Source organism: Spermophilus citellus (genome assembly GCF_964194105.1).
Source record: "Spermophilus citellus genome assembly, chromosome: 8".
In the NCBI taxonomy this organism is placed as follows: domain Eukaryota; kingdom Metazoa; phylum Chordata; class Mammalia; order Rodentia; family Sciuridae; genus Spermophilus; species Spermophilus citellus.
Window position 1 is genome coordinate 64,979,580 of NC_138189.1, and position 144,179 is coordinate 65,123,758.

At 36.8% G+C, this 144,179-nt stretch overlaps 1 protein-coding gene across 2 annotated transcripts; it reads right to left on the reverse strand.

Annotated features, from left to right (window-relative positions):
- Positions 1 to 2,831: 2,831 nt before the first annotated feature.
- On the reverse strand, positions 2,832 to 94,212 carry PRKG2 (protein kinase cGMP-dependent 2; the record flags this gene model as incomplete). 2 transcript variants are annotated; one of them, XM_081304504.1, is made up of 18 exons in its annotated part: positions 2,832 to 2,941; positions 4,641 to 4,707; positions 18,629 to 18,691; positions 19,607 to 19,729; positions 23,922 to 24,085; positions 42,447 to 42,588; positions 44,582 to 44,671; positions 46,224 to 46,360; positions 48,210 to 48,363; positions 49,958 to 50,056; positions 54,084 to 54,152; positions 56,833 to 56,927; positions 58,783 to 58,860; positions 66,081 to 66,144; positions 69,723 to 69,828; positions 71,227 to 71,340; positions 74,477 to 74,643; positions 93,737 to 94,212. In XM_081304504.1, 18 exons carry the CDS (start codon positions 94,195 to 94,197, stop codon positions 2,846 to 2,848), a joined length of 2,289 nt encoding a protein of 762 aa, XP_081160630.1. In that variant the 3' UTR covers positions 2,832 to 2,845. The 2 variants fall into 2 exon arrangements, with proteins under 2 accessions (XP_081160630.1, XP_081160631.1); XM_081304505.1 differs by having other exon boundaries at positions 48,297 to 48,363; positions 93,737 to 94,197.
- Positions 94,213 to 144,179: the final 49,967 nt, after the last annotated feature.

Consider the following 144,179-nt stretch of genomic DNA (forward strand, 5'->3'; position numbering starts at 1 on the left):
TAAAATTTAGGTCAGCTTAACAAAGCATTTAATTTTGGTGAGGATTAAGCCTTCATTTTATACACTAAGGTTTGATAACCATCTTTACTTCAAAGAAAAAGCAAGGACAGACATGGGATTTAATCAGTACAATTTTGCATACAAACATCAATGATGCACAAGGTTCAGGACTAACTGGTTATTAAGGCCCCTTTAATTTTCACAGAGATATTAACCATAGTTCCCATCAATGCAACATTGATTATTTCACAGATACCTGGCAAAGGACACTCTATATACTTTTTTTAATCCCCAAAGCAAGCTTCTAGAGTAAATATTACTTTGCCTTTTTTCTACAAGTGAGAAAGCTAGTACTCAAAAAAGTAAATCATTTTCCCAAGGTCACCCAGCTAGGAAATAGTGGAGTTGGAATTATAGGATGGTTCAATCTCTCACATCTCATCTTTATAAAGTACTCTAAAGAAAACACAATAAAATCACATGTGGGAATTACATATGATATGACCAATCACAGGAAAAATAAACCTGTAGTAGTCTTACAGGTTTTTATCTCTCTATACGTAGGGTTTTTTAAGTTACAACCATTTGATCTCCTTTTGAGAATATCATTGCTATTATAACTGTACAGTTTTAACATCCATCCAATACATAAATTTTCTACCTGTATATGTTGGTAATTTTAAAATATATACATGGAAAAACATATAGTACATACAAACCAAATGCAAATAAAAATATTTTAAAAACTTTAGAAATTCTTTAAGCAGGTTATGTTAATCCTATTAAAAATGGTTTTTCTATGTACAATACATAATCTTTAAAAATACTACTCCAGGAAACAAAAACTCTTTGGTTCAGCAAAAGGACTGTAAGTGTGGAAATCTGATTTGTTAAGGATACACTTTCTTGGATTGGGCCTCACTTATTGGGTTAAAGTCTTCAGGAAACATATAACTGACTTTCTCTGGATGACGAAATAGGTGTGCAGAACAGGTGGAGGTTGCATTTCACATAGACTATTATAATATAAAAATATAACCAGAAGCTTGAATAATGCTGGAATTTGGATATCATTTGTAAAAGAAAAAAAATTACATTGAAAGCTCTGCTTCTCATCCATTTTGGAAAGAGGAAATAAAGTGATCATGGTCAATCCCTATAAACATTCACTTACTAGTGATGTTCTTAGGTACTAGTATCCAACAATATTGAAAATGTTCTATTCATTATTTGGAAGATTGCCAGGAGGAGGCAGGAAGAGGCCAGATGCTAGATGTTTATTCATTTCATTTTGCTTTTTTTTTGCAGTACTGGGGATACAACACAGGGTTACTCTACCACTGAGCTACATCCCTAGGTTCATTGTTATTTTATTTTATTTTTTTTTAAAGAGAGAGTGAGAGAGGAGAGAGAGAGAGAGAGAGAGAGAGAGAGAGAGAGAGAGAGAGAGAGAGAGAGAGAGAATTTTTTAATATTTATTTTTTAGTTCTCGGCGGACACAACATCTTTGTTGGTATGTGGTGCTGAGGAAACGAACCCGGGCCGCACGCATGCCAGGTGAGCGCGCTACCGCTTGAGCCACATCCCCAGCCCCTGTTATTTTATTTTGAGACACATTTTTTTTAATTGGTGGAGACAGGGTCTTGCTAAGTTGTTGAGACTGGCCTCAAACTTGCAATCCTCCTGCCTCAGCCTCACAAGTCACTGGTGTTACAGGCAGGAGCAACTGCAATCAGTAGTAGGTATTCTTTTACTTCTAAAATCCTGTGACTTCTTCAATGGCATGTAATTATAAACACATCCAGGACTCAAATCTCTTTAAAAAGAGTCATTAACTCCTCAGAGATTGCAAAGCATCAACATTTGCTAATAGGTTTCTCATTAAAAATTAATGGTAGCCACTCTATCCCTTTTTGGTTTATTAATAGCAACACTGACAGAATTGACCAAAATAGCTCAGAGTTTCAAAGAGTCCATAACTTTACCTATTGGAATTTATTCTCCTTTATCTCTAACAGGGAGGAAAAGCTTTCATGATTTCATTTTAATATATTTTCTACTTTGGTCGTGAAAACATTTTAGCAGATAAAACCTTTCTAAAGGTCCTCATTTAACCATAAATTATAACCACTTTTAGCAGAGTTTTTGAAAATCTCTGAGATATCATTCATAGCTGGTCACAGGAGAAAGAAAAATAGTTTTGCTTTGTCTAATTTTTCTAAGTTTCTCAATAGAATATAATGGATAAATTGACTTATCTACTTTATGGAGTATCACTCTCTAATACTCACACAGTTTCCAGACTAGTTTCAGAAGCATATTTGTGTATTTCTAGGCTGAAAGAAGTCAAGAACTATTGATTACCAAAATTTCAACATAACACCTTTTAAGATGCCACAATGCCTATGTAGAGTTGTTGAGTGCTGGGGAAATCTTCCAAAATTTACTCAGATTCTTCCTCTTACTTGCAGAACTTAGTTGCTCAAGGGCAAGGCCCTTGTTAAGCCCTTATTATGACTCAAAAGAGAAGAGTATGACTGGGAGGGAGCAGTAGATTTCAGAGAAAACTATGCTACTTCAATAAAAATGGTTTGATTGTGGAAAAGGGGCAGGGGATGGCCTTCAACATTTGACACAAGCATAGAATGGAATACATGAATAATTCACAGCATCTAAATGAGACATTATCATTCAGAATCACATCCATACCACTCTCCTCCACCTCCTGCACAGGGATTTCTTTTCCCTAATGGTCTTCCAAAAGATACTGTAATATAATAATCATTGTCAGATTTTTGATCCTTATTGTCCTCTTCCATATAGGCAATAATCATCTTGTCTTCTGTTAGAAGTCCTTATCCCAGCCGGACAGCTCATCTGGAGGCACTCCCTTTTCAGGAGGATACTTGTCAAAGTAGCTGTGATCGATGGGTCCACTGAGCTAATATAGAAAGTTTTAAGACAAAGGTGAGAATCATGTTGATTAAGCATGCTATTGCACCCAGGTGATCTTTTTTTTTCTACCTGAACACTGATTCAATGCCACAACCACTTGTAAAGAACACATTAAGAAAATATGGGCCAAATATCATCATTGAGTCACAGTCTCAGCTTACTGAGATTTTTTTCTTAAGAAGCAAATGATCAGTAGTCAGTGGCTTACATTCATTAGTTGCTACTTGGCATGAGGAATTACTTTCTAAAGAAAAAGTAACAGGAATAATACCTATGATTTTATCAAATTGAAAAATATTTTAAAAGCAAATATGTAAAAGTCAAAGTTTGTCAGAGCCTTTCTTCTACTTTTTTACCAATCTTGATTTTTTTTTTTTTTGAGAGAGAGAGAGAGAGAGAGAGAGAGAATTTTTTAATATTTATTTTTATTTTTTAGTTTTCAGCGGACACAACATCTTTGTTTGTATGTGGTGCTGAGGATGGAACCCGGGCCGCATGCATGCCAGGCGAGCGCGCTACCACTTAAGCCACATCTCCAGCCAAATCTTGAATTTTTATATGGTTGATTCATCCCTATCAGGTATCCATAATGCCAAAATGACAATTAAAAATATTAGTGATCCTGTTGAAAGAATAAAATGTCTCTGGCACTAAATTAGTTTGCAAATCAGGTAGTTTCTAATTCTTTTCTTTCAAACAAATTATACAGTGCCCAATTGATGAATCAGTTTAAAATATCATTAAAAATGTAGTTAATAATCATCATAATGTGTTGGAGCTTGGGGGCAAGGTGGGGGAATCATTCATTGGCTTGTGGTACGCTTTTTGGACAGTATAGTCCTAGAGGAAGCAGAACATCAGCTGACTTGGGTGGAAGAAAGACTTTTCCAGGTTAATGCCCTGTTATCTTTTTGCTAGTGTTGTCTCTGAAACAATTGTGAAAGGCTATATCTCTCTTTGCACATTTGCAGACTGATTACTAAATTGTCATGTAAGTTTTCATAGTTGTGGAGAATGCAATTTTTAGTATGTTGTAAATATTGTCATTTTCAGATAAAATGTTATTGTTACTTTACTCCTTCAAACAAGTCTACTGTACTTTAGTGATCACTGAAGTTTGATAAACCATTTTTAAAAGTCAGAAATATTACATCACTTTTCTCCCTCCATTTCCACTTTCCTATAAAATTCATCTTAATATAAAATGTTTTTTTGCTGTTAAACTTTATTATTTATCTTTCTTTATCATTAAGTGCTTTAAATTTTAATATATTTTTTAAAATTTCTGTGACAACAGAAATTTCTGTGATAGCACAAACACTTCTTCTGGATTCCGTTATAATTACATTTTTAATGGCATGCATCAGTACCAGATGATATAAATACAATACAAAATTTTAAAGGTAACTATTAAAGAAATGATATGCCATCTGTTAGCCTGATGAACATGGAGTACCTTGGGACTTGGGTGGCACTGACATGTAAACAGTTCCTGAGAGGACAGCTAATGCTGGTCAAATAGGAAAGAGTAGTTAGTCCCTCTGATCAAAATTACTGTCAAAAAACCACCTAAACTGTTATGTATCCATGTGCATGTGTGTGCATGATTATGCACACCCACTCCTAAAACCTGTTTACAAAAATGAATCCTCAGAAAAAAATAAGTAGTATAGTAAACACCATACCTCTCTTCGTAAGGGTGAGGGGAGATTCCGTGCTTTCAGTCCTTCCCAATTAAAACCATTTAACCACCTGAGAAATGAGAAGGGGGATATTACTTGTCAATTCCTTTTGTTTCCAGCTATCTGTCTGCAACAGGGCAGTTACAAGCCGCCAGAGGAAAACCATGCACCATGCTGGTAGTTTGATCTGGCTAAATTAAATATATGTGGGAATGTAATGCAACCCAAGTATCATCCAGATTTCCCTTTATACTCTCTCCAAATTTCCAGAATCGTCCCATTCTCATCCTCCAGATGTCCTTGCTTCTTATTTCAGTGAGAAAACTGAAGCAAAAAAACAAAAAACAAAAAAACAAAACCATGCACACACACACACACACACACACACACATACACATACAGACACACAAAACCTTTCCACAATGCCCACCAGATTCTGTGTTACCTTTTTTCTTATACCATGAAATAACTGCCTTTGCTTCTAGCTAAGCTCAATGCTTCCACTATATACTTGATCTCATTGACTCTTCTCTGTTCAACGACATACTAGACATACTCCTGCAATTCTCCTCTGTCCTGAGTCTTCTCTGTAAGATCATCAAACATTTTATTTCCTAGAACACAACATCCTTCCCTGACCTCAGTTCACCTCCAACTCCCATCCCATTCCTTTCCTTACATTAGAGGAAAACCCCTGGAAAGAGTAATTCAATTACCCTCTCTACCTATTTTCTTCTGACCACACCAGAATCTAGTTTCATTCCCTATACTCCATTGAATCACCTGGATTCTCAGTTTTCCTCTTACTTGATCTACTAGTAGACTTTGCAATTATTCATCAGACTCAAACCATGACTCTTTTCACTTGGCTTCCAGAACGCTGAATCCAAACTTTCCTTCTTCCTTCTTGAGCACTTTCCCTCCTCTTCCACTGTTTTCTTCCTGAAGCTGGTGAGCTCCAGGACTCAGTCCTTGGACCTTTGCTCTTTGCAAATATTATCACTTCCCAGATAATCCCAACCAATCTCATGGCTTTAAATGGCACATATATATTGGCTACTCCCAAATTTCTATTGTCAGCAAAGACTTTACCTCCCTGTTCCTTTAATAAACTATCATCTACAACTGCTATTTATCACTCCTATCCAGATATCAAATAAGCATCTAACACAGATCAGAACCAAATTTGGTGTTTTAGTCAGTTTTTTTTTTTCATTTCTGTGACCAAAAGACCTGACAAGAACAGTTTTAGAGAAGGAAAAGTTCATTTGGTGCCCACGGCTTTAGAAGTCTCAGTCCATAGATACCCAACTCCATGGGCCTGAGACGAAGCAGAACATCATGGTAGAAGTTCGTAGATGATAGGACATGACAATTAGGAAGCAAAGAGACCAATCCACTTACCAAAAACAAAATACATACCCCAAAGACATGCCTCCAGTGACCCACCTCCTCTAGCCACATCCACCTTCCTACAGTTACCACCCAGTTAATCCATTCAACTGGATTAATGCACTGATGGCTTTAAGGCTTTCATTACCCAACCATTTCACCTCTAAACTTTCTTGCATTATCTCATACATGAGATTTTGGGGGGCACCTTATATCTAAACCGTAACACTGGGCTCCAAATTTTCTCCACCAAACTTGCCTCAATGCTTTCAGTGGCTCAAGTCAAAGACACTGGGGTTATTCTTTCTCACATCCTACCTATGTTCATTAGCAGATATGGTTAGTGCTACCTTGCAAATATATCGGTATTAGGACTATGATCTATCCTCCAAACCTGCACTATACTAGAATGGATGAAGCTCTGCTTTTGTCCTTAGAAAACAACCCAGCAGCAAGAGAGATCATTTAATACGTCAGGTCACCTCATGTCTTTGCTCAAAATTCTTCAGTGTCTTCCGTCCTACTTGAAAGGCGGTCTTTATCATGTCTTTATTGTCGTCTACAGGAACTTTGAAAATCACCTTTTCCACCACTGCCCTTCCACTATATTACTGCTGTCCTACTTTTCTCTTATCTTCCTCCTCCTCATTTATCTCCCTATCATTCTTCCAATAAGTTAGTGATACTTTCACTTTTTAAGACCTCTACATGCAATGCTGGATTATTTTTTCTCCAGATTCCCACATGGCTCATTCCCTCAGTATCTTCAGATATTTTCTCATCTCCTCAGTGAAAACTTCTTTGTCTACCCAGTCTAAAACTGCATCCCTTCTCACTCCTCCCCAATCAACACTTATTTTCTTTCTCTGCTTTTTGTTCCCTCTTTAGCATTTACTACTATCTGATAAACCACTTGACTTAGTTATTTTAATTTCTATATCCTCCACTAGAACATGCAACCCATGAGGTCAGGAGTTTTCATTATTTCCTTTCCTTTTTTGCACCTAATATTTGAGGTAGTGCTTGAGACAAAATAGGGGCTCAATAAGCATTTATTGAATAACTGCAAGAGAAGTACTATTTTATAGTATAACACCACACTCTCAGGTTGGTGATGTTGCTAGTGACATGTATCTGAAAAGCTCTAAGAACTTTTCTAAGGAAAGAACATTTCTAAGGAAATGTTTTATAATCATCTGTGAAAATAAGGGGTTAAGCTGACGTCCAGAAAAAGCTCTTTCATTTATTGCTTATGTTTTGCTAATCTAAAAAGTGTTCTGGTCTCTAGCTTATATGCCAAGCTTGGTGGACTAGAAATGTAACACCATAAGTCTGAGGCTCTTGCTTTTCTTGAACACAATCTGTTGTTATCTCTCAGGATCTTACAAAGAACATGGAAGAATATTATTCTATATTCACTGATGTTTTCTACTGGGACCCTGAGGTCAGTGTAACGAGCCAACAAATATTTATGGAGAGCCAACTTGGTTCCTTTTTTTGGCATCAAAAAGGACCAAGACCCTACTTTTATAATGTTTCTATTTTTGTGAGAGGTGACAGACAAAAACAAAACAATATAAATTCTTAAACAAATTTTAGATTCTAATAAGTACTAGGATGCTAAAAGAGAATACAATGGTACATGTGTAACAGTGGTCCACTTTACGGTCCCCTTGCTGCTCTTCCACTGCAGAGCATTTTTTAAATGGACATGTTTCCTTCTCTTCCTCTCTCCCTGCTGTTCCCTAGTCTCTCCCCTTCCCTAATCTCTGGGGCAACAGGGTTACCTTTCTTCCCCATCCTAGACAGAGTTGATCTGTCCTTGGGTACACACTCACCAAAGGAATGAAGTAATCCAGACTTTGGAATGGTACCAGAAGATGTCAGAAATGATGTCTCCCAAATTAACAAGTGAAGTATAACTCCAACAGAGAACACGTGGAATGTAGCCTTTGAATCACCTCTTTAAAAGCCCCCTGTTCCTGCTAATGGGCAGAATCACAGACTTAGGGACAGGAGTCCCCTGCATTTCACCTTTGCTGGCAAAGCAATAAACCTTCTATTTCCTTTTTCTCAAAACCCATGTCCTTATTTCAGATTGGCATCAGGGACAAGGACTGAGCTTTTATCAACAAATTTGGCCACGCAGATGGGACCTGAGAGCAGCTACCACTCCAGCTTTCTTGGTCAGGCCTGCCTCTCCAAGGAACCCCACTTCCATGCTGAGGAGTCATGGTGCTGGTGAACTTGTTGAGAGTCAACTTCAGGAGAGTTAGGAGACTGGTGAGTTTGCCTTGGGTTGAACAAAGGAGCCATTCTTGTGAGTAAAGGGAGGGACCAGAGGAATGTCCCACAGTTGCCAAAGCTCCTTTTGCTTCAGGCAACTCCCATCTTCTGTCCCTAAACAGTACAGGTTGCTCCATTATGGTCTACTTTGAGAAGAAGGAAACTGAACTCAGGATAGCATCAACAACTTTGGCCATTTGGTAAGTCTTCTGCTGTGCATGCTGAGCCCCCTGATTCTATATACTTGGTTCCTCTTTGTGGGAACATCTGGTCCCTCCTTCTGGGGACATTTGTGGCACCACTGATGTAGGAGTCACAGTTAAAATGGACTCTAGAACCTAGGGATATGTACTCCCTTCTGATCTGTTCTAGGTTCTCATCTGTTTCTTGGCCTTGGGATTGAGAGTCCCCTTTGCTTATCTGTTTTATTTGTATTGCCTCTTTTAAGACTTGGCCAGTACCACATTGATTCTACGGGTAATCTCTTGGGAAAGATCTTGGCTGGTCAATTTCAAGGTTCCCATCTATCGGCCATGGTTTTGGGGCTCCTCTCTGTTTCTTTATTGTACAATCTTGCAACTGGAGTTGGTCTGTCAGAGGTAAAGTGAAGTTGAAGAAAGGACCACCAATAGGTAAAAGTCTATGATAATGTTTTATTGTAATGATCTGGATTTTGAATAGCTTTCTGGATTATTATACAATCTTGCAGTTGAAGTTGGTCTGTCAAAAGTAAAGTAAGTGGAAGAAATTTGTATGTGTGGGTCTGTCTATTTTAAAGGTTCCAGTCTGTCAGCCCTGGTTTCGGTGATCCTTTTTTCTGTCTGATTTTTGGTCTATTACTGACCCTTTAAGACAGGAGCCATGCTGCATTGATCTTACCTGTAGTCTCTTGAGTAGAGAGATCTTGTCTGAATGGGCCACCTACAGGTATAAGACTAAGAGAAAAACAGTTTACTGGCCCTTTAATGGTTTTTCTGGATTATTATACAATCTTGACTTTGTAGTTTGTCTGTCAGGGATGAAGTATATGAAAGAGATTCTGTATGTACAGGCATTTATGCAGTTGCACAATAAGGGGTCTGAACCATCAGGAACTAAGTTGAAGGTGTCCAAAGGCACTGCTTCTGGTGTGCAAGGAGAACAAGACACCAGAAAAAGGGTTTTAAAAAGATTTAAATCTTTGACACCCAGTGCTGGCACTCACCACACTGTTTCTCAGGCATAGATCATCTCATGTGGTCAAGGACACTAGCCCTAATCTGAGGAAAAAAATCCCATGAAAGCTGCCTGAGCTGTAGAAAAATGTCCAAAGAGAAGCCCTTCCTTTCAGCCCCATTTTGCCCATGGGAGGTGAAGGCTGCTGGCCACAAAAAATGTGGCAGTAGATTCCAGCACTGTCAGTTTATGACCTAGGGACAGGACTAGTCTCCTCTTTTAAAATCTAACAGAACACCCCATTTGGACAGGGGATATTCATCACTGGGGCAGAGCAATTCTTGCTATAATAGTAGCCCATCAAACTAAAATGGCTGGGGAGACTGGCAGAATAAATAACTGCACCCAGATAAGAAAAAGACATAAACGAAGGCAAACCTGTGTTTTGAAGACATCCTCTGCAAAGAGATCTTCAAGGAAGACTAAAGAAAAGGATGCATTGCATATCAATATGCCTAGAGTAGGAAAAATGTCCCAAAGGATCCTCTGGGTACAACTGACAGTGGGGAACTCACTAAAAGTTGATGACACTGTGATAATGATAACAGAGACAGGTCAGACTCAAAAGAATCCCGTGTTCCAACCTTTTAAATACAACCTATGTGGAAAAAGATTAAGCCTGTTTGTTTGTTGTTGTTGTTGTTGTTTTTTTTTTTTTTTTTTTTTTTTTTTTTTTTTTTTTTAGTATACACTGGACTGTCCACCTCCCAGGATAAAATTGTTGTATAAATTGAATGCACAGATAACATTCATAAGGTATGTGTATGGTTTAGATGTAGTATCCCCCCCCAAAGCTCAAGTTTTAGACAATGTAACAAGGTTCAGAAATGATTGGTTTGTAAGAGTCTTAACTCAATCAGTGAATTCATCCCCTGATAGGGATTAACTGAGTGGTAACTGCAGTGGTAGGGTGTGGCTGGAGGAGGTGGGAATTGAGGAGTGGCTTTGGGTATATATTTCTGTCTGCCTAGTAGAGTCTCCTTCTCTACTTTCTGATCACAATATGAGCTGCTTCCCTCTGCCACACATTTCTTCCATGATGTCCTGTCTCACCTCAAGCCCCAAAGAATGGAGCCAGCCTTCTATGGACTAAGACCTCTGAAACTGTGAGCCCTCAAATAAACTTTTCCTCCTCTACAATTGTTTTGGTCAGATCTTTTAGTCACAGCAACAAAAAATTGACTAAAATAGTCCATTTCAGAATATGAATTTAAGGAAGGGTCCAAAACTAGAAAAGATAAAAGAAAGTTATAGGTATGGAAATATATTTTAGTATGGAAAATTAGAAGGTAAAAGAAATGTTTCTGGATGAGAAAGTATTTTGTCTGATAGGTAAAGTAATATTTTTGTGCTAAAGTCCAAGATGAAAGAAAAACTAAGGATATAAAGTAGTGGTGAATGTTTTAGTAAGTCGAAGAAGATTTGCAAAAGGTAAATCTTAAAATATTTATGTTTGTGTTTAATTGGCTATAATTAATACAAAGTTATTTAAACTTTAATGTACTGATATGAAGCAAAATCTGAAACACTGATTTGTTCTTATCTATTGAGATAATTTTCTTGCATTTGTTAGGTTTTATTACTTGGAGAAATTAAGTCTTAAAGGAATTAGGCTCTGTACCTATTTTATTTTATTTTATTTTATTTTTTTAAAGAGAGAGTGATAGAGGGAGAGAGAGAGAGAGAATTTTTTAATATTTATTTTTTTTTAGTTATCGGCGGACACAACATCGTTGTTTGTATGTGGTGCTGAGGATCGAACCCGGGCCGCACGCATGCCAGAAGAGCGCACTACCGCTTGAGCCACATCCCCAGCCCAATCTGTACCTATTTTAAATTCTTAAATGATTACTTTGTAACTGGTTTAACAAAAAACTGTTATTTAGATTATAACACTATTGCTGACACTCAAAACGTGACTAGGGATATGTATGCATCTGAGAACTATATCTGTCTGAGTGGCCATGTAAAAGTTTATAAAATGAAAGTTTATATAAGTTTACAGGCAAGATAACCAATAAGTGCTCTCTTTTATACATTGTATTTGACATAGAAGGGCCACACTGTCATTTGAAGACCTGTCTTATATCTGTTTGCTTCAATCAAGTCAGTTTCTGATTCATTAACACTATTTCCTAAATGTATAAGAGATTTAAAACTATCTTTTGAGTTTTGTTAACCCATGCAGACTGTAATCATTGTTACTGTCCACTCTGGATTCTATGTTGTACTTTAAACTTGGTTAAATGTAAAACTTAGGAGAGCACTTTGTCAATTTGGTGTTATCCAAACTAAAATAATCTGTAGCAAAATCTTGGATTTGTATCCAAAAGTCTTGGATTTGGTTGGTATTTATTCATGTCATTTGATGTTCTATACCTAGATAAAATAACCTATTGTCAATAAGTTTTATATATATAAAATTTTGTGTTACTCTTCACACTGAAATTGGAATTTAAATACATTTTTGGAAGGTAACAAGGAGATCCTGATCTGTTTAAAAGTGGCACTGTAAAACATGGAAGCATTCTGCCATTTTTTTCCACAAAGAGAAAGTTAAAAACTCTCTCAGCCTTTCTTTGATTCATGTTTCAGATGTGATGTTGTATTGTGTTATTTGTGAAGAGCCCTGCCACCTGAGATAAGGCTCTCCTCCCACCTTAGTCCATGTTAGAATGGCTCCAAAATAGGCTAGATTTCAGCTCATTTAAAGTTGTGTTCAAAAGATTGAATTTTGTTGTAAAGATTACTGTGATGTCAAACAGGGATATAATATATAACTAAGTAAAGGTTCAAGATTATAAAAGTCTTTTCTTGGTTCATAGCTTTACACAAACTGAATATGTTTTTTTCTTTGTTAATTTCACTTTGTATTTTCCTTGTAAACTTTATAACTGTTACCTGTTAGTGTTTTGCATAGGTACTGCTTCTTAAAACAAAAAACAAAATTAAAAAATCTGAGTTAATTTGAGATGATAAACCATCAGGATAGACAGTATATAATGATGACTTCCAGTACTAATATTAACCCTAATTAAATGAAAGAAGTCTATGTAACATTATAGATATTGAACTTATAACCTGTTACTCCCTCTTTAAGACTGGTGAAACTGGCTTTCTGGATGTTTAAAACCAAAAACCTGAAGACCAAAGTCAAGGAAGTAAAAGGGCCAAGACAAAAACAGCTAATATTTTGGCCCTTGCCCTCTAAGGTCAGCTAGAATGCAGAGAATGATGGGACCTCTCTAGGCCCTGCAACTCTAGTGAGTCACCTGATCTGCTGATTAGGGAGATGGACAGGACCCTAGAGCACAGGAAGCCAACTAGTGCGTGTTCTGCAAAGAGGAGGGTCACTGGAGAGGGACCTGTTCCTGGTGCTTCCAAGAGAAGCCACATATGGTCAGCAGGACCCTGACTTATCCTGGCAGGTGGCACCACGAGTAGAGGAAAGCTAAAGGAGCCAGGAGGCTTCACACATGTCCCCAAGTGTGATCTCTGAGGAATCTCAGCTGACTCTTAATTGTAGATAGGAACAAGGTTAGTTTTGACCAACTTGGTCTTAAACACCTAGCAGGAGAGTCTATACTAAAAGCACAGTCCTACATGGACATTTAAAAGTAAAAACAATGTTTTGGTTTTTTTAAAATGCAACTTAAGATGTATACTTATGTCAGCTCTACCAAAAGTAAGTAAATCTGGAGGATATAAAGGAAGGGTTCTTGTGTGACAGTGCCGAATAATAATGATTACAAGAGTCACAAAGTTGTCTTGAGTTAATTTGAGTCTGATTTCATAGACTCACAAATCTTCCTAACCTCCTACATTGATGAACATGATCTGCTTTTCACTGATAAGATTGTGATACCATCCTCATGGTTTTCAGAGACTGGCTGAAATACTGAGTATTTTTGTGCTAATTATTTACAAAAAAGTAATACTTTGCTGTATTGTTTATTGTTGTCTTAGCATGATCTCTGCTTTATGTCCAGTTACCTGCCATCTGCCACTGTAGAACTTGACTCCTCTGATGCTAAATGCCCTTAACTGTCCACGACCGACCTGATACAGAATAAGTACTTTGGGTTACTTCCCCCAACTTTGCCCCCTTTCAGCAGGAAGCAGTTTGGAGATGTGCTTGCCCATTTTTCCACAGAAATGGAATGTAGAAATTGACAGTGGGGTAATGTAACAGGCTTTGAATAAAACCCTTGTTGCTCTGCCACTGCAGAGCATTTTTAAAATGGACATTTCTTTCACTTCCTCTCTCCCTGCTCCTCCCTAATCTCTCCCCTTCCCTAATATCAGGGGCAACAGGTTACCTTTCTTCCCCCTCCTAGACAGAGTTAATCTATCCTTGGGTACACACTCACCATAGGAATGAAGTAATCCAGACTTTGGGGATGGTACCAGAAGATGTCAGAAATGACTGTCTCCAAAATTAACAAATGAAGTATAACTCCAACAGAGAACACGTAGAATGGAATGTAGCCTTTGAATCATCTCTTTAAAAGTCCCCTGTTCCTGCTGATGGGCAGAATCACAGGCTTTGGAACAGAAGTCCCCTGTGTTTCTCCTTACTAACAAAGCAATAAAACTTCTTTTTCATTTTTTTCAGAACCATATCCTTATTTTGGATTGGCACTGGGGACAAGGACAGCAACAAATGATGGCTGGAAAGGGAATAATAGGAGGAGTGGATTTTAGCTGGGGTGGTATTTAAAAAGCATTATTAGAATTAAGGCCAGAATGAAGAGAAGGGTGAAGAAGCCACAAGAACATCTGTGGCAAGGGCCTTCCAGATGGAAGGAAGTGGCAGGAATGAACTGAAATATGGTGAGAGCAGAGAAAACTAAAAAAAAAAAAAAAAAAAAAAAAGGTATTGAGAAATAACCAGAGGCCAGATCATATGAGTGTGTTTTAGGGCACAATAAGAAATTGATTTTTCAGTGTGATGAGAAGCCATTACAAAGTTCTAAGAAAATGATGCAATCGAGTTTTCAAAAGACAATTCTGGCTACGTAGGGAATAACCACAGGGGACCAGGTTGGTCAGGTGGTGATGGTGTGGTGGGGTGAGATAGAAGGCAAGGTGATACTTAGGAGGCTGTCACATTCTTCTATCAGCCAAGTCAGTGCTTCTACCTTTTTCAGTCTCTCTGTACCCCAGAGTTGATTCTGGTTCAGTCCTTGACTACATTTCCTAATCCAAGCCTAAGTTTAGCAAAAGAGTAGGAACTAAAAACAGAGAGGGCAAGTGCTAGTACATTCCATTTCAGATGCCATTCCTAAACCAAAGTGCCATTTTAGTAGAAGCTGCTGGAACTCTAGCCAAAGATTGATTTCCAGGCAGCAGCACCAGGAGTTCCATCGCCCTCTGCTGCCCTGCAATTCTGACAGAAACCACAGTTCTCTCCTGGATCCACCCATCACTGCTTCCCACAGACAGAGGCTCCATTTTTAGAGATCTTTGGGTACATAGTTCTGTAGATTGTTTTCTTTTGCCACCAAATACAGTAACAATACGTTTAACATATTTTAATTCTCTCTACCCAGAAGTATTCCACAAACATTAATAAAAATCATTACCATTATTCTACTCAGACTGTATCATTACCATTACTCAATCAAAGAGACTGTATGTTTTTTACAGAGTACTTGCTACAATTTGACTTATGGTAATGTTTACTTAACATGAGTGGCCATTCACTTCATACTTGGCCTTTTGATATTAACCACATTTTAAGTAATGCAAATGCCAGCTTGTACTCATGGGTGAAAAACATTCACCAAGGAAATATTGGCATTAACAGCACATAAATTGCTTCTTTGTTTTCAGAAGGCTTGTAGAAGCTATTCTTAAAAGTAAAACAATGTTTAAAATACTTGAAACAAATTATTCCTCTTCTTATCAGAAAAAAAATTTAATAGTACCCTACAAGTCTATTATTCCTCTTTTAAAAATAGGGATGTGATTGATGCCTCGTTTATAAGTTAGCTCATAAATATGGGAAAGAGGAACTCTATAATAAATTTTTTAGGAAAAGATAATTAAACACAGAATGAATAAATCCATATAACAATACTCCATGTTTAACTCTATTGTGTTTAAATGAAATGCTTACATGAATAGGTCTCTAAAAGCATTGAAGCTTTTACTTTAGAGAGGGGGGAAAATCTAATGCCAGACTTTGGGTTTTTTTCCCCTTAATATTCTAAGAATATGCTGGGGAGTAAAGCTGTATACCTTGGAGACTTGGGGAAGGTTGAAAAACACTTCTGTTTGGTGAAAAATATGGAGGTCTTCCCCCCCACCAAACTTTCATTAAAAACAGCATGAAAACAGAAATATAGAATGAAATCATGGTTTTGATCTCTCTGATCTCACCAGAAGGCACTGTGTAAGCCTGATGTATCTTTTTAGTCAACTCTTTTCTACACATTATACTCTGACTTCTTCACATCTACCCACAGCAAAGACCACCTTGCCTCTTAGGAAAAAGAGGCAAATTATTCCCCACAGGGAATAAATTCAGAATTCTTTATTAAGATGCCCAGGGGAGGAAGTTCTTTACCATCAACTTCCATGTGCATCCAATCACAATTTGGCAGCTACATTTAAATGGACTTGGGGAAGTAAGTAAAAGATAGAGCTGCAGGCGGTTAACAATTATATCATTTCTGGTTCTCAATTACCCCAGAGCCAAACCTGAAGATGTTTTAATGAGAGAAAGGGAGAAAATATATTGAAAGAATTCATTTAATTGACAGGACACTTGTTTCTGCCATGTGAATGGTGTGTTGATGTGTCATTTTATAATGAGAAAAGAAACTGTGAGAATAGCATAGAATGCAGGGAGAAGATAAATTGGAATCTAAGATTAAATAATGAGCTTTACAACTGGAGGCAATCCAAAGGACAAGAAAGAACATTAAAATACTACAAGCATTTTGATGTCTATAAAATCCGCAGATTTATCTGTCTTATTTCTCCCTCTTTCTGCTTTTTCTCCTTCCCCTCTTTCCTCCTTAAGGCAGAGCTTGATATGAGTTTACAATGTTGAATACATGCTTTATTTCAAGTAAGTTCATGAATACATAGAGCAGGGCTGGCAGCTTGGGGATTTTTTTTTAAGCTGTACTGCTTACTGTTTAGGAAAATGAATAGTGTTTCTATTTATCGGTAGCCACGTCTCTCCTTTTATTTTCACACTGTTTTGATGTGTCCCCAGCTCTTCAGTGAAAATTTCTATAGAAGGCTGGGGGTGTAGCTCAGTAGGGGAGTGTGTGCTTCGCATGCACAAGGCCCTGGGTTCAATCCCCAGCATGAAAAGAAGAAAAGAAAAAGAAAGGAAAATCCACAGAGTAATAAATTATTGAGAGTCGTTTTCATTTCTAACAGCGACCGCATCAGTGGATCCAAAGGTTTTCAATTAATGAAATTCTCAAAATTATTTTAGTACTATCAATGTTTTTTATAAGTGATATTTTCTATCTATAAATAATAAGCAAAGTAAAAACATCTTGAAGATTGCAGGACACAGCCAGGTACTGACTGAATAAACAGAAATCCTCCAGGTTTGAAGGGCCACATTTGAATATTTAATCAAATCAGAGAGGATGTCTTAAGGAAGTTATCAATGGCGCTGAAGACCATTTTTAGAAACTCATAGAAATGAAAAATCTAACTGCATGTTAAATTACAGCACAAGGAGAACTCGATGCTTGAAGTTCTGCATAAATCTATGTTCTTCACCAAAATAAATAAAATTAACATGAGACTTGAGAATTCGGAGAAATATGCTAAGGAAAATTATATTTAAACATATTAAAAATGAAAGAGAATAAGATGAAATATTATGAAGTTACATATTAATAAGCCCATTATAACCTGAAAATATCCTAAATTAAAATATACCTACCCTACTGAACATTATAGCTTAACAACACAGTCCCTTAAGGAGTATTGGTTGTTTGCCTCCATGATCATGTGGCTGTCCAGGAGCTGTGCCTGGCAGCTGCAAGAAATCACTAAAGAGTATATTATACCACATATCCATAACCCCAGAAAAGATAAAAATTCAAAATTCATCATATAGCTTCTACAGACTGTGTGTTACTTTGCACAATCATAAAGTTAAAACATCATAAGTTGGTACTATTTTACTACCTACTTAGCTAACACTTTCTCCTGAATATTGACAGTAATGATTATAGTCTATTTTATTTAAAAAGTCAGTGTTGAAAATACCAAATGTCTTCTTTGATATAATGAGAGCAACTAAGAACAGAACAGGGAGGAAGAGCAGGAAGAAAAGATTAACATTAAACAGAGACATGAGGTGGGAGGGAAAGGGAGAAAAAAAGGGAAATCACATGGAAATGGAGGGAGACCCTCATTGTTATACAAAATTACATATAAGAGGTTGTGAGGGGAATGGGAAAATAAACAAGGAGAGAAATGAATTACAGTAGATGGGGTAGAGAGAGAAGATGGGAGGGGAGGGGAGGGGGGATAGTAGAGGATAGGAAAGGTAGCAGAATACAACAGTCATTGATATGGCAGTATGTAAAAATGTGATGTGTAACCGATGTGATTCTGCAATCTGTATTTGGGGTAAAAATGGGAGTTCATAACCCACTTGATTCTAATGTATGAAATATGATTTGTCAAGAGCTTTGTAATGTTGTGAACAACCAATAAAAAAAATTTAAAAAAAGATAAAAAGTCAGTGTTGAAAACATAACTTAATTTTCTTATAGAATCCAAGTTCATCATACAAAGCAATGAAAATAGTGAATAAAAAGCTAAGTTTCTATGACCTGAAGATGTGATTTTGTTACTTGTTTTATAACTTCATCTATTCTCAATATGAATTTCAACAGTATAAAAATCTCCTTGAGATTGATTGCATTGACCACACCCAAAACAAAGGAGGAAAAACAAAACAAAACCACCCCCCCAAGTTTGCACACGCATGCGCTTGCACTCACACACACACACACACACACACACACACACACAGGAAAAATGGAAAATCTACATAATATAGAAATTCCCATAATTTCTATATTATTCTGGGCAAAAAAGTAACTACTGACCTGTGTTTCTTAATGTCATTGATTCCATTCTTCAGATTTCCCAGTCTTTCTGTTGGATTTTGCCTGAAAGCATAATTTTTTAAAAAAGAGAATTTACAGTAATGATACTTGAGTGAGTCTCATTCATTCATTCATTCAGCAGTATCCATCAAGTTCCTACTGTAGGTCAGACACCTGGGTTTAGGGAGATGAAAAAGACGTGGCCCTCCTGAAAGAGGCACAGTTGAACTAGTTAGGAATGTATTTGTATGAATTCTTTAACGGAGCTATAAATAAATACTTAGTAAGTATTATCTTGCCAAATCAACTGAGAAAACCAGGGAAAGCTTCAGAGAATCATTTACATCTAAGCTGGAATCTTCTTAGAAACAGGCAGGAATTCCTGCTGGCCACCACAGCTAGGTTTCATGTTCTAAATTTTCTATATTTTAATGATTCAAAAAAAGTTCAAGTGCACAAAACAAAAAGAAAGAAAGTAGCAACAAAGTGTAACTTAACCAAAAAAGGCTGGAAACCTTCTATTTCTGATAAATGATTTTAGTATTAAGTAGAAAAAAACGAGGTAATTTAAAGTAAGATCAGAAGAATGCCTTTTAAAAATTAAAAGTTAAAAAAAAAGGCATCAACACTACCAATTTTCTCTCAAAACAACCAGGTTATAAATAAATAATTTTATTTTTAACCCAAGGTTTGTAATTCTATTTTGCCCTGTAACAGATGAAGATGATTCCTGAAGATAATCTGTGAAATTTGGATCTTTTTAAAGTATACATTGCTACTGGATTCTACAACACATGAGGTAAACTCAAAACTCCTAACTTAGTTTTCATAACAGAAAAAAAAACAACTTTCTTTAAATGTAATTAGCAATATTTTTAAAAAGTAAGTGTATACCTAATTTAAAAATGTATAAGGAGAGAACCTGAAAGCCTTCACACTTAATCCAAAACAAGGGGTTATACTTATGGTCACTCTCACCTGCAAAGCCTGCGAATTAAATCTTCAGGTCTTCTTGTTATCTTTCTGGGAAAATCCATTTTTTCAATTCCTTTGAGAATCAAATTGTAGGTCATCATTTGATCAACCCCAGAAAAGGGTGGGCTAGGGAAAATCCAAAATAGGACACACTAAGACCAGAGTCCAGGGCTTCTTTTTTCTTTCTCTCTTTTTCTTCCCTCCCTCCATTCTTTCCTTCCTTCCCTCCTCTCTCTCTATCTCTCTTCCCCTGTCCCCCTAGTTATTTTATAGCACATATTTGGATATGTGCTAGAAAATCATTTCACTAATTTCACATCATTTAAATCACACACACACACACACACACACACACACACACACGTAATCTGTCAGTTAATGATGATCCTTAAAAAAAAAAAAAAAAAACCTAAAGGAAAAGAGGAGAGATGATACTTTTTTTTTTAAGAGTGAATAGGAAAAGCCTCTCTCCTGAGCTGAAATATGAGTAAAGAGAGGAAGTGGATGAGCTACACTGTAATCTGTGGGCAGAAGGCTCTAAGACAGGAAGAACAAAGATCGTGTGTCAGGAGTAGGCCTGTATGTTCTGGAGGTGTGAGGTGGGCAGTGTGGCTGGTGGCGTGAGTCAACAGCTAAGGAATGCAAGAGATGAAGGCAACATCATGTAGATCCACTGGGCTATGGTAAGGGATCTGGAAATGTATATATTTGGTGATTTAATGAAGAAATAAGCTTTCTTCAATGCATGGAGAATAAACTATGATGGAGTTTGGGTGGAGTCAATAAGAAGGCCTGCTATCCTGGCAGAGGACAATGGTATTGAAGGTGTGAGACCTGGTTGGATTCTGGATCTATCTAGACTATAAAATAAACTGAGTGTCTGTGACCACTCCAAAATTCATATGTTGAAACCCTAATTACAAGGTGATGGTAGTTGGAGGTGAGGCCTATGGAAGTAGTTAAATCATAAGGGTGGAGCCTTCACAAATGAGATTAGTGCCCTTCTAAGAGGAGGACAGAATGCTGGCTGGCCATCTTTTCACCATATCAGGATCAAAGGAGAAATTGGAAATCTATACCCAGGAAGAGAGTCCTTATCAGAATTCTGTCATGTTGGCATGCTGATCGGTACTTTAGACCTCTAAAACAATAAGAAATGCATATTTTCTGTTAAGCCACCCAGTTTATGGTGTCTTGTTCTAACAGCCTGAACTAAGACAGATGGTAAAGACAATAAGATTTGCTAATATGAAGGTAGTGAGTAGGAGGAAAAGAAGGATTCAAGAATGATGCTGAAGTGTTTTGGTTTAAATGTCTATAAAATGGAACTATGATCACTAAAGAAGAAAGGCTGTGGTGGTGATTGGTAATTTGGAACTGAAATGCACTCCCAAAGGCCTGTGTGTTAAAGGATTAGTTGTCAGCCTGTAGTGCAACTGGAAGGTGGTGGAAACTCTAAAAGGTGGGGCCTTTTGGAAAGAAGTGAGGTCATTGGAGGCATGCTCTTGGAAGGGATATTGAAATGCTGGTCTCTTCTTTCTTAGCTTACTAGAACCCATGACGTGAATAGGCCTCCTTAGCTACATGCACCTGCCATGATGTACTATGTCACCATAGGCCAAAAGCAACAGGTCCAAATGTGCCTAAATTGAAGCCTCTGAAAACCTGAGCCAAAATAATCTTTTCTTCCTTGTAAAGATGTTTTATTCAAGTATTTTGTCATAGCAATGGAAAACTGACTAACACAATGAGGGTGCAGAGCAAGTTATGAGGAAGGGAATCAAAGGTTAAATTTTGAACATCCACATGGAGATGCTAAGCAGGCAGTTGGATTTATGAGTCTAGTATTCAGGAAAGAAGTTAGGGATGAAAGTATGATTTGTGGTCATCAGATAGCATTTATGGCCATGGAACGTGATGATGTCACATAGGGAGTGGTAGATAAAAAGAGAGGTTGAGGGATAAAAAGGTCCAATGTTGAGATGTTGGAAAGATTGGAGGGGTCCAGCCACAGAGACTGAGAAGAAGCCACCAGTGTGGGATAAGGAGAAAGAGGAAGGTCCTAGAATCCTTGTGCAAGAAATATTTCAAGGAAAGTTACAGCTGAGATGAGTAAAAAAACAATTGAGAATTGATCACTGACATTAGATAACATTTCATAGTCCACTTTGCTCTTAAAAAATAATTTCATGTATATTCTGTTATGCCATTTAATTTTTTTAAATTAAAGATGATTTCTGCTACTCTGCTGTATTTTAGCCATGCTGGAGAACTTTTGATACTGAGAGTTCCCCACCCTTGGTAATAAACTTGAAACAAAGGTGGTATACCAGGTTTTTTTTTTTTTTTAACAATCTAGGTTTCACTTGTAAAGAGAAGGAGACAGAAAACAAAAAAACATTGGTAAGATATTTTAAACACACACACACACAAACACACACAGAGAGATACATACATTTACAACTATATTATTTTGTTTTGTCTTATTCTTCAGATGTTTTCTTTTTCACTTACCTCCTGCCTCTCTAGAGTTCAGGGCATTTAAAATTTACTTTTCTCCTGCCCTACCCTAAAAACGTTTGCAAAAATAATTCCCCAACTTCTTCATGACATGACAGTTCATGGCCACTTAAGCAGTTCCAAGGTGGTGGGATTTCCCGCCTTCCTTGTTTTCTCACTTTATTTCCCTATTTCTTGTAACAATTTATTCTAATTGATGAAGATTGAAATGTATATCTCCAGTCACCTACAGGTACCATCTTGTATCTCTCAGAAATACAGCTGAAACATCTAAGATGGTGAAAAAAACTCTTGATATAAAATTCCTTATGCCCCAAACCTTAACCAGTGTTCTTCTCTGAATGACTCCCTGGAAAATTTCCCTTCTTTCCTTCAGAATTGTAAGCAATGAATATTTGAAAATGATAACTGATAATATAAAACCATCTTTCATATCTGTTTGCCCAGTATGTTCAAAGAAAATGCTGAATGTAGACACAGGTAAGCTAATATTGAAGCTTATAGTATAAAAAGATCAAGAAGGGCTGCAGGGATAGCTCAGTGGTAGAGCAGTGGTCCAAAAGCACAGGAAAAAAAAATCAAGAAGGTTCTGTGATTCCACTAAGCTCTCTTTCTCAAGTAAGTGTTTGAGACTTCTATCCCACCCCCAATAGACCTACCCCAGTATTTCTTAAATTATTCCATATGTGAATCCTCTCTGAAATTAAGATTGAGAAATATTTGGTTATAAATTGTTATAAGGATAATACAATCAGTTAATAAGAAAGGAGGTAGAAAACTGATTTGAATTCTGTGTGTGTCCACATGTTACATCTAAATAGATACAATGCCACATGTGTGACAAAAAGTGCACCTCATTTAGAACCAGAAGACTTGAGATTAAATTACTGATCTTCAGCAGGTAGCTTTCTCACTTGGTTTTCTAATCTATAAAATTCAAATAATAAAATAATCATAATAAAACTTGAATCATAAAATAATAATAAAAATTCCTGCCTTATCTTCCATACCAATTTATGAAGACTAAACTAGATAATGCTTACATAAGTGCTTTGTAAACTATGAAGCATTTTACAAATGTGAGCAAACATCACATAGATTCTATGATGTATGTGCATGTGCATGTGTCTGTACGTGTGTATGTGTGTTAAATATTTGGGACCCTGAATTCATTAATATAGTATTTTAATCTCTTTGGAAATTACAATGCAATTTTAACTGCTAAAACCCCTGATGCGTCTTGTCTGTGTTCATTAACACCTCTAGAAAGGAGTTGGCAAGAGGATGAGAATTTAAATCCAGCAGTATGGCTTTCTCTTAGCATTTCTTGTTAATGATATGTTGGGAAGATGGAAGAATATGGCTAAGTTTAGTTTGTTTGATCAATGAATTTAATTGAATTAGGAAAATAGCTTCTTAACAAATTTTAAAAAGAGGAAATTATAACATCACTCAAAACTTTCATTAAAAACATTCATTCCTTCTTTTAGTCTAATGCTGGATCACCAAAGAAAGCCTTCCCATATTTAATGTTATTTTCAATAAGGTACCTTGACATTTTAGGTAAAACATAGCAATTCTATACTCCTTTCTTTCAACTTCCTGAATCTTTTCTGGCATGCTATAAGCTTACAACCTCACTGTATTTGAAACAATATAAAGAGAAAAAGGCAACATACTTAATAAAGATATTTCACAAATATTTTAAACTCCTGAATTTTAAATTTTTATCATTAGTGAGTTACTCTGGCATTTCTCTAAAAAAGTGTCTAAATAAAACTGGAAGATATACACTTACTTTCCCGTTAGGAGCTCATACACTAGAATTCCCAGGGACCAAAAGTCCACACTAAAGTCATGCCCTTTGTTGAGAATGACCTCAGGAGCTACATATTCTGGAGTCCCACAGAATGTCCACGTTTTCTGTCCAGAACCTATTTTTTTGGCAAATCCAAAGTCAACCTGGAAAGGAATCAAAGAAAACGTCAGAGATTATAAAACTTATGCTCCTCTTTAAGTCTGCCAGTAACTTCCTAAATCTTTCTATACTCCCACCCTTTCCTATGCACACACATGCACACACACACACACCACACACATAGTCTCTGTCTCTTCTCTCTCTGTGTTACATATTTCTTTGCAGGATCAGATATAAATCTAGTTGCATGCACCTCTACTCTCTTCACCCTTAGAAGATAATTCAATTTTGGTAATATGTTTCCAACAAGCAGTACCAAAAGCAAATTTCAATATGATGGTTGTATTCAGTGGGAAGAAATGAGAAAGGGGAAGTGATACAACCCTGGGTGCAGAAAGCTCCATCATGGAAATACAAACAGTTGGAGGAATAGGGTTGGAGAGAGATTACTGGGCCATGATTCTGAGAACGTCCCTGAGAGGGAAGGAGGGACTCTCCCAGGGTAAAGAATCAACACCCCCTTCTCTGTCTTCTCAAAATGGGCTCTTCCACCTCTCTTAGCTTCTGCTCAATGAACTCTGTGCACAGAATAGACAGGGAACAAAGCTGGAGCTGTACAGGCCCTGTCACTGAATTGAGGCAGTGTAAGTAACTGAAACCAAACCCGCCCTGTACAACAAACAATTGGTTAGACCTGTGTAGGGGTATTTAGCACATATTTTTCATCTCAAATATATACAGATACTATTTTAATAAAACCATGTTCCAGTTCCCTCAAGTAAACAGTCACAGAAATTGTTCCTGGACTGTAACATGCACATTTTAACAACTTCATTACACATGGATGATCTCAACAATATGGCAATAATCTTGTCTAAAGAATTAAATAAACAAAGTTAGCATATCAAAATCAGCCTTCACCTAAAAAAGTGTAAGCCAGTGAGTTATAAAATCCATGCCCCATTACTTATTCAAATATTTAAAATCTTCATTTTACCTTAAATTTCTTAGAAAGTTACCATCTTACACATGCTTTGTTATTATCCCACAATAGCAAGAATTTCCTTACTGGGAAAAGGCAATCTATATAACATAATTCAAAGTAGGCTTTTACTGTTTTCTTTCATCCACACAGAACAGTTAACAAAGATTATATGTAGGAGATAACTGGGGATATTACAGAATTAAAACTTGTAACCAGCTGAGATCAGCACATCTACTTACTCCTCAGAGAAGAAACCAATATGAAAATTGTAGCTAATTTTATAAAGACTGAAATTTAAGAGATAAGAAAGCAACATTTATAGCTGCATTTGTATGCACAAATAGGTGGAAATATTATATTTTATTGGTTTATAACTGCTTCTCAACTCATTTTTAATTGCATTTAATTTCCCTTTAGCTTCTGCTTAAGAAAAGTTTTCATCACTCTAAACTTAAAAATAAATTTTTTTATGATCTAAACAAAAAGTATGTATGCGGTTTCTTTTATAAAAAAAAGAATGACTGAATACTTAATAACTATTTAAAAGAAGTTTTCTGGCTCGAAGGTGGTATATTTTAAATTGCTGGTTCTGCTCTTATCATATTTGCATATTGAGCCATAGGTGGTAATCACTACATAATTTTTTTAGGATTTATGAACTCATCACTTTATTTATCTTCTTAAATCATATCAACTTTGGTTTAATTCATTTGGTGAGAAGAAACGGACATTCAGACCTACCCAAAGTTACATGCCTAATAGAGAAGACTACATCTTCTGTCAAATTCTGTATGTTTTCTATAAAAATCAAGCTCCCTCTGTCTCACACCACCATGGATTCTGAAACAAGCCTCCACCTTTTCTTTACCCCATCCCATCTGGGCAATGAAAAGTAAGTTACTTAATTTTTTTGTTTAATAAACATTCATTGAGCATCACCATATACCAAGTACCAGGATAAAGAAAGAATTCTGGCAGAGTTTATATTGAGAAAAAGAGAAAGAAAACAAGCTTATAAATATAATGCCATAATGATCATAGAATGTCAGATGGTGACATATGCTATAAAGAAACATACAGCAGAATTAGGCACAGAGAGCAATATGAATTGTATCTGAAATAAGGTGACCAAGAAAAACCACACTAAGGAGAAAGCATTTGAGCAGGTTTGAGTAGAAATCTGAGTGGAATTAGAGAGAGTTCTGTAAATAGTGATTCTGTCAGGAGGAAAGCTCTGAGATGGGAATGTGCATTGGTAAGTTCAAGGCCTGGGAAGAAGGCCAGTGTGGCTGGGTCATAATGTGGGAGAGGGAGAGATGCAGGAAGTGAGGGCAGATTCTGGAGTGGGTTTGTAAGCCACAGAAAGAACTTTGGATTTTTCTTCTAAGAGTTACTGTAGGATTAAGGGAAAGATGTATGATGCTATGGCCTGACTTATATCTTAAAGGGATCATTCTAAGAAATAAGAAAATAGACCCCTGTTTTTTTTTCCCTTCACATTCTACTAGCAAAAGTAGGCTTTCAAGAAGGATCTCTAGAGAACCAGACTGCAGATTCTCCTTGTCTCTATTAAATTTCTATTATTAAACATGGCTTAAATTAAGCTAAAAGCTTACAATCATTAAGTATCCAAAGACTTTAATAAATGAGAAGGTTTTAAGATACTTCCAAATCTGTAGCCATGACTGCATCATTGAGAAACAGAAAAATTAGCACTGTGGCTTGCTGGAGCTGGGTCCAACAAGTATGAGCTTTTTCCCAGAAGTTTCGCTCTAGGTCAGAAAATCTGTCAGATATTGGTTCTCTCAGTCACATAAATACGGGCACAAAATGACCAGTCTAATTAAGCCAGATGATTCATGGAGACATAACATTCCAAAATAATATTTATGTGGCATTTTTAGGGCACTTTTTTTTTTTACCCAAGTCTAGACAAGGGTAAAATGGAATCTGTTCATCTTGTCTGCCAACAACCAAAGTTGATTCAATGTCCTTCGGATACGTCTGTCCATCCTCCAAATAGGAAACAATAGGTGATTTCCATCAAGTTAGAGAGAGGCTAAGGTATGTGTGGATGAACCTTTCATAACAATGGCCTGTTCTTTATGGGGTATGGAGATTCAGCTTAAATGCTCAGAGTATTTAGTAGAAGGTGGGCAAAAAAGGGATGATTTGCATGCACAAAGGCAAACTAGAAAAATTCTTTGAGGCTCTTTGAAGATTTCCTTGAATCACAGAACCAATTCCTCTCTTATAAGGATCTCTAACACTGCTTATATTCCACAATTACATCCCTAGTAGGAGTACCATCTAATTGGGTGTGAGTAAATCTAGCTCCTTAAGAAAAGACATTGTATCTATTCATTTTGTACCTTACAGCATTTGTAACAGATTTTCAACTTGTGTTTAGTGAGAAAAAAAATGAAGAGATAACTGCTCATATGGGTTTCAATAAGATATAATAAGCATGAGGTCCAGGAAGGTCATGGGTACTTGTATGAGCTGAGACTTGAACCAGGCTCTAAGGGAACCTTGTACAGGTAAATTGATGAGGAGGTAGAAGGTATTTAAAGGAGAAGCAGTAGCCCATGTTAAGCACACTGATGGGAAAAACTGTCAATTACTAAGTACAGCTAATAATTTCTTGGCAACAGAATATTGTTGGAGCTGATGATTATTTTTAAGTTAGGAAATACTATATCTATATCTATCTATCTATCTATATATATATATATATATATATATATATATATATAGCGAGAGAGAGAGAAACTAAAAAGAGAAAGATAGCAAGTATATATACTTTATATACATAAAGTCTATTTATAAAACAATGTGACATGTAAACAAGCTATAAAGCATGAGAATAAAACCCCCTGTACCACCCACCAGTTAAATAACTAGAGGAAAGCCAACATGGAAGGTCCACGTGCTTCTCCTCGGGAGTCCTTTTGCTCAATGGGCAACAGGTCATCATTTCCCTGACACCTACACTTATCACTTGCTTGCATTCATTTCTAATTTTGCCCCATATCTAATATACCTAAGTATGACAAAACTTTTATATTTTAAACTTTAGGTAGATCCTATCTATTTTGGGGCAAATTGCATTTTTTATCATTCAAATTTATGTCTGTGAATTTAATCCATCCTGAAGTCCATTTTCACTGCTATATCCTAACACCATTTAATTAACACACTATGAGTTTTATCCATTCTACTGTTGGTGGACATCTGTGCTATTTCCAACTACATGCCACTCCAAAATTCTTCTACTGATATTGTTTTCCATGTTATCTAATAGATATGTATAAGACAGTAGAGATGCTGGGTCAAAGATGTGATGGCATTTTCAAATTTGTTAGATATTGCCAACTACATTCTCCAAAGGGATTATATTATATTGCTACTCTCTCTACCAGAAGTGTATAAAGATTCTAATTGCCCTACATCCTCACAATGATTTAATAATATAAACATTTCCCTTTTTGCCATCTGTGAGTACAAAATCACTGTGGTTTTAACTTGTATTTCCTCCTTTAGTAATTAGTTTGAGCTATAGCATTATAATTAGCTTTCATATCTGAGGGAGCAATTTCCTTCCATCCTGTTCTCTTTGTCTTCAAAAATGTCTTACTATTCTTGGCCCTTGGGTGTTCTTCATAAATTTTAGAACCAGCTTGCCAAACTTTCAGGAAAAGCTCTGCTGGGATTTCCACTGGAAATGTATCAAATCTGTGGATCAACTTGAAGAGTACTGATATCTTTAGGATGTTCAGTCTGTCTGTTTTGAAATATAGTGCATCCTTCTGAGTTAGGTAAATAATGCTAGTTGCTGTACTAAATATATCCAAGAAGGTATAAAAGTTTAAACTGTATATTAATGTACTTCTTTCTCACATTCTGGGTTTTCCTGAGGAATGAGTAGATCTCCACTAACAGTGATTTAGGGAGACAGGCTCCCTCCATCTCAGGCTCTGCTAACTTCAAATCAGCTATGTTTGTTGGCAACAAGCCAGAAAGAGTACAGAGACCCACTGCATAGAAATTTTACAGGCCAGGTGTGTGAGTAGTACACACCATTTTTGCTAATATGTGCCACATGGTCACAACTACCTAGAAAAAGGGCTGAAATGGATTGTCTAGCTCTGTGCCCAGAAGAGAGATTGAGCAACATTAATTATTAATTTAAGTCTTATATAATATCTTTTAAATATGATTTTTCTAATTTTCTCAGTAAAATTGTTGCCATTTTTGCTAGTCTTGGTTATGTTTTTTTCATAAATGGCATTTTTTCCTCTATCAACTATTTTTCTGATTTTTAAATAACACTGTTTTGTATTTTTAAAATATTCTGTTTTGTATTAATAATTTTACATGCTGCAACCCACATTAAAAACTCTCTAATTAATTCTAACATTTGTTTTTACACTTTGGATTTCTATATAATTAATTTTTATCAACTAATAGATTTTGTCCTTTGGCTTTCCATCTGTCTTTTAAGTTTATCTCTATCTTAGTTCAATGGTAAATAAAATACTGAATTGGGGTGCATAGATCACTGATTTCAAGAGAATACTTCAAGTATTTAATCATGATGTACATTGCTTGCTCTAAATTTTGTTAGGTATATTTCATTTGATTCATTAAATTTCTTTTTATTTTTAGTTAGCTAAGAGATTTTATTATAACTGAATGTATCAAAATTTTCTCTGCAACTATGAAGTGATCATATAATAGATTTTCTACTTTAATCTATTATGGTGGTGGTTTACTTTAACAGAGCTTTTAAAAAGTTTTTAAGACTTTTAGAACAATCAGTGAGATTAAGAGGAATGATGCATAGATTTCTTATGTACTTCTTACTAACACACACACATACAGTCTTTCAATAGTCAACATACCCCATCTGAGTGGTACATTTGACACATCACCCAAAGTCCATACTTTCCATTCAACTAACATATGATTTCATGTGTCAATCATTATATATCATATAAGTATTTTTACTGCCCCCAAAATATGTTGTGTTCATTTCTCTCCCACACCCCAAAACTTGGCCACCACTGGTCTTTTCACTGTCTCCAGTAGTTTTGCTTTTCACAAAATGTGACACATTTGAAATAAAACACTATGTGGCCTTTCCAGATTGGACTTTCTTTCACTTGGTAATATACATTTAAGGTTCCTCCATGTGTTGTCATGGTTTTGATAGTTCATTGCCTTTTAGCATTGAATAAAATTCCATTGTCTGGATTCAGCCATCTACCCATTTGCCTACTGAAGGACATCTTGCAAGATTTAGCAATTCTGAATTAAACTGCCATGAACACTTGCATGAAGATGTTGAAGTGAACATCGGTTTTCAACTCCTTTGGGGAAATATCAAGGATTGGGATTGCTAAATGATATAGTTGATGTATGTTTAACTTTGTTAAGAAACCAGAAAATCATCCACCAAAGTGTGTGTGCTGTTTGCATTTCTGCCATGGCTCCACATCCTCACCAGCACTTAGTGTTGTCAGTGTTCCAGATGTAACAACTCTAGAAGGTGAGAAGTGTTATTTTGCTGTTTTAATGTTTAAACCCCTAATGATATAGATTGTACACATCTTTTCATGTGCTTGTTTGCCATCTATATATCTCCTGAGGTGAGATGTCTGTGCAGGTATTTTGCCCATTATTTAATAAAGTTCTTAATTTTCTTCTTATTATTTTAAATGTACTTTATACATTTCAATAATAGTCCTTTATTGTATGTGTTTTTTAAAAATATTTTCTCCTACTTCTGAGGCTTGTCTTTTCCTTCTCTTGACATTTTCTTTCACAGAGCAAGTTTTTAATTTAAATGAAGTGTAGCTAACCAATGATTTCTCTCATAGGCCATGGCCTTTGATATGTCTTAAAAGTCATCACCATACACGAAGCCAACTAGTTATTCTCTCATATTATTTTCTAGGATTTTTATGGCTTTGGGTCTTATATTTATGTCTATGATCCATTTTGAGTTAACTTTTGTGAAGGGAGTAGAAGGGTACAGGGTCTGCCTAGATTCCTTTTTTGAATGTGGATATACAGCTACTCCAGCACATTTGTTGAAAAGACTGACTCTGCTTTATGTATGCCTTTGCTCCTTTGCAAACATCAGTTGACTCTGTCTATGTGGATCTATGTCTGGGCCATCTGTTCTGTTCCATTGCTCTCTTCGTCTACTCCTCCATTAATATCTATCTCACTGTCTTATTCACTGCAGCTACATCAGGTACTGTCAGCCCTCTGACATTTTTCTTCAATGTTGTGTTGATATTCTGGGTCTTTGACTCCCCATATAAACTTTAGAATCAGTTTGTCACTATCCATCAGATAACTTGATGGGATTCTCATTAGTATTGCTGTGAATCTCAGATCAAGTTGGGAAGAACTGGCACTGTGAAAAATACAGAGTATTCCTATTCATGAACAACAAATAGCTCTCCATATATTTAGGACAGCAAAAAATTCCTTTTAGCAGGGTTTGTTGTTTAGCTTATATAGATTATTTACACATTTTCTTATGTTTACACCCAAATATTTCATTTCAGGGGTGCTAATGTAAATACTATGGTGTTTTTATTTCAAATTCCACTTGTTCACTGTTAGTATCTAGGAAAGCAATTGAGTTTTGTATATGAACCTTATATTCTGTGACCTTGCTGTGATTGCTTACTGATTCCAAGAATTTTGTTGTTGTTGTTCATTCTTTCAGATTTTCTACATGGATGATCATATTGTCTGTGAATAGAGAAATTTTTATTTCTTTCTTCCCACTCTGCATATCTTCTATTTGCTTCTCTTGTTACATTAACTAGGCCTTCCAGTAGGATGTTGAAAAGGAGGGATGAGAAGAGACATCTTTATTTTTTCTGATCATAGAGAAAAGGCTTCTAGTAGCTCATCATTCAGTATAATGTTAGAAGTAGGGTTTTTGTAGATATTTGTTATATTGAGTTGAGGAAATTCCTCTCTTTTCATAGTTTACTGAGAAATTTTTAACACATCTTATGGTGATAGAGTTTGTCTAAGTTTTCTATACTTATTGATATGATTGTGTAGTTTTTATTTTATCCTGTTGATGTGATGGATTACATTGATTGATTTTCAAATGTTGAACCAAACCTTGCATTCCTGGGGTAAAGTTAATTTTACTTTGGTATATAATTCTTTTTATACATTGTTGAATTCAATTTGTGAATATTTTGTTGTGGACTTCTACAGCTATGTTTAGGAGAGATCTTCCCTCTAGTTTTCTTTTCCTATAAAACCTTTGTCTGCTTTTGATGTTAGGGCAAGGGTATGCATGTACAAACATATAACAATAGATCCCACTATTACGTATAATTATAATGCACTAATAAGAAATAATGAATTATGGAGAATTCCCTCTACTTTATCTTCTGAAAGGCACTATAGAGAATTGGTATAATTTCTTGTTCAAATGTTGACTGGAATTCACCAGTAAACCCATCTAAGCCTGATATTTTCTCATTTGAAAGATTATTGATTATTTATTCAATTTCTTTAATAGATATAAACCCCTTCAGATTGTTTTATTTCTTCTTTGACTTTCAAGAGATTTTATCTTTCAGAGAATTAGTTAACTACATCCAGGTTATAAAATTTGTGGAAATATAGCTATTCATAGTAGTCCTTTATTATCCTTTTAATATCTATGAATTCTGTCATTGTATTCCTCTTTCATTTTTGATATTAGTAATCTGTGCCTTCCCTCCATGTCTCTCTCTTTTCTTAGTATTACAGCTAGAGATGTACTGGTTTTATTGATCTTTTCAAAGAATCAGCTGTTGGTTTCATTGACTTTCTTTGTCCATTTCTTGTTACCAATTTCAATAATTTCTGCACAAATTATTAGTTATTCTCTCCTCTTACTTTGAATTTCACTTGCTTTTTTCCTAGTTTCCTGTAGTAGGAAAGTATTTTGGATCCTAATATATTACTCAATGCTAGAGACTTCTCTATCAACTCTGCTCTGGTTACATTCCAGAAATTTTAATAAACTATGTTTTCATTTTAATTTAGTTCAAAATATTTAAAATTTCTGTTGATATTTCTATTAGACCCATGTGTTATTTGTTAGTGTATTGCTTAGTCTGCATGTGTTTTGGGATTTTCCAGTTATCTTTCTGTTATCGATTTCTAGGTTCCTTCCATGTGCTGTAAGCAGACATGGTAATGTCTACATTCAGGTATCCAAATGATGCTAAACCACTTCACAGGTATGCTAACAAAATAATCCTAATTACTCTCCATCCTTGTGTGGATTACTGCTTTCATTCTTTTCACTTATGTATAGAGGCATAATATGCTCTGCACTTCCTGAACACGTAAGTGGTGACTGACATTAATTTAGACAAATTCTCAGTCATTGTTCTTTCAAATATTGCTTCTGTTCCTTTTGTGCTCTGTCTTCTCATTCTGTTCCCATTCTATCGTGCTTGCATTCTCCCTTCTGTAGTTGTTCCACAGTCCTTGGAGATATAATTTTATATGTATGTGTGTATATATATATATATATAATTTTTTTTGCCCAGTCTTTTTTTTTCTCTCCTGTTTTTCAGTTTTGGAGATTTCTTTTTATATATCTTCAAACTTAGAGATTTTTAAATTAACTATGTCCAGTCTACTATTGCGCCCATCAAAACTATTTTTGCCCCTGTGATATCTATGGGAGAATCTAGTGCAGCTCCTGGAGGACTCACAAAAGTGTGCCCTTCTGCCCATGTCTAGACCTTCTGCAGTTTCTGGAGTTTTGGACTCTGCAGAGCAACTCATCAGTTACTGTGAAGGTTTCCCTCTGCAGCACATGGAGGTTCCCCTGGGGAGTCCTTGCTCCTGTGAGCTGCCACTCCCTGTACTCCTGTGTCTCTCTCTCTAGAAGTGGAAGCGTTGGTTTTCCCTGGGTTCTCCCCTCTCTCTTACAGATCCAGGAAGAGTTGTTCTTTCAGTCTGTTCAGCTCTTTCCTCACGAGGTGAGAGTGGCAACATCAAGCTCCTTACGTGTGGAACTGGCCCAATGGCTTTGTGTTTCCTGAGATGTATCCAACCTTGTATGATGAATTGTTATGAATCTGTATTCACAGCATCAGTCAGTTTGTTAATGTTCTGCTCCTGATTTATGCTCTGGATTCATGAATAAGACTGTATATTAATTTGTCATTTTTAGGAGATTTCTCTGGAGAATTAAGTTCATATTAACTAGCTCCATAAAATAAGAGTTATCCCTTACAATTTTTAGAAAGATATCCATAATTTTAACATTAAAGGTCTTTGAAGTGACTACTTTTTCAAAGGTACAAGATCACTCAGATTTTCTACTTCTTTTTGTTTGGTTAGGCATTTTGTACATCTTTTCCATTGAACCTAAGATTTCCTATATAGTGTTTTCTGGTTCACATAAATCTCTGCTTTAAGTAATTATGTTCATTCATGAAAGTATTTATTTTATAGCCTTTTTTATGAACAGTATTCCCACAGATTTTTTAATTTTAATCTACCTTTTTCCAGAAAACTAGCTTTGGCTGTGTCTATTCCTTTTTATTTTCTGTTTTACTAATTCATGATCTTTATTTTTTTCCTTTCTTTGTTTTTATATTATGTCTTTTTCTTATCTTCTTAAGTTGGATATTTAGCTTATTGATTCCCATCCCTCCTCATCCCCCCAACCCCCAGGGCTGAGGATGAAAACCAGGCCTTGTGTGTGCTGGGCAAGTACTCTGCTATGGAGATAAATCCTCAACCCCAAGTTCATTGATTTTTAACCGTTCTCATTTCCTAGCTGAAATAGTTAAGGTTTTAAATATAATTCTAGCTGTTGCAGTCCATATATGTTGATATATAGTATACTCTCTCTTGGGCGCCATTTTTAAATATTCATTAAAGTTTTCTTCACTGCTTGTTGAGTCATTGCGCATGATCTTTAAAATTCCACCAAGACAAGTTTGATTGTTGTTATTGGCTTCTTCTTGTTTGTTGTTATTGAGTTCTACTTTAAATACACTGAGATCAGTTTACAAGAACTACTTGTGCCTACTTTGAGAGTGAGGGAAGGACTGCCTCCTTGGTCCCTCCTTCATTCTTACATGCTAATCAATCTGTTCAGCCCAGTAGCAAACTCTCTTAGTTGTTGTCATGGGGCTATTGCTAGAAAAAAGCAGATAGATCATAAAAATGAGCAATGATATCAATATTTAATATGCTTTATACTATACTTTCTTATGTAATAATATTCAATATAAGTAAAATTAATCTGCTCTATTAGTGCACCCTGTGCAAAAAAAGCATCTTTGCATTTTGGCTGAGGGGCATTATACACAGCAGTTAATTCCACAGTCACATCAAATGTTCACTGGTGAATGACAGCTGAGATTTATTTGATTACTATGAAGTTTGCTCCTGAATAACTGCAAGAGGGTTACATACTCTGCCTGGACTGAGAACAAGGCAAGTCTTCTTTAAACATTTTATGTACTGTCCTACATCTTAATGCTGTTCTTGATTCATTCATTCTAGCCAGAATAAGGACTCAAAAGTGCTATTGCCTTTATCAGCTCTCCTTGGCCTGGAAAGTGGAGAAAGGTGATTTAAGAAATGATAGGACAGGAGGTGAAAGATGATGATGTGAGAGTATTCAGGTCCTACAGTTCTTTAATTCTTAATCTACACCCCTGCAGTTTCTGATGAAGACAGCTTGGTCCCACAGGGGATTCATTTAGGAATAAACCAACCAATCTCATTCATGACTTGGGCAGAAAGAGTGGAATAAGGTATTCAGCCCTCCCCATAAGCCCATTGTCTGTAATTATCACAAAAGGGTACACTTCTACAGCCTTCTAGAGACACAATTCCAACATCCAGCTTTTTCTCTTATTTAGGAAAAGTTTGCCCCAAGCTTTTCCTGTTTTATCACTGATGGAAAACAAAAATATTTCCATTAGGTCTCTCACCCCTCCTACACACTGCAGGAAACTGAAGAAGGATGAAAATGCTACTTGTAAGAGTTAATAGAATGAGACTAAGGTACTCTCAGAAGGCATCTTTCATCCTTAAAGACATTTCTGTCCAAGGCTGGACTGCCCAGGGTCCATCACCCAGATGGCATTACTGCTGTGCTGTCACCAGGTACCCCACCATCCATCCCTACAGCAGCCCCCTCAGGAACTCTCAGCTCAGCTCTGCTGGGCTTTCAGCTAACAGACAGTGCCTGTTTCTGCTATTTGCTAAAACTTGCTTAATGACCTAGTAGAAAATCAAGTTTTGTTCAAGTGTATTCTCCACCTATTGATGAGTGACAGCTGAGTCACTCATTGAATTGAATATTTTACAAGCCCTATTAGATTAAATTTATTAATTTTGTTATATACTTTTTTATAGCTTAAGTGACTTAGTGTCTAAATATCCAAGCAATTTCTAAGACAGGCATATTAAAAAGTCTACAATTATTCACATTTCTTTACTCTGCCAAATTCTGCTGTTTATTTTTTGAAATATTTTATTAGGTATATAAAAGACTAGAATATTTATATCATTTTGCTGAAAGGGGCCTTTCATTATCATAACGTTACACCTTTATCTCTAGGAACACATCTTCCCTGATATTAATATGATGAAACCTGTATTTTAATTGGTTTAATATTTCCCAGAAATATCTTTTCCCATCCTAATTTCAACCTTTCTGCATCCTCCTATTTTAGGTGTCTCTCTTAGAATCACCATCAAGCTGATCTTTATTTTATAAATCTATCTGACAATCATTTTTATCTGGAGAGTTAAGTGCATTTACATATATTAGATTTCTTCCTACTTTATTAATTTGTGCTTTCTCTGTTTTCTTGATTTGTTTCTTCTTTGTTGCCTTCTATTAAAATGACATTTTTCTCCTTTTGCTTCAATTTCAATTACTCTCACATTCTGTTTATATGATACTGGTTTTCAGGTATTTAGTATTTTATCATTTTAATAGTATACATTACAAAGATTATTAATTTTGTACCATAATTTTTAAATGACGTGACATGTTTACCATTTCTCTATGGCCGTCACTCCTTGTGGCATCCCAGAGCCTTCATGAGGGATCATTTTTCTGCCCCTTTAAGCATAACTTTTGTATGTAGGAGTAAACATCTTTGAACTTTGTTTTCTGGGCTTACAAATGAGGTCTTTAGTTATTTCACTTAAAATGTGTAAGATATTGTACTGCTTTATGATTTCTATTATTACTAGTGAAATTTCTGCTGAAAGTCCGATTTTTATTCCTTTGTTCCTTTCAGTTTACATAAACTTCCCTTTCTTTTTGATGACTTTTAAGATGCTGTCTGTTTTAGTTCTATACTTTTACTACTACAGTAGCCAGCATCCAAGGGCACCCCAGTGAGCCACTTCCCCTTGTGTTGAGTGGTATGCCCATCCACAACAGACCAACAGAATACAATGGAAGTGCTGGTAGATGACCTCGAGAGTAGGTTTTAAAGGCAGGTAGCAGTTCCTCGATGTTTGGAAGAGTTCTCTGACAGAAACCAGCTGCCATGCCATGAGAACATCCAACCAGTCCTGTGAAGAGGCCTGTTGGAGAATGAAGGCCTCCAGCCAACATCCACCACCAACTTGCCAGCCGTATGAATGAGTCACACTGGGACTGATCCTCCAGCCCTAGCAGATGTGCAAGCCTCCAGGTGATGGCAGCCCCAGCCAACATCTAACCAAGACTCCATGAGAGACCTGGAGTCAGGATCACCTAGCTAAACATTTCCAAATTCCCAAACTGCAGAAACTGTTAGATTGTAAAAGGCTATTGCTGTGTTAAGTCATTAAGTTTTGAAGTGACTTGTTATACAAAACAAGAGCTTGAAGAAATATGATCTGGAATTTGGACTCCTTTACCTGATTGCTGTCTTTTTATGATTTCTGGAAAAATCTCAGTCATGGTTTATTGAAATATTGCTTTCCCCTCATTCTCTATATTATTTTTGCCTGGGAGTACAAGTAAACTTTTAAAGAAACTTTTCAAAGTTTCTTCATTCCTCTTTCTTTTATTTCTATTATGTCTCTATGCTACATTCTATATAAATCACTTTTTCTTTCATTTCCCTGATTTTTATGTTTGTGTTAATCATCTACTATTTAACCTTTCCATGACATTTTCCAAATTGAATACAATTGACAGGTCATAAAATGCACACATCTTTGGTATACAATTCATGCAGATTATACTCATGTAATCACAGCCACCATATATATGTTCAGGATACAGGCATTCCCATTATCTCAGAAAATTTCTTCATGCTTTTTCCCAATCAAATGCTCCTCCCACAGACATCTATTATATTGCTTTCTAACACATACTATACAACTCTTATAAATGTAATCATGTATGTGTGTGGCTTCTTTTATTAACATAGTTTTTAAAATTCATTCATGTTATTGCCTACAGAAATTCACTCCTTTTTTATCACTAAACTGAATTCTGTTGCTGAAGGTACTACTGTATGTATATACATACAATTGATGATGGATATGTGAGCTATTTCTTGTTTGGGGCCTATTAGGAATAAGGTTATTATGGGCATTGATTCCCAATATATCTGAAGCTCTGATTTCAGTTTTCCCTGGTAAATATTAAGAAGTGGAATGTTCTGTCATAGAATAGGTATGTTTAGCTCCATGAGAAACTAACTGTTCTTTAAAATGATTTCAGTTTTTATCCCCATCACAAGTGTACGGGACCATCCTTACCAACACTTGATATTGTCAATCTTTTTAATTATAACAATTCTACTAGGTATGAAGTGTATTTCTTTGTGGTTTTAATTTATATTTATTTACTTGATATTTGGTGATATGGCTAAGTGATCATGCTCATACTTTCCTTTGTAAAGTGTTTCTTCAAGGTTCATGACCATTTTTAAAATACAGTAGCTCAAGTTTTTATTATTTACTTGTAGATGTTCTTTATGTATTCTGGCTATGAGCCTTTTGTCAATTAAATATATATTGAAAATATTTTCTTCTAGTTTATGACATGATAATCCATTTTCTTGGCCATGTATTTTCACAATCATAAATTTTTAATGTTTTTTTAACTCTTTTTTGGGAGGGGAACCAGAAACTGAACCTGGGACCCTTAACCACTGAGTCACATCCCCAGTCCTTTTTACATTTATTTTGAGATAGGGTCTTGCAAATTGCTTATGTCCTTGCTAAGTTTGTTAAGGCTGATTTCAAACTTGTGATCCTCCTGCCTCAGCCTCACAACTTGCTGGGATTACAGGCATGTGCCACTGCACCCAGCTAGAAATTTTTGATTTTAATGAAATTCAATTCATCTTTTTTTTTCTTTTAAGATTAATATTATTTGTGTTCTAGGAAATCTCGGCTTATCCCAAGTTTTGAAAATACATATTATGTTTACTTTCTAAATGGTTTATAGGTTAATGAACAATCTTGAAATAATTTTTACATATAGTAAGAGGTACAATCAGGTCATTTTTTTTTCTTTCTTTCGACATTATTCTACTAGACTGAGTTGTCTGTCTATCTTTATACCAATACCACAGTGTTTTGATTACTACAGCTTTATATTTATAGTACGTCTTCATATCAGATAATATAAATTCTTCAATTTTATTATTTTACAAGTTAGTTATTGACACTTCTAAACATTCTGAATTTTCATGGGAATTTCAGAAAAAACTCCATTTCTGAAAGCTGGTTTCTCAGATTTCTGAGCCACATCCCCAGTCCTATTTTGTATTTTTTTTTTTTTTAAGAGACAGGGTCTCACTGAGTTGCTTAGCGCCTCACTTTTGCTGAGCCTGGCTTTGAACTCTCTGTCCTCCTGCCTCAGCCTCCTGAGCTCCTGGGATTATAGGCTTGTGCACCAAGCCTGGCTAAAAATTGTTTAACTGTGGATCTCACCTAGTGTGTTGCCCTTTTTCAAGGTCTGATTATCTACTTTTTATTGTTATCCAATGCCTTCATACATATTTATATGCATAATTAATCTCACCAAGAGGACAGTGCAGTGCAAACTATTCAACCATTAATGAAAATTTCCATTGCACATTTAATTTCAATTATTATACTCTTAATTTATTATTAGATGCTTTACTTGTTAGTTTTTTTCCCCCAAAACCTGTTGGATATTTTTTGAAAACATCTGCTCCTCACTCATTTTTTATCCCACTCTTATTTTCAAGACACATCAGATGTATTCACTGTACATTCTGTACCTAGTTACTCAATATATGAGGAGTTTATGTGTCTCCTTCTGCTCTTTTTGTTTCTGAAAATTAATGCTCATGGTAGCTTTTTCCTCCTTATACATTTATTTTATTATTTTAAAAATGTGAGCTCATGTTCCCTGGAACTTTATCTATAAGAGTTCTTTGTGACTGGAGTTAAAAGTATATTCTTCCAAAGAGAATATACATTGGTTCTTGGGACTTGGGCATGCCACCAACCTGGATCTATTTTCATTTAGATTCTTACTTGGATTTTTCCATCCTTGAAGACTGGACACCAATCTCTCCATTAAGACTAGCCTGTGGCCAAGAATTCTTAGACGAGACCCTTCCTGTGCCTCTACCAAGAGCCAATAATGAGAAAAGCATGTTTCCTTGCATGTACTCTGTCTTTGTAAATTTGATATTTGTTTCTTATTTTCTTTTTCTCTTAGAGTTTAATCTGTGTGATTCCTGGCTCTATACAATGTTCTCTGATTCAACTTTCCCACATTGCCCAGGTCCAAAGCTTAGTCTGCTGTTCCCAGAAGACACAGCTACTAAAATCAAACCTCTAGGTGACCTAGGGCTGCTGGGCACACAAGATGGCAGCTTCAGTGTTGGATCTCGACCACCCACTATTGTCAGCCCCAGAGGAACTCCCATGCTGTGCTGTGAACAATCATGCAGTTGGAACATTGCTTTCCATGTCTCACCTAGTATTTTCAGACATTTTGTAGAAAGAGGATTTCAGGATATCTAGATTAATATATAGCTAGAAATGGAAACATTCAACATTTACTCTTTAACCTCTGCAGGCTTTAGTTCTTACTCTTTGTTTAGGTCATTGGCAAATGAATTAGCAGAATGGACACAATGGTGAACAGACTCATTATTATAAATACTGATCATGCTACCAACTTTTGTTGAAAAACAGCTCTGAGAAGGACAAGAGCCTTCATGCCCTGTTTTACTTCTAGGATACTCCAAAGCTTTTTCTTAAAGAGCTGTAGGAGACACAACCAATGAAGGAATCACAAATAAGAATGATTGAAGCCTTGTGTTAGTACCTCACCAGCTCTCAAAGCTGTCTTTCATGGATAAAATAAAGCCTGACTAGATCAAAATATCTCTTGGAAGTCAGCCAAATATCACATGAAAGGGCTTCTCTTTTCCTCCTTCACCATGGGGAGAGATGGTGTCGCCATCACACATAACAAAGTTAATTCCTATGGCTAAATTTCACAACTATAAGGTGTTGGTGATAAAGCTTGTCTCACAGATTGTTAACAGATTAATTGTCAAAGTTTAGCATAGTATCTTTACACATACAACTGCTAAGTAAATAATATTATTATTTCCTTATATAAAAGGTCTCGGGTGGGTAACTTTTGATATCTTTGTTAATATTCAGAGATGGTTTGAATGTCTTTGAGAGACTATCAAGACCTAGAAAACTTCAGCCTTGGTTCCCCACCCTGTGGGGTTTTCCTCCTTAGGTCCAAAGAGCCTTGGCTTCTCCTCAGTTACCACCACGCAGATGTATTGTAGTTTCTCATTGAAAGCAGTTTCACTTTTCTTTTATTCTTTTCTATAACATACAAGGAAGTTCCTGTTAGACATCAACGGGCCACAAAGATAGACAGCAAGGGAGTCTCTGTCCTCAGAAGCCTGTAGTCTAACAGGATTTCAATTTTTTTTTTTGGTTGCCCATTAGAATTGCCTGGAAAGATTTCAAAATGACTACCAACAGTTAGGTTTATCTTCTCTCCTTATATAGACAGCAATTGTCCTGGGGCAGAAGTGATATACTCTCTTCTTTCATTATTTCTTATAGCCAGTCCTTATATGAATCAATTAAAACCTAGTTAAATTATTTAAAAAATACTAATAAAATACAATGTTAAGGGCATTCTATTATGAGAATCTTCAGTAGGAGTCATAAATATGGTTGAACATTAAATTCACAGGACAAAGAGAATGTACTCATAACAGTGTTCTCAGTACTAAGTGTGCCAACTTCAAAGGCCATATCCCCCATAGTGAAAATAATAGCTGTACCAAAATTAAAAAGAAAATTGCAACTGTAACACAACTTTGTTCTGGAAATATCTCATGTGACACTGTAAATGAAAGAACTTATCTTACCAATTTCAGGTAACCCTCAGCATCTAGAATTAAGTTTTCTGGCTTCAGGTCTCTGTAGATAATACCTAGTCGATGCAGGTAATCAAATGCCTCTGTCACACAAGCGACACAGAATTTGGAGGTGGCTTCGTCAAAGCTGCCTCTGTAATGAAATAATTTTCATTCTCAGTATCCTGGACACATGTCCTTTCTACTGTTCTAGATCTCAATTATTATATTAGTACAAATATGTAATATAAATATTTTGTGTCAATGTCAAAATATATTTTATACTGTCAATAAAATTGGGATATTTACTGGTGATAAAGAAATTGAGAAGGTTACTTGAGGCAAACTAAACAACTTCACTAAAGTTAAAATATCTTTATCCAAGCACTTGTTTCTGATTATCACACATGAACATATAAAATAGAAAACCAAGGAAACAAAGAGTTCTTTAGATGTCTGTGGAACACTCTGGAGAAAATTCAACTATCTCAGTGGAGAGCTTAAAAGAGACTTCAGCAATTTATTGCTTGACTAAAGAATGGCTCAAGTGGTCACTTTAATTTCCTGTGGGTACAGCATACAATACTAACCCAGGTAGAAAGGGGCCATAACTTTGCTTGTTTGATGTCTCTTGATCTTTTAGTAGAGTTGCCTTGTACCAGCATAGTGAGAAGCATTTTTATACTCTGAATCTTTTTAAACATGGTGGTGATTAACCCCATAGTATATCAGAAGACTATGGCTTTGGGGTGAGAGAAAATTGATTTAATTCCTGTTTCCTTTGCTCACTATACCTTGAGCAAGTTGTTTAACTGTTCTAAGCCGCAGAATCCATGCAGTAAAATGGGCTTACTCCTTAATTAGCAACGTTGTTTTTAGGATTGAGCATGGTACTTAACAGGTTGTAGGAACTCTCTTTCATAAGTAGATTTAGATTTTCTATATATATATTCCACTGTTGAAGCAAAGACTAATGTTTTTGCAGTAGCATCATTAAAGTTTCCTTATCCTTCCGGGTTTTTCCCAATCCATCCAACAATATATGTTCCAAGGTCAGCAATTCTCAGTCATGAATGTACACTAGAATTGTCTAACAAGCATGAAAAAAAATTTACTGGATATCATCCCAGATGAGATGAAATCATAACATCTGGCATTATGGCCCAGCATTTTTCTTTGTAAAAGTTCCCCCATAGGATTGTAAGCATAGCCAGGGTTGGGGTCCACTGTCCCAGGTAAGGCTGTCAGAATGTCTGCTGGGCAGTAACCTCCAGAATCTAATGCCAGCCTACCTTTACATTTTCTTTCACTACCCTTATTTCCTACTCAAATTCTGCTCATTAACTATAAGGAGACCTAGTACCAAGTCAACTTTTCTGCTTTGTATTTTCCTGCTGCTCTGGCTTTCCAAGGTTTTGTCATCTTTAGAGTTTAATTCAAAACCTTCCTCTGTCATCATGCATTTCTCTCCCTCCCCTCCTCTGAGCTGACTGTCTACAAAACTCACTTGCTATTTAATTACAATTTGCCAAACATCTTTGTTACTATTTAGTGTTCATATTTATGAAACGTTTTAGAAATCATATAATTTCCCCAAAGGAACTCTTGATGTGCCAGGAAAAAAAAAGTTCATACTTTTTATTCTTTATGATAGAAACTCTATATCATCTAGAAAAGTTCCATACTGTCTGCTATGGAGTCTTTTACAGAGGTGGTGCTTAGTATGTATCTGTGGTTTGAGTGCATGAAAACCACTTCTTTAGTAAAATTGAACCTTTGTTGACATCTTACACTGCTTTTCTGTGAGGTCTTAACGACTCCCTACCAGGCCCCATTTCTTTAAGTTTGGGAATCAGAAACATCTGAGTTAATGCCCTGATTCTGCCCTGTACTCACCATGAGACCTTGGATAGTTCTCCGTCTCTGGGATTCTTTACTGCCCAAAACTGACAATGTCACAGGGTGCTTATGACATGACTGCAATGTCAGCTAATAGACTATTCCTACTGTACTTTATCAAGCGATAATATTTTCTTATAATAATTTCCAAATCATTTCCTCTGTGCCTCTTTAAATGTTCCTAAATCCAACATCCTGTAGACTGACATGAGTAAAGAAAGCTCTTGCTTATAATGCTTGTTCATTACCTGTCTCTTAATATACTCCATAGCTCCCCACCTAAGCAGGCCTCCAGAAGCATGTACACATATTTATTGTCCTTAAAAGTACGATATAATCTGCAAAGACAGATAAAAACATGGTTATGATTAGAAATATAGCTTTTAAAGCTCTTTAAAGTCGCTTAAGACTATCTTCAATAACATTTTGAATGATTGACCCTCATCTCCATACAAATATCCTGCAGCTACACTGGGCTTCTCGCCAAAGCTTCTTTCATCTTTCCTACTGCTGTGCTTTTGCTCATGGATCCCTTTACTCAGACTGCTTTCCCTCTGCCCACAGAGGAAATGTCTTCCATTTCACTGTAAAAGTTTTATCTACTCTGCAAGACTATACCTCTTAATAAAGCAGCTCATTATTCTGCCTACCTAGCAAAGCAATTCAGAGAGTGAGCTCAACCAAGAGGCTCAGGCTCAAATCCCAGATCAGACACATATTAGTTAGTAGTCTCAGATCTCTGTTTTTCATTGAAAAAAATATATATATATGTATATATATATATATATATACATATATATATATATATACATATATATAGTGAGAGATTATATATTCATTTGATTATATATTATTTGTATATACTGTTGATAATAAATATTTACTGAAAATTATTCATATTTATTTGATCCTCCTAAAGGACCAGTGAAGGAAATGTTGTGATTCTCCCCACTTCCTCTTCCTATATTTTTGGCTTAGAAGAGTGACTGGTGCATGTTAATCTCTCACTATACAAATGTTGTCATTTATATTTATTCTTAGTATATTATTATTGCCCTATTATTTGCCAGGTACATCACAAAGATCTAGAAATGCAAAACTTAATACAACTTAATCCATTTCCTGAAGCTGGTCACCATAGGTCATTAGTGAAATATTAATTTTAAAGGGGCATTCTGGGAGCATAATAAAAGGTAATTGGATGATTTTTGTTAGTATTACCTGAGTTCAGACTTAATTTTTAGCCTTGCAAAAATGGGTCTATGGATATGGATAAATAGAAAGATCTTCTCAGGGTATTTGGTCAAAAAGTACAAATTCTCTTCATTATACGGACAGTCTATCACCCAGAAATCATAAAAACTACAGTTTGGGGCATTTAGAGAAAATATAAATTCGCTTAATATCACTAACCCATGAACTCACAAGTAAAGAGAGCTATGACCTAGAATAATTTTAAATTCCCCTTCAAACACTGAGGATAGCTACAGAAAAAAAGAATAACTATCAGAAAATGATATGCCTTTGGCACATAGGCATTCGAGGGCCAGGATATGTTCTCCTTTGGTAACTTCCATGTGCCCCATGTGCCCTTCCTACAGAAATTCAACATCAGAACACCCTCTGAGGGGTTTCTTATAGCGTCTTAATTCCCCCAAATTCTACAATAGGTTTGGATAAAATAATTCAAGTTATTCTGCAATAATTTTGTATTCACACACACAAACAACATGCTTTTGTAAGAATAAAAACAAGTGGAAACTCTGATCCAAGATTTCATTGGCTAATTCAGGGTAGAGTCTCCTCTTCTTCTTTCTGTCCTCTTACATGGAAACATTCAAAAGAAGAGCCTAAAACTTCCAAGTCCTGGGAGACCAAAGGCTCACTTACTTCACAATGAATGGAGAACACAGCTCTTCCAGAATTCTCTTCTCTGAGTAGATGTGCTCCTGTTGCTTAGTGTCAACTATGTGCTTTTTCCTTATACACTTCATAGCAAAAGCAACATTCTCATTTTTTACTTTAACCTATGTAATAAAAGGAAAAATCCTCAACATTGACTTAGTAGGAACAATTTGCCATATCTGTTTAAAACATGATAATTACTGAGAATTAAACCTGTTTCACATTTAAAGAGAATGGAAGCTTTTAGCCACTTAGGTCTCTAGGACTCAGTTTCATCACAATTTCTCAAGTAGTTCATATATCTGATTCTAAAATTTTGTATTACAGTAAGAAAACACATGGTTAGAAGTCTTAATCTTTAGAAATCAAATGTTTTTGATTATGTAACAGAAAAAACCTGGACCAAAATGGCCAAAAATTTCTATTTCTTAATATTTACTTCTTTGATTTTCCAAGAAAAACAAATTAAATTATGTTCTATATTTGCACCATACAGTACAGTAGTTAGTAATCACATGAGGTTATTTAAATTTAAATTAATTAAAATTTAAATTTCAGTTCTTCAGTTGCAGTAGCCTCATTTCAAAAGTTCAACGCCACATACACCTACTGGCTACCTAACTGGATGGCACAGATACACAACGTTTCCATCATCATAGAAATGTCTATTGGAAAGTGACACTCTAGGTATAAAAATCAATCTTTTCCCTTAAGAGGAAAGTAAATTTTAAAATAAACATTTTTCCTGGTAGGTTTAACACTTCATAAATGGTCTATACTGGACAAGTAATGAGGTTATACAGAAATGGCTTCTTCCCATATTTTATCATGTTTACCATTGGTACTGCCTATAACTTTTAAATCAGGGAGAAATACTGCTTCAATAATTGTTATCTGAGGAAACAGATCTCAGCATTGCTAATTTAATCCTTTTGCCATGATCTTTGGTGGAAAATACACTACAGATGGATATTGCCCTTGTCTCTTCATATGACATAAGAGACATCATGAATATTCTTCCTCTATTTAGAAACCATTTTCCCCTCTCATTCGTCAGAGATGAGGTATGAACTGAGTGTGAAGTGTGTTATCCAGGGTCCCTGGCAGGATTTCAGATCTGTTCATGCCCAGGGCCAACTGGCAGACAGAGACATCATCAGCACAGTACCCAGACGTCAATACACAGTACATTGTTAAAATTCTGATGGGCTTGGTAACTGCCAAAGGCTCAGAATCATATGTAACCAAAAAGGTCACAGATTTCCATTCTACAGTTTCCTCAGAATACCAGATCTGTTGTTGTTCTACAACTTGGAGGATGATTATTAAGCACAGAGAGGTGGTGATATGGAAGACACAACTGAAATCAGGCTGTAAGTTTCCAGCTGTTTGTTCAGCACTGCAGAAGGCTGCTCTTCAAACATCATTTTGCATTCGTCTTATTTCCTTTTTTTCTGATGGAAAATTTGGGGCAACCCAAAAATAGGATAATGAAAGCCAAATACAGACACAGTAGTGGAGTTGTCTAAGGGATCTAACCATAATATTAAAGATCTCATTTCTATAGCATTTCTGCAGGACACATTCTTCTCTTCCTTTGTGTATAAAGAGCTCATGTGTTGTGGTTATATATATCTATATATACATATTTTGCAATTAGGAAATACGATTTTTACATTTTACAGCCTTTGGGAATGTTTACTTAGTACATTCTCCAATAATTACCATCAAGAACAAATTCACTAAAGGATCTGATGTAAGAAGCTGGAAATAACAGCTCATTACTACAAGTTACTAACACAGACCTGCCACTATACCATATGCAGATTCAAAATTTTACTTTCTCAATTTCAGTTCAAAACAAAATTTAAGATAGCAATAATAATTTATATGATCCTCCGAGATAAGCTGGAATATAAAACAAAAAAGTCAACAGGCTTCTCTCAGATGCTTGAAACGTAAACCCCTTACAAGCTCAACTCTTCCGAACCCACCAACGCCCAGTGTTGCAATAATCTCAAGGTTCTGGAAGGGGGATGATGAGGAAAATCTGGCCACCTTCTCCTTCAGCTGAATCATCTCCAGAGAGAGTGCTTTGGACAGCTTCCAGTTAGACATGGACCGCCTGAACAAAAGAAGTGAAACTTTACACACATACCCTCAGTCAGGCAGGCTTCATGCCTCTCATAAATTCCATTCTTAAATAGTCTTACAACTGCCCGCAACCCTGCCTATGGTTGCCTCAAAGGCTATCTCAACTTTGATAGGATCAGATTCAGGTACATCTGGGAAGAAAAACAATGGAATATACAAACCAAAAACCCTCATATGCACAAAACAAGAAATAGACAAAAATAGAATTGAATCATCAAGGTAAAATAGATGAATTTTAGCCAGACATAGTGTCACTTGCCTGCAATCCCCGTGACTAGGGAGACTGAGGCAGGAAGATCTCAAGTTACAGGCCAGCCTCAGCAACTTCATGAGACCCTGTCTCATTAAAAAGTAAAAAAAAAAAAAAAAAAAAAGAGAGAAAAGAAAATTGGGGAAGTGGCTCAGTGGTTCAATCCCCCAATTCAGTTCCCAGTACCAAAAAATAAAAAAATAAAAATAAATAAAAGTGAATAGCATTTAAAACATAATATTAAAGATCTCATTTCTATAGCATTTCTATAAAACTATTAACAACCCAGAAAAGGAGTGAATAGCAGGCAATAAAACCAGAGAGCCATTCTCTTTGTTGCACATACAGGACAATGCCACTCTGAGGATCTTGGCCATAGTTTGCTCCTTTTCTCAGATATTGAAGTTTTCCATGGCTTACCCAGAAAAATTGATTTTTGAAATGTGAAAAGTACATTTCTCACTTTATGTCTTAAGAATTGTGGAAACAACCATTTTATGCCTCAATTAAGACTTACTGCTCTGAGTTATACATTCATAAGCTGTTAGTACAATAGTCCTTTGGTGTAAAAACTGCAAATGCATTCCTTGCAAAAACAAAAAAATCTTGTTAGGTACTGATTGAATGCTCTAATTTAACTCAACCTCAGCCTTCTAGAAATTTTGAATATACAGTTTCAATAGCACTATCTACTGCACATATGCTTAAGCTTTCACTCAAAAAATGTTTCAAGGGGTGGGGGTACAGCTCAATGGTAGAGAGCTTGTGTAGCATGCATGAAGCCCTGAGTTCAATCCCCAACACAGCAAAAAATAAACAAAGAAACATAAGAAGTGTTTTAGCAAAAAACAAAAGAAATCATTTAAAAATGTAGATTTTCTATCAAATTATATTAATTCATCCCTATTACTATATCCCTATTACCCAACTCCTCCTCCATACATATAATTATCTAGACAATAGCTCCCTTATGTTTTGAAAAATTTAAACTATGACCCTACTCTTTACCTGTATAAATGTCCTTTTGAGATGTTACCATTGTAAAGAATTCCCTTTACCAGGAAATTTCTCCCTAAAATTTCTATTCATTATGCAAAATAAAGCTGCTGACTATTCAGAGACTTAACTAATCATCATTCTAGTGACATTCTAGTATCTTGTTTGTGGAAGAATTATTAAAAAGAGCTCTCCAGAAGTTTCTAGTGAAGGCACATTAACTGTTTACTGTGTAGGCAATCGAGCTCCCATGTCTTCTTCTCTATCTACTGACTTCCCAACAAGTCAGATCTCTCTTGGGAGGATGTTCCCCACTTACTTGGCATGTCTTTTCTCATCATCACGGTTCAGGTTCGCCACATACCCTTCCAGGTATTTTTGAAGTTCTTCAAATGTCCCAACAGTTTGATTGAATGTTCTGAATAACATAAAATAAAATAGAATAAAATAAAGCAAAATAGTACCAAAGTAACTTGACATTCTTCTTAAACTCATACAAGAATATGTATATAGTTACTTATGGAGTCAATTGTTTTTCAATAATTTATGGAATATTAACATTGCTGTAACATGTGGCCTAGTTACTTAAAGCTCTATAATTGAGCTTTTGAGTTCATGAAGCTAAAGGGGCTACCAGTGAGAAGAGACATCATTTCTATTGTTTTCTGCTTTGCAGTTCTAGTATGCCAACAAGTAGTTATTCATTTGTTTTAAGACAGTGGAGAAGAAACAGTTTACATGATCTGCATATTGAATCAATAGCTTATAGGGGTTACAGATTTTAATACTTTTTGCTTAATTAAGTAACAATTTAAAATCAAAGGCAAAATTTATCCATTCTTTGTCTCTGATAATTCTCCCCATTTTGCATTCCTTCATAATTTCTTTTTACCTTAATTTCATAGTTCTCTGTCTGAGGCTCATCTGGTTGACCTCACTCATCCTTCATAGACCACAGCCTTGTCCTGTGCCTGACCTAATCTACCTGTCCCAGTCCACGGTCTTTAGAAATTCTTACATACTCCACTGTCCGTGAGAAAAATGAATCCCCTTCCTCACAAGAGAAAGGATAGTTTTGTTGAATGTCCTTCCAAAGCTTCCTATGCCGTATCTAACAATCTGCCTTGATTTGTGATTATTAGGATAGAGACCCCACTTTCACCATCGTGGTATCATTTTAAGTGTCTGGTACACAATAGAATTAAAATAATAAAAATGGTCCTCAACATACCTAAAACTAATAAACCAGTAACACCTCAATAATACAGTGTCACAACTTAATGCCTCTATACACATTTTGCTGACAGCCAATCAATATTTCCATTTGTCAATATGTGTTACACACTGGAATGGGTATTTTTCATCCCTCCTCTCAGATGTACTCCCCACTCTTTTCTACCCTTTACTATAAACTGACCTTTGTTGATGTACAGTAATGGGACATAAAATAATATCACTACGGAATTTCTAACTTCCTTAATAATTGAAATTTTCAAACAAAAAGGAAATATTAAGAATCTGACATAACTTTCTTTCTTTCTTTCTTTTTTTTTTTTTTTTTTTTTTTAGTGATGCTGGGGATTGAACTCAGGGCCCTGTGTTTGGAGGCAAGCACTCTACCAACTGAACTATATCCCCAGTCCTCTGACATAACTTTCCTATGTGAATATATGAATACAGCATAGTGACTCTCACCATCATGTACATCCATAAGACTGGGGTCTTAATTAGAATAAGATATATTTTATGCTTGTACAATTATATCAAAATGGACTCTACTGTCATATATAAAGAACCAATAAAAAAAGGAAATATTTTTTGTACTTTGTTTTCCTTTAATTTACTCTTCCTTTACCAATTTTTTGCTTGCCACTAGACTATTGTTATAAACAAATCTCATTTTTTTCATGTTGTGACACTGGGGTCATGGGTTCCTAGAGGTTCTTTCCTAACTAATCTTAAACCACTCTTTCAAGAGCTGCAACATTATAGCTGTAACTTTCAAACAGCCTGTACTCATTCAGCTGTTACAGTAACTAACCAACTCCTTTGGGATCTACCTCAAAAATTAACGATGGTGGTGTCACCATACACCTTCCATTTGTTTAGAGATCTTAAAGCAGGATTATTTCACAATTTATCACACTTTAAAAACAGGAAAACCTCAAATTCTAATTCTTATTGCTCTATAATCATTCTAAGCATGTATTAAAACCGTGGACTAGGAAGGAAAGAATAAGAATCCATAGGCTTTCCGTGCCTGCATCTCATTGCAAGGATGATGCCCTCTATTGAGCCACCATCTGGTGCGCACTTCCCATATGCCAAGGATTACATCAGATGCTGGAACTGCTGCAGCAATGCAGTTACATGTTTCTGTATTCGTGAAGCTTACAAAAGAGCAGCAAGAGATGGTAAATAAAACAAAGTGTGAAAAACGGTATGATTGGGGTAAAAACAGTGGACTATGGGAGCGTTGTGGGGTCTTAATCTACTCCAAATCATAGCTAAGATGATCCTAACATTTATTATCCAAACTGAAATACTTTCCAGAATGAAATCAGATACCAATAATAAATATGTTGGGATAACCCTAACTGTCCCAAGAAAACCAGGTTATAGGTGAAACTAGCAATACCAGATAGTCAACATCTCTCACCCACAGAGTAAATCCATGTAATTTTTTATCTTTCATTATGCCAAGTGTATGTTATAGACTCTCAATGATATATATGTAAAGTAAACATCCTAAAATTATAATCTTGCAGGTAATTTGTAAAGTATATAAGGTCAATGCATGTTTTTCATGGATTAAAAGATATTACATACATGTGTGGTACATGTGATTATAATGAAGGAAAGAAGTCCTTCCTTTCTATCAAATTTTGTTGTGCTAACATTTTAGAGCATTTATTCCATACAGCTATTGCTATTCAGCACATGCACATATTTTTAAGGAACTCAAACAAAACAATGTATTATTAGGACAATATACCAAATCATTTTCCGTTAAAGAGTTAGTATTCAAAGACTGCTATCTGAACACACTTTTCACTTCCTAGCTGTCTGCCTTTGCTCTGGAGTTTTAATTCAGCTGGGGTGAGTTTTAAATTTCTTCTTTGCTAAGAAAAATCCTATTATTTCTTTATGCTCAATTTTCATATTTAAAAAAATAAAATAAATTCTTAACCATTTGACTGCATAGGGACTGCTTTTCTTTCTGGGCAGGTGCTATGAGAGCCAAATGTGCTGGAGAAAGAAAGTTGAGATGAATCTGGAAACCTGGGCAGTAACTCCTGCTCAGTCACAGATGGCATTGTTGGTACAATTCTTTAACCTACTTTGGATTTGTTTTTCTTATCTGTAAGGGAAAGAATTGAAATAATTCCATGTGAATTATAATCACTATTTAGACATGTTAATATTATTGTAGTCAATACTTGGCTTTAGAGGTGCCCCAAATTTTTTGCAACAATTTTATATTTGGAATTTGCTTAAAAATAATGTGGAGATGTCACAGAGTGGTGAAGAGTACAGATAAGATATGAACTGATAACTGTTGAACTTGAATTGTAGAGTTCTGATGCCATTTTATTTTTTAATGTTTGTAACTTTCCATGATAAAAAGGTTTCCAAACATTCTTAAGTTCTTCCCAGCTCTACATTTTTATGATTCTATGTTCAATAAATGCTGTATTCAATCAGAAGTTGACTATATGCCTCTTGTAAATTTACTGTTTTTTGTTAATATTTCATGTGAGACTGACCTATTTCTTTGACTACACAATGACTTTATTTGGATAATGATCTAGCTCTGCTATATTAGAATTTCCTTTAGTGTATCTTGTAATTAATCAGTAAATATTTAAATGGTTAATGAGAGATCCAAGATGCCAGGATAAAGTATGATTTGAAGTGAGTGAAACAAAATAAAACTTATTCTGAAAAATAACCTAAGATATTTAGACATCAATATTGATACACATTGCTTACAAATGACTAAAATTTGTTTGGAAATATAAATAGCTAATGATTATTTTATACATTGAGAGAGGATTTATTCAAAACTGTTTTTGACTGCTAAAGGCATTTTAGAAATAAATTACAAAATTGTTCACTATGTTGTATGGAAAACATCCATAAGAACACTAATAAACTTATTTCTCTGGGAGATGCAGAATTTAAATCAGTCAATTGCTGATATTTATGTACAAACTCTGCACACAAAATATTTAGCCTGCCAGCATCTGCCACTGCCACAGACACATTCAGATCAGAAGGCCCTGTTCCTTCTCATGAATTTTAATAGAATGTACTTGCAGCTGAGAACTGGCTAGCATTTCCGAGTGGTGATGAATGAGAAAACAGATCCGCCCTGGGAGTAAGGGAAGGCCAAGTCTTCAAAGGTGGCAGGAGTCTGCCTTCTCAAACATGAGGATACTCACTCTCGATCTATAACCAGGCAAGCGACATCATTTTCTTCAGCAATAATGTTAGCTGACCTGACATCATCACTGCAGACAAAAGCAGGAAAGTCAGTTTCCACTGCAGTTAGAAATTAAAACCACCAATTTGATTAGGAAATCTGCTACTCTGTATGAAAGCATCTTCCCAATACTATACTTTTGAAAAAACATTTTAATTTATACTCAACCCCCTTCCAAAAGAAAAACCACAAGAATTTAAAATGTATCCCAATAAAGGTCATCTACACAAGGAATGCAGAGGAGAAGATAATTGCACTGAGAATGTAGAGGAATTGCTGACTGCAAGTGCATGTGGAATATCATTCTGAGCTTTGTGATAGCTAAACTAAAAGAGCTCTCTCCTGATCAAAGAATACTAATTAATAAGGAAGCAAAACAGAAATAAACTGATCAAAGAAACTTATTGGGAAAACCATCAAAAATAAAACCCAAGGAAATTGTTTTCAGTATCAGATCATCCAGTGAATTAAATACTAAAATACTTTTCATTTTATAGAATGAAAATGTGTATTTCTACATTAAAATCCATTAAAATCTCTGAAATCAATTTATATATGAAAATCAATGATGAGTAGTAGGATAATTAGCAGTATTGTGTTTCTTAATGGTGCATAATAGAGTGGTAATACCTTACAATCAATATCTTAGATATGATGAGTAGTCATATATGACCTGATGGTAAGTTTAATTTTCTAATGAATATCAACTTGTTAAGCATCAGGCAAATATTCTTTAGAGATTTATTTATATTACTTTCCTCCCTCTATTTGTTATAAATTAAAGAAAATGAAAACAGGTTCTCCCACTTGGAACCCAGTGCTCAGAGATTTATAAGATGTCCTACCAGTAGCAGCAAATGGTAGAATACCATTACTAGGACTGCTCCAGTGAACTTCATCAAATATAGTATTGTACAAATCTCCTTCACCTTTCTTAGTGGTAGGACACAGAAAACTTGGGCAGTCCCTCTCTACCATTCCAAAGAAGTGCCCTCTGCCTAGCTGATATCCAAAGACATTCTGACATATCTTCCAGTCCCACCAAGATCCCTTTATAGGATCTTTATAAGAAGACATCAGTATAGACACTTGAGTTTCATGAACTTTGGAGTCAAAGGCAGGACAGTTTCTGCTCAACTTGTATGAATGTGATTTAGACAAGAGATAGGGACAGAGATAAAGAGAGATGATGGAGATAGAGATAGAGGTAGTGAAGACAGAGACAGAGGTAGTAGAGACAGAGCCAGGTAGATATAGAAACAGAACAGACACAGACATGAACTTGGATTGTGGATTTGATCTCTGAGTTCAGAGAAAGAGATATCGTGTTCCTTTCACACGGTGGTGTCATCATTGTCACTGAGAATATTCTCTGCAAACACTTTACAAATATTAATGTTCATAAACACACTCATATTTCTTTCATAGTACTGTGTAAGTGTCATGGATTTATATTTGCATCTGAAATTCTGAAAGAACTTCTGGGACTTTTAAATGTCAACTTGTGGAAATATACAGAATAAAAGGAAAATTGAGTCAGTCAGCAGCAACCCACAAAAATGTTATGATATTTGTCTCCACTTTCCTTCCCATTGGTTTTAACTTTATGCTTTCAAATACCTTGGGAAGTTGTGAGTCCATAGTAAACATAAATTCCCATATTGTCCATAGGAAAACACTATAATTGGCTGGCTACAACATATAGCATAAATCAATCACTGCAGGTCCTACAAAATTAGATGATACATTTCCTTTCAAGAACTATTTTGTCTCCACACTACATTTATAAAGGCCTTTGAACTTTCAAGCTTTAAGCTATTTTGCTTAGAAGTATGAGAAAAAATAGCCTGTAAATGTTGAAAACAAATACATTGAAGTCTTTGATAATGATATTACATTATGATAATGCACAAAGGAAAGATAATTTTCCTATTAGTGAATCAAGTTCATTACCAGCAAGAAAATGGGAAAGAAAAATTTAGCTTAGCTTTAAATTCTACTTTTAAGTTGCTTACATAATAGCTATAACTTAATTTATTAAGCTTTAATACTTGGGTTTTCTTTTTAAAAAATCTTCATGATGAGATTTATCTTCAGGTAATCTCTGAATATCTTCCTTTGCTCTGTAATTATGTAAAATCTGTCATACAAATCAGTAGAACTGGGGCTTTATAAACCAAAATTAAGAAGGTAAATGAACAGAATTACTATTCCATTCCTTCAAGCACCAATATGAAATAAAAGCATTAAGTCATAACATAAATTTTAAGTGATTTCCCAGTAATTCCAAATATTCACTTAAAAACATGTAATTCCAAAACATCATGTTGCCCAAACTTTGAGATTTTATGAAGTTATTTAAATTTAGGAAAATATATTTCTTCAGTCATGAGGTTTTATGTAGGAAGTACGTAGTGTCCAAGTCATTTGATTAACCATTAAAAATATTTTTCTATAAATCATATCAAGAGTAAACCAACTTATGTCTCAAAGACTGAAGGTTCAGGTAGAAATCGCAAATGCACTATTTTGAATTTCTCAAAGACTTGCAAAATGAGCTGATTATTTTAGAAGGCAGTTTAACATTTTTGTTTAATTCCTGAATATCTGTTGCCATTAATTTGGTGGCTCAATTGGACAACTTCAAATGACTAGTTTCACATAGAAAACATTTTATTTAGCTATGGCATATAGATTCATGGGCTCACCTGATCAGAGCTTTTTCACCAAAGTATTCTCCTTTCTGCAGTGTTTTAATCAGCTGTGGTTGATCGTGGCCCTCAGTACTCTGAGTGACTTTAACCTAAATAATGTTAATTGATTAAAAAGGAGGGGGAGAATCAGACACATATCCATTCAAGCAAACCCTCCAGACCTAGATAAACTTGATAAATGAGGGGGAAAAAAGATAAGATTTTCCTTTAATTTTACAGTAGTAAGACAATTAACTACACTCAGCTCATTTTGATGGATATGAGTGATCCTATGGTTTAACACAAAGGACTACCCTCTGAAAGAAGAAGATTCTCCACTTAAACCCTACCTCCTAAAGTTAATTTTTAAAAGTGAATCTAGTGATTCCTTCCAAGACATTCTCAAAGGAAATAATAATGGTCCTGTGGGAACTTTTGTTACTCCAGAAAGCTTAAAAAGAATTGACAAATTAATCAAGAAAATAATTAATCAAGAAAAAGTTGAGGACTGAGAATGTAGCTCAATGGTAGATCACTTGCCTAACATGCATGAGGCTCTGGATTCAATCCCCAGTACCACCAAAACAAACAACAACAACAACAAAAAACAAACAAACAAACAAACAAACAAAAAACGAATAAGGTTGAATATGGGGAGTCCTAAGTCAGGTGTCCACAGATTTGCCAAATCCTATGTACCTACTAAAACTGGATACAAAATGTGGGTTGGACATGGTTCACAGCTTCTGTGGGCATCTCCAAGTGAACCCATGGCCCAGGAAACTGTAAAAACCCTCTAGCACAGCCAAACAAAACTTTAATATTTCATATCTGTGGCTAGAATTATTTTAATTCAACACAGTAATAAATGTTGTTTCATGCTGATTAAAATTTTTGATTGACACTCATGTATGTTACAATGAATTTAAAAAATTAAAAATAATGATAGTAAGTACAACATGTTAATTAGCAAGAATTCTTTCATAGCATAGGTCCAAGTAGGGGAGAAGTAGTTAAGATGTGGTTCTCACTGTTGACGAAAAAGAGGTTCGAAACTATTTTGTTTATGTTTTTTCTTCACTGGGGGCCCAGTTCAAAGTTCACCCACAAACCAGTTAACAAAAGGCAGTGCCCGATTCTCTCTTTCATGGAAGAGGCAACATATACAAAATATCTGACAGACACAGGGGCTCAAGATATTTGATTCTTTCAGTATTTCATAAATGCTTTTTGTCTCTGACAAACCTTAAGAGTCAGCATAGGAACAACTGACAACATTTTATCTATTCATAGTTAGGTAAAGAAAAAGACCTATTTTATATGTAATATATAAATAAAATTATATAAATAAAATTACATAAATATTATAAATCAACAATATAAAATTATAAAATATATAAATAAAGATAAATTTAAATTCACAATTATATAAATAAAAAAGTAAATAAAAATAAAATTTTCATCAGTATCTAAGTCAATTTCAGCTACTGCGTACAAATTTAAGTTCCAAGCTTATTGGTTCTATAGTTTAATGCCTGACCACTGCCACCCCCAGCTGCTGAGCTCATTCCCCTCCACTTGCCACCTGTCACATCTGTTAGAAAAATGTTCTAGCCCTGTTCTTGGACCCTGGAGCTGACTGAGAATCACATACTCATAGCTAGAAATAACCTCAGAAACCATCCAGCTACTGTATACCAGGAATCAAGGTCCAAAGAAAGTCAAGTGACCTGCATAAGGTCACTAAAAGGAGACTATCTCACCTGGAACCCATCACAAGTTTCCTGTGGCACCCACCCTCAAACCCAGCCCTCAGGTAGACCCCAGAAGATTCTTTTGGAGGAAGCTCCAAATGCATTCAATGTAGAGACTATCTTATGCTGCAGTACAGAATATTTCTGCATTTATGGCAAAATGATTAATTTTAAAAAAATTTATTTTAAGTAAGTTTTAATTAATATTTACCTTTCCTTTTGCCAAAATGAAAAAGGTACTCCCTTCCTCGCCCTCTCTAATGATGTAATCGCCTTTGTCGTAGTATTCCTATTGGGATGAGAAAGAAAGAAGATGTGAGGTTCAGCAGAAATGTACAACTGAAGACACAGGGAAACAGGACTCTGGGTTTCTGAAATGAGTCTCCACACCTGTTTCTTTAAATTTTGGTCTACCGTATCTGTTTTTCTTACATCACCATCATAAACTGTACAAGAGGTGACTTTTACTTTACTTTTGCACTTGTATGTTTTATTTCACAGAAAAATTCACCTGGAATACTGAATTTCAGGTATGGAGACCACGACACGAAGAGATGCCAAAGCAGGGCAGCGATCTCTATGCACTGGTGCACTTTCACCTACATAATCTAAATACAAACCACACAGTGATGGGTAACAGTCTGAAAATGAGGTCCAGGATTTAGAAAAGAGCAAACAATCACATAAGTTGAAAGTATCATCCTTAATGGGTATTAGGAATATCAACCTCAATTTCTAATTTCCTGGAGAGCAACAACTGCTGGGACGATTGCACATACACACTAAATCGCTCTGTTATACATATTACTTCCAAAGATTCATCATCATAAAAGATCATAAAGATACTGGAATTTTTTACACATAAATTCTATTTTTAAATGTAGTTCTATCTTCATGAAATCTCAAATGACCAACTACTTCTTTTTATGTATGAATGCCTCCTTTATTTATAGATGATTGTGTGATTGGAGAATTATTGGGTAGGGAAAAGTAATTTATCCACCTGTCAGACTAAAAGAGCAATTCAGTACCCGAGAAAACAAAAGATGGATTAAACTGTCTGCCTCTATATTGCTTTAATTGGATCTTGTCTGGAAATCATATAACTAAAATGTATCTCTTAATTATTTATACAAACAAAAATGGGATTGTTTAATTTTTTAAAAAGATATAATTAACACATAATAGCTCGCTGTCTCTTTTTTCTTTTAGACTTGAAAATAATTTCAAACTCAACAACTTCTGTGTTTGTTTCTGGTCATTTACTTTTAAATTCAGCTTACATGTATGGAATAAACATTACTAAATACTTATTATTACTGTTAAATATTATTTATTAATTTTAATATTTATAAATATCAATATTTATTAATACTGTTTAATATTAGTAAACATACCTTTTATTTTCATAGCACAATGTACATCTTACAAGACATTTCAACATTTCATAGAAAGAAGCATGATATTTTAAGGTAGAAAAGTATTTTGAAGCCACACAGATCTAGACTCAAATCCTAGTTCTACCCTGAATTTTACTTTCATCAATCCATAAAATTATAATAAGAACATTTACCTTCAAAGATTTAAAAAAGTACATTAGTTTTTCTGCTACTGTGGAAACAAATGACCACAAATTTAGTGGCTTAGAATGATACCCTTTAATTATCTTAGGTTCTGTGGGTCAGAAAGTCCAGCCACAGCGTAGTTCAGAAATGGCATAAAATCAAAGTGTCTGTAGAGTTGTGTTCCTTTCTGGATGCTGGGGGCGAGGGGAGGAATTGGCTTTCATGCTCATTCTGGTCACTGTCAGAATTCATTTTGGGGATGTGGTCCCCATTTCCTCACTGGCTATCTGTGGAAGCTACCCTTACCTCCTGGACACCTCTGCTGTCCCCCTGCCTGGGGCCCCTACATCTCAGAACCAGCAATGGCGGGTCCAGTTCTTACCCCAGAAATCTCTCAGATTTCCACTTCTGCTTTTAGTCAGAGAAATTCTCTGATTTCTGAGGCACATAGAATTATATTCACCCCACCTCGCCCATCCAGGGTAATCTCCTGTTTTAAAGCCCCAAACCTTGAGTACATGTGAAAGTCTCTTTTGCCAGATAATGTGACATACTTACACATTTCAGGGATTGGAGTCTGGATATTGGGGGAACCATTCTGCCTACCATAATAAGCCAATGAAAGACAATGTTTTCTGAGGTATCAAAATAATCTTAAACATGGCAAATGCTTGATTAGTAATTGCCATGTTAAGGAAGAGGAGGATAATGTTTGCTTAGTTAGTATTATCTTCTGGACCTCAGTCTCCTTGTCTGTAAATTAATATTGCACATCTACCATAGGTACATAGTGTAGCTAAAAGATCTGGTGGAACGTTTGGTACAGAACAGGCACCTGGTGACTGTTAATTCCCATAAAGAGAGTGCAAGGTGGTCATCAGAGTCTTCCACAGGAATATATGGTTATCCAGATAAGTTATATTCCTGCTGTTAGTTGCAGCCATATAATTAACTTCTATCTAAAAGAATCAAAACAGAGGTGATGTGTACCTTTTTTTCCAAAAAGGTCTAAGAACCCTTTCATGTATGTATCTTCCTACTTTCCCCCAGTTTTAATGGTATAGCCCAGAAGGACTTTGTAGTCATGAGCCTGGGTTCCTGAATTACTATGTGGAGTCAACAGGGCCATCTTTCCTAGACTGTCAAATGAACAGGAGGCAGAATTGTATTTATCCATCTGTCAGACCAAAATTTTTGTATGATTAATGATTAATGATGATGGAAACCATAGTGTGACTATTCCCCCTGCCATTTTCTAAATTTCTTTGCATCAGTTTACTTACTCTAACTCTTCATTCTTCCTCATTTTATATTTATCCCAAACATTCACTGTAGACAAGCTTAAATTTAAAATGGCAATGACTATGACCCTTATGGATGACCTCATTCCCACAGTCCTGCTGTCTTTATCTAACTAATGTTCAGTTCTCTTTAATAAAACTGCTAGTGTCATGTTTTATATTGTCATTTCTAATAGACTGCCCTTCAGTCTCTCTTGTCCTCATCCCAATCTCAGTCTTCATTGCCCACATGGAGCAGAAGGACATGGAGAATTTTTGAGGCACTGCTAGGCTTTTCTTCTATTATTATAAAGCCTTTGGTACATATAGAGGTGCAGCTTTAATTCCTGTCAACCAGTAAGTTTGAAGGTGAAAAGCTTCAAAGGATACCTGAGATAGAGCTTCATTGTTTCTTAAGGGACAAATTTCCTAGTGGTATTTTTCCCAGGGATGATTCTTTGTCACCCCAAACCATGGGAGGAAGATAAATAATACCTCCCAGTATATTGACAGTAACTTCATAGATCAGAAAAGGCTGTGGAAATAGGTCAGACCAAAAATATACAGTGGTAAGTAATGGCTGTGATGCCGGACTGCCCAGTGTTTGTCAACCAGGGAGAGTAGCCAGTCAAGCCAGGGTGGTCACCAAGACCAAAAAGAGAAACGCAAACAGTGTGGTTATTGTCCTTGTGGTTACACTGCAGAGGGGTCCCTCAGAAGACCAAGAAGCCATAGACCCTGACCTGTAGAGCAAAGTTTTCAAGCATTTTTTATTCTTACCTTCAGTAAGAAATATATTTTACATATACACTCAATACACACATAATAGCATGAACACATACATTTATATGAAACTAAAGCATGGTTTTCAAAATGATACTTACTACTCTAATTTTTTTTAAAGGTCCCACTAGACTGATTTCATGACCTAGCAATGATTCACGACCCACAGTCTGAATAAGATGTTTTAAAAGAAGATGTCAAGAAGCCTGGAGAGTAAGTACTTAGTGTATGAAAAAAAATCAATTAATTTCAGGATAGAATAATAGGTAGAGATCACAAGAAAACTATACAAACAGCAACAGCCAAAGGTGGAAAGATTTTATTTTTGCTGTACATAAAATACTTATACTATGATAATCTAGCAAAAGTCTAAATACAGTGCCCATAAAAATACTATATAAAACCAGAAGAAACTCAAAGGTGATGGAAAAAGAAGCATTTTAGACTTCCTTAGAGTATATAATTTATAGCTAGAAATCTCATTACAATTAAGTATTGACGATTTACAACAAGATGTAGTATACACACACACATGCACACACACACACACACACACACACACACTCTCCCTCGGTGCCTCAGTTCTCTACTTCTCAAATTTGTTTAAAAAACTGCTTACAGTTGTTTGAGTATAAGTAGTTTAAACAAACTTGGGTACATAGAGAATTAGTAATTTTTTCCAAGTACAATAGTTACAATCTTAGAAATATTAAAAGAAATACACCTAGATCAGCTGGACCCTATCAACCATTCAGCATTAATTTGGCACCCGGTTTGTTATTGCCAAGCAACTAGATCCTACAAAATAAAAACCAGCAGAAATTATTTCTATTTGAGCAAGTCAACTACATAGAATTCAGTAATATAAACAATGAAAGAGCCCATAGAGATGTGGTCTACAACCCTCTTGTTTTGTAATGAGAGGACACTATAGCTAGAAATCTCATTACATATGTTCATTATGATTAATGGACAGCTGGTAGTGACAGAGAAAGGACCACAAACTCTGGTCTCCAGACTTTGGATTGGTGAACTTTGTACAACTCCCAGCAGCCCCACCTTTAACTCACTAGTCCATAAACTGGCAAAATCCACAATGATCTCAGCTTTCTCATGACTCAGGATATAATCCTTAAAATGAGGAAAACTGTCTGGCTTATCCAACTGTTATTAGGAACTTTAAGAAAGAAAGACTAAATTTTGAAAAAAAAAAAAGATTAAAAATGGAAAATTCCTATATGAAGTGACAGACTGGGGAAATTTGAATACATGTATTCTTGTCATAAACATATATGTGTTTCTCAAACTTTAGTAAGCATAAGTATCCCAACATTAAAAGTTAAAAATGTGAATTTGGGGGCCTCTATCAAAGTTGCTGATTCAGTAAGTGAAGGATGTTACCCGGGAACCTGCCTTTTAACTTTCAAAGGGCCCCCCAAGTCTGAAGAAGGAAGGATAAGAACATTCCACACTACTCTAAATCCACTCACCCCCTCTCAACTGTGACTTTGTGAAAGATGTCAGAGTGGCAGTGCACAAGGCCACTAGGTCAAATACCAGAGCTCTGTAACAATCAGTGAGGTGACCTCATGATTCATCATGGGGCTTGTAACTCAGACAGCATAGTCAATCCCATGCTTCTGGACTGATCTGTGAATGGGAAGAGAAACCCCTTCCTCTCCTATATTGTTCTGCATAATGGCAGGGGGAATAGTCACACTATGGTTTCCAGCATCATTAATCATTAATCTCCATCCCAAATCTGTATCATGCTTTATGACTTCACTATCTTAAGCACCTCAGTGAGTGTGTTATTGTTATTCCCACTCATTCCCCCATGAGAACATGCAAAAAGGCTTAATGACAATGTCTGCCTCCAGAACCAAATGATCTGAGTGACTTAAGCTAGAGTCAGAAATGCTATTGGAGCACTGCACCATGGAGGCCATTGGGTCTAGAAACTCAATAATGTTCAACAGTCTACATCTTAAACATGTCAGGCCAACTGCTTCTTTATGGGAAGTTCTGATACCCACCCCCATGTCCACCCAACACCCTCCCAAACACGTACACATGGGGATAAAAACTCCCTTTATCAAGTCCTAAACAGCATGACAGATTCTATTTTCTCAAGGATTATGGAACCAGTTTGTGGTACAGCTGGTCCTAGAACTCAGCAGGCGCTCTGTCATAACTTGGGTGCATTAGGAATAGATCATTGTCGGACCATGTGGACGGGTCATTAGTCCAAGCTATGCTGGTAAGGTATGTGCTTTTCTGAGAGCTAAAGAGATTCCATTACTCCCTTGTTCATTGCTTTTGCATCTGAGAATTTTCACACATTACAGAGACACATTTGTTTGCCAGGTGATGAATAAAGAGCCTTTTATAAAACGTGCTGTTTTCTGCAAATGCTTAGATATGGTAAAGCTTTTCTACGGTGTTTTAAAAGATGAGACTCAAACTTGAATTGTGTGCTAATTAATACTGGATTTGAGTCCCCATCTATATGTTCTGTAGCTATTGCCTGTGGCTATTTTAAATATGTCTAATTTACCATTTAATTTTAATGATACTAAATTTTCATATTTGCTGTCAGCATGGAATTCCCCTCTGGTGAATCTACTCTATTAGTTTTATATTAAAAACAGATTTCCTTGGTTAACAAAAAAATATAGGGTCTCTCTAGCTTTAAGAAAAAGTCCTCAGAAATTGGGATGAATTATTAATTTGTAACATCTGTGATTGGTTTATGTTACATTGGGGAAATCCCAAGAGATGCAGAATAAGCAGTCTTCTTGAAAATGACTTCATATCTGACCCCCATGGGGACACAAGGCCAGGCATTGTGTCATCAAGGTCTGTCCCAGATAAACTGCTGGGTGGGTTCCATGAATTGTAAATGGAAACATTACTGGTGTCACTTACACTTAAGGATGAAATGGTCCCTACTCCCTTCTCAACAGATATTATTTTACATTGCATATTGTGATTGACAGAGGCATGAATCTGTCAACAATCAGCCTTGTAGGGCTTTTTTATATTCCTCCCACTGAGAACAGCTCTATTAAAGCTTAAAGTCTACATGTGACTTCTTTGCCATTCCCTACCTCCTTTAAATTCCATAAAATCCACTTTAGTTTCAATGAAATTGACCCCCAAGAAAGTTAGAGAGGTTATTTGCTTTGAATTTTAATCTCTGAAATCCGAAGAGGTTTTCATAAGATGCATATCATTAGCATCCAAGGTATGTGTCATTGAAGTATTATTCACGAAAAGACGTGAAGAGTCTTGGACTGGAACCAACCATCTGGGTGATGCCTAAAATGAGTTTTGAATACATTCCAAAATGCCGTTTTCCTCCAGACATTAATATAGGTAAAGTGCTTCTTGAGTACAGTTTCTTAAAATGTATTTTCCTGGCCTAGAGTGTTCAAGTATAGAATGTTTCATAGTCTGATTCAGAGGCTTGTCACCAGAAGCACCAACATGCTCTTTCTGTGCTCCATTTCCTAATTATGCCTCACTGACTCCTTTCTACTATGAAAACTCTGTAAGGGATTGTGATGTTAATTGCAGAAAAATCAAATGCCTCTTGAGTAAGGCAGATTAGTTTTATAAAATATACTAAAAAGATTAAAATATGTAAATCAAATTTCACTTTACACATGCAAATCCAATTTCCTTTTATACATTTCAAAAGAATCTAATTCTTCCCCAGCCTCTTATTTCGGCATGAGTTAGCCTAAGTTTTCACAATAGAAAAATGTTTCTGGTCTCTACAGAATAGTGATCTACTGTCTTTTCCTTTTTATTCATTTACAGTGCTAATAACATAACCAGATTCTAAACTCTAATGAAATGTACTTTAAATGTCTTACCACTTCCAAACAGTCAATGATCTTGGTCAGTTTATCTTCTGGTAAATTCTTCAGCAAGGATACACTTCAAAATCAAAAGAAATCTTTCCTTAATATAAATATCTTTCTGAGTTTAATTATAAATATACAAATATACATTATATAGATTCTAAAGTTTTTATATTTATTTAAAAATTGTAATGCACTCTAGTTTTCCAAGGTAAACCTTTAAATAACAGAAAATACATAAATAACAGAATTTTATACATATTAGAAATTACATAATATGATATGTATAATTTCATAAGTAAATAAATAAAAATAGTAATATCAAGGGGAAAAATCACATTCTGTCTAACAGAGGAAAAATCACTTGACTGTCGTTGTTGGTTTTCAAAGTGAATAGCATCTATAAATGTGTTCCTCTCCATATCTCAGTATCTTTTCTATTAGTTTGGGTAAGGAGTTCTCCTTCCAGTGGAGGATCAGATTTTCATCCAAAACCTTGTGATTAAATAAAGACTGAATTCAGAGGAATATGGGAATTAACATTGAAATGACCTTTGATTATTAGTCATACTGTGTTGTCCTTTCAAAAATCAATGGTAGCCAGAGGCATGTAATAGGAACATTGTTACAGATAACAATATAGAGAGAAGTAGAATGCTGAAAACTATTATTTTAAAATATCAGAAATTTCAGTATGATTAATCGATCAACATGATTCAATTGTTTTCTTAAATTTCCCTTTTATTTTACCCATTTTAATTCAGGACTGTTAATATAATTCCTATAAGAAAAATAAATTATTCTTACCATCTAAAATGTGACACCCCTACAGGAAAAAAAATAATGCTACTCCAAAAAATGCACAATTGGGATCTGAGTTTGTAAAGGCAGAGAGCTCTAGACTGACTTTTTGCACACATGCACCAGGAAGCACAGGCCAAGACACATGTATAAGAAGGTTTGCACCTGAATCCTTTGTAATAGCAAAACACTGAAGAAACCGCAGTGGAGAACAGACATTTACACAGTGTTAGAGCCAAGTAATAAAACTCTACAACAGGAGAAATGAATCTTAGTGAAAACTTGAGTTGCAACAATAATACCCTTTTCATAAAGTTCAAGCCATAGGCAAAACTATTAAAAAACAAAACAAAAACAAAGATATGATCACTAAACTTTCAAATGCAGATTACTTTCAAGGAGAGGGGATTCAGGAGGAAATGACATAAAGAGGCACATGAGAAATTCAAGGATGCTGCTAATTTTCTTTTCTTTATATTGGACAATAGTTTCCTGGACATTTATTCTGCTATAATTTCTAAAATTTTAATGGATATATAAAAACATAAAAATTTTACAAATTTATGGGTACTCTGTGATATTTCTATACATGTATATACATTGTACAATGTTTAAGTTGGGGAAAATATTTATCTTCTCATTTATTATTTATTTATGGTTAAAAACATTCAAAATCCCTTCTTCTAGCCTTCTGAAATACTTATTACATTCTCATTATGTATAGTCAGGCTACTGTGCAACAGCACATCATAACTTCTTGCTTCTATCTACCTATACCTTAGTACCCACTGATCCGCCTCTCCCTATCCCTCCCTTCTCCTACCCTCTCTAGCCCAGAAACCACCATTCTACTCTCAACTTTATGAGATGAACTCTTAAGTCCACACATGAGTGAGATCATGTAGTTCTTGTTTTTCTATTTCACTTAACATAATGATCCTCATTTCCAGCCATGTTGTCACAAATGACAGAATTTCATCTTTTTTCATGGCTACATGGCACATGGTACCACATTTTTTTTTATGTGTACATTGGTTGGTGTACACTTAGGTGCTTCAATGAACATGGGAATGCAGATGTTTCTTTGACAAAGTTATTTCATTTCCTATGACTATATACCCAGTCATCAGATGGCTAGTGTCATAATATTTTGTAATTTACATAAGGACCACATATCTTATATATCACAGACTTTATAATAAAATGGAAATGAAAAAAGAAAGAGCTCACTGTACATTATGAAACAAAGAAAAATATATTTTGCTAGTTTGTCTCCCTATTGATGGAATGATAAAAGGATAACCAGAACTTGTCTTTGATTAACACATACTTAGTATGAAAGTTTAACTTCTGGTCCAAACTGGGATCTATAACATTAGTAAGTCTGTCACCTTAGGGGTATGGTGAGGAAATGGATATGAGGGGAAATATTAGTATGTCTATGAGGCAGGCATCAGGTTTATCTTATTTACCATCTGAATTTACAATATTTTCTACCTGGAAATAAATTGAAAGAATGAATGAAGTATCAAAAGGAAGGAAAGAAAGAATGAATGTATCTTAGTACATTATCTAAGCTCCTTCCACTAGGAACATACTGGACTTGGGGGAGAATTAACTGCTCTGCATGTAGTGGTTTAGGTTTTATCTCAGATGTTCAAACATAACCTTTGGGCACTAGTTATTTATGTATCCTTTATTGGCTCTTGCATAAGTGCGGCTTATTAGCTTTAAATGCTGACCTGTGTCACTCAGTTGTTGGACTGGAGATCACCTATATTCAGGGAGATCCCACAAAATGATGACTAAGCACTGGCTGGCTATCAGATAAGGCACCTGCTTGTCATTATTGCCCCTCTGCCAGGAGCCATTACTGCCCTTGAAAGGGTCAATCACTACAATTCTATATGAGAACTGATACTTGCAATGTCCTACTGATTAACAATGTGTTCCTTCAGGATTTATTGAGCTCTCAATATATGCCAGGCACTATACAGCCCCCAAATCACTGACTTCAAAGGCGTATAATGCAAGATGAAATCACTATGCTGTACTTCAGAAGAACTTAGAATTTATTTTTGGAAACTATGCAATGCATTATTAACACTTATAAGTAACATTTCATTACAGAATGTACTACAGATTCAGAGACTATCAAAACTCTCACAAATGATACAAAAGTAGTTTAAGAAACTTAGATTTTCAAAAACTTTAATTTGGAACTGGCTTTTTAAATTACATAGATATTTGTTTCTCTATAAATTCATGCATTCAAGTAAGTCATTGAGGTACAGAATATTTCACAAAATGATTTATGTTTCAAGGATCCATGTCATCACGACAAGTACAGTAATGTTTTTGGCAAGTTAATTTCCTACAAATAATTTAATAATTTGGAAGACAGTGTGGCTATGTGAATAAAAAAAAGAATGTCTCATTTAAAGCAAGGATAGTAAATTAAATTAATTTTAATATTATTCTAAGCAAAGCAATATTAGAAGGGATATCTTTTTGCTAGCCTCTTTCAAATTTCATATATCTTTCAAAGTCTAGTGAACACTCTGTTGAATATTTTAGGATTTTTTTGTACATTTTTCTATACTATACACTATGGTTCCATGAATACAAGGGAAAATTAGCAAGAGAAATAAATCAATACACAAAGCTAATGGGAATTAAATGTAATACTTTTTACTGATACTAGCATTTATTGCAAGGAAATACTTTTGCTCCTTGGTTTAATAATGTGGAAAATGGGAGAAACTATATTAAAATAAATATTCTGAAAAAACAGTCATATCCACACTATGGTTACATCATTGGCTGCACTTTCTCCCAATGTATTATTCTTACCTTCTGAGGAAGTTTCTGTATTGTTCATCTCTAGCTTGAGCTGTCCTCCGCATTATATTCTGGAAAACCTCTCGATCTAATGCCCATGTTTTAACATTGGTAATAGCTTTAGAAAAATGGAGAAAATAACAAAACATTATTTGGCATCACATCAAGAAAACTTTCCAGAATGTTAATAGGGTAAATTTGCATTTCTTGGAAAATGCATTATTTAAACATGCAAATGGAAGGAAGCATCAAAATAAATACTAATTTTATAAATCATTTTGGCTCTGAAGTGTACCACGATTTGGAATTGGAAGATTTGCTTTCTAATTATCTTTTGGTTAGGATGATATTCAAATGAGTTTGCAATTTCCAGTTATACACTCCCTCATCAGGACACATGTTAGAGAAGGCCAGTCAACCTGTGGCCAACCTAGAGAGTGAAGAATTCACAAGCAGGTAAATTGTAGTTAAGGATTTCTGTGTGTATGTTTATGTTTCTTGTGTGTCTTTTTATGTTGTTTAGATCTCGTTGCCACAAAAAGCCTATATATTTCAAGGATCTCTGTAGTTATTCACATAAAATGCTTATGAGTAATTTTTAAAGAAGTTACAAAAGACAGTTTTTACAAAAACAGTTTTAATAGGAAAGCTATTAAAGGCAGGCATAAGATCCCAAAAAGAAGTAGAGTAGAAGTAACAGCTTTAAAAATAATTTAAATGAAATTACAATTGTAGGATTAAAAAAATAGAGTAATGAGAACCTACAAAATAGATCAGGAACTAAAGATCCACTTTATCAAACTTTACAGTGAATTAGAGTTATCATGATATTCTTCCTAAAAATACAGATTCCTGGGCCTCGTGACCAGAAATTCTTCTTCATATTTGGAGTGGAGCCCCAGAGTCTGCATTTTCATTAAATATCTCAGCATGTTAATATATGTAACCCAGTCTCAAACACTGAGATACACCACATCTAAATAATTTTGAGGAAAATCCAAGATTGCATGAATAAAATCAGTAAAAATAAAATCAGTAGAACTACTTAAACAAATCCTAAAAGTCATTCATGCAAACTCTCATTTCTTTAATTCACATCCTTTGTGATACTTAGATTTTTTTTCATTTGATTAATTTTTTCATTTAATTAATTTGGTTTGATTAATTTTTCTGATCAGAACCTTATGGAAACTAACGAGCAAACATTCTGAATGAGCTAGTGATAGATGTCTACGAAGTAAAAGATGTAATGGCAATTTTTTAAATGTTGAAATCATTTAGTTTAAAGCCATTTTTAAATTGTATACACAGGTACCTGAGAGAAAAGTTCTTTTAACTTGAATTGTTTAGAGAAATGCTTCCATATAAATCCTATCATAGGCAGAGCATTTCTATGAATAAGAGCATATAGGGAAAACTAAAAGACAAAGGTTGGACCAAGATGCAAACCTGACTTAACAAGATAATCTTCTAGCACCACGCAAGAATTCAAAGACATCATTTCATCTCCTGTTACCTTTCACAGAGGCAGTCCTGGTACAGTTGTATAAAATGGCTAGTTCCCCAAATGTGGTCCACATAGGGATGGATGATAGCAACTTCTCTCCTTGGAACACCTCTAGTCGACCCTCTATCAAGTAGAATTTAAGACAGATACAAATAATAAAAATCAATCTGTATTTTGTAAATTAAACAACAACCAAATATATGAAAATCATCCAGGTAAGATATCTTATTATTCTGATTGTAATACAGTGGTTAAAAATACAGCTGAAACCAGCACACTGCCACTCACCTTTAAAAAGGTACCCTTTCTGTCTGAAATTCCTTATCAATAATGGGGGTATTAATAATATTTCCCATTATTAACAATGGGGAAATATTCATGCTATATTCTACAAAGGGGGATTTTTAATTATCAAATTAAGTTACTCGGCCAGATAATAATTTCACAGATTTGTCATGAGAATAAGTTAATATCAAGAAGTAACATAGAATGATGGGTAGCACATAAGAAATGCTACATCAGCCATTACTAATATTGATTGCTATCACTCTAACAAAACTCCTTCCCTGAAGTGGTGAATGGCGAGTGTTTTGTTTAAAGTGTATTCTACCTTACGCAAACTGTAGTACATGAAATAATTGATCTCTTATTAGGAATCCAACCATCATGGTGTTGAAAACCCAGAACAGCTGTTCACAGTGACAGAAGGACGATGTGTCATACCTGATAAGCACTTGTCTTGCAGTCAGACTGCCTGGCTCTGGGTCCTGGCTCTACTACCTACTGGCTGTGTGACCTTGGACAAGTTGCTTCATGGTCCTCCCTGTTATCTAACCTTTCCTGTATTTAAATGTAATAACTATTAATCATGAAAGCAAGTCACTAGCAAGAGTGTTTGGCACAGCACGTGTCTGTACTTAGGCAAAGATGAAAGGAAGGGAGAGGCAAAACTAAGATATTCACAATTCTTTTACCCTGGCAGCTCTCACCTCCTTCCTCTTCACATGAAATCTTATCTAACCAAACTCATAAGCCAAAAATACCCAAATTCTTAAAGGGTAATGTATTAGTATTAGTTTCTTTCTCCTAAGTTACCACTGTGTAGATCTGGGTCATCTCCTGTCCATCCTTTCATTCAACAAATCTGATCTGAGTACCTTCATTGTTCCAGGAACTGTTTCAGATACCACAGCAACAAAGTGGACAAAAGAGACAGAGATTCTTATTCTGATAAAACTTATGATTCATAAGAAAAACAAAAAGCAATCTCTGTTTTGGTTCAAAATCCCACAGATTAGATATGCAATGTAATAATTTCCCATTACAGCTAATTCTATTCTATCAAAGCCACTTAGTGGTACTGTCCAGTTGATATTACAGATATTAGTGCATTTTAAGGCTCTTCCCTAATTGGTTATGGTTCATGGGACCTGAGTAATGCTGAAGAATTAAACAGAATACCGATTTTCTAAGTTAATATGCTTGTACTATTTGCTATTCGTGCTATATTCTACAAAGGAGGATTTTTAATTATCAAATTAATTTACTCAACCAGATAATTAAACCAGGCAAATCATTCTTTAGATGACAGCATAATTAATTCAAATAAAAAACCATCCAATTTCCATTTCCATGTGTGCTATATCTCTGATCTCAATAGCAACATAGATGCTGACGTCTGTTCAACCTTTTCCCTCCCCAAGTTTTTCATCAGAGTTAACTGGCAAGGAACAAGATAGGCTGACATGAGTTTCTCATGCTCTCCTAGCAAGTTCCACAAATATTTGTTACTTAATGACCTATCTTCTCTTCCCAGAATTTTCTAGTGTGGCTAAAACAGATGTAAAATGCCCAAGAGAAAAGTTGCATGAGAGAAAAATTGCTCCAGATCACCTGTCCTATAAAGCTGAAGGCTGTTTTAGATATACTGGGTTAAATAAATTATTCAAATTTAAAAAATTATGGGCTGGGGTTGTGGCTCAGCGGTGGAGCACTCGCCTAGCATGTGCAAGACCCTAGGTTCGATCCTCAGCACCACATATAAATAAAATAAAGGTATTGTGTCCAACTACAACTAAGAAAGTAAGTAAATATTTTTAAAAATTAAAAAATTTAAAATTTAAAAAATAAAGACTGACTAAATTAAGGCTATAATGCACTAGTTGAATAGAATTATCACTTGGGAATGACCATATGATTTTAAAGCTTCCTATAAAAATATATGGCAAATAATACACAAATAACTATAAAAGTAGCATGTTTAAAGAATTAAAGTATATGAAAATGATCTTTTGTACATTATAAATAGAATAATACATGACTATTAGATTGTTTAGAAAGGCACCTTGTGTCCCACACCTAAGGCCCCAAGGAAATACGAATAAAGGCAACTGCTTAGCTTATCAAGAACTTCCAACATAAAATAGATCACAGCATATCTCAATTTACCACACCATCTGGATAAACCAATTTAACTTTCTTTCCTAGGCTTGGGGCAATTCAGAATTTAACAAGGCATCCAATAACCATAATCCCTGCTCAGATAATTTCTCGCTTCTATATCTAAATTGTTTTTGAGTAGTCCTTATGTAACTTTCTAGCATGTATGCATGTTCAAGTGATCATAGATAAAGGAAGCCATTTAATTAGTTCTAAAAACACCAGTTGTTACTGTAAGGCACTCTACAGATTTATCTGTTGGTTAAATGTACCTAAATTATCCTTTGAAATCATTGGTATATAGCCAAAATCATTTCCAAAACCACGATATTTTTTCCTGGTGTAATTATCTAAAACTAAACATAAGCAGCTGTATTTTGAATGGAAGCACTTTTTTTTTGCAGGTGGCACTGTAATTAAAAATATGTTTCATAAGTTAGATTGCCTAAATTTGCATTTTGCCTTCACCACTTATGAGCTGTGTGGCCTTGGATAACTTACTTAACCTCCTGGGACATATTCTCTGTTAGTAACATAAAGATCACAGCACTTGCATTATAGGGTTGGTAAGAAAATGAAACATGACCTCCCAACTGAGTGTTGAATAGAATATCAGATATATAGAAAGAATTCAGTAAATATTAACTATTGCCATCACGATGATTAGATTAACAATGTTGCATTTTGTGAACTCACTCTATTAGATTTCTACAAATAGAGAAACTGGTTTTGTACTTTTATAAATGTTGGCAAAAAAATCACAAGACAATAAGCAAAACATTTGTTATAGGATAACTGAAAAAAAATCTGCAAAACCCACCTGCCAGGACGAATATATGGTTTCCTGGTTCTCCTTGCTTAATAATGTAACTGCCTTGCTGGTAGTTTCTCCCATACATGCATTCCACCATGTCTTTGATCTGCTGAGGATCCAGTCTCTTCAGGAACTGGTTTTTATTAAGGGCATCTGTAATGAGCTTCTTTTCACTGGTGTAATGGGAAAGAATTGTTAATTGCAATTAATTATTTTTTATTAATTAAAACCAAGCTTTACTGTCTAGATTTAATTCATTCAGATTCTCAATATCACTACCAATATACTTAAAACTTTTCCTGCAAGAACACAAATAATTTTAGCCCCACCAAATATCTCATCCTTATGATTCCTAATACCTTACATGTAAAACTCTTCAAAATTATTTCCCATACTTTTCTGGTAGTTATTATTACACGAATTTTAATATTATTCTTAGTTCTATCACCACACATGTAGCATCTCTCAATAACCCTACCAAAAGGCACACAATTTTCAGATGAAAATCAAGTCTGGTGAATATGAAGAAGTTGTGTTAAGGGACTACAACACAGTATTCATTCGTTGTATGCATACGGCTTTATTTATATCTTATTTAATCCTCACAAATATCCTATGAGGTAAATGCTATTTCTGTTTTATAGAGAAGTGAACTAAGAGGTAAAAATCAACTTATTCCTTGGATGTTTTAAATCTAAATCTGTGATGAAGTCTATGCTGTTTCTATTCCACCCACTGCCTCTTCTGAGGAGGAGAATTGGCTCCTGTGAGGCTCTTTAGATTTGATCAGACATAGAGGGTAATGGTGAAAATCTTTACCTCCTTAGATTCCACTCTAAGTATGTCTAGACTGAACCTATATTTGCAATGTCACACCCTAGTCATTCCCCAAATTCAAGTCTTGCTTGGTCATTCTAGAACACTCTGCTTTCTATTGAGGGGAAAAGGTAGCTTAAAATAGCAATTATCATCAGTTTGAAATGTTTTAACCTACATACATACTTTATTTGTAGATATCACATAATTATTGAACTGGAAGGAAAAATGCTTTAGAAACTTTCAGAATCTTTGCACAATGTACTTACTATCTAATTTTCTAAAATAGCTTTTTTTAAAATTTTTCATCCAAATGCTTTGAACACTAGATTTACTGTTTGAAAACTAGTGATCTTTTTCTGAGTTCTTCAACATAAGGTAAGACTTCATGGCATTAGTCACTGTCTTCAGATCCCACCAGCGACCATTTGGTTACATGCAGGAAACAGAAAGAGGTCTCATATATAGACTGTCCTTCTTCCCCACAGTAACCCAATCATCCTCAGAGCCATCCAAGCTCATTGAAGATCTTGAGAACTTCCTTTCCATGTAAAAAACCAACAAATGTTGTTGATTTCCTGAACAAAGTATCACCAGCCTCCAGTTCATTTTTTATCTTCAAAGATGACCCCATAGTCCAAAACCAAATCCCAAGTCTAGAGAAATTTAACACCTTTATCTGGGTTTTCAGTGTCTATCCTCTTTTCCTTAAAGTTCCTCTTGTACTATATTATCAGATGGATCTTCCTAGAAAAAAAATGACCAACAAATTTCATTCTCATTTCACCCTAGACCCATTTTTCTTTTATCCACTAAAGCAACAGTTCACTCAATTAAAAGATACTGAGTGAAAACTTTTGCTAGATCATCTTCTTGGTGCAAGTGGTAGAATTTTGATCAATACCAAAAAATAAAAAGCTCATGCTTCTGTGGCCTTTTCATGATAGTATATGATATTCCAGTCACATATTTCCTTGATGCCCACACATTCCAATTTCCCAAAGTATGTTCCAAGAAACACTGCTTTATTATATGGGAAAGTGTGCTGAGTTTAAGCAGTTTTAGAAACAAGCACGCTTAAAAAAAATCAAGTAAGTCTAGCAGTAAACAAATATGCTTAAAACAACATTTCCCAAACCTTGGTGTCTTTTTTAAGTTCTTCATTTTGTTTAACTTCTGTTAACATTCCATGGAGGTACCATGAAATACCATTTCTTCCAGAGAAGAAAATATACATATCCCATGATCTAGTATTCACCATTTCCCATACCATAGCTCCACTCTACCCATCTAGTACCATTAGTACCCAAAACAAATGCTTTCTATAGGAGGCTGGTATCCTGTCTTCTAAGACTGCCAACTTTACCTTAAGGCTTGGAGCATGTCTTCTCTTCTAATTTGATTTAATTTCTTCTCCCCTTAAACAGATCAAAAGCTGGCATTCAAGCCACATGATGAAGGAGGGGTCCTGATCAACACCTAAGATTTCAGGTGAGACAATGAAGGGCTACAACTTAGGGGTAAGGACTAGCCAAACCGGACTCATCAAAACAGTCTAGCACCAAACTGTAAATCAAGTACCAAAAACCAAAACCCTATTTTGTTTACAATAATTTTCCCCAGCCCCATTGCCTGCCAGAAGCAAAGGTAAATCTTTTCTGCAAGAAGCTCACAAAAATCTCAAATTTCCTCTATAGTTCTTCCCTGAGGAATATCTGACATGACATCAGAAATTACCAAGCAGACCAAAAGATCCAATGTCTAAAGACCAGGAGGAAAAACAATAGGTAGAATTAGATCCAGAGTAGATAAGATATTGAACTTATTAGGAACAGACTTCAATATAACTATAACCAGTATGTTTAAGAAAATCAAGGACAAAATGAAGACTGTGAACAGGAAACATGAGTTTTTTTAAAAGATCAAGTGGAAATTCTAAAACTAAAAAAATTAGTATCTGGTGCTGAGAACTCAATAAATGGCTTTAAAATCTAATAAGATAAAGGTAGAAAGAGTTAGAAACTAAATATGTACAGGCATAATAATATAATTATAAGGCAAACTGGAGAGAATACAAAATGGAAATAAAGCAACCTCCCTCCCCCCAAAAAAAGTAAGAGAGACATAGGAGGCACGACAGAGTAATTAAATGTGTATAATCTGGGCCCCTGACACTAAGGAAATAATTGGGATAAAACAACATAGTAGAGGATCATATTCAAGAATTTCCTTAAATCAGTGAAAAGACAAACCACAGACAAGATGTACTATAAACTCCAAACAAAATAAATACAATTAAACCATATCTACGCCCACCACATTGCTGAAAACAAAATACAAAAAGAAAACTCAAAAAAGCAACAAGAAATGAAGAGACACATTGCCTTCAAATGACCACCAATAAATCTACCTTAAGAAATAACAGAAGCTAGAACACAACAGAATATCTTCAAAGTGTTTCATAGAGTCTATTTCAAAATCTTTACCAAGTGAAAAAAGCCTTCAGAAATGAAAGTAAAATGTAGACATTTTCAAAAATGTTTTTGCATTGACAATAGATTTGTAAGAGTGGAGAGCGCCAGATAGAAGGAATATGATCCCAGATGAAAACTGGCAAAAGAAAAAGCGGTGGAAAAAGGAAGTATGTGGGTAACTAAAGGCAGCCGGTCTTTATGAAAGAGCAATTACAATAAGTTGTGGAGTCTAAAATGTATGATAAATAAATGAATGAAAATAGCAAAAACTGCAGGAGAGGGAGACAATAAGTGGAGTTAACATAATAGAAGATCCAGGAATTGATAAAGGTACTAATCTATATTAGAACTTTAATAGAGTAATGATGCAAATAATTTAAAGTAATAATGTAATATTAGTCAAAGAATGCTTAACTATAAAGCCAAAAAATAGATACAATAGAAAAATATATGCTTAACCCAAGGAATGGCAACAAAGTAGAGGAAAAGAAATGGAAGAAGTGTGACAAATAAATAATAAAGAGTAAGATAATAGATTTAAATAATTATTTTATATTTGTGTTAAATATGAGCTGACTAAATTGAATAAGATTGTCCAACTGACAAAATAAAACAAAAAATACACACCAAATGAATATTAATTAAAAGAGAAGTGCTTTAAAGATACTAGTATAGAAAACTTGAAAGTAAGAAATGGAAAAAGTATATTAAGCACTGACTAAAGAGAAATTTTTTTTTTTTTGCTACAGGAAGGCAGACCTTAATGAAAAATTAAACTTCTAGAAATAGTAATATTTCATATTGATAGCACCAGGAATATGCAAATATTCTATCTATATACCTAGTTAGCTATATAAAGCAAAGTTGACAAAAGTAAAAGAACTTGATTAATCTTCCACAATAATTTTGGGAAATTTTAATATCTCCACATAACTAGAAATAAGCAGACATTGGAAACTAGATGATCTAAATAACTGATTATCAAATTTTACTTAATTTCCTGATCTAATTGATATTTTTAAAGTCTATATTTAATATATTTGAAATATGTACTCTTTTCAAGTGTATATACACCTCCATGAAAATTGACCATACTGTGATCCATAAAGAACCATAAAGTTTCAATGAATTTCTTAAGATCAAAATAATGTGGAATATATTCTTTGAATATAGTAGAATGAGTTAGAAACAATAACAAAAAGTATAAAATTCTCAATTTTTTATGATTGAACAATACATTTCTAAAGACCCCACTGATCAAAATTAAATCACCAGGTAAATCAAATAATGTTTTGAAATAAAGAGTAGTAAACTATAATATATCAAAACTTATAAAATGTAATTAAAATGATGCTTAGAAATTTTTAGCATTAAGTAGATATAACAGAAAGGGAAAATGTTATAAATAAAATTACCTAACTGTTCCTCTTAAAAAGTTAGAAAATGGCAAATGACACTGAGAAGAAGGAGAAAGAGGGGGCAAATAACAAAAAAGATGCACAGAGTGATAAAATAAGGAATAATACAATGAAGAAAATCCACACAGTACTAAAATAGTTTCTATTAAAAGATTAATAAAACTGATAAATTCTTGGCAAGATAGGGGAGAGGAAAGAATATGATTACTTATACTGGAAATGAGAAGACATTACTATAGATATTACAGAAGTGAAAAAATGAATGAATAATATCAACAACTATTTTGAGAATTCAGATGATATGAAAAAATTCCCTAGAAAAATACAACATAATAAATAGAATGCAAGAAGAAATAGGACCCTTCAATAGATGAATGGATAAAAAAAATGTGGCATCTATACACAATGGAGTACTATGCAGCAATAAAAAATGACAAAATCATAGAATTTTCAGGGAAATGGATGGCATTAGAGCAGATTATGCTTAGTGAAGCTAGCCAAACCCTAAAAAACAGATACCAAATGTCTTCTTTGATATAATGAGAGCAAGTATGAACAGAGCAGGGAGGAAGAGTAGGAAGAAAAGAGTAACATTAAACAGAGACTTGAGATGGGAGGGAAAGGGAGAGAAAAGGGAAATTGCATGGAAATGAAGGGAGACACTCATTGCTAAACAAAATTACATATAAGAGGTTGTGAGGGGAATGGGAAAATAAACAAAGAGAGAAATGAATTACAGTAGATGGGGTAGAGAGAGAAGATGGGAGGGGAGGAGAGGGGGGATAGTAGGGGATAGGAAAGGTAGCAGAATACAACAATTACTATTAGTGCATTATGTAAAATTGTGGATGTGTAACTGACGTGATTCTGCAATCTGCATTTGGGGTAAAATTGGGAGTTCATAACCCACTTCAATCTAATGTATGAAATATAATATATCAAGAGCTTTGTAATGTTGTGAACAACCAATAAAAAAATGTAAAAAAAAAGAAGAAATAGGAAATCTGATTGACAATAAACAAATTAAATTAAAATGAAACTACTCCAAGAAGGGATTCTAGATCCAGAGAACTTTACCATTAAATTTTCTAGGCATTTAATGAAAAATAATACTAATATTACATAATCTTTTCAAGAAAACAGAAAAGAAGGATTTTTCTCAACTCATGTTATAGTGCCCGAATGGCCTGATAATAAAAAACCAAATTAACAGAAAGAAAACTGAAAGTTAATTCCCTAAAAACATAAATACAAAAGAAAAATCAAGAAAAAGTATGTAAAATAAATATTTTAGGTCAGAATGAAAATCAATGAATGAAATTAACCACATGAAAAGAATAAAGAAGGAAAAATAGCATATCTAATTAGATGCAGAAGTAGTTGATAAAATTAAATACCTGCAATCATTTTTAAATTTAAAAAATTATAGCTGATAAGAATGGAGGGAAATCTTATCTGATAAAACATCTATAAAACAAACAGAAAACATTAAATTACATTGTGAAACACTGAAAGCTCCAGATATTAGAAATGGACTATTTCCATTCCACTCTGAATTGGAAGTCTGATCAAATTTAATTAGGTAAGGAAAAAAAAAGAAACAAAAAGAAGAAAAACTATCAAATATGCAAACATAGGAAAAGAAGAAATAAAATAAAACTGCCATTCATTCAAAAAGACATGGTGGTCATGCATGTGAAAAACTCAAAAGAATGTATAGATAAGTTATCAAAATCAATAAGTGACAGCAACCATATCACTGGATAAAAAGTCAATATATAAACTTAATTACATTTCTACATTGAAATCTGCATCAAACAATTAAAAATAAAAACTGTAAATGACATAACTTAAAATAAAATAAAAACATCCACTATGTAGGATTACATCTAACAAAGATGTATTAGACCTCTACACAGAAAAGTACAAAACAGAGAAATAAAAGGAAACCTAAATAAATGAAGGAATATACCATGGATGTGGATAAAAAGATAAAAAAAAATTTAATGTTGCTTAAAACCAAGAATCAATAAATGGGATGGAATCAAACTAAAAAGTTTCTTCTCAGCAAAAGAAACAATCTGTGAGGTGAACGAAGAGCCTACATCCTGGGAGCAAATTTTTACCCCTCACATATCAGACAGAGCACTAATCTTTTTTTGCCAGAGTCTGAAGAGTAGATCCTCTACATTTTTATTAAAATAAAGTTCAAAAATATTAACAAAGTAGTCTAGAGCAATAATAATACAGCTAGTAGCAGCCTTTGAGGTGGATAATGGATAGTTTGGAAGGGGGATGGAGACTTCTGAGATTCTGGTAATGTATTTCTTGATGGGGGTTACATGGATGTATTCATTTTATTATTGATACACTTCAATAAAATATTTTTTAAAGTGTATGGCTTGGGAGTAAAAAATCCTAGGCTCAAATCTCAGTTCTGCTACTTCCTAGCTTCATGATCATGAACAAGTGTCTTAACCTTTCTGAATCCCAGATTTCTCATCTATGATTTGGGCACAGTTATTATACCTACTTCACAGGAATATTAAGCACTTGAACTTAGAAAATGTTGCACTAAATACTTATTATGTGATGATAGTATTAAGTATAATGATAATAGTATTAAGTAGTTGGCACTGGAAGTAGTTGTAGGATTTTTTTCTGGGGGAAAGAATGGGACATGAAAAGTTTTGGAAATCACAGAGCAACAAAGAGGCACTTCCCAAGACCCTCTACTCAGTTCAAAGTTCCTCCAGTAGAGCTGTATTTCAAATTCATACCCATCAGAGGCAATATCAGTAATCCTGTTTTAGTCCTCTTATACCCCCAACTTACATAATCAACATTCCTTCAAGCAATAAATTCCTATCCTAAGTTGATTTCAGAAAGTTTCTGATGTCAAAGTTCACTTCTAGTTCCTGTAGTGTGAGGCTCTCAATCTTTGTTTTCCATCCGGTATCTTAACAGTCTCGGTTCTCTGTTTCTGTCACGTAAAACCATGTTATCTTGCAACCTTCTTTGCATAAGTCTCAGTGCAAAGCTGGGGGCCAGGAGACTCTGCCTTCTTTCATATCTATCAAGAATTTCTTGTGAGCAAAGGGCATGTAGCAGCTTTACTTGTATGGTATTTCATAGCTTGATTATACGTAAAAGTATAAAGCACAGGAAAACACGTATTTGTTATATATAGGCACACGATCTGGAGCTGGAATGCCTGGGTTTGAGTCCAAGTTCTGTCACATACTAACATGGAACCTGGGGCTAGTCACTTAACTTCTAAGTCTTCCAGTTATAAAACAATAATACACATAGTCCACATGTCACAGGAGTTCAAAGAGTATTAAAATAGTTAACAACATAAAGCACTAAAGACAGCACCTAGAACATAAAATACACTACCTAAGGGTTAGCTATTACTGATTAATCAGAAAGTCACCAGAAACTTGAGAACAGTGTTAGAACAGCTGTAAAAACTCTATTCTCTCTACTTAAAACCTGTCTTCATCAAGGGAGATCCTTTGAAATGTGGGTAAAACTCCTAACAATTTATCCCCTCTGCTTGTTCAGTCTCCTGTGTTCAGTACTCCCAGGCCCACTGAACTACAACTGTCCCCAAACATGCCAGCCTACCTTGTCACCCTGCAGTCTACTCCTCCCTCAAAACAGCTCAAGATTTTCTCTTCTATGGAGGTTTCCCTGATCCTGCCATTTAAAAAGTATTCCCTTCTTCCTTCCAACGCCAGTCTTTTAGAATATTAATCACACAAGACTGAAATAAATTTAATTTCCTGAAGAAATTCTGATCTTCAACTCTGGATGTGACTATGCTTTCTGCATCTTCTTATTACCTAAGAAGATGAACATCTAGAACTGTACTTGGCACACATTAGGAACTTAACAAAATCAAGAAAGCTGAAGGACATTCAAATTCTCTCTCTTTGTTTAAATATACTCAGTAAATGGACAAGAATCTGAGCCAAAATGTCAATCACCTGATAAATAAGGAATAGATGATAAACAGGCAAAGTATCATCTCTTTACTTCTTATCCTCCCTCCAATAAAATTTTCTGAGTGATAAACCAACCAAAAAATACCTAATGAAAGCAAAGATTTGTAAATGAAGAAACTAGCATGAGAAAGATGAGGTCATTCTGTGGATAATCAGAAAATAGGCATGACTTACTCCTGTCAATTCTTTTACCTGTTGCCCATGTGATCAAGCACAGTTGTAATGTAATCATGTTTGCTGTTACTTCATGCTCACAACAAATATTTCTCTCTCTCTTTCTTAAGATTGTGCAGATAATCTTATTCCCATGAGCATCAAAGAACAGGGTTTGATAATGAAATGTTGAAAACAACCAAAAGTTACAAGGAAATTAATCTGACACACTCAATGATATGCATAATCATCATTGTGTGGCATGGCAACTTGGTATAAATGGAAAAATCATTCCTTTAAGTGTAAGTAATTAGTACTGGTCTTAGATCATCAAACTAAATATTTTGAGAATCAGCTGCAGGGAGGGCTGTTCCTATGACACAAGGGTCCTCAATGGTGGTTTTATAAATCCATACACCTGGGCTCTCACCTCAAACCAATTTAACCAAACTCCCTAGGGGAATATTGTTTAGCCAGACTCCCTAGGCATCAGTATTGTTTAATATTCCCCTGGTGATTATTTATTAAGAAATATAGCTGTAAACAAGAAAACACAAGGGAATTTGAAGTTGTCCCTTCTGTCTATTTCCACAGCACTGAACTGGGAAAATGCTTTAACTGATGACTCACCAAGAACTCAGTCAATTAATACTAAGTAACAATAACTGATTAACAACAATTAATTAATGTTTGTCACAGGATTTTGACATAGCCTATTCTTCTTTGTGATATGACAAATAAGTACAAAAAATGAGTAAATCCTTATTCTCCTCTTCTTCTTCTCAGCATCCTAATGTAAATCCTGAAACATGGCTGGGTATTTGGGAATACACTGTCAAGTCATCCCTAAAACTCTGGACATTTTTTCAAAATTTCCTGATGAAATGTTCACATCTAAAATATACAGTTTATTTTTGATTGAACAGCTCAGTAACATTAAGTATATTCTAATTGTTCCGCAACTAACACCACCAGCCATCTGTACTTATTTTTCTTATCTTCCCATCCCTGTACTTATTAAACACTAACTCTGTTACCTCCCTGCTTCTTGCCACTGGTAACCTCCATTAGAATGGAGACTCAAGTCTCTATGTATTTGACTATTCTACAATATCTCATGTATGTGGAATCATAAAATATTTGTCCTTTTTGAGTCTGGCTTATTTCACTTTATATAACATATTCAAGGCTCTTTTATGTTGTATATGGGTTAGAACTTCCTTTTTAAGGCTGGGTAATATCTCATTGTATGCACATACTGCATTTTGTTTCTCCCTTCATCTGTTGGTGAATATTGGGTGGCTTCCATCTTTATCTGTTGTGAAGAATGATGTGAAGTACACAGATGTTCAAGTCCATGTGCATGGACTTTTCATACCACTACAGCCAGCATTCTCAACCAAGGAATCTCACTTCATGGAAGCCAAAGAGCCTTGTACGGTGTGCTGAATTCCAAGATGGCCCCAGGAGCTCTATGCCTGTAGTCATGTCCTTGTATATCCTCTTCATCTTGAGTGGGGACAGAGCCGGTGACATCAACAAAGTGTAGCAACAGTGATGGGAGGACCACCCCAAGGACAATACCTGTCTTAGCCAAATATCAAGCAGCTCCCCAGCTGGTCTTGATGAAGGAAGTTGCCCTGTGTTGAGAGGGCTTGGGGGAGAAATTCTGGGCAGCCCTAGGAGCTGAGAGTCACCCCAGCTGATAGCCAAAGAAATGGGGACTGCTCTCCTACAACCACAGGAACTTAATTCTGCCAACAATAACAGAAGCTAGGAAGAGGACCTGTTCCTCTAGAAAGTTCTGGAAAGTAACACAGCCAGCCAAACCCTTGACTTGCAGCTTTGTGAGACTAAGCAGGTGAACTAAATAAGGCATACCTGGACTCCCAATCCACAGACACTCTGAGATAGTGGGTGTCCATTGTTTTAGCTGCTAATCATGTGGTAATTTATTACCTAGCAATAAAAAAATTATTATATATGGATTTCCCTGAGTTTCTATTCCCAGGAAGTTTAAATAGTGCCTTGTTCTGCTCACTTTTATTTCCTCTTCTCATCTGGAGAGAGGGGACTCAAAGCTCCAGCTTTTTATTTCCCTCATATTTTCTAGAGTTTGATCTGTAAATCTCAAAAGGACCATCAAAGCTGCTGCTTGAAATTTACCAATCAAAATTGATTTGGTATAGCAACTACAACAACAAAAATCACTCTGGGAAGATTAAATGGAGTTAGTGGGTGCTTGATCACTCCTGCTTTAGTATAAATTATGTATATAAAATATCCCCTGGTCATCTACTCCTGGGTATAGATCTCACAAAAATATTTAAAAAATAGAAACTGTCAAGACTGTGCTGAAAAACCTTGAACTAACAAGTACTTCAAAGACAAATTAATTTGGAGTAAAACTTTAAATTAAAGCAACCGGTTTAGTTAAAAGAATAATTATAAGAAATGTATCTTCCACAATGAGGGTCTTTAGATCCTCCAAAAGGGTCTAAAAACGTGAAAGGTCTTATCCTAATCTTCAGATCTTTTCCCCTTTGAGAGAATTTCATTGTAGTTTGAACCCTAGAAAAAGTCAGATGACAGGGGCTGAGCTGACTTATCGAAAGAAGGGAGGTTCTCATAACTGCAGAGCTTATGAGCAGGCAAAGGCCAGGGCCCTGCTTCCTTCTGACCTGACTGCAAGGAGAATAAAGGCTGTTGTCTTCTCAATTCAACTATTTCTGTTATGGTATTTTCTGTGTATCTAGCAATGAAATAGGCAGTATCTGGAATAGGATGGAAGGTTTTTGAATAAAAAATTGGGTCAGAAAAGAGGAGCCCATCTCAGAGGACACTTAGAAGATACAAATGAGGAGAGCTGGCAGCTCCTGCCCTGGCCTCCAAGACAGTGGTACGAAGCCAGCACTGCTCAATTCCAAACTTCCATGGAGCCAAGCAGATCCACAAACTATTGTTAATATCCCAAAAGTTAAGAAGATAGCAAGCAAAATAAAGTGAGTATCAGTTTCAGAGTTGCTCTGATGCTGAGAATGGGGGAAGATTAGAAAGGAAAAAAACAAAAGTATAAATGAAAAAAATGAGACAAGGAATACAAAGGGAAGAAGTGGAAAAAATATAAGATTAAAAAATGAGCCTGCTGATTTGATATTTGGTAAATGTTGACCTGAATGTGTTAATCTGAAGGAGTAAAGGGAACCTTGGACTTTCTAGCTAGTAGTTGAAGTTATAGGGTTAAAAATTGCTATGGGTTTTCTGCAGCATAAAAATAGCATAAAGTGTCCTCTTAGGAATGCAGCCCACAGGGAGAACTGAACTTCTGACTATTCATAACAGGGAGGTATCAGTCCTGAGTGTTTTCTGAGGCTTCCTTAAACATATTTCCTAACACCTAGTGACAGACTGGAAGTTTTGAGGAGCAAAGGGCAGATATAAACAAAGCACAGCATCTGGTTGAGAGAGGGCAGAGGTGGGCAGGCTGAGTGTGTCCTTTGACTCCTTGAGAGAAGAAAGGGCAGAGGCAGGAATTGAGAGGGGCCAGCTGCCAGCACTTGCAAAGGCTGCCAAAGCTTAATGGACCACATTTAGATGACAAGGCAGGTGCCACTCAACTGTAGCCACCTTGTTAACTTCTCCCTACTTTTGATTTCTCCCTTTCTTTGAAGTTTAACAGCAACTCTCACCCACCCAACCCGGACTGCACAACCCCAAGGGCATCCATTCACACTGGAGGCTCTGCAGTCTGGATATGTGTGCACTGTGGTAGGGAACACACACTGGACATCAGGCAGACAGACTGGAAACGGGGTTCCACAAACTGTCCACATTACAACCTTCAGCACATTGATGAATGACTCCCTTTGGGTAAGACGGAAAAGTAACACCACCTCATTCCACAAGTCTAAAGCCCCAGGAGATGATGGATGGGAAACAACCAATGACTAATAGTTAGTTGATAACTTAGCTTTCTCATCCCATCCCTCCACAGCTAGTTCGGATCTGGATGCCTCTACACACATTATTGCTATATAGCATAACTGCTTGTTTTCAAACATCTATCTTTCACAAGACATATCACTTAGCTGCCTTCACCCATAGCTTCTAGCTATCAGATTACCACAAGATTGGATTTTTTTCTTCTTTCATTCTTTATACAGAGAGCTTCATTTTCTTTTTCCTTTTTTAAAAACTCAGATTAAGCCAGGCACAATGGCTAACACCTGTAATCCCAAGTGACTCGGGAGGCTGAGGCAGGATGATTGCCAGTTCAGGGTCAGTCTTGGTAACTTAGTGAGACCCTTAGCAACTTAATAAGACCCTGTCTCACTAAAAAGAAAAAGAAAAGAAAAAAAGATTGGGGATGTAGCTCAGTGGGAAAGTGCCCCTGGGTTTAATCCCCAGTACCCATAAATAAATAAACAAACAAATGGATGAATACATAAATAAAAACTTAGGTTAAGGTTGTAATATTTATAAGTACATGCACCAATTTTTTGACTATTCAATAAGTCTGTACATATACTCTTAAAAATCTTTCTATCAAAACAAGATATAGAACTTTTCATACAGCAACATGTAAGTTACTAATTCATGGGCAACAAATCCTAGAGCTTCCCCCCAGCAAAATTTCCCTCAATTTGCAAACTGAGACTATAGTGGCACTTCTGGAAGCACAATTTTCAGGGAAAAATAACAATTGTAGGCAGTTGTTTCTAAGCACAGCACTTTTTAAAAATCTGTTTATAATTACATATTTAATTTTTTGTGCCAAGTCTTTCCCACTAAAATGTGAAAAGTCCTCCTCTAATTTTCATCTCTAAAAAATTACATAGGACTGGTTAGAGTAGAACCTGATAGCAGGTTTTCAGGTTTTGAATTCTGGTTCCAAAATTAAAACCTGTGTAACCTTAAACAAGTTATGTAATTCAACATGTCTCAGTTTTCTCATATATAAAAAGGGGACAATGGAGCTGGGGCTGGGGCTCAGTGGCAGAGCACTTGCTTACCACAGGTGAGGCACTAGGTTCGATCCTGAACAGCACATATAAAAATAAACAAATAAAACAAGGGCATGCTGATCATCTACAACTACAAAAGAAAAAAATTTAAAGGGGGGTGATATCTATCTATCTTATAGGTTTATCGTGAGAATTATATGACTCAATATCTGTGAGGCATTCAGAATGGGCTAGCACAGATTAGCGATGTATAAATGTTGTTTCTTTCCATAGAAACTTTCTTATTTAATAAAGGAAACACATTTCTCCAATGCACTATCGATTCCTCAGCGCTGCTTTAGAAAACAAGCACAAATAATAACAACATACTCTCCCTCACTCCTTTTCCACATCTTATTTAAATGAGTGACTCACTTGCATTTTCCACTTTTACCTATCCTGCTCCTGGGGCGGGAATGACAAATACAACTAATTGTCCTTCCTAAAACTGGAGCCAACATCTGAAGTCAGATGGCAAGTCTTTGTTTTATCTTTCCTTTTCATGAAAGAACAATAGTTTCAAATGATAGTTTAAGCATTCTTAGCAAAAAAAAAAAAAAAAAAAACAATCATACAGCTACTTGCCAGATGTCTCTGATTAATTTTCCTGTGTTCCACCAGACATTCAGCATGAGCCTGTAATTTTGCTCTGCCAGTGCTGAAGTTTGCTAAACGATGTCTCTACATAAACAGAAAACTTAATTTCAGTAAAAGGTCTGACCTCTGGATGCGTGGTTGTCTCCGTGCTCAAGGCAGGTCAGAGATGGACAGAAAAGCTATCTGCTCTTCTCCCTGTCCTTCTTTACCACTGATATCCAGTCTTCAGCCTTAAGAAGCACTATACGTGACACATATGTGACCTTCCATATACACCACAGTTTTGGCCATCAGATAGATCAAATCTATTCTCAAAGTCCTTTCCTCTCAGTCAGAGCTTTGAGGATGCAGCTCTTGGTGACAACTATGCAATGGGCAAGCTCAGCTCAGCTCCACATGGAAGATGCAGGAAGCACCATTGTTCTCATTACCAGTCAACTGGGTATATCAATCAAAAAGTAGACTGGTGCCCAAACTGGTCTGACTAGAGGCCTTTTTTTCTTTATCATTTTGCGGGCAGATCTAAAAACACTAGAGCAGGACTGCAGAGAAGAAGAACTGGTTTCAAAATCAAGAGTCTTATATTCCAATCCTGGCTCTACCACCTTTCATGGTGTATTCTATAACTCCCCTGCACCTATTTCTGCAATCTCCAGGAGGGTAGCATGAAATAATGTTTAATTTTCTTATAGTTCTAAAGTCTTCTGATGTTCACCTTATTACATTTAAATCAGAGATCAGAATATTTGCTAGTACTCTGACTTGTCATGTGATTTTATAATAATGCAAAAAAGCTGAGTGCCTATAATAGAAACAGGCTACATGTCTGCACAGCTATATGCTTTTGAAGATCTAAAATGGTCCACAGGCACAAGGCCAAGTCACTACAAAAGGTTATGAAGATTCCAGTGCAGCTTCCCAGCAATTCCATTTAGGGCCCACCTCAATATAAGAGTCATATTCTTATTTTCTGTGGCTTCATAAAATTTCACACTGGTCTTACTTTGTCCATAAAATATACCCAAACTGCACTAGATCATAATTCTCATTTCATGCCATAGCAGTTGCCATCTAAACCATATAGTCTAGAATTCCAATATCTAGTTCATCAGTCATGAGACATGTGGGTATTTAATTTTCCAATGAATTAAAATTAAAAATCCAGTCCCCTAGTTATAGCAGCCAAATTTTTAATTACCTAGTAGCCAAATTTAGGTTTTGGCTACCATCTTGTTGAATACAGATTACAGAAAATTTCTGTCACTGCAGAAGTTTCAACTGCACAGCACTGAACTACTTTAGAACCAGATCCTAAAAAGTGAACCTGAGAATTTTGTGAGACAAATGCCCAGATTCCCCAGTACCATTAGAATACCATTATTGTTTCTCTATATAAAGAACAGAGGTACAAGTACACAGTTTAAGTTATTCCCTTGGACACTAACTGTCTACTTGATGGGTACCAGACAACAAAGCTGGGATGAGCTGGGGGCAGCCCTGAAGCTGAAGCATGTTACTCATCATTCACAATACATCTGATCACAGGAGACTCAGAAAACCACACACTGATGTTCATGAGTTAGAGTTTCTTGTGACTTACTGAATCTGAATCCTCAAATTTGGAATCTGTCATTCTATCAAATTGTGTACTCTGCCATCTAACAGGGCTTATATTGCATAAAAGAGATATTAAAAATAATGTTGATTGTGGGAGACTTGATAGTCTCCCCTCAGTTTCTTGCTCTGTGATACTTACTAGAGACATTCATTCCTTTTGACAAAATTACTGAAACTCCGTCCAATGGCTTTCTGTTCCAGTGTGAAGGATAAATTTTATCCAAAATGTAGTTGATACATATGTAGTAGGAACAAGATTTAATCTTAGATTCAGCTAGTAAAGTTTATAAAAAGTTTGACAAATAAATCATGAGAGCTAAGAATAAACAGAGAAGTCATTTTGACTGAGGTTCTTAAATTCTCTAATATCTAGCAAGCCCTGCTTGATAGAATAGCCAAACCAATACATAATGTGCATAATCCTTTTAGCGGTGGAAGATGCTCCCATCTTCTTGATGCTCTAACTTCTAGAAAATTGTTCCTTACAAAATTTTGATATATTGCATAAAAGAGATATTAAAAATATTCAAGGTTTACATTTGGTTTTTCTTCCAAATTAGAACTTCTTGGAAATGAAAAACAAATTGTTAGAAATGAAAAACGAAAAAAAATTAAGTCTCTGAATTGATGAAATTAGCTGTGTTTAAGCAATTATTTCAGAGAGAAATAGTTATACTTTTTTCAAGGGAAAGTGTGGTACATATCAGTCAATGAAAAAAGAATGACTCCATATTCTGTTTTTTAATATAGAAGCACAAGGCTCTGAGAAAGCAGATGAAACGTTTTAGGGCATGAATGATCTAGTCTGCTCTTTTTAGGACCAATCATTAAGAAACAAATTAGTTCGTTTCCTCATTCTGACCTCAACATAGACTAGTACCCATGTGGTCTGCCTTTAGGGTGAGAACAGTCATTGATAATCCTTATTCAGAAGCTATAATGTCTTTCCTGTGTCCCTCACTAGACAGAAGAAAAGAAATGCAGTTTGTCTCAGAAATTGACAGCATGTAATTACTGATTTTCTTTGCCTGGTTATAAAAGAGCTAATAAAGAAATTCAAAGAAATATGCTTATCTCAGATTATTTAGCACCAAGAAAATGGTATTTTGTCTCAAAATAAGCATAACTCTTTGAACAAAGTAATTGAACAAAATCTTCATTAAAGAGAAGAAATCTAATGGCCTATGGAAGGATAGGGTCAAAGAAGATAAATTGCTACTAAACTCTCTGACACATTGTCCTACATATGAAAGCATATTGCTAGTCATAATATGTTTATGTACATATGTAGCATAATGAATAATATACAATATTACTATAAGTTCAAATGTCTCTGATATATCAAAAAGTAACACGGGATGCTGTTCAAGTTTGAAAAACAAGTGCAATTTTGTTACAGCTAAAATTTCTGAGTTCATAGCATTAAAACAAGTATTACGGGGCTGGGGATGTGGCTCAAGCGGTAGCGCGCTTGCCTGGCATGCGTGCAGCCCGGGTTCGATCCTCAGCACCACATACAAACAAAGATGTTGTGTCCGCCGAAAACTAAAAAATAAATATTAAAAAAAAAATTCTCTCTCTCTCTCTCTCTCTCTCTCTCTCTCTCTCTCTCTCTCTCTCTCTCTCCTCTCTCACTCTCTCTTTAAAAAAAAAAAAACAAGTATTACTTTTAAAGGAGAGTAGATAAGATCTTTCTAAACCAATTAATAATAAAACATTTGGCTTAATAAAACTTTCCTGAAACCTAATATTAATCATATTTTTCAGCCATAGAATATTATGATTAATAATCCAATATGACTAGTTTCCTTAACAAATATTTATTAATAATTTCATATATGCCACCAACTGCTGTCAACAAATTGATGAGTTAAACCCCCCTTTGTAATTTTGTTGTCAAAATAAATCTTTTATTTGCTTAGGTTGAATGTTTTATTCTGATTTATATTACTTGTGTCTATGAATAAATTAAAATTTGATTTAATTTCACAGCTCTTGCATTTTGCCACAGTGATCCAGGCTCAGCCACAGCAATAGTAAAGCAAAAGATCTCATTTCAGTTAATAAATATTTACTTATTTACAAACCATGCAAAAGGAGAATCCTAACTCATATTTGTAATCAATCTTTCCTGGTCAGGAAAATAAAACTTAAGCCAGAAAAATATATACATGCATATACATATTCATATACACACAAAATTGTTGTGATATTCATATGTTCTTTTAAAATTTCTAATTTTTGCTCCAAACATAAATGATAAAGAAATTGAAATGCTAATCACCTTTAATTGACCAGTAAGTGCTGTGTACATGTGTTTACATATCACACTGTACCCCATAAATATGCACAATTATGTTAACTAAAAAATTTTTAAAGAGAAAAAAATTCTAACTTTTAAAATGCATTGTAGCTTTTAATTGTTCCCTCTTCCTAAAATGTTCTTTCCACTTAGTCTCTACTTGGTTGGTTTTGACATTTGTATTTCAGCTCAAGGTCACCACCTCAACCAGGCCTTCATCACAATTCTGCTCCTCTTTCCTGCTTCTTTTCTTTCCCCCTCACCCTCAACACAACCCATTATACTGCTGGTTTCCATCACAACATTAACCCAATTAATAATTATACATCTCTTATTTGTTTCTGGGTATACAATCTCCCCCACAAAAAAAGGATCTGGGAATATTTATTTTAAGCAATCAACACAGTGGCTGGCAGAGACCAGTGCTCAACATAAACGGTATAGCGAATGAATGAAGTCAGCCTCCTTTTAACTACTCAGAAGTGGTTTTTGCTATACATATTCATATTTTATTGTGATTTGTGTACATTTTTAGGTCTACTCTAAAAGAAAAGAAGTATACACTTCCTAAACCTACCTCCTCACTCCTCCAGGGATTGTAAGATAATGGAAAGGGCTTTTAGTAAACTCAGCAACTCATTATGTCTGCATTTATGTCTATATACCTCAATGTCCACATAAAGTGCAATTTTTGCTTTAAAGAAATGTTCTACTTAACGAGAGATACTTTTGTAAAACAAAACCATTTGAGAATCCCCTCTAGCCCCACATCTGAGAGTTTACATGCTCTTCACCATTCAAAAGCCTTCATAGTTATCACTCTGGTCCTTCTTAACATTAAGGCCATCTGAATTAAAATGGCATGGAACTTCTTACCTGGAGTCCTTTCTGACTCTCGCTTTCTCAAAGGAAAACTCAGGGGGCTTGTTGAGGTCATAGGTTCGGGTTGTTGGCTCCGCAGACACCCCGGCCTTTGCTCCCCTTCTGCTATGGAGAGAGACCAATCCCGAGGTCTTCCGGTGGACCTCAAGAGGCACTTTATCCACAGAGGCCTGGAGTGGGCTTCCTCCCTGCATATGCACCACATCCTGAAGCTTGTTCAGCTGGATGCACTTGTTCTGGAGCTCCTCCGTGAGCTCAGCAATGGCCACGGTCTGTCTCGACAGCTGTTCCCGCAGCTCCTTCAAATGGTACTCCCGCTCTTGAATCTCAGCATCCTTCCTCCTCAGCTCTCTCTCCAGCTCCGTCACCTTGCTCCGCAGGGCATCAGTGCTGAGGCTCCCTGTGTGGCCATCTGGATGCTTGGAATGTTTGGGTTTCACTGAACCATTTCCCATGTTGCTCAGGGACCTGAGACGAGGAGGCACAGAATCAGGAACAACCAAGTGAGGTTTCATTTTCCAACAGTCCCCACCACCCCTCTCATTCTGTTTCATAAATAGAAACACACAGCATTCATCATCGTTCAATGAGCAACAAATGTCCCCATGCATCCAGAAGCGAAGCTAGTGATAGTTTCCTTTATCCCTGCATGAAGAGAAGCTGGCATTTGGGTTCACTCTTCCCCTTTCCTTTGCAAGCACAAATATGGCACCTAAGCATTCTGTTGTTCTCTTTGGGTATTATCTGGATAGCTGTCAAAAGCATCCCAACAATATTGCTATTTGGATGTTAGCACAGCAAAGATAAGATTCAAAGAAGCAGCCACAGAGTCAGAGGCTTGGGAATGTCACAACTCTCCAGCTCCCTGCATGGCTACAGTAAGAAGGCTTGCCCAAATTTAGAATACAGCACATCTATTCCTCCCATGCTCCCCCCATCCACATTATCAATCAGCATCTTTATATCAGAGACAAACATTCAGCATTTGGGTTTTTGGGATTGGCTTACTTCACTTAGCATTATATTATTCAACTCTATCCATTTACCTGCAAATGCCATGATTTTATTCTCTTTTAATGCTGAGTAATATTCCATTGTGCATATATACCACATTTTCTTTATCCATTCATGTAATAAGGGTATCTACGTTAAAGGGGAGGGAGGGGAAGGAAGGGGGCATAGGGATAGATAAGACCATGGAACAAGAAGGACATTATTACCCTAAGTTCATGTATGAAAACATGAATGGTGTGACTCTACTTTGTGTACAACCAGAGATATGAAAATTTGTGTTTTATTTGTGTAATTGCATCCTGCTGTCATATATAACAAATTATAATACATAAAGTTAAAAAAAAGAATACAAGACATCTGCATTCCTCACAAGGTGGAGGTTTTATTAGTGACACTGGCACACACCTGTAATCCCAGCAATTCAAAGCCAGCCTCTGCAAGGTAGTGAGGACCTAAGCAACTCAGTGAAACCCTATCTCTAAATAAAATACAAGAAATGGCTGGGAATATGGATCAGTGGTTAAGTGCCCCTGGGTTCAATCCTCAATACAAAATAATAATAATAATAATAATAATAATAATAATAATACTGCTCACTGTTAACAACTTCTGGATTGTGGTCCTTAGAAGTAAACAGAGGCATGAGGGTTCCTCTATATCTTTTACTTTCTGTCCTAAAGTTAGGTTGTCCAAAAAATGATGACCTATGGTGCCAGGTTCTCTCCTTCTCCCACTAAGAATATGCTCAGTGTAAACCCCAAAGCAATCACTAATGCAGTGAGTCTCAGTATGTGATTAGGAAGATCAGGGGTTATGAGGGATGATTTTAATTGATTGAGAATTTTTTTTAGTTCAGTAACTATGTATTTATTTTAACATTTATTAGAAATATAAACTATTGGCATTACAAATTTATATTACTTCAGTGGAGGCTAAATTTATTATTTTAGTTTTACTGAGCCAATTCAATGAAAATAAAAATAAATCATCTATAGGTAATAAGCACATATGAACAAAATCAAAAAGTATAACTCAAATAGATGAAGTTTAGGAAATAATGCTCTGAAGAATTGCCATAGGTTTAGACCTTTTTAGGTACCTGGTCAAACTTCATACTTTTGTACAATTTTTGATAGCCATAATCTGCAATTTTCGATAGCCATAATCGAGAAGCATTGTAACACTTATAAACTAAGCCTGAATTACTGTTGGTTATCTAAAATAAGGAAACAGATTATAGCAGTACAATTCACAATAGGAACCAACCTAGATGTCCTTCAGCAGATGAATGGATAAAGAGAATGTGGTATATATACACAATGGAATATTATTCAGCATTAAAAGAGAATAAAATCATGGCATTTGCAGATAAATGGATGGAGCTGGAGAATATAATGCTAAGTGAAATTAGCCAATCCCCCCAAAAATATGCTGAATGATTTCTCTGATAAGGACGCTGGTTCACAATATGTTGTGGGGAGCAGGGGCGGTGGGGTGAGAGGATTAAATGAACTCTAGATAGGGCAAAGGGGAAAAGGGGAGGGAGAGAAAGGAAAGGGGCATAGGGGTAGGAAAGACAATGGAATGCGATGGTCATCATTACCCTAAGTACAGGTATGAAGACATGAAGGATGTGACTCTACTTTGTGTACAACCAGAGATATGAAAAATTGTGCTCTATATGTGTAATGTGAATTATAATCCATTATGTTGTCATATAAAACAAATTAAGATTAAAAGAATGATTTAAAAAAGAGAGCAAAAAAATGAGACAGACAATTTTTGTCCCTCATAGAATCTGGGTTCCCAGTAGTCATTGAAATACATTAACTTTCAAAGAATTGCCTCAATATGTTGTAGAGATGTGACAGGTTCAACCTTTACGTTTTTGTTCACTTGGCAGCATTTACTATTCTTATATATTAAAAAATATATAAAAAGGTTGAGAAAACTGTAATTCAAAAGAAGGGGCCCTGAAAATAGTTAAATCTTGAATAAGCAATCAGAAGATGTGAGGCTGGGACATGAGAATAAACTTAAATGAGATTCTAAATACAGACATATAAAAGGTGCTCTCAAAGGTATCTTAAATTAACATTTGCACAAATTTTGAACATGCAGCAGTGAAGCATCTTTTAGACAGTTTTTTTCGTTCATGGACAAGCATTCTTTGGCCAAGGAGGAATACAAAGACAAAGGAAATTCTGTATAAAAAAAATGAGAGCCAGCATAAACACATTTACATGTAATACTAAACTAAAAACTCATTCTTCATTCATGGCACAATTGTTTACTAAGATCTAACTAAGTGTCATGTTTGGGGGCATATCCTTTTATGGATTTACAGTCAAACTTGACAGAGAAAACAATTTTAGCATTCTAAATATGAAACAGCTTAGAATCATTTTTTCTCTATGAATAACATTTTTAAAAAATCTATGCCAATCCAATAACTTTACAAACATGAAACACAATTAGGTAGAGGGTGTTAAATTCTCCCCAAACACCAACTATTCTCTGGTTTTAATGAAGTCAGTTTGGAAGCTGTACAAATCTTTCAAGCTATTTAGAATTTCAAAGAGGGGTGAAATGAGAGTAGCTAACTCATCTTTCAAGTCACTAATTTGAGATAAGTAAATTACTAAGTGGCTCAATACTAGTCTGAGTTCTTATTTAGTTTACCTGCTTAAATTCTGTTGTCCCTGAAGCCAAGGTTTCAAGTCTCTGGCTTCATAAAATCTAATTAGATTCATTCTGTTTCCTATATCAGTCACTCAGATAAGATATTTCTCAAATATGGATTGCTAGCGACAAGGTGAATTGAACATCAGGATGTTGCTTCATCAATCTAGCAACTACAGGTTATTAAAATCATTCTTACATTCAGAAGGCAGTACATGATGTAACAAGAAATGGCTTTAGAGATGAAAATCCAAATTTAACATGAGAAATACAATCAGGCTACTCAAGGTTCAAAAAAATCTGCCCTCTCCCAATAGAAATACATTACTTGGAATCTCTGATTTAGTCTTATTTTCTATAAAATGCATACACTTGAATCCATCTCATAGAGTTATTATGAAGATTGCATTTGTAAAGTCTCTGATGCAATTTCTGACATCTAGTAGACATGAGGAAAAGAGAAGCTCTCTTAATACTATGGGACCAGAGACAGGCATTAATGTCCTGGTTTGAGAAGAGCCCAGGGTGATCATTTCCAGGTGGGGCAGAAGTCTAGTAAACAAGATGCCTTCCACGCAAAAAAATCTTTAATGATTCAAATATCACTTTGGGAGAAGAGGAATTTGACTCTGGCTGGATTGCATCTTCCACTGAGAAAAGATGCCATTCTATATCAACAGCCTAGGTAACAAGCCCCATCAAAGCCCTTCAATAGATGAATGGATTAAAAAAATGTGGCATTTATACACAATGGAGTATTACTCTGCAATAAGAAATGACAAAATCATAGAATTTGGAGGGAAATGGATGGCATTAGAGCAGATTATGCTAAGTGAAGCTAGCCAATCCTTAAAAAACAAATGTCAAATGTCTTCTTTGATATAAGGGGAGTAACCAAGGACAGGGTAGAGACGAAGAGCTGGAGAAGAAGAATAACATTAAACAGGGATGATAGGCGGGAGGGAAAGTGAGAGTTAAGGGAAATTGCATGGAACTGGAAGGTGAGCCTCAGGGTTATACACAATTACATATAAGAGGAAAGGAGGAGTAGGAGAAAAATTATATAAGTAGAAGAAACGATTTATAGTAGAGGGGATGGAGAGAGAGTAGGGGAGGGGAGGGGAGGGGAGGAGAGGGGAGGGGAGGGGGGACAGTGGAGAATGGGATAGACAGCAGAATACATCAGTCACTAGAAAGGCAATTTGTAAATCAATGGAAATGTAACTGATGTGACACAGCAATCTGTATACGGGGTAAAAATGGGAGTTCATAACCCACTTGAATCAATCTGTGAAATATGGTATATTAAGAACTATGTAATGTTTTGAACAACCAACAATAAAATAATTAAAAAAAAAAAAACATGGAGTCTAAAAACCATTGTAAATGACAAGCCTGTTCCAGAACTTCAAGGACTCCTTGGGCTTTGCATTCTTTCATGGAACAACCCCTAGTTATTTTCTTATAGTGCTGTGAACTTCTTAAATCAAAAGATCCACCTAATTATCTTTTTCTTTTTTTTATGGTACTGGAGAATTGAACCCAGGAGCACTTAACCACTGAACCAAATCCCCAATACTTTTTATTTGGGGACACTGTCTTGCTAGGTTGAACAACACTATCCTCCTGCCTCAGCCTCCAGAGTCACTGGACTTACAGGCATGCACCACTGCACCCAGTCCTACTTAATTATCTTTGAAGGTAACAAAGAAACCTGGTTCACTGGGAAACGAGTATTCTTCTGAAAACATAAATGAGAAAGGGGAATCAGGTGAGTAGTGACACATAGCCTGAACAGAGCAAAACTATAGTTTTGTGAAATTTTATTGTCACATTAATTTTCTCATCATTTAGCAAACGCAATCCACCAAATGGTAAGAGAAGACACCCAAGGAAAGTGATAGCTCCTGAGAAGGCCCTTGCCCTCCCATTTATGCCTGGCAGTAGATAGGGGAGGAACTGGGCTTCCATGTCTGTTTTTACCTCTAGCACTAAAGTAGTTTGAAACCAAAATCCTGGCTCTGATCTAAATAATATCAGTTTCTTTCTCTACCCATCTGGAGTCTGATATAAATACACTCATATGCACACACTGGTTTATGTATGCATCTAACTACTTGTTTATCTGTAAATATGGGAGTTGGTATAGTGCTGACTAAGTCTATGGAGCCATCGCTCCAGTGCAGGCACTTTCACTTGGTTTTTCTATGCACTGGGGCAAGGTACTGGGCTTCAAGCCAGTCACAGAAGAGAGACACACAGATAGTTGCACATACAGATAAAATAATGTTGCAAATCATTTAGGGTTGTTTAGGGGTTAAATGAGATAGACCACAATAAGAATTTAGCACAACAATATCTGGCATACAGTACTTGTTTAATTAATATTAGACACTGTTATTATTACTAACATGATTTACCCTTCAAAATAATGCATCTTAGTAGAAAAACATATTGATAAAAAATGTACTACATCAACACAATTTCATAGGAGAACAAAGTCAAAGAACTGACTCTACCTAACTTTTTTTCTTTTTGGGGGGGGGGGGTGGCTTGCAGGGGTGGGTACTGAGGATTGAACTCAGGGGCACTCAACCACTGAGCCATATCCCTAGCCCTATTTTACATTCTATTTAGAGACAGAGTCTCACTGAGTTGCTTAGCACCTCACTTTTGCTGAGGCTGGCTTTGAACGCATGATCCTCCTGTCTCAGCCTCCTGGGCCGCTTAGTGAGCCACTACCTAACTTAGATACTTAGTATAAGCTACGATAGTCAAAAACAGTATGAAAAGTGAAAGTGGCTGTGAATGGTCTGGTGAAGCAGGTAAATAGATTCAATCAAACAGAACAGAAGACCCAGAAAGAGACTCAAAGAATACAGTTACCTGACAAAGAAGCAAAAGCAAATCAGTGGAGAAAAATGGGTAGTCTTTAAGAAATTACACTCGAAAAACTAGACATTTATATCCACCCACCCCCCCCCCAAAAAAATAATAAAGTCTAGAGAGAGGCTTTACCTCTTTTACAAAAATTTGGTCAAAGTGGATCATAGACCTAAACATAAGACACAATAAAAAGCCTAGAAGACATAGTCCAAAATCTAGATGAGCTTGGGTTTGGTGATGACTTTTTAGGTAAAAATCTAAAAGAACAATCCAGGAAAGGATAAATTAATAATTTGGAATTTATTAAAATTAAAAATTTCTCTTCTGCAAAAAAAGAAGAATTAAGATAAAACAAGAAACTACAGACTGGAAGAAAGCACTTACAAAACACCTACCTAATATAGGAGAAATTCTTAACACTCTACAATTAAAACTCAAACAACTCAACTGAAAAAAAAATGGGCAAAATATCTGAGCAGACACTTCACCAAATATTCCCAGATGGCAAATAAGCATATGAAAAGATGCTCAACATCATATGTCATGAATAAATTTGAAAATTAAATGAACAATAAGATACTACTATACACATATTAGGATGGCTATAATCCCAAACACCAACAACATCAACTGCTGGCAAAGATAGGCAGCAGCAGAAACTCATTCACTGCTGGTGGGAAAGTAAAACAATACAGCCACTTTGGAAGACAAGATGGCAGCTGCTTACAAAGCTAATCCTACTTCTGGTTTTTATCCAACTGATAATAAATGTATGTCTTCACCAAAACCCGCACATGAATGTTTATAGCTGTTTCATTCATAATTGCTGAAACTTGGAAGCAATCACGACCTTAGTTTGGGTTAAGGAATAAACAAATGGTAGTACAGCCATACGGTAGGATATTATACAATAATACAAAGTATATCCATGAGAAGACATGGAGGAACTTTAAATGCCTTACTGGACATTTTTAAAAACAAATCTTGGGGCTGGGGATGTGGCTCAAGCAGTAGCGCGCTCCCCTGGCATGCGTGAGGCCCGGGTTCGATCCTCAGCACCACGTACAAACAAAGATGTTGTGTCCACCAAAAACTAAAAAATAAATATTAAAAAATTCTCTCTCTCTCTCTCTCTCTCTCTCTCTCTCTCTCTCTCTATCTATCTATCTATCTTTAAAAAAAACAAACAAACAAATCTTAAAAACCTACATATAGTATGATTCCAACTATATGGCATTCTGGGAAATGCAAAACTTATAAGCAGTAAAAACATGAGAAGTTGCCAAAAGGCTGAGAGAGGGAAAAAGAGATGAGTAGATGGAACAAAAATGCATGTTCAGGACAGTGAAACTGTTTTGTGTAACACTGTGATGGTAAATATATGTCATTACATACTTGTCAAAACTCCATGGAGTGCAATACAAGGAATAAACCGGAATATAAGCTATGCACTTTAGTTAATAGTAATGTGTCAATACTGGTTCACCAATCGTAACAAATATAACACATTGTTACAAGATGTTAAGAACAGGGGAAGCCAGTAGAGGGGGAATATAGGAACTCTGTGCACTTTTCAGCAATTTTTTTTTATAAAACTAAGACTGCTTTAAAATAGAAAGTCTATTAATTAAAAAAAGAACATGTACTAAAAAATGAGTGCAAGCTGATGGCACATTCAGGGAACAGGATAAAATGCATGATGGGTGGAAGGAAAGTGATGAGTAATGAATCTAAAAAAGCAAGATACTGGAGGGAGACACTAAAACTTCATATGCCACGTTATGGGATGTGGATTTTAATGTAAGCCAAGTTTTTTTTTTCCAAGTTATATGGTCATATCTGTCCTGTAAAAAGATAATTTTCTTGGAAATAATTATGGAATGGAGTGAAATGAGCCTAGAGGAAATAAGACAGATTATAAGGCCATTGCACCAATCAAGGAAGAGGTGATAAGTACCAGACTAAGGCCGGTTCAGAGTCCCAACCCTATTCTAATGACTTGGTCAGCTTGACTGGGGGCAAAAAGGAGCATCTCCATGGTAATCAGAAGGATGTCGTAAAGTTATGGCTACAGGTAATTGCAGCTTCCTCTTTTTGATAAATCATAAAGGAGAAAAGATCCTTCTTTGTGATATGGGCCGTTTAGCTTGAAATGAGAGGAGTGGATTATACTGTCTTTCTAAATAAAATTCTAAGCATATATGAAACTAATGCATATCAGTGTGGTGTTACCATTAACTTGTCTCACCATAGTTCTTTTAGAAAATAATTAACCATCATTGAACATATAATTTCACACCTCAAAACTGAAGTGAAAACAGAGTTGCCCTTGTAAGAAACATCTAAACTCTTTATCAATGCAACAATTAAAATCCTCTGTCCATATGACTTGTGACTATTGACTTGAGGCTGAGTTTTGAACCTGGTGTTTGTTTCATCTGTCCACAGTATCCTGCAGAGAAAAATTTTCTCTTGGAACACAATCATATGAGCTTATTGTACCAAAGTTTCATCTACCCCCAACATTATCTTTGAAGTATCCCTCCTCCTAGCAGAATGTTCACAGTGAATTTTATGAATGTCACATATCCTATATTTTGACTGCCAAATTTGGTAGCATTCCATTCAGTTATTTTGGGGAGCTACATGGACAGATAAATAGGAAACACACAGAAATATAGTTCCATAGGAGTGGGTCAGAGATGATAGATCATAGAATTTAAGTGGTGATAGGAATAAAGAGAAGAAAGATTTACAAGGTCATATGTGGCATCTGGGTAAGAGGTTATAGCATTAACCAAAATGAGGTACAGTCTTGAGGAATGTGATTCTAGTTTAATTTGGGCAATTCTCAGTTTCAGGGACCTGTGGAAATTTAAGGTAGAAAAAAAGTTTAATAAGCAGTAATAGAGACAAGCTAGGCACAGTGGCACTCACCTGTAATCCCAGAGGCTTGGAAGGCTGACATAGGATTGCAAGTTCAAGGCTAGTCTCAGCAAAAGGGAGGCTCTAAGCAACTCAGTGAGACCCTGTCTCTAAATAAAATACAAAACAGGGCTGGTGATATAGCTCAGTGGTTGAGTGCCCCTGAGTTCAATCCCTGGGACCAAAAATAAATAAATAAATAAATAAATAAATAAATAAATAAATAAATAAATAAACAGGCACTAGAAAAAAATTTTAAATGGAGAAGCTAAAATTATGTAGCAATTGATACTTGTAAAAGGTGAAGTTGACAAAGTGCTTCAACTTTGGAGACTGGTAATGAAGAGAGAAAGAGTGTATAAGACTGTATGAGGTTGGGAAAAAACTAAAGATATGTGAGAAGTAGCTCTTGCTTTCATTAAAGTGAGAAAGGATGTAGAGAATTTAATATCCAAAGAAGAGGATAGGAGGAACACTGCAGGGTTGAGTCTCAATGTCATAAATAAATGGGTGTGCACGTAAGGGAAGACAAAATAATTCCAATGTTTTGATCTTGGAAATGTTGAAGGAAGACAGCACTTTCCACTCTACATTTTTCACTCATTCAAACATGACAACATGACATGGAGAGCACATCTGTGAGCAAGCCATCATGACACTGACTACAGGAAGGAGAATGAACCCACTTTATGGAGACACTAATGGATCTGCATTTATAGAATGTTGAATTTTAGATGCCTGTGGGTTGTCAAGGTGGGAATGTCTACCAAGATACAAAGATGAAAGTCAAGGTAAGAGACTGTTCCACAGAAGTAAGACTTGAAGTCCTATTAGCAGATGAGATCACCCAGGGGAAAGAGAAAGGAAGGCCTCTACTGCTGTATCTGAACATATTAGGAACACCTATGAATATTATTTGTGGGAGAGAAAGAGTGAGGATAGAAACTATTACAAAGGACCACAGAGACAGCTGATGCTGGGTAGGGACTTCAAGATGGTATCATGGTTCATGGATAGAAATTAGAGTATGTATAAGCACAGGATAATAAACCACTGAAATTAGAGAAAATTAAAACATAGGAGAAGAAGGGATAACTGACAGAAATAATCCAAAGGAAGCCAGATAATATAGGATTACAGGACTTGCGCAATATCCAGGCAACACATGCCTTCACTGTTATGTGAATTCTCATTGGTCTCACTTCTATTGACTTCAGGGTGTCAGAGATCAACATTTCATGTAAAAGGGGAACATTCCTGCCAGGCTCAGTGGCGCATGCCTGTAATCCCAGGGTCTAGGGAGGCTGAGGCAGAAGGATGGCAAGTTCAAAGCCAACCTCAGAAACTTAACAAGGCCCTATGCAATTTTGACCCTGTTTCAAAATTAAAAAAAAAAAAATTAAAAAGGGCTAGGGATGTGACTCAGTGGTTAAGTGCCCCTAGGTTCAAACCCTAGTACAAAAAAAAAAAAAAAAAAAAAAAGTGGGGAGAAGGCAGGGGAGAAACGCAATACAGTGCAATACAGTTCCGGGGCATCATCTTTGAATGTCACTTATTCTTAGTTACACAGCATTCCAATAGAGAGGACAGTCTCTGATTTTCTAAAGAGAATTCTCCACTATATCAGCTCATACCCTCCTGTGCAAAACTAAACAGGAATACTGGCAACAGCTGCTGCATGTTATGTGGGATGATCGCCTTCTCCATGAGTTAAATAGAAACTTGCAAAGAGAAGAGACAATTCCTAAGGAACAGTATGTATGGGGGTGTGGCGGGGAGCAGGTGTATGTTGCTCTCTTCCTTTATTTAAGAAAAAAAATGCCCCTAGGAACAACTTGATGATCAGGAAACCGAGGCATCTGTCTGGCTTCATCCTTTCTGCCTAACTACTCCTCCTGCCTTGTTTCTTTGTATTCTCAACTCTGGACCCAACCTGCTATGCATTTGCACAATGGCTCTTCTCATACTTGCACCCAAAACGGCTGATTTCTTCTCATACTTCCCCAAAACGGTTGATTTCTTATTTTCTTCTGTTTGTTCTTGTTTCTTCTTCACCAGGAAATACAGAGATGTGCAAGTGCCTCAGGGTGCCCAGAGTGACACAGGACACCCACACAAGTTTACAAGGACTTGGAAAAAAGTCCTTGCCTGAGTGCTGGTCTCCTAAGAGGGACCAAGAGCTCAGGAAAGCAAAGCACCCTGACAACATCGTCAAGCCCCCAGGCCCGAACAGCAGCGAAGGCTGTTATTGCCACACCGAGATCCACACCGAGATCCACACCGAGATGCCACACCGAACGACCGCTGCCACACCGAGTGAACGCAACGCGTGCACACGTCCACACGCAGTCAGCACGAGCATGAGACCGGCTGGGTGGGGAACGAGGCGCGCACCGCGCAGCGCACTCACAGCATGCACACGCGTATCTCCCCACAAGTGCCGGTGCCCAAACCCCCCAGCCCGCGAACCTCACCAGACAGCCGGGTAACTTTCCAGGTGCGCAGCTTGTCACCTCTGTGTGGCTGCCCCTGCGTCTTGGCGTCCTCTCCCACGCCGCCCTCCCCAGCCGCTTGCGGCGCCCGAGCCGAGCGCAGGTCAGCTCAGCCAGCACGGGCGGTGCGCACCCTGCGCAAGGAGGGCACAGGGCCGCGGGCGCCGCCGCTCGGACTGCGTGTGAGCCGGGGACGCGGCGAGCGCGCGGCGGCAAGAGCTGCGGCGGCGTCGGTGCTGCCGCCCAGCTCCTCTGCGGGGGCCAGTGCAGAGGCGGCGCGCGGGGGGAGGAGGGGGAGGAAGCGCGAGAGGAGGGACGCAGGAGGGCGGGGGTCAGTCGGGGCTGTTGCGCCGAGCCGCAGGGAGCCCGCTTCCCCAAAGGTGGGGTCATCGGCGCGCGCGCCCGCACCAGCCCGAACCTTTACTCGCTAGACAAGCCAGTGGAAACCACCGCAGTCCGCACTTTATACCCCGTAGCATCCAGCCAGGCAACTTAAGTAGGACGATAACATCGTGGTTGTAGCATATTTCTGTTATTATTATTTCTATTTCAAGTGTGTGGGACGAGGGGAGAGGAAAGTTCGGGGGGAGGGGTTCATTTCTTCTTCCTTCCCTATCCTCCATCCCTCCAGTCTGTTTCTGCAGGCTCCAGCTATCACGCCTTCCCTCCCAGAGCGCAAACTGGCGCACGCATCTTGGACCTGTTCTCTTCGGTCATACCAGTGCCCTTCTAGGCGACGTGTGACCCCAGAGTAGATTGGCGACGCGCTTTTCCCAAACTCTGGAGCCATAACTTGCGTTAGTTTGCCAGTTCACGTGACGCTAGGGGCAGTGGTTGAACCGAGTTTCAAGGGACAGAGATTGTATCTCCAGAATTGCATCTGCAGGTCTCTAACAGGGAGCTTTCTTGATCACTCAAGCAGTTAATTTAATACTCTGCTGTCGCCTTTTGAGTACATGTTTTTTCCTGAGGCGTGCATTGTGGTTTTCTAAATATATACATACACCCACCGCACTATTTGCTGTGACTGGAGTTGTGCGATCTCCATGTGGTTTTTCCCCTTTTCCTCCTGCGCCCAGAGGAATTCTACTGGCAGATCTACGGAGGACAGGGGCCGTTTCTATGTTGAGGAACGGGAAGTACAGTGAGGGTCTATTCTCCGTGTGCATCCAGAATGTTAGAACCCGACTCCCTTGGGTTTAAAACCACACGGTGGCAGTGGGGCTCATGTAACACCAGCATGCACTATTGCATACATAAACGTATATAGAAATGAGGCCTGGGGAAATTTGTTGAATGGGGCCATTAAGTTTAGAGGAAGAAGAATGTAGTTCTGTTTTGTGCAACCTAGAGAAAAATAAGCAAAAAAATACAAACTACTTTTTCCTGGACTTAAGCCAGAATCTGTACATTCATGCCCAACCTGAGGAGACAGACGGGGTGAAAGAGAATTCCACAAGAAAGGGGGAAATAATTAAGTCTTTGCTATGTCCTTCTAATAAAGGACATGTAAATCGATGGACTGAAGTTTTGTGAACAATTTAATGACAAACGGGGGGGGGGGTGATTTTTGAAGCTCTTACATTTCATTTAATCCAGGTTGTTTTTGAAATGTGGGTTGCTAATTAATGAGTCATAAACTTGATGTATTGAGTCAAAGCTAGCATCTTTTTTTTTAGAAAAAGTACAATAAAATAACTGAGTATGTCACACATAGGAAGAGCAAAAATGTTTTATAAATCTTTCAGTTTAGTTAAATATATATATATATATATATGCATGCCCTGGGATAACATGTAGTATGTACTTCTTATTGTTAATTGAGAGAAAACTCCAAAGCCATTCATGGGGTACAGACTGCCACCTATGTTCATACCCCTCAGAGTATGGGAATTCACATTTCTCCCAGCAATTCTGTACTGTCATCTCAACCATATCACCCCAAAAGGAGGAGGAAGGCTAGTAACCATTTTTTAGTCTTTTATTAATTTTTCCAATAAAATGCTTTTAGCCACTCCTCTGTCTCAGGCCCAGTGGGGATTCAGTAGTAACAAAATTAACTGTCACCTCTGTTAATTTAGAATCTGCTATCTTGTGGAGAAGCAGACATTAAACATATCAACATAAAAGTAAACATACATGTGATAAACACTATGAAGGAAAATAAGAAAAAAATATGGGGTCATAATGTAAGTGTGGGAGGCTGCCATTAATAATTAACCCAATTTTAAAATGTCATCAATGATAAAGAAATTTATTGTTTCATGTGACCAAGAAGGCCCAAGGTCAGGAGGCTCTCCCTGGTGAATTCGGCAATTCAGCAATGTCAGGGAGTGCCTCAGGCTGTTTCCGTTATTCCTCCTGTGATAGCCAGCCTGTCAGCTTTGTTCCCGTCCAGAGCCACCCATCCAGGATCTCAGAATGGCTGGAGCAACTGAACAGTGCCTGAAGGTAACAGAGAGTGTCTCTTTACAAGAGTGGGGAAATCTGTCTCAAGAGCTTGAGACTTCTCACCTGACATTAGTCAAAACTGAATCACAAGCTACTCTTCCTGCAGAGGATTAATATCCATAATATAGGGGCTCCGGATGTGGCTCAAGCAGTAATGCGCTCGCCTGGCATGGGCGGGGCACTGGGTTCGATCCTCAGCACCACATAAAAAATAAAATAAAATAAAGATGTTGTGTCCACCAAAAACTTAAAAAATAAATATTAAAAAATTCAAAAAAAAAAAAAAAAACTGAATCACACCCCCACCCCTAAATGCTGGGAATAGAGAGGGGCTTATGATGACTGCTTGGGTTAAGTTCTTCAGGATTTGTCCCCAGACTCTTTAGGGTTGTATTCTTTGAGAAGTAGATGCTCAAACCAAGTAAGATGTAGTTAGAATTGGGGTAGCAACCTAGAGTCTGCTACAGGGCTCAGGGATGCCTTCTCCAGGGTGGAAAATGACATTTAAACTTAAGATGAGTGAGAAGGAGACAAGGGATGAGGAGGCACCATCAGAGAGAGGGAATTCCTTCTCTGAAGCCTGACTGGGTTAAAGGACTGCATGAAATGTCTTGTTTACTTCATCCACTAGAGGAAGCAGTGGACCTCAGGAACATGCTCAAAGAGTTAAAATATGTTGACCAAATTCACACAGCTAGTAAGTTACAGAACTAAACTATGTCATTCCAGAGCCTAAAAGCTTAAGCTCTTCTGCCTGTACAGTAGAGAGTGAGAACCATTCTCTATTGACCTGTCTTTGCCATTGACTGAGCAGCCCCACTCCAAGCTCCCTCTGGGCTGTATCTTTGGGCCACTGGGCATTTGTTCATGAATAAACCTTCTCCCACTAGGAGTACCTCAGCTCCACTTGGTGTCCTGCTCTTTGCTAAGCCTTATTATCAGAAAACTAAGGTTTTCTGATGTGTAAGTTCAGACAGATAGGGAGGATGAAAGGATCATCTTCTCTGTTTTACAAGCATTAGAGAAGTCCCCAAGCAGCTCCTGGGTTTTACAGAGATACCTGTTTTGTCTATGTCGTTTTTTTCCACAAGGAACTGCATCCATTGGGCTGAGCTGGGAACAGATTCCATAATGCTTCCATGCTGAATTTAGATTTTTTTTAAGCACATGAATTGCTTATTTCTGTTCAAGCTCATCTACCATAGCCCTATTTTCTCCAGATAAAGTTCCACACAAGAGGCTCCATAATTGCAGTCAGCTACCTTTGCCCAAAGGATCAGCCTTGGGCTCATAGCATTTGGACTCCAGCTCAGAGTCCTCCAAGCTAAGCTCCCCTCTGTGTATCAGCAGATTTCCTGGGAACATGAGAGGGACAAAACTATCATCCTGGTGAGTCATAGGTTTTCTCACCCTCTCTTGGGCTGTGTTCCCTTCTCTCCTGTACTCTCACTTCTTTTCAAACCTGCTTATCTGATCCCATGAGCAGCCATTTCAACTACAAAAGCTCAAGTCTTTGGTTATTGTGCCCCTCTTTCTGAATTGGCTTTGTCAAATCCTGACCCCAGGAAAAAATACCATTTGCCTTTAGTGCTTCTGCTATCCAGCTTCCAGCAACACTTAACATGAGTATGAAATTGGGCCAATTGATCCACCACAATTCTCATGTTATCTTACCTCCCTGAAGCCCATAGTCCCTTTATTCACCTCAATGCCATTTACGACTTCCCTGAAGTCCACTGACTGATAGTGGTTCTCTCCTCTGTGATCCCAAGGTAACATGCTGCTCCAAGTTTCAAATACTTGTTAATTTGTCTGTCTTCCTTATTAGGATTCGGAGCAGGGAATTTGTTATGTTTGTTATGTTATCTCCAGAACGTGCCAGGGCAACACAGCAAGACCCCTCACACACACAATATATATGTATATGTGTGTGTGTGTATGTGTGTATCACACACATATTTAATGTACACAAATATATTTAATGTATATATATTTAATATACCCTTTGTTCTACTGTCTCCATTTTCTTATTTTAAAACTGTTTACCAAGATACAGGAGACTTGAAAGAAAACCATATATATGGTGTCTGTTTCCTTCATGAAATTTCATCACTAATGTTATATAATTTCCCAGGTCCAGCATTGGGATTTTTCTCCATTCCTCTCTTCTCTTTCCAAGGGGCCAATGGACTTTCATTTGCCAAATTCTCCCCAGTGATTCCTGGTAGGAAGGAGAGTGAGCATCTTGGGCATTAACACATTTGAGCTGGTTCCCAGCCTTTCCAGGCAGCCTCCATGTGTTCCCACATTTTAAATTGCCAGTCTCTCACTCATCCTCATCCTGAAGGTTCTTCCTGCTCTCCTTCTACTTCCACTCCATTTAAATTTTCCCAGGTCTCTTTCCCATTCTTCCTCTTTTTCTCCTCTCCTTCCCTCCTCTTTTTTTTCCTTCTCCCGTACCCTTTTCTTTTCCTGTTTCTTTCTTGTAGCTTTAGTTTTTACTTCCAGATGCCTGTTCTTCCTCCAGAACTTGCCCTCTTCCACCACTGCATTTATTTCAGCCAGTCTTATGGTTATTTATCACTTTCTACTTTTATGTTGTTGTTATCCATCTAAATTTCCTATCTCCCCTGCCGGACTGTGCACACCAGGGGGACATGGATCTCATTCATCTTTGTTTCATGTCTCCCAGCACCCACAGCAGGTTCAATCCTGCAGGTGATAGAGAGCCATGATTTATTACCCGGAAGAATTATGTTTCTGATGGGCTGGGGATGTGGCTCAAGCGGTAGCGCGCTCGCCTGGCAAGCGTGCGGCCCGGGTTCGATCCTCAGCACCACATACCAACAAAGATGTTGTGTCCGCCAAGAACTAAAAAATAAATATTAAAAGTTCTCTCTCTCTCTCCTCTCTCTCTCTCTCTCCTCTCTCACCCTCTCTTTAAAAAACAAAAGAATTATGTTTCTGAAATTCTGTAAATTTTGGAGAGTGTTGTTGAGTTTCCTTCTGGAATAAGACAATTATTTGAAATAATTATAATTAATTTATTAACTAATAATCTGCATAACTAATAATAAGATAATAGTAAATTTTACTATAAACACCAAAGTATAAACAATGTTTTGTTTTTTGTTTTTTGGTTTTTGTTTTTTTTTGGTTTTATCTGCATTGACTTTGATCTGCAAGTGATTTTTCTTTCTAGTTATGGGTGTTCATTAAGTAATATAGCCAGTGTATACTAACTATGCACCAGGCTTACTGCCTCTGGCATCCCACCATTCCATGCTATTTCAAAGTAACATGGACCACCCATCTAAAACTTTGTCTCTCAGCCCTTCAGTCTTCCCATATCAAATAACCTACATCTCAGTCCACTTCAGCCTCCACCATCACACCTGGAATTTCCATTAACATAGTAATGGTATATACGTACCCCAGATCAGCCTGAACCTGCCTGCCCCCAAGATTTCATCCCTTTGTTCAGCTTCTCAGCCACAAACCCTGGCAATGGCTCACGCTCTCCCATTGTTGTAAAGCCCAGGATAATACTATTATTATTCTCAACCTTCTTTGGATTGAGGGTCAGGCCAGCAGGGCCTTTGTAACACCCATGTAAAGGGAGACTCAGTAGCTCTAGCCTCTGAGCTGACCTGACTGAATCCACAGAAATTCTGGTTTCCCTAACTGCTGCCTGGAAAGGCCCAAAACACAACCCAGAAATACATGAAATTATGCCCTGTAGAGTTGACTTTGACCACTGAGTGACAGGAGCTAGGAAGAAGACAACAGGTAAATTGTTCACCCTTCCTGCCCACCCAGGAGCTGCTCAAAGACACAATGGTTCTGTACTATGGCTGCTCTATCATGACTCAGCAGGCAGCTTTGTTTTCTAGAGAAACTGCAGACAGTTTGGTGAAGCGCCACCCTAAAGCTGCTTTTTCTCTTCTCTCTCATTTCCCTTTTTTTCACTTGCCCCTGCAACCCTAGGATCATACCCTAAATAGAGTTTTAGCATGTGAGTTCAGGCTCATTACCTAGGGAACCCAAGCTAAGATAAGATCTTATAGGCTGTGACTATAGCCTTGCATTCTCCAAGCTTATTTTCTCAGTCACTTTCTTTTCATGTGTTTCTGACCTCATAGGGACCTCTAGTTTCTTAACCCTCTATTTACTTCCTCCCTATCTTTACTCTGCTCTTTTACAGTTTAGTATGCAGTGCATTATTTTACTGTCTTGGTAACTAGTTCCAATCCTACCTAGTTCCAATCCTACATCTTACAGCAGCTAGATGCAGCACTCTTCCTGGGGAGCCTACTTCTCACCTTCTCTTTCTAATATTTAGACAACGTGGATAGAGACCCCAGGATCATTAACTTAAAATTCTGGGTCAATGGTTGTGGATTAGACTGGTAAAGCCATTCTAGACAATCATTTGGCAGGATTTATTAAAAAATGTGTACAATCCATTGGCAGTTCTGCTTCTGAGTATACTGTAAAATTCTCATTCAGATCCACAAAGGGACATGGACAAGGACATTGTCCTTGCAGCTATTGCAACTTCTTTTTTGTTAGGATTAAGGAAATAGGCCACCTGGGTATCCATCTCTGAAAGGATGAGTATACAAAGTATTGGCTGGCGGATATATGCCACAGAAAATTATACAAAACTCAGAAATAACAGATTGGATATTTAAAAAGCAAAATTATGTATCTTTAAAATAGAGTGTGTAAACCAGGTGCAGCAGGCACTCCTTTAATTCCAGCTACCCCAGAGGCTGAGACAGGAGGATTGCAAGTTTAAGACCAACTTCAGCAACTTAACAAAACCCTGTTTTAAAATTAAAAAATAAAAAATAAAAAAAGAGCTAGGGATGTGGCTCAGTGGTAAAGCACCACTGGGTTCAACCCTTAGTAGTAAATATAAATATATATTTGTGTGTATTCTAGTGGATAAATGTACACAATGAGATATATATATGACACAATAGCCTTTGCATTAATTAAAACAACCATGCATAAAACACATCAATACTCAAAAACACATACACAAAGCCTCGTATGGTGGCATATCCCTGTAATCCCAGCAACTCAGGAGGCTCACACAGGAGGATGGCAAGTTCAAAGGCCAGCCTGCACAATTTAGAGAGACCCTCTCACAAAAGAAAACAAAAGAGCTGGGGATGGTAGTTCAGTGGTAGAGTTCCCCAAGTTCCATTCCCAGTACTGCAAAAATAAATAAATAAATAAATAAACAAACAAACAAACAAATAACACACAAATTGTATATCTTTAAAAAGATATAAAATAAGCACAGGAGAATGTTTAACTCTGCGAAAATGAGGCAAAGCCACAACAGGATGCTATAGGGGAGGATCTTGCCAGCAGAGGGCAGAGGGATTAGCAAATGCAATAGTAGGAAGGAGCTTGGTGAGTTTGAGGGACAGAAAGAAGAAATATAGATACTTGGGCTCTAAATACCCACTCACAAAGCTGTGGTCCTGTTCCCAGGCCTGTTTCCACTGTTTTAGAGTATGGTGGTGCCTTTACTTATATCACAAGGTTTATCAAGGGGTTTTATAATCCAATGTGCATATAGCTGACCATATCAAACTGCAAACTCCTGGCAGCAGACATGACCTTTTCTGTATGGTAATCACTCTGTGAATATCCATGAATAAAAGAATGATGCTTAGAAAAAAACCCAAAAAAAACTCTGTTCAACCATAGCTTCCAACCAAAATGCAATGAATGCTGGGAAATACTTTAACCCACTTCACAGCCTTGTGTTCAGTAACCAGAGATGGGTTAGCTGTTTTGATGCCCAGATGCCACATATTCCAACAAATAGAAATACCATGTAGCAACACTTCTATAAATGAAAGCCCTAGCTGTCAATTTATAAAGAATGCTCATGCCCATCTAGCAATAGCTAAGGTGACATAACTGCTTTTTAATAGTGGCTGGTGTTTTGCTTGTTGGTTTGTTTCATATGTTGTTTATGTTGTTATATACTAATATATATTAGAAGCAGTGACAATTTAACAACCAAAGTAATGGTAAGTTAATGAAAATAATTTAAGTGTTATTATCTATTTTCATTCCACACTTTTAAAGTATTATGCCATATAGATATGGTTTATTATTTGCCCATCCTTGCATTTACCCAGAAGAAACCTGGCTTCAACTACATTTCATTTCTCTCTTCATATAACCATTCAAGAGGAACTAAATCCATTATGACCTCATTGGAGATATAAAATTGTATCATTTCCCAAACTCAGACTGTCTGTAACCGATTCTTACGCCCAGAAAGTCCTCCAGACACCAAAGGTTTCATTTAATCAGTAAGCAGTATCTCCCTGAAATAAGGGTAATTGAGAATCCTGTTTAGTTTCAATCCTTTGGTGGGTCAAATTATTTTTCAGACTTTGCTTGGTCCATGTAAACTGTGCACCACTAAGTGAACTCATTTGATGACCTAATGCCAGGCAGAACCATCTGTTCATAGACAACAAATAATAAATCATTTCCTACCTATGCGAAGCCAGCATGTCCCATAAGGAAGCCTCTAAAACACAACTACATGGTCTTCAGTCTTAGCACATTGTCAAAAGCCACTATTTCCATTTTATGACCTTGTCAATGGGAATAACTACAGATTACCCTAAGCTTCATGATGTTCTCCTTTGTTTCATTTGTTACTGACTTTGCAACTTATACACCTAGCTTCCCTTTGGAGACCATAATTGGGAGTAAACTACCAATTTAATTGTCCAGTATGTTCCATTTAAGAGAGGTTCCTATGTTAATAAAATAAAATTTTTATGAACAGTTAGCCCTGGTCTCTGGTTATTTCAGAGAGCCAAGATTTAGTGACTAGCTATCAGGGGCCAATATACAATATACAACAGCTTTTAGACTGGGTATTTACAAACATCCATGAAGTGTACCTAACACATAATAAGTAGTTAATAATAAACATTTCTTGAATGGATAAATGAATATTGCTAGGCTATTTAGCAATTTAATAAAAGTGACAATGTGTATCCATTTTTAATTATAGTTTTTATTAGAAATTCTACAACTACAATTAAGAGTTATTTTATTTTTCCCATTACTAAACGGCTCATTTATTGAGAGAACATTTCAGAAACTACATAATTAGCATACCCTCGGGTAACTGATTGTAGTGACTTTCCCTTGAACAGATTTTGTCTGGGAGCTGAGGTCCCATGGTTCTGGGAGAGGAATACTTTAAGGGATTTGTCCTACGGAGAATGGACACCAGAATCTGTCCTTAGACTGGAGTTGAAATATCTGGTTCTAGCTACAGGTTTCTGGAGAGCTAGAGAACTTCTGTTCGGAAGGGAGTAGATTAGAGGCAAGAAAGGAGTGGATGGTTGTCCTAAATCCTGTAAGTAATCACCCTTATCCTCTGTACGCAACCTCCATTCCAGCAAGAAGGAAACCTTTTGGAGGGGGTGCTTCCAGAGAAGACACAGGGTTTGAAAGGGCTCGTGAGTCTATATTTGTCTAATTCAGTGGTTCTCACAATTTTAGTCTCAGAAGACTTTTACAGTTTTAAAATTATTGAGGACCCTAAAATATGCTTGTTTATGTATATTATATCTATCAATATTTATCATTTTCAAAGTCAAAACAGACAGTTTTATAAATATTTATTCATTCAAAAATAACTACTATACAACCATTATGTATTAATATAAGAAATAAATATTTTCAAAGAAAAATAGTGAAGGGAAGCATTGTTTTATATATTCTTTGCAAATCTCTTTAATGTTTAGCATAATAGAAGCTATCTGGATATTGCATATTGATGTGTATTTTCACTCTGTTGTTATAGCACATATGACATAGTATTTGGGAAATGCCACTGAATAAGATGAAAAATAACAAGTAGGGTCTCTATTGACATAATAGTCATTCTGATCCGTGATGCCTTAAAAAGGTCTTGGGGACTCCCATGGGTCCCTGAACCACACTTTGACAACCACTGCTCTCTAGTATGAGCCCCATACTACTTACTGTGACATAGATGACCCCCAAAAGCAACTACTACTGCAGTTCCAAGTTTCAGCCAATGCCTCAATTAGCTTCCCAAGCTCTAGCTTCCAACAATTACACAAAGAAAGAGTGGGGGATTGTTTCTCATCTTTAATATTTTTATATCACCAGTCTGGAAAGCTGCATTAGCTCAACTCAACCGATGGGTAAGAGAGATTTAGACAGACCTTGAGGCCTTTGTCTGATCTTTTATTACTTGCTCCCAAACCTTACAAAATACAGAGAGCACATTGCCACATGCGGAGCTTCTAATCTGCATACTTCAAGTATTCACTCATTCACCAAATCGTTCATTTGACCAATAAGCTTTTTTCCTGGGGAATCAAAACTGATAAGGTCAAGTCACTTATATTTAGAAGTTTCAAATAAAAGAGAAAATGCTGTAATTCTATAATCCATGCATAGATTTATTCAGCATACACTAATTCATTCAGCAAACATATGCTACTATGTGCCATTACTGAAACAGATACAAAGAAGAAACATGTCATGTGAAACTCAACTCAGTGGGCTGAAAACCTAAATAAATAATTAAAACATACTAAGTCACATTAAAATTAAGTGCAGAGCTCTGTAGAAACTTTGGAGAGAAAGTGCATATCTGGTGGTGAGGAGATGGGTATTAAGAAAGATTCCTGTCTCCGCAAGAAGCCAAGAAGCAGGAGCACTGATAGTGTGGTCACTTTCTAACCTCTCTAATCCTAAATCATGGGGTTGTGATCAAGGTTGTGAAACATGATCATACCTGTACAATACCCATCAAAATGTTGGCTGTCATTAGAGAACAGATACTGTTTTCCAGGAGGAAATGAATGGGACATATATTCTAGGTGACAACAAACATACATTTGCAGCATATCCAGGAAATAAACTTGATAAAGTACGGTAACACACCATGAAGTCCTTACTAAGATAAGGTCAGAATTCCATAGCTTTTATTTAAATATCAATCTTTTTAACACTTAGAAAAAAGTAAAACATAAAGCCTTGATAGAGTAAATCACAAAGCTGAAAAAAAGACCCAGCAGTAAGTGTCTGAACCGGAGTACATGTATGAATCAGAGCTACCAGAGCACACACTGAAATTTCTTCCCTTCTAGAAATCGTGATTTTCCAACATCAAATTTGCATTAAGAACCAGAGGAGTACTACATTTGTAAATATTCTCTCTGACAGAAGGGCCTAGATTGTAAATTTTTCAGGGGTGGTACTATAAGGTTACACATAAAAGTACAATAGTAGCACTTTTGCCAAATCTGAGGTACCTCTGCCAGGGGAGCAGCTGCCCCACTAGATAGCCTGAGCCTGGAGAAGGCCATGTGGCCACAGTCTATCCCCCAAAATGTGGCATCTGTATAATTTCTTAGTACTGCTATGCCCAAGGACCAGACATTTGTTGCCTAAAACAACAGAAATATGTTTCCTTATAGTTCTAGAAGGTAGAGGTCTGACAGTTCCATGTTCCTTCTAAAATCTAGAAGGGGAGAACCCATCTTTGCCTCTCCCTAGCTTCTGATGGTGGCCACCAATCCTTGTCATTCTTATCTTGTAGTTATCAAAAACTTAGCAAGGCCCTAAGCAACTCAGTGAGACAGTATCTCTAAGTAAAATATAAAAAAGAAGGCTGGGGATGTGGCTCAGTTGTTAAGCACCCCTCGGTTCAATACCCAATACCAAAATAAATAAATAAATAAATAAATAAGGCAAAGTATTTTGTCTACCTCATGGCTGAGTGTTTCACTCCTTATGATTCATTAGAGTTTCTGCCTCTATCCTCCCATATCATGCTCTCATGTCAAATCAACTGCAAAGAACCCTTTGCAAACAAGGTCACACTCACAAGTACCAGGGGTTAGGGTTTTGACATATCTGATGAAGGAACATGATTTGAGCCCAAACAGTAAATCTTCAGTTAATTTTGGAACTGAATTTAACTAAGGGTGGTGGTGGTGGTGGTGGTGGTGGTGGTGGTAGTGGTAGTGGTCAGAGTGGGTTGAGACTCTTTCCACCTATCCAAAACCTATCTGAAATCATACAGAGTCATAAAATCTGTTTAACAGAGTGCCTTTGAATTGCAATATTTAATGTCAATTGGGGTATCATTTATAAAGTGAGGAGTAATTTCCTGTGTCCAGAAAATAGGCGTCAAACAAATTATGAAAAACCAATGTGTTTTTGCATGGCCAGGTCAGTACTGAGGAGCCACTGATGTTTTCAAGTAACAAGGAAATGTGATTACGCTTGTGTTACAGAAAGGTTTCTCTGGCAATAGTGTGAATATCAAAGGTCAAGGAAAAAATGAGGGGCAGTAATGGCAAACTGAAAATGACTGCAAGAGTCTGGAGAAAGGAATTGTCTGTGGAGGTCTGAGGATATGTGTGTATGTGGCAGTGGGTAGGTGCACTGTGAACTTGAGAGGAGAGGAGGGAATGATTAGAAAGCATTCTGAGTGACCTGTTGGATGTGACTCATAAGAGAGAAATTGATACTGACTCTGAGGTGATGAGCTTGGTTAAGTGGGTGGGATGTGTCACCATAAATTAGGACAGAAAGCACAGAAGAAAATGCAGAATTCTGAAGGCATGAACAGAATAATACTATATAAGATATTAAGCAGGGATTACAAAGGCATGAGACTTATTAAAAACACTTATAAGAAACTGATTTTTTCCAGGGAGTTCTACAAGCATACTGTGCTGCCATATTTTCTTAGAAAGTCTGCAGTCACCCTACATGCAAAATGTCCCAAAGGACTGATTTTTCCCTTTACTCTCAACTTAGTGCACACCCCCACAACCAAGCTTGTATTTTCTCCTCTGGTGGGTAGCAATACCATTTAGATGTCTTCTAAACCATAAATGTGGAATCTTTCCCAATGTCTGCCCCTCAGTCAGCAAGTCTCGTCCATTCCAGCTTGTCACTCTCTTAAATCTGCCTAGCCTCTCTAAACTGCTCTACTGCTGTTGCAGCAAACTAAGTCTATTTGCCTCCAACATTATAGTAAAGTGTACTTTGTAGAATGCAAAGCCTGATCTTACTGCTTTCATGCTAAGACCTTTCACTCTCCTCATCCCATTCCCTATCAAATGAAGTCCAAACTCCATAACATGGCCCACAAACCCTATATGTTTTGCTGCTGCTTGTATCTAGGATTCTTCTCCTTCTCAGTTTATCCCAGCATATTTAAGGGTTTTAAAACTTTATGAATACTTGCTTGGTATTTCTTCCTCCTCAGTTGCTCCTCTGGAATCACCTGCCCTTTAATGCCCTCTTTAAATACTTCTGTGTACAACTAACTACTCTTTCTTTTTCTTGTCTACTTCTGTATTCTCACACTTCTCCTGTTAAATTTAAACCACTATGTGTAGCCAGGCACAGAGGTGCATGTCTGTAATCCCAACTACTCAGGAGGCTGAGGCAGGAGGATCACAAGTTCAAGGTCATCCTGGGCAACTTAGTGAGACCCTGTCCCAAAATTTTAAAAAGAGGGGGAAGGGAGGTGCTGGGGTGTAGCTTAGTGATAATGTGCTCCTAGGTTCAATCCTCAGAACCTTCTCCTAAAACCTCCATGTGTCAATTTTAATACAGCCGATTCTCCAAGTCACCTACAAGACCCTTTAGGGTAGAAGCTATCTAAATTCCATCCCACAAGCAGACTGAGCAGATAGTTTGTTTCATACATTGTATTTTTGCATCTCACGTTAAAATCTGTGAACCAAGGAATTGGATGATTCAGATATTGAAGAGGAGCTGGTAGCTAATAGGAAAGTCAAGAAAAATGAGAACCTAAAAAGAAAAAAATAAGTTGGAACAGTCAAAACTGAATTATTATAGGTGAGGTCAGAATTCATTGTGTTTGGTTAAAAGCCACTGAGAAGCTACAGTATTATCTTTAAAGCAAGCCATACAGATCAAGTCAGAACAAAGGGAGAATTTCCAAATATAACAATGCTGACATGTTTTAGTTCTTTCAAAAGAGGCGGAGACTGATGCATTGCCTTTGACATTTTATTCTCACCAAGCAAAGTAACTCTCAACTCTGCTTTTCTCCAGTCAAAATAGACACATGGTATAAAAATAAATGTATTGTGGGGGCAGGAACCTAGAATAGGCAAGCTATTTCTTTTCTGATCAAACTGACCTGGTAACCTCTGACCTGGCTTCTGACTGATAGAGAACTTTCCTGCACCATCATCAACACCTGTCACCCAACCACACTGCTTCCCACCGGGTTATGATGTGTGTGACTAGCTGAACTCCCTTCTCTCCTCTTGCTCTCCAACATTCTATCAGAGCTCCTTCTTTGCTCTTCATTTAAGGCCCAGTTCTCAAAGGACTTATGATCTCTGCAGGATCTGGCCAGGCTCTGGCCTCTAGGTCTGTGATGCAACCTGGTTCTGGTTTAAAACACTTGGAACACTTGCTTTTTAGGGACATTGTAAGAGGATGCACTTGAATAGACAAACTCAGTATATGCTCGGAATTTCACACAGTATATGCTCAGAACCACATAAGATGATTTGATGTTTGAAGTTCAAAAGTAAAAATACTGTCATGGTGAGGAAAAAAAATGGAATCTGGTGGAACTTGTGTATACCCATTTCATGGTTTAACACTGTTTTGATTTTGAATCACTTGGGAATGTGTGTGTTTCTGGGGAAAGGAGAACAATAATCCTTTCAGAACGTGAGGTTTGGTTAGGTCTTAATTCAGCCCTGCTTCCACAGGCTGGAGGAAAGCTTCTCTCTTAACCCTTCACTGATATTCTCACAAGATATAAAACTTACGGCTTTCCCTTCCCTTCCTACTTTATTTCATGCCTTTCCATTAAAATCTAACATCTGTCCTCTATCCTTTCATCCCATAGCCCTAGTCTAGACCACCATCTTCCTTTACCTGGGCTACTGCAGCAACTTTAAACTTGGTCTCACTACTCAATCAGTCTTCACTATTTCTGTAATAGGTCATGACACTATCTCCTAAAAATCCTTCCGTGGATTTCCATTTTATTAAAATACAATCTAAGCTTCTTTACCTGTCCTAACAAGTACTGTATGATCTAGTGCCTCCTCCACCTGGCACATGATCCTCCAACAGTACTGGTGACAATTTTTCAGTTAAGATTTCTTCCTGCTTTGTCACATGAAGATCTTTCACCCCTTGGGGCTTGGCATTTCCTGTTTCCTCTGCTTGGAGATTGTCGGCCTCACCTTAAAATGATAACTTCTTTCATCTTTAGATCTTGGCTTAAAATATCACCTTCTTTGCAAGGCCTTAGATGATGGCCTGTAGAGACAGCCCCACTTTATTTTCATCCTTTTATTTTTTTGGCTCATATATTTTTTCATTATACTTATCACAAGTTATAATGATCATAACTCTTTGTTTCTAATTCATTAACTAATTGGTCTTTTGGTCTATCATGCCAAAATAAAGAAAAGGATGTGTCTGACTCAATCGCTTGGCATTGCCAGTACCCAGCACATTAACCAGCTGCTAATAAGTCGCTTCATGAATGCTTGTTATGTGAGCAATATTTTATTGCACACTTTCTGCTATATTCATAAATACTTTTACAATTTTAATTATTTTTGTGTGAGCTCTTATTAACATTTGCTCCATTACTAAGAGAAAATCAATCTCTATTGCTCACTATTATTTCTCTGGAACTTTACAAGTAATAACACTCTTAGCATATATTTATTCAACAAGTAAATTAAATAATTATCCATCTGTTGGAGACACTTTAAAAGGTACCATTGAAAGTTCCAGAGAGTCTGTCGTATTGAAGTAAAACAAGTGAACTCTACTTTCAATGATCTAAGCTTGGAAAAGGCAGATTTCAACAAGTAACGATTTACTATGATGCCTTTGTTTAATTCTATCCATAAAAATTAATATCTACAACCAGTCAGAGATGTTGCTTTCATTTTTTAATCAGTGATCCAGTCTTGTGTGTTAGCATCTGCTTGAAATGTCCCATTTGTTCATGGGAATATAATACACTCAACACCATCTATGATGTTCAGTAACCAACTCGTTATTTGGATATTGATTGTGAAGCTGCACAATCAGCCAGTCTGGCCAACCCTCTGGCTGCCTGCAGGAACATGAGAGCCCAGTTCTGCTCATTCCCTTGGGCTGTTGTAACAAAGACTATACCACACCACAGCCTGGACAGAGCAAACAAAAACTTGTTTTCTCACACATTTGGAAGTGGGCTCCTTTTGAGGGCTGGGAAGGAAAGAAGTCCTCTCTTCTTGGCTTACAGACATCTGCCTTAGGGTTCCCAGGGTCACCTCCCTGTATTTTCACATTATCTTCCTCTGTTCAGGTTACTGTTTAAATTTACTTTTATCTGGACACCAGCCATATTGGATTAGGACCTTTATTTAATTACTTCAGTGAGACTGTATCTCCACATATCATAGCCATCTAAGGTACTGGGAGTTAGGACATAAATATATAATTTTGTCAGTGCATTAGAGGGATATAGTCCAGACTATAACACTACTCAAGATCAGCAAAGACAAGAACTGCCCAACTAATCCCAGGCCAGACTGCTGACCTGTGAAAAGCAGAGTCAAAATCAATAGCTGTTAAGTTAGTAATTTCTAAAGTAGTTTATTATCTACCAAATTTAATGGGAAAAGCCAGATTTATTCAAGTTCAGTACACTTACTTGTTTTTAAGACTGTGGACTTTCCAGATAGTACTGAGTTACAAGAACTATACAGCTCACCTGGAAACCTACTGAGATCCACATTCCCTGAAAACATACCTGCCCCTCTCGTGCCCCAGGATGAGTAGCAGGTAATTTACCATAACTGTTTTACTTTTTCCTTCAGGTTGTTCTTCTGGGAAGTGCATCCATCATCTCATCAAACACTTAATGCTTGTCAGTCAATGTCTCTGCCAAAAGTATGTTCGTTAAAGTATGTTCTTGTCCAAGTTTAACATGACCTATTTTCTAAGAAAATCAAATCAAGCACACCTCCTAGCTTCCTCACATAGACAGAAAAAAAAAAAACATGGTTTATTTATTTTATGTGAATGTTTCATCTCTGAATATTGATATTTTCACCAGAATAAACTTAGTTCTGTGAAGTTAAATTTCATGCATGTCAAAAGTGTTTCCCCAACTGAGTAAATATTGAGATGCACAACTTCACTTTCTGACAGAAAGTGTTAAATGTGTTTGGTCATCAAATTTGACTTAGTATTTCAAAGGGTATCCAAATGTTTCTGGCAATATCTCAAAGCTCATATGAATCTCCTAGCCAACTATCACTATGGTGAGCAATTTTTTCCACCTGGCAGGAAGTTTTGCTAGTTAATTTGCCTTTACTTAGAGCTCCATATTTTCCTCTTGAGTTCCATATTTTCTTCTTTCTGTATTTTTTACACATTTAAGCATAATTAGACTTTTGACCACGATGCACTTTACAAAATCCTAGCTGAGTTAATTAGTCTTCTTGTCCTCATACTAGGAAACTAATAATTCATGATTCTAACTGGATTAATCCCATTCAAAAATTCTAACTGGATTAATCTCCTTCAGAAGCCTGTACTGCACACTTCTCATTGTCCACCTTCATGAAGAACTGAGCACCTATTTGTGAAAAAATGCTGGGAGAATTAAGATTTTTTATTTCGTTTGGTACTGGGGATGGAACCCAGTGGGGTTTTACCATTGGGCCGCATCCCCAGCCCTTTTTAAAAATTTTTGAACCAAGATCTTGCTAAGTTGATTAAGGCCTCACTAAATTGCTGAGGCTGACTTTGAACTTGCAATCCTGTGCCAGCCTCCAGAGTTTCTGGGATAAAAGGCATGTGCCACCACATACAGCTTGTTTTTGTTTTTAAAGGAACATTACTCAGACCCTAACATGACCCTACATCATTGTTACATGTAGTTTAATTTTTCTTTTGAAGATTTTTTTATTTTGCAGAAATTCTCTTTCTTTTGGATGCTCCATCAAAATTCACAGAAAAAAAAATTTCTGTTCTCAAAAGTATCACTGTGGGCTGGGGATGTAACTCAGTGGTAAAGTACTCACCTAGCATGCACCAGGCCCTGAATTTGATCCAAAAATAAAAAGTCACCGTGCCCACCCTACCACCATGATTTCCCACTGTATTGAGATCTATATTAAGGGCTTTGTGGTTGTATTGGGAAATGGATAGATTTTGACACTGTTTGCTCTTCACATGGCTTTCCTTGTTATATTGGCTTTAAACCAGTTTCTGCCATTTCCTATGTTCCAGGGAGCCTTTAGCTTCGACTTGACTTTAATTCAGTTCATTAATATGCAAAATGTATCTGGTTTATGGATACAGATTAAGTCCTAGACAATGTCACCTACGTTTGCAAATTGGCCATACCAGAAAAGAGCCTTAACCTCAACATTATTGGGTTGTCCAGAAATTCTTTTGTGCTTTTTAACCTTTTTATAGTCCATAGATGGAGAAAGTTGGTTTAGCAGATCGTTGTCATTTCATTGCCTGGGGACTTTTTCTTTCTTTCATCTCCGGTGGTGGAACAACATTTCTGAAGTTTTCTTTCTTTTTTCAAATTCCCCTTTCATCTTTGGAGAGCATGAGAATTCTCCAGTTTTGCTGTACTTCCCTCTGACCCTGGAAAAGCTTTTGCTCCCTCAGAAGTCTCTTTCATAATCTGATTTCTTTGATTTTGCCAGAACCAACAAGGAAGTACTTCTTGTTGTAGTCCCCCAAGCTGAAAGTCTGTGCCAGACCATATTAGACACGTTTTCCCTAAAATTTTCAAAACTAAAGAGATATGGATATATATTCTTGCAAAAAATCTCCACGAATCCCTTTCCCCAAGGCTTCCTCAGCCTTGTCTGTTCAACAAAGTTCTATAGAGGTTTGGAGATCATACTTCTCTGTCACTGAGTATCAGTATATTTAAAAACAAATAAACAAATAAAAGGTATTTTCAATAACAACAGCTTCTACATTTGAAAAACAACCTGAGTTTGTGATTACTATATTTTAGCAACCAGGATATAGAACATTAATCCCCCAAAAATTATTTTGACAGTTTTAATAATAAACATAGCTGTTAGCTAAACTAACCAGTTATTGAGACATTCCAAATAATCTTAAGGGAGTATTTGTCATGAGATCACTTTTTGGGGCCTCAAAATCCCCAAGGACTCCCTGTATTGCTAGATATACAAAGATCACTAAATATTTATGTGTCCTCAAAACCTTTTTAGGCATCAGATATCCCGATAAATTCAGAGAAATTGTGGTTTTTAGGGATTTTAAAAACAGAATGTTAAAGTGCTTACATGACTGGAACACATTCCAATAAATGCAAAACGGAAAGAATCAATATTAGGCATCTACTCTGAAGGAGACGCTTTACATAATGATCTTTTTATTCCTCACAATACTCCTTTAAGTAAGTGTTATGACTCTATTTTATGAATGAGAAAACTAAGACTTAGGGACAAACACTCCCTGCCAAAGGCCACACTGTGCACTGGCAAACAAGCTACAGTCAGGGTTGTAAAGAGGTTTCTGGGCAAAGGCTATGTGTGTCCTCCTCTGTCCAATGGCTTCCTAGGGAGCAGCAGTAAAGGAAAAGGCAAGGATATAGGATTCATTCATCTTAGTCACAATTCCCACATGACTTATTTTCCAAGTATGCTAGGGGCTTAGAACAATGATGTACACGTTGTGTGAAGCAGCGTCTCACGAAGGTGGAGACACAGTGTAGTAGCCTTCTGTGTGTAAAACTAGAGTACAGTCATCAGGATTGAGTGCTCTGTCGGTAGGCTTTCACATGCACAAACCATTAAGGCACAGTGTAATGGGCATCTTGGACCAGATTGGGAATGTCAAATCCCTGTTGTCGCTCCTAAAGCTACTTAGCCTGTTTGGGTTATAGTTCCCTCGATTTTGAAATAAGGATGGTTTTAAAGGACACCTTACTTTTTTGGGGGGTGAAAAGGACTTAAGGAGAAAAAGACTTTACTCAGCAAACATTAACAAATAAGATTTAGGGTAGGTAAACTCAAAAGACTTTAAGCAAATGAATTCCGATTCTGGGATTATAAATTTTGAACTGATATGATAAATAGACATGAATAATTTATTCAGAGTCTCTAGATTCTCTTCAAAGAATGATTTTATTAATCACCACTGTGATTCTGGGAGGTGGTCATGTTCTCCCATTTGATACACAGAGAAAAATACTCAGCCAGGTGATCCTGGTTATATGTCTAGTAGGTGATAGAATCAGGATTCCAACACTGGTCTAAACCACTGTTCTATACTGGTTCTCAACTAGCTATTTAAGATATAGATAAAGCTCCCAAGAAGAAACATAATTTAAGTGTTTCTGTAAGCCATACATTGCTTTTAATAACATTTATATGTTTCAAGCCATCAGCTCATGTGATCCATAAAATAACTTTGAAAGACAGATATTGTTACCCTTGGGTTGCAGACAAAGGCAGAGAGATTTACCCAAGATCACAAAGCTGGTAAAGAATAGAGTCTGAACTTGAATCCAGATCTGCTGAATAAAGGTCTCTGCCATAACTTTTCATGTTCCCCTACCTTCTTCTGAAATGTTCTGAGAAGAATTATATGATAATATGTAAGATAGGACTCACATATGCCTCCATTTTTCATTGGCCAAAGGGGAGGAAGGAAGGAAGGAAGGAAGGAAGGAAGGAAGGAAGGAAGGAAGGAACAGCTCTTTCTTTTTTTTTATTGATTGTTCACAACATTACAAAGCTCTTGACATATCATATTTCATACATTAGATTGAAGTGGGTTATGAACTCCCAATTTTTACCCCAAATGCAGATTGCAGAATCACATCGGTTACACATCCACAATTTTACATAATGCCCTATTAGTGACTGTTGTATTCTGCTACCTTTCCTATCCCCTACTATCCCCCCTCCCCTTCCCTCACATCTTCTCTCTCTACCCCATCTACTGTAATTCATTTCTCTCCTTTTTTATTTTCCCATTCCCCTCACAACCTCTTATATGTAATTTTGTATAGCAATGAGGGTCTCCCTTCATTTCCATGCAATTTCCCTTTTCTCTCCCTTTCCCTCCCATCTCATGACTCTGTTTAATGTTAATCTTTTCTTCCTGCTCTTCCTCCCTGCTCTGTTCATAGTTGTTCTCCTTATATCAAAGAAGACATTTGGTATTTGTTTTTTAGGGATTGGCTAGCTTCACTAAGCATAATCTGCTCTAGTGCCATCCATTTCCCTGCAAATTCCATTGTCATTTTTTAATGCTGCGTAATACTCCATGGTGTATAAATGCCACATTTTTTTTATCCATTCATCTATTGAAGGGCATCTGGGTTGGTTCCACAGTCTAGCTATTGTGAATTGTGCTGCTATGAACATCGATGTGGCAGTATCCCTGTAGTATGCTCTTTTAAGGTCTTCAGGGAATAGTCCGAGAAGGGCAATAGCTGGGTCAAATGGTGGTTCCATTCCCAGCTTTCCCAGGAATCTCCATACTGCTTTCCAAATTGGCTGCACCAATTTGCAGTCCCACCAGCAATGTACAAGTGTACCCTTTTCTCCACATCCTTGCCAGCACTTGTTGTTGTTTGACTTTATAGTGGCTGCCAATCTTACTGGAGTGAGATGGTATCATAGGGTGGTTTTGATTTGCATTTCTCTGACTGCTAGAGATGGTGAGCATTTTTTCATGTACTTGTTGATTGATTGTATATCCTCCTCTGAGAAGTGTCTGTTCAGGTCCTTGGCCCATTTGTTGATTGGGTGATTGGAACAGCTCTTTCTTAAAAGCAAGAATACAATTTTAAAGTAGAGAAAAGATGGAAAAGAACATTGTATGTTTCATCTTTTTGTAAATTATCTTTCATTTGCAGTTCTCAAGTCAGTAAGAATCATGTGACAAATCAGTTGACAGAGTTTCCATTGAGATTTGTGAAACCAAAAAAAGGAAGGCAAGAAAATAAACTAAGTAGACAAACAAGCTATTTAATATTGTTTTTCAATATTCTGTTTTCATACATATAAATATGAGCATTGAGGAAAACATTTTAAAACCCCCATAGAGATATTATTAAATTATGAAGAAAACATAGTTGATAGGAATATGTAGATAATTATTATGAATTTTTTAGCTCTAATCCACTGTCAATAACTTATTCCTGTGGCATAAACTGACATTTACTTTCTTACTTTTTTTAAACTCCTGGGTTTCAGCTGAAGTTCAGTTTCCAGGAAATCTCTCCCCATTTGGGGTCACTGTGTACCACAGCCTCAAATTCCTCCCATGTCCCTTGCCCATGTACACAGTCATACAACTCACTGTCTGTTCTAGCTGGTTTAGTGGACAGTGCCCATGTGACAAAATTATACCTCTCTGAAGGGAACTGGAATGAGAGAGAACAGATATTACTCTCTCATGGAGGGGTCTTCATGTGGGAAGCTGCGGGAGCTGCCTGCCACAGTCACAAGGTTTGCCTGAAGACTCGGATTTTTGCCTTTGTTCCTTTGCGTCTGTCATGCTCCTTTTTAGAGTGCTGAGAAAAATAGGAAACATGGTCCTTTTCCATAGAAAGGTAGCCCTGCAGTCTTCACACTGGGGAGTTTAAACATAGAGGTATAAATTCAGGCTATTATGATAACCACTCCTTGAGGAGGGTGGAGAGGGAATTACAGATCAAACACAACTACCTTGATGAGTCTAAAAGACATAAAGTTGTGACTCAAGTTATTCTGAAATTCACTTTTGGTTAATGAAACTAACAAGACCAATCCCATTCCCCCCTAGTGATTCATTTGGATGCCTGAATAATCACTACTTCACACAGTATCACACATTCCTTCTCCCATGCTGAAATTACCCCTTTCACTTAGTAAATCTGGACTTTTTGTTGTTTACTGGGACTGTTTTGTGAACTTATTTATCAGCTACATAGACCTGCTGCAAGGCCTTCAGTGGGCTTGGGACCACAAGTGAATGTGTGGTACAAAAAAGACCTCACCATGCAATTTAACAGATCCCAAAAAAGGAGCAGAAATCCTAAGAGAAGGCATTCATGACAGTTAAATTATGGTTGGTGAAACTTGGCTGAATTGACTGAGGAATTCATCTTTCTAAAAAGATTTACCTAATGTATTGGGGTTAAATTCAGCCTTGAAAGGGCCTATTTGAAATCATGTTGTTCTTACATCTGGCTGAGGACATCCTTCCCCAAATTAACCACACACAAATGCCATTTCCATTTTTAGTCTGTCAACATTCGATTAAGTCAAGGGTTCATATCCTTTGAAGCAAAATTCTTTATAGTTGCAATATGTTCAATAAGCATTGGAATTCTTAATAAGTCCTGATTAAGTGAATTTTCTGGTTGGATTAGATGTTATCTGTAATCAGTTTTTATTTCAATCTTTATTAAGCATCATACCTTTATGTGGTAGACTAGTTTTATGGTTTAGATATGTGGTAGACTAGTTTTATGGTTTAGAAATCACAGTATATGGAATGTAATTTAATTGTCTCTTAATAGTAGCATAAAAGTGCAGCAAGATATAAAATGTCATTAAAAACAGTCTCTGGATTATGATTACTATGATTTTAGGGTCCGGGACATAGAACATAAATAAAACAAATAAATTATGGAAATATCTGAATAAGGAATCTTGCCTCCAAACAAATGGATTTGATGGTTTTAAATATTTTGCTGTGATTTCTGATTATCATAACCATTGGATCTATATCTTAAGAAATGTGGAAGGATATGATGACTTGTACCAACTAAGGATATATCTAGAAGATCTGTGTAAAAAGTACTTGATTTATTTTCATAGTAGCATTATTCAAAATAGCTGAAAGATGGTAGCAGCTCAAATGTTAATTAATGGATAAATGGATAAAATTTGCATACACATAAAGTGGAATATTACACATCCTTTTAAATAAAGGAAATTCTGACACATGCTACAATATGGAAGAACCATGAGAACATTATACTAAATGAAGTGAGTCAGTTACAAAGACAAACATGGTATGCTTCTACTTATATGAAGTACCTCATATAGTCAAGTTCATAGAGACAGAAAGTAGAAAGGTGGTAGCTAAGGGATGAGTGGCATTTCAGAATTGCTGTTTAACTAGCATAGAGTTTCAGTTTTGCAAGATGAAAGGAATCCTGGATATTGTTTGCATGACGATGTAAAAGTACTTACCAATTGAATTTTACCTACAGGTAAAAATAACCTAGATGGTTGTTTTCATATTATGTATATTTTACCATAATTAAATGTTTTAAAACTAAAAATTTAAAATATCCATGATTAAAGCTTGCAGTTGATCATTTTCTTCTCTTATAATTCATATATAGAATAAAATATAGTTTGGTGGGATGGAGTATATGAAGATTTTACTCTACAGGAAGTATGATATGTCAAGAGCTTTGTAATGTTTTGAACAACCAATAAAAAAAATAAAAGCAATGAAATAGAAAAAAAATAACAATAGGACTTATAAAACCCTTGGTTTCTCTTTTATTACAGATAGTGTTGATGGGAAATACAGTATTTTCCCTAGAATTCAAAGTAGAGGTAATCTTCAAGAAATCTCAAAGAAATTGTCCCTGTATTTTTCTTATTTCATTAATTATATCCCCCTCTGTTTTGGTTCTTTCATTTCTCCATACCCCCATGGACTCTGCCCAAAGTTCATCCAATGGGCTCAGGACTTCTGCATCTATTAACCTGATTTTTGCCTTAGTCTGCATCCTTTCATTATACTGTGTTTTGTATATGCAATTGGGGATTTATATATAATTGAGAATGAGAGGAAGAAAGTTAATTTAAAAAAAGGGTAGGAGATTCAAAATTCTAGAAAGAAGTCTAAACGTTTAAGATTAAAGCTTCAAGTCTGGATATGTCAAAGAGGCAGTGGAACAAGCGATACAGAAATGTTTAGAGAAAAAAGACAAAGAAAAGAGAGACCAGAAGACCAAATAAGAGGCAAGGTCCTTAGTTAAATGCACAGAGACCCAGTATTAGGCCAGGTATGGAGACAATATATATTGGCATGAATGGCAAACACATATACTGCCGACTTTTATATCTTTTTTCAGGGTGGGTCCTCAAAATCATAAGATTCCATTGCACAACTCCTATTTTTAGATACTGTAATCAGTGGATCAATGCTTCCAAAACTATTTTACAATTTGACCATAATCTATATTCCAGCAGTCTACCTTTCTTCTGTCCTTATTATTTCTTCCTTCACAATTCTATGATTTTCATCCATACTATTTTCAATCTAAATACAGTGCTGTTCAATTGAACATTTTCTGAGCATGAACTTGTTCTCCAGCTTCATGGCTCAGTAATGAGCCACTAGCCACATGTTCCCAATCTGTCGAAATGTTACTTTTTTCCTTTTGATGTCCAGCACCGTAGTGAACACAGTTAGTGTTCCATCCAGGCTCTCAGATCCCTTTTCTGCTTCTGTATGCCTGTTCCTGGCCTCTTGGCCTTTGCTTCTAATGGCTTCAACCTATGACTTTCTTCAGTGGACTTTCTTGCAACTACAGGATCCATTGTGCATGCAGCAGCAGGGCTCAGAGGGTCTGGGAGTTTGTGGCCTGCTCCTCACCCCAACCCAGCTCCAGGGCAGCCCTTAGCCCCTGGATGACTACTATAGGAGTATAAAAACCCAGCTCTCTCCTCTTTGACTCAGGCAACATAGAACTCAGATCATAGGGTTCAACATCAGGTTGAAGGTACCCTCTGCAGGGCTTTGCCCGGACTCTCACCCTTGTGCTTGTCTTCTTTCCTCTCCCCAACCTGCTTCTCCTATCTCCTCACTAGTTTCCCTGGGAGCACTTCCTCAATGAATCTCTTGCCTGGGAATGCTCATGTCAGGGCCTAAGACTGGGGAATTCTAAGACAAACAAAAATGCTGTGAAGCTTCCCTCAGGCCCCAATTAATCTCTAATTACTCTAAGCAAGGTTAACACTTAATATCTCTATGACAGCACCAATTAAATATTAGATCATTATATTTATGACTGGGTCCTTGTTATGAATTGAAGTGTGCCCTCCCCAAATTCTTATGTTAAACTTAACTTCCTATGTGACTGTAATTGAGATAGGGTCTTTGAGAAAGTAATTTAGATTTACGGAGATCATAAGAATGGGGTCCCAATCCAATAATACTAGTGTCCTTGTACAAGAGGAAGAGATTGCAGGGATCTCTCCTCTAGAAAAAACAGAGGAAAGGCCCTGTAAGGATACAGCCAGAAGGCAGCCATCTGCAAACCAAAAGAGCCCTCACCAGAAACTGTGTCAGCCATTCCCTTGATCCATGATGTCCAGCCTCCAGAATTTGAGAAAATAAAATTCTCATGTTTAAGACTGGTATTATTGTTTAATAACACCCAGACTGTGGCATTGTAATGGCAGTCCTGGAAGACCGATCCAGTCCCTGGCTGGCATGTGGGCTCTTCTAAATAGTAATTATTTCATATTCATCCTGTGTTCTGTCACTCCATGTCTTATATGTGTTCAACAAAGTATTTGTTGAATTTATTTGCATATAAAGGAAAAAGTGGTCATGATGATTTTTCATTATTTTTTTAAATATTTCATGATTTAGAGTTATTGAAATTATAAAAAGTAAATTTCTGCCATAAGACATTTATTTATTGTCTTGGTCATTCCATATTCAGTGATGATGGTTAGCCATTCTTTAAATTAAAAACGATTAATATAAAGTAATGCTTATATATCATATACTCATTGACAATGATAATACTTTCTGATTTTCGTGAGTTTTTTTTAGAAACTATTCAGCTCAGGGTAATTCAGATAGAATTAGCTGAATCAGTGAGCTGAATCAGTGGAAGCACACACAACAGAAAGGAAAAAAAGCCATCTTTTCCTATCCATTGTTGATTATAAGTTACTAAAACATAGACCGTGTTGAATACCTTGTAACCATTTAGAAATATGCAATTGAAGGCACTTAATAAATATTCATCAGATGGATAAATAAGTAACTATTAATGACAAGAAAAAATAGATCATAGAATTATATATATTTATACAATTAAAATATACATGTACATAGCAAATTTTTTAAAAAATAGAATATTACAAATGGCTGGTTCTGAAAGGTAAAATTTGGGGTGGTTTCTATTTTCTTCTTCATTCTTTGTTGAATTTTCCATATTTCCTGTAGTGAACACGTTCAATTTTGGAAATCAGCAGCAAAGAAGTTCTTTTAAAACTTTCTAGCCCATGTCCACATCTTAGCAGCTCTGCCTGATCCCAAACTCAGCAATAATAATCAAACATGTACTTAGTTAGGGTTATGTACAGGAGAACAATAATGAAAATAGCTATTTTACTCACTGAGAAATTGTTTACAATTCAATCAATTGCAGAGAAATTGGCTTCTGAAAACTTGATCTTATGAGTCAGGCAAAACTAAGCAATGACTATGATAAAGATGCAAACAACCCACACAGAGTCCATCTGATTGTATGAATTAACTCCTTTCCTGATACTCTTCCAAAACCCACGGCCTTAGAACAAATTGGACAAATTTGAACATTTAGTAATTCAAATGTATCCTTGTTAGATTGCTTACGTAAAAAAAAATCACAAATTAATTTGTCCAAAAGAACTGACCACATTATGTAAATTTTTAAATAGACAGAAATATTAATTCTGAAATAAATCAATCAAAGAATCCCTACTTTACAAACTGATCAAAATCAAGAAAATATCTTATTATCTCCCCTCCACCTTTGGTAATAGAATTTTTTAAAAATCTGAACTTAAACTCATTGTATAGAGAGGGAGATAAATCATAATGTTTTAGATAAGTTTCATATTACACCACACTCTAAAAGAAAACATTTGGTAAGTGCATACTTCTTTTCAAAATGCATTCATCGTATATGAACATATTATACATAGAAGAGCACTGAGAAATCAGAAGGACAGATATTCCACTTAACTTGCTAATAAATATCTGAAGCCACTACACAATCCTCTTGAAGCCTGCTGTAAATGGAACAGAGCTCTTCTGAATAGGTGCATTCTAACAGGTATGAGTATAAATACGAGGGATGGTTAGCACATTTGAAGCTCAGGGGAAATAACATTCTTCTATCACCTTGGAAACTGCTGAGTGCCCAGGTCTCCTGAGAACTTTCCCCCAGAGCTTGGCAGGGAATGCCCTTTCCTGGGTGAGGCATGGGCACGACATGGTGCAACTCACATTGTAGCCCTGCTTGCTCTTGACCCATCACTCATCTGGGTGGTCTTCAGGGAAAACCCTCAGAGAACCACAGATTAGAACCAGAATTGCCATACCACCCACACCATTCCTAGTGTTAGAACTGAGCCAGCTAAAGCATATTAGCTCTCCTAAAATAATAAAAACAAATTAATGGAATTGCCTCAAGGGAAATCAAGTTCCACTTACAGGCCTAGTGGCAGAAACAGCTGTTAAAATTTACTAAATTGGAAGTTCCATGAAGATTCTTAAGGATGTTTTTCAAAGTCTTTGGCCCACTCCTATTTAAAAAAATAGTTAAATATTATTCATCAGACGACATTTTGTGGGAGTGCATTTTGGAATCTGCATAGGGTATAAAATTGTGGCTGGATCATTTGCAAAGCGTTTATTTAAGAAGATCCTGACTGACAGGCCCATCATAGTTTTAAATTTTAAAAAGAAATCATTGCTGCATTAAAAATCCCCAAAGCCTTTCCATTGAGGACTCAAAACTCCAAGAGCTTTCCACCAAGTATGATTTTTTCCTTATCAAAGAAACTTCTAATAAGATGTTTAAAGATTTTTAAAAGTCTGGCTACAATTCCTATAATAAAACTCTTACCTAATGACAGCAACTTAAAACCTATGTTACTCTAAATTAGTTTTTCAAAAAAGTTGTTTATATATTTTCTCTTCCCCAAGGATATTTCTATGCTATTAAAAGGATTGTACTTGTTATATAAGTGAACTATTTCAAGAAGAATTCCTATAGTGTTAGTAATCAAGGAATATGTCTGATGAGAAAAGAAATGAGCTTAGTGCCTCTCTGTACTAGAAATCCTTCATCTTAGAAAAAAAGGAGAGGTTGGTTTAGATGATTTTGGAAGATATCCTTGACTTTTGAGCTCTAAACTAGAACTTCAGGAGTGCTTTTCAACCTGGTGAGTCACAGGCAGCTCCCCATGCAGAGTTAATGCATTAATTCAGGAAGAAGCTGAGGATGCTCAAGGTACTTAATAGTTAGATAATCACATGCCTTTGTGTAAGATCAGAGGGCAGATGTGAGGCAGAGACCACTGTTGTGCTCCTTCTGCAATTTCTAACGTAGAGTACGGATGTCAAAGTGTTTGATTTTTCTGCAACAGTTTTAACTGAAGTCCCCAAATCCAATCGTTAGCTTAATAGGTGTTGAGAGGTATGGCCTGGATCTTCTAAATTGTAGGTACTTGTCATGACTATGGAGGCAATGATTCAAATCCCCTAAGCACAGCTAAGATGCATATTCCTGGAGCCAATGGTTGCAGTGGTAGACAGAAGTTGGCAATGTGGTTCCTAACCTCAGCTTCCTGATGGAAACTGTTCTCTTTGCAGAGCAGTTTCATTCTGCAAATAATTCCTGGACCCCAGTCCTCTGCTAATAAATCCCCGTCTGTTTCAATAAATAGAGTTCCAGTTGCATCCAAATGACCACTGTGGTTTATGCATCTACTTTTCAACAAATGAAGGACTGAACATGCTGATTGGCAGCCCCACCAAAACTGTATACACAATAGAAGAGAGATAATTCCCCCAAAAGAAAATAAGGTACACTTATCAAAAAAGAAAAGGGAGGGGATCCACCATGGCCGCCGGTGAGGAAGCAGCGATTCCAATGTCTCCACATTAACGGGATCAGAAAGACCCATTGGAACAGCTGCAGTCTACCTACTGAGGAACTTCTAGCAAAATTCCGTTAAGAGGGGACCTGCTGGGAATTGGTAGGTTTATTAGAAGTGTCAGTTTGTCCCAGACAAGTGGATCTTGGCCGGCCACGCGAGCGTGGAGCTCCAGTCCTGAAGCCACCAGCCGCTTCTGCAAGCGGCCGGCGGCCCAGAGCGGCGCGGCCCGCCCAAACCCGCAGACGGCACCCGCCATCCCGCTGTCCCGGGAGGCCCCGCTCTCGCTCAGCGAACGGCCACCCCGCCCGCCTGGATCTTAGCCACGCGGCCACAGCTGCCCGGGTCTACAGGCAGCCCCCAGCGGCCCAGCGCAGCGAGAAGTGTCCCCACCTGGCCCAGCAGACAGCCCATGCCCTCCCGGCTCTACTAACAGCCCAGCCCACCCGGCGAACGGCTCCCCCCCCCCTGAGACAGTGTGAAGGGAATCTAACCAACCCTTTACGAAATAGCGAACTGGGAACTAAAACCAGAGATTGTGTCAGACCAGAGACAAGCCAGTTCCACCCCTCCCTTCGGACACTCCAGCAAGGAGCCAGGGGCCCGCCATAGCAGAGAGGGGAAGTCACCAAAGTTCGGCCAAAGAGATTCCTTCCCAGCGGAATCTACTTTAGCAGGAGTGTGACTCCCACCCACACCAGATACAAACAACCAGGAAACTTCAAAATCTCTCCGTGGGCGTGACCGTAAGGGCCAAAGGACTCTCGACCCCCAACTCCCCCTACTGCCAGTGAGGAGGGCGTGACTGTAGGGGCAGAGGGAAGCAGAGAAGACTCCCCACCCCCAAATACCCCAACCGCGAACTGAGAGGGTGTGACGGTAGGGGTGGAGGGAAACAGAGGACACTCCAGACCCCCAACTCCTCCTACCGCCAGCAGTGTGGTTGTGACTGTAGGGGCTGAGGGAAGTAGAGGGGATCCTCGACCCCCAACTCCTATTACCACCAGCAGCGACACCAATGGTCTTAGCTGCCAGATTCCGAAGGTGTGCCCACCAAAGGGGTCCAGAAAAATTAAACAATTGACTCCCAGACCACAGCTCCACAGCACTGGGGCTTAGATGAATGACAGCGAGATTGCTCAGTAGTTAGGGAAATAGAGTACTCGGTGGGGCTGAAAGTGTAACCAAATCCTTGGGGAACTGCCTCCAGTGAGCAGGACCTGGCTGGCTGGCAGGAGGAAGGGGAGGAGGGGCCGTAGAAGTGAAACGGCTCTGGACCAACAGGATTGAGAGACACCCAGGAACCGCCTTACAGGGATTGCTGTTGACACATTGAGGGCAAAACTCAGCCCGGAGGGCACAGCTTTGCCTACGGGAAGAGAAGAAAATGGATCTCTAAGACCTAATTTTATTTCCTATTTCATTTTAATTTTTTTCTCTCCCTTTTCCCTCTCTCTCTCCCCATCCAAGTTTTACTGCTCTTCCCATTCTCCTCTATGCTATCTATCTCCCTCTCCTTCTTTCTTTTCAAGAGCACCTACCTTCCCCTTCCCCCCAACTTTCATCCCAAGCATTACGTCCTCCATTTCGCGTAACTGTCTAAATACAAATAGGTGTGCGCCCTCCCCCCGCGCCTGCAAGGTAGGCGGACCTGCAATCCACCAGCAGGTCAGGCCCAGCAACCTGGGAGTGGCAGAGCTGCCCCACGCGCCTGCAAGGTAGGCGCACCTGCTACCAACCAGCAGAACAGGCCCAGCGGCCTGACGATGTGGTAGGCACAGTGCCCCAATTGGAGGAGGAGCAGAGCCCCTGCCCGCGCCTGCGCAGGAGACTTTGCAATTATACAAGAGTAATAAAAATATATAGGGGGAAAATTCAATAACACAACAGTCTCAGTAAGCAGAAAGAAACGCAAACAGTATGAAGAGAGAAGGAAAGAAAGGACCACAAGCAATGCAGGTCAACTCAACGTTAGAAGAGGTAATATCTGCAGCAGATGGAATGTCAGATAAAGAATTCAGGAGATACATGCTTCAGATGATCTGGAGTCTCAAGGAAGACATTAGACAGCAAAATCAGACAATGAAAGATCTCTTCAACAATGAAATACATAAACAAATCCAGGAAGCAAAAGATCAACTATACAGGGAGATAGAGGTTATAAAAAATAAACAAACAGAAATCCTAGAAAGGCAGGAAGCAATAAACCAACTTAAAAACTCAATTGAGAATACTACCAGCAGGGTAGAACACTTAGAAGATAGAACATCAGACAATGAAGACAAAGTATTTCAACTTGAAAAGAACATAGACAGCTCAGCAAGACTGTTAAGAAACCATGAGCAGAACATCCAAGAAATATGGGATAACATTAAAAGACCAAACTTAAGAGTTATTGGGATACAGGAAGGCACAGAGCTCCAAACCAAAGGAATGAGCAATCTATTCAATGAAATAATTCGAGAAAACTTCCCAGACTTGAAGAACGAGACAGAATCCCAAATCCTAGAAGCCTACAGGACGCCGAATGTGCATAATCATAAGAGATCCACACCTAGACACATTATAATGAAGATGCCCAACATACAGAATAAGGAGAGAATTTTAAAAGCTACAAGAGAAAGGAAGCAGATTACATTTAGGGGTAAACCAATCAGGATAACAGCTGATCTCTCAACACAGACTCTGAAAGCTAGAAGATCCTATACTACAGAGCAATAGTAACAAAAACAGCATGGTATTGGTACCAAAACAGGCGGGTGGACCAATGGTACAGAATAGAGGACACAGAAACCAACCCACAAAACTACAACTTTCTTATATTTGATAAAGGGGCTAAAAGCATGCAATGGAGGAAGGATAGCATCTTCAACAAATGGTGCTGGGAAAACTGGAAATCCATATGCAACAAAATGAAACTGAATCCCTTTCTCTCGCCATGCACAAAAGTTAACTCAAAATGGATCAAGGAGCTTGATATCAAACCAGAGACAAGGCATCTGATAGAAGAAAAAGTTGGCTACGACCTACATACTGTGGGGTCGGGCTCCAAATTCCTCAATGGGACACCCATAGCACAAGAATTAATATCTAGAATCAACAAATGGGACTTGCTCAAACTAAAAAGTTTTTTCTCAGCAAAAGAAACAATAAGAGAGGTAAATAGGGAGCCTACATCATGGGAACAAATCTTTACTCCTCACACTTCAGATAGAGCCCTAATATCCAGAGTATATAAAGAACTCAAAAAATTAGACAATAAGATAACAAATAACCCAATCAACAAATGGGCCAAGGACCTAAACAGACACTTCTCAGAGGAGGACACACAATCAATCAACAAGTACATGAAAAAATGCTCACCATCGCTAGCAGTCAGAGAAATGCAAATCAAAACCACCCTAAGATACCATCTCACTCCAGTAAGATTGGCAGCCATTATGAAGTCAAACAACAAGTGCTGGCGAGGATGTGGGGAAAAGGGTACACTTGTACATTGTTGGTGGGACTGCAAATTGGTGCAACCAATTTGGAAAGCAGTATGGAGATTTCTTGGAAAGCTGGGAATGGAACCACCATTTGATCCAGCTATTCCCCTTCTGGATCTATTCCCTAAAGACCTAAAAACAGCATGCTACAGGGACACTGCTACATCGATGTTCATAGCAGTACAATTCACAATAGCAAGACTGTGGAAGCAACCTAGATGCCCTTCAATAGATGAATGGATAAAAAAATGTGGCATTTATACACAATGGAGTATTACTCTGCATTAAAAATTGACAAAATTATAGAATTTGGAGGGAAATGGATGGCATTAGAGCAGATTATGCTAAGTGAAGCTAGCCAATCCCTAAAAAACAAATGCCAAATGTCTTCTTTGATATAAGGAGAGTAACTAAGAACAGAGTAGGGAAGAAGAGCATGAGAAGATGACTAACATTAAACAGGGATGAGAGGTGGGAGGGACAGGGAGAGAGAAGGGAAATTGCTTGGAAATGGAAGGAGACCCTTAGGGTTATACAAAATTACATACAAGAGGAAGTGAGGGGAAAGGGAAAAATAATACAAGGGGGAGAAATGAATTACAGTAGAGGGGGTAGAGAGAGAAGCGGGGAGGGGAGGAGAGGGGAGGGGGGATAGTAGAGGATAGGAAAGGCAGCAGAATACAACAGACATGAGTATGTCAATATGTAAATCAGTGGAAGTGTAACTGATGTGACTCTGCAATTGTATACGGGGTAAAAATGGGAGTTCATAACCCACTTGAATCAAAGTGTGAAATATGATATATCAAGAACTATGTAATGTTTTGAACAACCAATAAAAAAAAAGAAAAGGGAGGAGGAATGGATTGTGAGTGGCAGAAAACAACAAACTACTATCAAAGATAATTAATCAAAATTATTTCAAGAGTGTCTTGTAGGTCCACCACATAAACAAATGCTTTCTGCAGTACTGAAATGTTATGATGTATTATTTCCTTATACCTAAGGAAAGGAGTCAGAAAAGTCTTCTTAAAGCTGACATCTGATTTAGGTATTAAGGCTCAAATACATGTGAAGAGCCTCCCCTCCTTTTTTTTTTTTTTTTTTTTTTAGAAATTAATGATTTAGCAGAGGATCCCAAGAGCCCAACCTCTCTCGCAAGTCATTCCCAGAGGAGGCACCTTCCTATCTCTACTCTTTAATTGCCCTATACATCCTGACCTTCTTAGATAGAAATTGAATTTAATTCTTGAACATGTTCCAAATGCTAAGGTTCATTATCCCTGGACTCCCACATCACCTGCTTATTTTTATGACTTCCCAACAATCTTCACGGGTTTAGCTTGCCTCTCACAGTCATGGTCACTGATTCATAGATTGATCTCTAGAGACAATAGTTTGGGACCGACAGTTACTCTTGCTTCCCTAAGGGACACTCGACTGCTATTATGTCCTTCTCAACTCCAGGTAGGGCTATAGTTTTATTTCTAGTCTGACCTGTGACTCTGCTGTTTTTCTCACTCAGCCATTTCACACATTGAGTTCAACTTTTACCTGCACTGGAAATGCTGCTGAGACAATGTTGTCACAATGATGCTTTGACCCAAACTCACACAATGTGTTTTATGTGCCACCTGGTAGCATCATCAAGAGCAGGAAGGGAAAGAAAGTGAACACTAATCGACTTTCCATTATGTGTCAGGCCTGCTTTCAAGGCCTTGGAATGTGTTATTCTATTTGTTTCTCATAATTTATACAGTGATTTGCATCCCAGAGTCGATCATACTTCTATCTGTGACAGCATTTCCCAGGGACTGACTGGAGTTTGCAGGGACTCTAGAGTTAAGCACCTCCCTCCCAGCAGTGCCCTTTGCCCCTTTCATCCTGCCTTTTCATACAGGTGACCCTCAAATCCATCTCCTCTGCCCTTGTTTTTACTATCTGCAGAAACTACACTAGTCTTATCTCCCTGTTTTTCTGTTCTTTCCTTTCTAGTCATTCTACAGTGAAGCTCCACTGACCCCAACCCCACATTCCAACCAGTTCTAAGTGAAATGCATATTCCCTCAGATGCCAATACTGATCTCACCGAGAGGGAGAAATTATGATAGGAACCAAATTTCTAACATTCCTACCATTTTTTTCTAAAGCCAGGTCCATCTGTTTTGAATCAGTGGCGTATGGTAAGTGAATATGATTCTCCCAAAGGGATAAAAATGAGTTAGATGTTACTTATCACACAATTTCTCAAAGCTTTTCTCCTCTTCTTGACCTTCCACATTTTCTTTCCAAGTAGCAAGAGGAGTGCTAAAAGATAAGATTTTTAAGATTAGGAAGTATTGATAAAATGAGGGAACAGTGATATAAGATATAAGAAACCCTCAAGAGACCTCCAGGAGCCTCTGAACAAAAAGGAGAATCCTAATTTCTCCATGCACATGGTTTCCCAGGCATGTCCCACACATAAACTCACCATTTACTCTTCTGCTATAGCATTTAAAAGTCTGGTGTGCTACACTGTCTCTACTTTTTTTTTTTCACACAATGAATTCCCAAGTATAAAAGCTGTTAAAGAAAAATCTATTTTTGCAACAGGACTCTTGGTATTAGGTGCTGGATGAGAAAACCTTTTTAAACAAGTATGGCCCCAACTGAGAGGGGGAAAAAATAAAAGTGCTAAGTTCCTAAAAGAACTATGAGAAGTTGGGTTCAGACCAACTTGAGGGCTTGAGGTGTTAGTATGAGGCATTTCTACTCCCCCTCCTCCCACCCCTCAACATTTTAAGATGAGAAATGGGAGCTAGAGAGAGCTCATTTTCAGAGCACTGTTGTTTTTTATAAAAAGAAACTATTTCCTTCCTGCAGCTCCCCCTACTGGAAAGAGGGGACTTTTCTTTCCTCCCTGAACCCCAGAGAAGGCAGCCCCACAGGAATTCCGGTAAGGTTTAAGGTGACTATAGGAAGTGGAGATTGGTGTTTCATTCCTTGGTTATATATCTGTTTAGGAACTGGGCTGGATCATCTGTCCAGTGCCCCTCAACAAAGGAATGTGGGACTCTGGGAAAGGCAGTGTATGGAGAAGCCTCCTGGAGACAGACAGGACTAGATCTATCCACATCCACCAACACTTAGTAGATGATGGATTCTACAGAAGACTGCAGAGGGTACAAGCCTGCAGGGAACCACAGCAGCATGGGGGCCGAGAGAAATCAGAGAATACCGTGCATCAGAATGTGAAAAGAATGAAGCTACTTTACATATTATCACATATTAAAACTATAAACACTTCATAAACACTTCCTTGAAACTGACTTGAAGAAAGGGCTTCCAAACTGATTTGCGCAATGACAACTAAGAGGAACAAGTGTGTGATTTCCTATACTGGTTATTTTGAAAAAAAATATACTTAGATACACCTATTTTGTTGTACCTATTCAAAACAATTTTCTCAAGACTTCATAGTCTTAGTTTATATGGATCATCACACAACCCCAGAAGCTGCTATAATCCCACCAATCATAAAGACTTTCTATTGAGGATTCTCAGGATTAGACTTTGCCCTACTTCTCTCCATTTCTTGACTGAAGGCATCAATGTGTTGAGAAATGTTTAACATTTACATGGGAGAAAAAACATATGTATAATTTGCCAATATTTGTGACATAAATACCCTACTGTGGTTAATTTTGAGCTACCGATGTGATGCCACTAAGTGTAGAATTAGGAAGAGACTGGCACAGTCAGCTCTTTGGAGACAGAACAAGACATCTGAACACAACCACTGAAGTGAAATGTGATGTCAAGATCCATTCAATCTTTGCCATTTGTTCACTTAAAAATGTTGTTGGACTATTACTTTTTACTGTATGATTTCCCTCAAACAATTTCAAATAGTATAGAAAGAACAAATACAATAGTTAAGTACAAATGAGAAAAAATGAATTGGAAATATAGAAAATGAAAAGTGTCCATTTCTTTCAGAGAAGTGTTGACAAAGAAGCTAGTTGTGCATTCCATGGTAAGTAACTGTCATATATTTTTTTAAAAGACGCAACAATAGTCCTGCTACTTCCAGATTTTTGCCATAATGACCCCAACTGTAGCATAGTTTAAAACAGAGGTCTCTGGTATGGCTTTACTGATAGTGGTCTACAAAGTCCCTATGGTACGCGGTACTCACAGAACTCTTCTGTACTAGGAACTAGCTTGTCAGTCACACAAGGAGGCACAGTTGTTTATACCACTGTAAAGGAGATAAGATCAAAATTAAAAAGTTGGTAACATTCTTATATTAAAAGAAAAAGTGTTGTGTCCCCTGAGCTGATTGAAGGGTATATTAGTTGCAAGCCACAGAAACCTAGAGATCCTTTACAGCTAGTAGTTTGTGAAATAAGTGTTCCACTGGGGCCTCTGAAGTTATGTTATGCATACATTCAGATCCTCAGCTATAGCCCAAGTGGAGATGAAAATG